At 39.9% G+C, this 143,823-nt stretch overlaps 7 protein-coding genes across 12 annotated transcripts in view; 2 read left to right on the top strand and 5 right to left on the bottom strand.

Moving 5' to 3' along the window:
- fcho1 (FCH and mu domain containing endocytic adaptor 1) overlaps positions 1-29,208 on the top strand; it is a 55,473-nt gene extending 26,265 nt beyond the window's left edge. Inside the window, exons 4-27 of the mRNA XM_083940468.1 lie at positions 1,927-2,001; positions 2,989-3,130; positions 3,455-3,607; positions 4,601-4,705; positions 7,897-7,995; positions 8,474-8,570; positions 8,792-8,909; positions 9,063-9,087; positions 11,431-11,491; positions 14,299-14,492; positions 15,136-15,160; positions 15,329-15,385; positions 16,020-16,071; positions 17,177-17,301; positions 18,576-19,685; positions 21,167-21,273; positions 21,522-21,717; positions 21,997-22,111; positions 22,849-23,004; positions 23,088-23,220; positions 23,956-24,152; positions 25,438-25,502; positions 27,273-27,440; positions 28,665-29,208. Coding sequence (XP_083796594.1) covers positions 1,927-2,001; positions 2,989-3,130; positions 3,455-3,607; positions 4,601-4,705; positions 7,897-7,995; positions 8,474-8,570; positions 8,792-8,909; positions 9,063-9,087; positions 11,431-11,491; positions 14,299-14,492; positions 15,136-15,160; positions 15,329-15,385; positions 16,020-16,071; positions 17,177-17,301; positions 18,576-19,685; positions 21,167-21,273; positions 21,522-21,717; positions 21,997-22,111; positions 22,849-23,004; positions 23,088-23,220; positions 23,956-24,152; positions 25,438-25,502; positions 27,273-27,440; positions 28,665-28,693 — 3,604 coding nt within the window. The 3' untranslated portion in view covers positions 28,694-29,208. The remainder of the gene's footprint in view (positions 1-1,926; positions 2,002-2,988; positions 3,131-3,454; positions 3,608-4,600; positions 4,706-7,896; positions 7,996-8,473; positions 8,571-8,791; positions 8,910-9,062; positions 9,088-11,430; positions 11,492-14,298; positions 14,493-15,135; positions 15,161-15,328; positions 15,386-16,019; positions 16,072-17,176; positions 17,302-18,575; positions 19,686-21,166; positions 21,274-21,521; positions 21,718-21,996; positions 22,112-22,848; positions 23,005-23,087; positions 23,221-23,955; positions 24,153-25,437; positions 25,503-27,272; positions 27,441-28,664) is intronic.
- Positions 29,209-29,249: 41 nt separating this feature from the next.
- Positions 29,250-55,706, bottom strand: rfx2 (regulatory factor X, 2 (influences HLA class II expression)). Of its 5 annotated transcripts, none has more exons than XM_083911035.1 (18): positions 55,579-55,706; positions 44,225-44,333; positions 43,700-43,789; positions 41,946-42,028; positions 41,023-41,293; positions 39,646-39,720; positions 38,482-38,663; positions 38,175-38,294; positions 37,350-37,471; positions 36,814-36,932; positions 34,404-34,516; positions 34,061-34,212; positions 33,540-33,637; positions 32,927-33,076; positions 32,587-32,795; positions 32,338-32,491; positions 32,173-32,215; positions 29,250-31,388 (listed from the first exon to the last, which is right to left on the bottom strand). In XM_083911035.1, exons 2-18 carry the CDS (start codon positions 44,330-44,332, stop codon positions 31,267-31,269), a joined length of 2,211 nt encoding a protein of 736 aa, XP_083767161.1. In that variant the 5' UTR covers position 44,333; positions 55,579-55,706; the 3' UTR covers positions 29,250-31,266. The 5 variants fall into 5 exon arrangements, with proteins under 5 accessions (XP_083767161.1, XP_083767162.1, XP_083767163.1 ...); XM_083911036.1 differs by lacking the exon at positions 55,579-55,706 and adding an exon at positions 55,119-55,238; XM_083911037.1 differs by lacking the exon at positions 39,646-39,720.
- A 2,857-nt stretch (positions 55,707-58,563) lies between these two features.
- On the top strand, positions 58,564-81,180 carry acsbg2 (acyl-CoA synthetase bubblegum family member 2). 2 transcript variants are annotated; one of them, XM_083911034.1, is made up of 15 exons: positions 58,564-58,622; positions 67,637-67,772; positions 68,640-68,761; positions 69,797-70,068; positions 71,702-71,790; positions 72,652-72,772; positions 73,389-73,469; positions 73,558-73,707; positions 74,558-74,734; positions 75,167-75,348; positions 76,262-76,504; positions 76,621-76,838; positions 77,007-77,146; positions 78,256-78,502; positions 79,653-81,180. In XM_083911034.1, the coding sequence occupies exons 2-15, from the start codon at positions 67,660-67,662 to the stop codon at positions 79,769-79,771; spliced, it is 2,274 nt and encodes a 757-aa protein (XP_083767160.1). In that variant the 5' UTR covers positions 58,564-58,622; positions 67,637-67,659; the 3' UTR covers positions 79,772-81,180. The 2 variants fall into 2 exon arrangements, with proteins under 2 accessions (XP_083767160.1, XP_083767159.1); XM_083911033.1 differs by lacking the exon at positions 58,564-58,622 and adding an exon at positions 63,265-63,399.
- Positions 81,181-83,633: 2,453 nt separating this feature from the next.
- LOC310966643 (protein ENL-like) lies at positions 83,634-105,531 on the bottom strand. Its single transcript, XM_083940442.1, has 12 exons — positions 105,466-105,531; positions 100,687-100,867; positions 99,106-99,188; positions 97,774-97,917; positions 96,780-96,905; positions 93,543-94,196; positions 92,986-93,076; positions 92,745-92,856; positions 91,861-91,960; positions 91,185-91,262; positions 90,346-90,417; positions 83,634-89,339 (listed from the first exon to the last, which is right to left on the bottom strand). The coding sequence occupies exons 1-12, from the start codon at positions 105,475-105,477 to the stop codon at positions 89,211-89,213; spliced, it is 1,782 nt and encodes a 593-aa protein (XP_083796568.1). The 5' UTR covers positions 105,478-105,531; the 3' UTR covers positions 83,634-89,210.
- A 1,746-nt stretch (positions 105,532-107,277) lies between these two features.
- Positions 107,278-111,667, bottom strand: LOC310945170 (protein ENL-like). Its single transcript, XM_083911188.1, has 6 exons — positions 111,199-111,667; positions 109,986-110,166; positions 109,486-109,568; positions 108,541-108,672; positions 108,228-108,326; positions 107,278-107,563 (listed from the first exon to the last, which is right to left on the bottom strand). The coding sequence occupies exons 2-6, from the start codon at positions 110,080-110,082 to the stop codon at positions 107,507-107,509; spliced, it is 468 nt and encodes a 155-aa protein (XP_083767314.1). The 5' UTR covers positions 110,083-110,166; positions 111,199-111,667; the 3' UTR covers positions 107,278-107,506.
- A 3,053-nt stretch (positions 111,668-114,720) lies between these two features.
- Positions 114,721-120,336, bottom strand: acer1 (alkaline ceramidase 1). The gene is made up of 6 exons (XM_083910997.1): positions 120,229-120,336; positions 119,931-120,045; positions 118,936-119,074; positions 117,387-117,524; positions 117,153-117,290; positions 114,721-116,926 (listed from the first exon to the last, which is right to left on the bottom strand). The coding sequence occupies exons 1-6, from the start codon at positions 120,319-120,321 to the stop codon at positions 116,749-116,751; spliced, it is 801 nt and encodes a 266-aa protein (XP_083767123.1). The 5' UTR covers positions 120,322-120,336; the 3' UTR covers positions 114,721-116,748.
- A 2,086-nt stretch (positions 120,337-122,422) lies between these two features.
- Positions 122,423-143,554, bottom strand: myo1f (myosin IF). The gene is made up of 28 exons (XM_083940186.1): positions 143,345-143,554; positions 136,866-136,994; positions 135,241-135,330; positions 135,039-135,133; positions 134,823-134,910; positions 134,513-134,602; positions 133,180-133,311; positions 132,861-132,995; positions 131,415-131,547; positions 130,717-130,913; positions 130,474-130,554; positions 130,247-130,333; positions 130,009-130,095; positions 129,617-129,784; positions 129,279-129,364; positions 129,101-129,182; positions 128,858-128,964; positions 128,671-128,769; positions 128,404-128,548; positions 127,822-127,936; positions 127,564-127,733; positions 127,294-127,439; positions 126,150-126,296; positions 125,922-126,070; positions 125,730-125,792; positions 124,931-125,138; positions 123,333-123,493; positions 122,423-123,223 (listed from the first exon to the last, which is right to left on the bottom strand). Exons 1-28 carry the CDS (start codon positions 143,345-143,347, stop codon positions 123,147-123,149), a joined length of 3,270 nt encoding a protein of 1,089 aa, XP_083796312.1. The 5' UTR covers positions 143,348-143,554; the 3' UTR covers positions 122,423-123,146.
- Between the last annotated feature and the right edge of the window lie 269 nt (positions 143,555-143,823).

The raw sequence follows: 143,823 nt of genomic DNA, 5'->3' as shown, positions 1-143,823 counted from the left end.
GAAACATTAGTCATGTTTTTTTAACCAGCTAACACCTGCTTAGTTAGCTAAATAAAATCTTACATAATAAAATATAAAATATCTGCCAGAAACAGGTGTTATTTCTGCTGGAAAAACTAATGTTAGCTGGCTAGAGACAAGAAGCCTGCTTTTGTTTATCTTTGTCTGAAATCAAGGGCCCATATTTTCAATTGAGCACATTACTAAGAATTTCCACTTGTAAACCTGCAACCATTATTATAAAATGCTTTGCAAGAACTGAGAGCTTAGCAGGCTTAATAGTAGTACCTAAGGTCAATTACCTAATTAAAATTGTCCTCTCAAAGTCTAGTTTGTCATACTAAACAATCTGTTCTCTAATTAGTGATTGTCAGTGAGTAAATTGAGGATAGTAATGAGGTTCCCACAGGAGTTTGGGCTCTCACAGCTGGAAGTTAACACACACAAAGTGCTCTGTCAGACAGTGATATAATCCTGACATTGATTCAGAGGTCCTGTGCACATTCCTCACAGGGGGAAATTCACTTATCTGCTCGGACAGCAGCGGACAACAAATCAGCAGGCAGGAAATTAAATAGGGCCACTGTGGATAAAATAGCGTGTGATCCCGCAGGATGGAGGAAAGGCAATTGTTTTGATACATTTCTTTCTCATCTTCCACTTGACTTAAAGGTCATTTTGATATAAGACGGCATATAAAAGACTCAAGTACCGCAGCTACTCCAGCCACATTCTCCAGATTTCTCAGTTACTGCGTATTATATTTACTGCAGTCATGTTGGTAGGTAGTCAGTTTATTGGATACGTTTCTACTTCTTGCTAGCGCCCCTTAGCAACATTGATAGTGGGGACACAATAAACATTTTATGATAGTAAACTTAATATTTTTGAGTTTCGGGCTGTTAATCTGACAAAACAAGACATTTGAAGATGTCACCGTGGGCAGTTTTTGGAACTTTTTCACTGAAAACAGCTGCAAACTACACTACAAGAGCGGACCTAAATGGTAAAGTTGCAGGCCCCATAGCTGAACTGAACTGTAAAGTGTGCAGGTGTGGTTCCTTTTGTACGGTATATGGGCTATAGAAAGAAATTGAAGACCTCACTCTCAGCTTAATTGATTGAACTAAAAAAACAAAACGTATTGAACATGAAGGAAATATAAAAAACTAAATGTGAAACATGAAAAAATAATACATATATAATAATGAAACATTTGTTAGGTCTTCTTGTGATCTAATTTGAGTTCCAACACAGTATCGCTGCTCGAGACCGAGAGTCTGTTTTTTCATGACTTGTTGTTCTTGTTCACCCTCAGGATATTTGGATCAATGCTCCTTCCTTCTTATTGTTCAGGGTCTACAGATGGATGTTAAAGTTTTATGTCCAGCCTAGAAAAATGAGTCCATAAATCATTTAAATGTGGCTTATTGCAACATTTACCCGACACTGCTGGAAATTAATCTTTATCTCGCCGACTCTAATGGTGGATGCCCTGAGTTTGGGCCAAAGTAAGCTCTAGATAGAGAACATAACATATGAGGCAATTAGAAGAGGGAATAGCCGTGTGGGGAAGTTCTATTGGAGATTATTACATTCAGCAGTCTAAAGTATAAGTCTAAGTTATTTAGAAGAATTTACATTTTAAAGAATGCACACAACATCAATCTTCCTGTCGTGTTACTGGCAACTTGGCTTTAGTAGATAAACAAAAAGGAAGATGTGCATCTTCTGACATACACACCACACACACACACACACACACACACACACACACACACACACACACATTTATACATACATTATATATGCATTAACAAGTTTAACATTTGTGCATTCATCCATAATTGTCAGTTTTCTCTTTGACGGTACTAAATTAGAGATATTGTATTGGTTATTCTGATAATGTTAATGTGTGTTTTGCAGTGCTGCTATTGAGGAGACTTACTCCAAATCAATGAGCAAACTGGCCAAGATGGCCAGCAACGGAAGTCCACAGGGGTAAGTACCGTCATGTAACCACAGGACAGAACAACAACTGCATCTCCTCATTCACTACGGTTGAATTTATGCTGTTGGAAGTGTTTGTCACTGTAATTATGTGACGGTCGTATGACCATTCAATGCACTTAAACATTAAAGGTTCTCTGTGTAACTTTCAGAAAACCCTTGTTTTAAACGACACCGGTGGCAGTTAGTGAACTGCATTGAGTTGTCGGCAGGATGTTAGTAAAATGCTGGAAAATCTGTCCTGAAACCTTTACATAGAAGTCAGTCCACAGGCTGTTATAGGCAACCGCGAAAGTCGTGAAGGTCTCAACTTTTAAGTACGTAACAATTAATACATGGAAAATATTACACACAGGACCTTTAATCTCTTTCCTACTATGAATGATGAGCTTCCTGCACATTGATTTTTTTATTTGGGTGCTTCTCATTAGTGTACAGGGCTCACACACGCACACACACAAATACAACATGATGTTTTTTCTTACTTTAAATTGTATTGTTGCCTATTTAATGTTAAAGAGAACCACTTGGGGTTTGAGTTTTCAGGAGCTTTAGATTTATTAAAGGACATCTTAACAGCGGCAGGAAATCACCTTTCTTCAGTGGTGTAAGAATGTGCTCCAAGGGTGGTCGGTTTTAAGGTCGATGTGAAGTGTCCTCACCAACCCCCCGCAACCTCACCGTAGATCGATTGAGATTTCAAGCTCTTAATCTCTCCATGTCAAAATGTTTTAATATTAATTTAATTTAATGTTTGTGTTTGTGCCACTTTCTTACTGACCATGTATAGTTTCACAAGAATGTGAAGGCAAAATGGACAACTGTAAGAATATTTTGGGTTGACCGAAGCTGTGTTTAACAAAGTCTTGTCCACAGTGTGACACTTCTCTTGACACTTTGACACAAATCTTAAATGAAGATGAAGTATGAACCGAGCAGTTTGTGTGTGCCCTTAATGCTTATCTATGTATGTTCTAGGACGTTTGCTCCCATGTGGGATGTGTTCAGGGTATCTTCAGATAAACTGGCCCTCTGCCACCTCGAGCTGATGAAGAAGATGAACGATCTCATCCGGGACATCAACAAGTACGGAGACGAGCAGGTCAAAATTCACCGTAAGGTACAATGGAAGATTGATGCTCCACTATCCTGACAGAAAACTTTCAGATTTTTCTGCCTCCGTGTGTTTTTCTGTGAATATAAACTTGTATATTATCTCAGTACTTGCCCACCGTCAAGCCTCTTTCATCCTGATTTGATTTAGCCCACAGAAAATCCCATTACTGTCTTTTCATGGTAATTGCTGCATTTTCCCTTAAAGTACAATAATGATCTGTACAGGATGTCCATGTGTTGTCTTTTGGTGTGTGCGTGTGTGTGTGTGCATGTGTGTGCGTGCGTGTGTGCGTGTGCGCGTGCGTGTTTGTGTGTGTGTGTCACCCAGACAAAGGAGGAGATGGTGGGGACAGTGGAGGCGGTGCAGGCGCTGCAGGTTCAGAGCGGCCACCTTCAGAAGTCAAAGGAGGGTTACCACGCCAAGTGTTTAGAGCTGGACCGACTCAGGAAGGAGGGAGCTCAACAGAAAGAACTGGAGAAAGTTAGCCACCACCACTCTTTTTTTAGTTTGTGTGTTTAAATCAGGATAATGCTGCAGAGTCTAACCGAAGGTCAGCTGGATCCTCTGTAGTATTATAGTCTTTTGAAGTATCTTTAGTCTTTGTGACGTTTATAAAACAAAAGCACAAATCTTTTTGCATCAGTTTACCTTCAGTCAGATATTCCTGAAGAAATAGTATCTATGACAACTTTTGGCAGCTTTATTTTGTAGTTTGAGATTACTTTAAGCAGACATGTCTGATTTCAGAAGAGCTAAGAGTCAGTGTTTTGCATGATTTTAATATAAATCCATTATTTACAATTGTTCATAATTGAATATTAATCATTTGGCAAAGCAATCCAAACTCGAGGTCTGCTTACTACTCTCTGCTTTCAACCATATCACACAGTCTATGATCATCTTTTAAAAAAAATCAGTGTTATCCCCTTGGAAGTTAAATGACTGTGATTTGGTTTTTTTGCAATTGTTCATACCCCTCTCCTTATGACCATGCGTTTCATTCCTGAGGAAAAAATAGATAAAGTTTAAAAGCAAATACTTTGACCGTGTTCCTTTTAAATCTCACAAACTTGTAAAAAAAAATGATGAATCACATCAATATCCCCGATGTCCTGCATACATATTCCTTAGTTTGCTCTGGGATGTTGTGTCATTATTGTCTGTCTTGTGACCCTAAAATCCACATGCTCGTTTTTTGTTTTCCAGTAATGGGACAAGAGTTTCTGTTTTTATTGAGGTTAAATAGGATGGATTTATTCTGTCTTGACAATTATGGAGAACAGCCTTTTCTAACTGCTCTGCTCTTGGACGTCCGCTTGAAGGTAGAGACTGAATACTGAATGGAGTAGTTGTAATCATGGGACAGAAATTGTTCCCATCCACTCACTGAGCTATTGATTTGTATTTCAGGTTTATGAATGAGAGTCTGTAGCAAAAGGCCATCATTTTCCTTTTTCTTTTCTTTTTCACTAGGCGGAGCTGAAGTCTAAGAAAGCGGCTGAATCATTTGCGTTGTGTATCGAGAAGTACAACCGCGTGGGAGGAGAGTTTGAGCAGAAGATGAGCGAGTCCTCACAGGTCAGCTCTGACTCCAGCTGGGCCGAGGGCCACTTTTTTCTCTGTCTCTCCCACCCTCCGATGTGGTGTTTTTATGTATTTTTTCTTCTTTTGGGCTTTATCTCCCTTTATCTCCATGACTCACCATCTCTGTAACCTCCCACCACACTAGACCTCTATCTTATCCTTGCATTTATTATCCTATCATACCTTACCCAAACATGGAAACCTCAACCCCCGACTCCTAAACACCCACCAGATAACACGCGCATGCACATCCTGCCCCCACGCTCATTACCTTTTAATTACTGCCTCCACACTTCCATGGTTACTGCTGCTGTTTCCATAGAAATCTGCAACAAACACAAATGAGTATCTCTGTGTTTTAGATTTGAAATGATGACTGAAATCCTTGCATCCAATTATCTCTTGGCAATAGCTTTGAGGGGGAAGATTCGGTCATTAGTATGTAGGAGAAAAATGAGTCAAAAGATGGAAGAGGAAATGGAGAATAACAAAATCAATAAGAGATCAGTAAATCAGAAACTATGACGCTTTTTGTGAAACATAAAACTAGAGAACATAACAAGATAAGTTCTCTAAGGGCACTTTTCATGCCTGTGGTTTGGTTCATTTGGTCTGGATCAAGGTAAAAGAGTATATTTATCTTCGCTGGTGTTCACAAAGGGCTCATGATTAACAAACTGGGCAAAAACAGGCATGTTTTAACATAATGTCATGTTGGTCAGCTACCTTTTACTCACTTTTTATGTAGGGAACTACTTTAAAACAATGAATAGGACATGCAAGCACAACACATGTTTTACAATGGTTACTAAATAATCTTGTATAAAATATAGGCTATACATCACTCATACAGATTGGGAGACAGCTTTTCTTTGTAGTTCATGATCATGGATTTAACAGTAATTTAACATTTAAATTTGCTCTAAAATCACATATTTAATATCACACTGTCCTCTGGTTGGTTCGTTTGCCTTCACATCACGAACACACTTCTGCTTTTCAGGCAGTTTTGTCCCGTCACAGCAGATTTGCAGCTTTAACACTATTTTAAAATAACTGAACCCCTAAATACTGGTTCTTAGAGCAACAGCTTCAAGGACTTTGAGGGAAAAAGAGGTTTCATTCACAGACTCCTTTAGATGCAAGAGTTTGAAGTAAAAATCTGAGGTCGGTTTCACAAAGACAAGGCTTGGATCAAGAAGTCAGTTGCTAAAAGCTAGTTAAATTAAGATTAGGTTTTCTTGTTTCTTCTTTGAATTAAATTGAAGAACTAAAATATAGCAGCTGTGTCAAATTACTTAGCTTGGTTCACTCTGCAGAAAATGTTTGCCTTCTGGAAGAATCCAACAGTTACATGGACATCTTACTGGGCGAATTCAGTGTAATAATAAAAAAAACAGTATAAACAGTATAAAAAAGTAGTATAAAATCTCGCCATAGAGGTGAGATGTGGTGGTGTCTTAATGTTGCAGGGCTCCATACATCTGCTAAAGCTCTGCTAAGTTGTAATATACCGTATCATTTTTGAGATCCCTTGTTTCTAGCAGCCTCTTTGGTGATAAGATATAATTGCTGGCGAGCCTGTTCCTTCAGAGCCCTCCATTGTGTTACATTCAGGGTCGCTATGTGTGTTGACGATGTTTTTTTATTTTTTGCTCTTTTGTAAACTTTGACACACATTCACCTCTCCGCTTCCCGCCCGTCCACTTTACTGTATGTTACTCTCTTAAATACACACACACACACACACACACACACACACACACACACACACACACACACACACACACACACACACACACACACACACACACACACACACACACACACACACACACACACACACGCCTATTACACTTCTGTTCTTACTAAAAGCCTTACTCAGAAGTTGGAAGTGTCCTGATTTTTGATTACAGCTGAACATAGCATAACCATTAGTGAGGAGTCCGACCAACAGACCAACCGCTGTCAGCAGCGTCACTAACATGGCCATTTATTTACATCCAGCCCGCGAATGTCGCCACAGACAGGATATTGGAGTACTCAGAAAGAAGACAACAAGTGTTTTGATTAGTGGGTCATATGATCAGTTACCATTGTTTTAACTCACTCTGTGATAGATAGTGACGTAAAAGACAATTAAGTAGATGAAAATCTTAGAGTACAACTTTAAAATTAAGTCACAGTCTTGTGAAACAGTCTAACTTGAACTAATCTAAGAGCAAACTTAAGACTCGAAAAAGACAGACCACTCAAATGTCTTTGTGAAACTGGCCCCTGGAGTCGTGGTACACGTCAGATTGGAATGAAGCGCCCTGCTGAAGGCTGACAGCAGTTGGGAAGAGTCAGTGGAGAATGTTTTATGTTTGCACTCTCTGCCCGGTTAATTAGAGAACAGAAACTGGCAAAACTTCCTGCTCACAAACTCACTTCTCAGACAAAAGTCAGTGGCACTATATCAAGACAACTCCCCTGAACCAGACAGCGACAAATGAGCTGGCTGAATTAAAAGCAGGATAACACTTCAATACTAAATCCTCTCAAATTATAACTGGTTTAAAGACCTGGTAAAAGAGTGCCTCTTTGTAGCTGCTCCTGAATTCTCAGATCTCATTTAAAACCTTGTGGAGGTTAAAGCTTCTGTTTAATATGACTTCTTCTGTGAATGCTGCCGAGTGAGAAAGTTGCATTTATTTTGTTTTTATAAGGACAAAAGCACAACAAAAACACATGGTAAGAATCACAGCAAAACATATTGAAAACAAACTGAAATAACACCAGAGAAACACAAAATCAGCCTGTATCAACAAATAGATCCTGTATATCACCAGCCTTAACAGTGCCTGTATAATTAAAGACATAAAAAAGAATACAAAATCCTCATTATCATACAGATTTATGAAAACTGAACTATTGGCTACCTCTCAGCATAAATACTGGAAAAACTGCTTTTCTTTTTATCAAATGAATAAAACAATCTTTTCAGTGACTTAAAGAAACAGCTGTGTTTTAAAGTAGATGTCAGTGTAGCAGTGAGGTTATGTGGTTGGTTTTGATTCAATGAGCACAAAGGGGCAGAGAAAGATTAATTAACCAACAGTAAGTTTTGAGGTTTCACATGGTAACAGAGTTTTTGTTTTCCTCACTTTGTGTCTGTGTGTGTTTGTACATGCGTTTGTGAGTAGAAGTTTCAGGAAATCGACGAGTCCCACCTGCGGCAGATGAAACAGCTGATCAAAGGTTACTCCCATTCTATAGAAGACACTCATGTTCAAGTGGGACAGGTGTGTGGTAGCTGACAATATTAACCCTTTCTCTGAAGAAAGCATTTTAAATGTCTTTATACTTTTTATTTTTGTATTCTTATTTCTATATATTTCATTTTTTCTCAGACCTCAATACCAACTGTTTTTTTCCTTTCATCATAAATGGATTAATGTTTAGTTAAAGCGAAGTGTGATAACTTTGCACAACAATAGCAAACTGTAGTTTTGTTCCTCCTGTTGCTTGATAATGTTAAACAACAAGCAACTGATCGATGCTCAGTTCATGCAAACATGTTAAATTGGAGTCATAAAAATTATAAATATCCACAATATCAATTTAAAGGTTAACAATAAGAGCACTGGTAATAATAAATATTTTATAATAGAGCGTTATCACACAGCTCTAATAACTAAAACAATCATTTCATGACACCTTTTTTAATATAACATGCTTACTAAAGGACCAAATAATCTTTGTTGTTCTGCTCCGCTGCAGGTCCACGAGGAATTCAAGCAGAATGTGGAAAACATCGGTATAGATAACCTCATCCAGAAATTTGCAGAGCAGAAGGGCACGGGCAAAGACCGGCCAGGTATAGTTTAAACCATCGGGATGCCTTTTTTGGCTTGTTTCCAGTAGGAGTGAAATAAACACACGACTTCCGCAGCTTACATAACAGTGACAATAAAACACCCACACTCAAAACAGTATTGTGGTGGTGGAATAATTCATAGGGACAAAATACGACAGACTCGACTACATGCATAAACTGTATTAATGTGTTTTCTAAATGTTTTTTTGTGTCATCTGCAGCTCTGGTTGGTTTCGAGGAGTACATGACAGCTTTGGCTCCTGAAGGTGGAAAGAAGAGTCGAGCAAAAGCCTTCAGGATCCCCGGCCTCGGCAAGAGGGACAAGGAGCCAGACTCTACGTGAGTGTGCACATTAAAACACACAGAAACAAACATGCTGTGCTCTACAAGCTCCTGAAAATGAATCTTGACGCTGTTCTCTGCGACTGAGTTAATTCTGAATAATGAAGAGAAAATACATCCTTGTGTTTTTTTTTTTTTTTGTATTTGCAGAGACTCCGCTGTGATGGAGACACCGGTGAGTATCCGATATAATTCAAACCCAAACAGTGCTGCTCCAAAACCATTGACTAAATTATCAGTACTGTCTGACTCCTAAAGCTGCAGTTATCCCTGCAGACACATGGGTTTTAGTGCACTTCTACACTGTGAGAAGTGCACTAAAAGCGTGGGTGGGTTTCTTTGGGAGTAGAAAGAGAATCATATACAAGTGTGTGTGTGTGTTTGTGTTTGTGGAAAAAAAGTAAGTAAGAAATCATGAGTGTGTGATAATGACATGACTGACGGTGTGGGGTTTCCCAGGTTTATTCTGGTACTTCTGAGAAAAGGTTTCTGATACCGAGGGGACGTGCATAACTGTGTGTGTGTGTGTGTGTGTGTGTGTGTGTGTGTGTGTGTGTGTGTGTGTGTGTGTGTGTGTGTGTGTGTGTGTGTGTGTGTGTGTGTGTGTGTGTGTGTGTGTGTGTGTGTGTGTGTGTGTGTGTGTGTGTGTGTGTGTGTGTGTGTGTGTGTGTGTGTGTGTGTGTGTGTGTGTGTGTGTGTGTGTGTGTGTGTGTGTGTGTGTGTGTGTGTGTGTGTGTGTGTGTGTGTGTGTGTGTGTGTCCATCTAACAGACTGATGTGAACGATGAATGTACACAACAGATCACAGAGCCACTGGTGCTGCTATTTTACACCTTCAAGGGCATTAAGTTTCTGACTGTAGTGTCTCAGGTACTAGTAATGTTAGCTGAGGTCACTTTTAAACATGTTGCATAAGAATATACACTCTGACACAGCCCATTCACCCTCTAGATTCATCATAATATAGTTATTAATAATAAAAGAAACGTTGCATTAATGCAGATTGACGCTTGATTTCTTTCATAATTTAAAAAAAAAAGCTAAGTATTACTGAGTTAACTTGGAAAACAAGCTTTAGATCATAATAGTTGGCTAATTTGTGTTTCCGACAAAATTCCTCTTTTTGAAGGGACTTTGACTTAACTGAATTAGTAGCCGAGTAGCATGTAGACAGGAATTTTTGGCAAAGTGACGCCCTGTACGACTTAAAGCATATCATTGCCTTATAAATGTGTTTTGTGTTCGCTGTATCAATGTTAACAGTTGCCTACTTTGACATCTAGCTGATAAGATTATAATCTCTTTTGTCTGCAACGACAAACTGTGTCTGTCTGCTGTTTGGTTCTGAGCAGACAGCGTGCAGTGTTTTTTTTTAGAGGTTTTCTTTGCTAAAATGAATGACACTATCAGACTACTCGGTTATAACGCAACTCTGACAGACATGTCTGCGTTCCTGGCTAAGATGGACGGCCACTTGCCGCAGTGTTTCAGTGGAATTAATAAATTAGTGGCTAATTAGTGGTAATTGTTCCAAATAGCGCTGTGAATTTCAGCCTGCATGCACGTTTTTTAAGCCTAACGTTGTTGAAATTGAGCAGCTAATATTCATATTAGAGCAACAAGTTAGTGGCTGCTCTCTGCTGAGCACCCAGCCCCAGTGTGAGGACAGGAGAGAAAAGATAAAGTAATGATAGTAAAGACTCCCACACTTAGCTGCAATATGTCTCTTTTGGTTTAATTAAAGGTATTATTCTTTAAGGATTGTGTTATTTCAAAAAATAAAAAGAATATCCAAATACCTACCCAATGAATGGATATTCAACTACTCGGGTCCACCCCTTATATCACATCATATCACTTACCTCTTCTGAGTATTCATTAATCAGAATTTCTTTCACTGCGATCTGATGATTTTATTTCAATCAGTGGCTACAGTTACTCTTGTCGACTTTACTTACTGAGATCTGTTCACTGAAATCAGATCTAATCAAACACCATCTGTATATGTCAACACTCAGTCTAAAAATAACTGCCCCCATGTTGGCTGGATTGTAAATCAGGCCTTCGTCGTGTCTTATTTTGAAGATCGTATGACGGCAGCTGACGTGTCCAGACATCCTGGCTCGAGGAAATGATTAAAATCTAACTAAAAGCACACCTGCAGCTGTAGCACACAGCTTTGTTTGACCTGTTGGTAATAACAGTTGTAGTATTTGGTCGCTGACTCACACTTTTAATATTTGTAGCATCTATTTATTCACTCAGACACTCTGACAGAAGCCTCTCATTGTTACATGTAGGCTGCGCTGCTGAGTTACACACTGTGACAAAGCACTTCTGTGTGTCAGATATGTGGCTGAAGTGCCATTCGTGTCTGTGTTGCTGATCCAGCTGGTGTCTGACTTCCTCTCTTTCTCTCGTGTGTGTGTGTGTGTGTGTGTGTGTGTGTGTGTGTGCGTGCGCGCGCGTGCGTGCGCACGTGTGTGTGTGTGTGTGTGTTTGTGTGTGTGTGGCTGTAGAACTCACCCTTGGAAGTAGACGATGAGGGATTTGTCATCCGAGCCGACAGCACACACAATGATATCCTTTTCTTGTTCTCACACATGTTACACCAGGATGATTCACCATAATCTAATTTTACAGCTTTTCAACTTTCATTCTTTAATTAAAAATTGTTTATTATCATTCTTTGTTTTAGGTGTATCGTTTTTCTGTGCCATGTTGTGATGCAATTACAGAAGGGTGACAAACTAAAGGAAAAATAAGGGTCGTCAGTACTCCTTGGCATAAATACTCCAATACTCTGTTGGATAACATCTTCCAACAGATTTGGTGTTTTCATGTTGATGTTTGAGATCGCAGTCAAGGCATCAGTCCAAAATCTCCCATAGGTGTTCAACTGGATGGTTGTGACTGCCATAACATGTGATTTATCTTTTTAAACCATTTCAAACTGTTTCTCCTGCCTTTATATGGAAGCATCTGTGTTCATTATGCTTTTCGCTCATTTATTCATGATTTTTCTTTTTTTTTCTTTATATTGCATCTAGCGCCTAGCGACTAATTATATTTGCTACTGATAAATCTTAGTTTTTTTTAATTTACATTACCCTCTAAAAATGATTCACCCCCCTTAGAAGTCTTTACTTGTTGTTTGTTTTTTATTAAGATCACTTTAATGAGGTCTGTTTTCACTTGAAGAGACTTTTTCTGTTCATATTAAATCTGTTTTGATTTAATTTTGTAAAAATAAGTGGCAACCTTTGGGCCTTAAAAAGTTTTCTAATAGCTAGCAGGGGTGACTCCACTAGTTGCAAACAGAAGTGTGATTGTATAGAAGTCAATGAGAAATGTTACCCCCATTTCTCCACTGTTTACTTTCTAAGAAGGGCATAAACACTAAAGTGCTCCAAAAATACAAAAAATGTTCACTTAGTCTGACAAACAGTCAAAAGTATTTGCTATTTTTACCCAATATAATACAGTAATTTTAAGAAATTAAATATACTGTACTGAGTTAACAAACATGAAATGGACCGTCCACTGAATTAAATCCACAAAAACTTGAGCTTTCTTTAAATTTACAACATATTTCACATTCATAAAGACTTCCATAGAATGTCAATAACTTGACAATAACTTGACAGACACAGTGTGAAATTTGAACCTCATGAAATCACTGAATAGACTCTAAAAGTCCCCTTACTGAGATGGAGTCGTAAAATGAAGCATGATCAGAAGTTCAGAGGTGAGAGGCGGGTTTAACGAATTTCTCCAGACAAACGACCACATTCATGGCCTCATTACCTGCACAGCTCTAGACAATTATGAAGGTCTCTACCCCCCTCGTTAAATACAGATAAGGTAAATGCGTGCCTGGGATATGAATGAATTATCCTCCTAACTTAACACTGCATGTACTGACTCTCCAACCCTGATCCATTTATCAGTAGCTCTTGGTCTGGACAGCTCAGAGATAACGGCTCTTCTTGACTTTGTCATCCCCCTCATCGAGCCCCCGGCTGCTCAGAGTAGTGGTCCAAATAAGTCAATAGTCATGCTGCACATGTCCCCAAGTTTCTTCTTCTTCTTCTTTTAATAAACACAAGACACAAAAACACCTCACATGTGACGCAACCCTTCCACGTGCAGCAGAGTGCCGTCCACACAAAGTGGAAAGGGAGGTGACTTTCTATGAGGTTGATGTTGCGGCAGGAGGTGGCGTATCGGCTATTTAAAGCTCTACAGCCCTCACCTCCAGCACACTCTGCCGTGCTTCTGCCTCTATTTGCGTTTTACGTATGTGTCTGTGTTGCACTGCACTCTGCTTGCTTGCATTTCTTTCTCTGAGTCCTGGTTTAATCATTCTCCCAGTGAATCAAAATGACTTTCTTTGCTCTTTGTTCATGGTTAATATTACTATCTGAAACTTCCTCAGAGGTAATAAAACACCCGCTGGTTTTTACTGTATTCACGTATTTTTCGTCTCATATCAGTTTGTCATTGGATTCTGCAATATTTTACAATTTATTTTGTTCTTGAAATCACGCATAGCTCACAAAATGAAAACATCTGTATGAAATGAAGTAATTTATCATTTATCATCAATTTATGTTTAATAGACCATCAAAAGAACAGTTTACATTTAACCTTTGTTTTTACCTGTTGCATAAAATAGTCACTGCCATTCAGTAACTTATCCATTTATTAAATGATTGCAGAGTATGCAGTTGTCATTTCCCTAACATAAAACAAAATAAAAAACAGATTGTGAACGATTTCTGGAACCGTTAATTTTGTTCTTAACTCCATTTTTCTGCTTAGTATTTACCGCAAAAGTTTAAGTCTTTGTAGAAATCATACGATAAATGTATGTTATATTTACGTCACTTTGGATAATTCGTCTAAACTACATTTGGCTTTCAATATTACAGCACTGTGATCCTGGAACGCATTTAATAATACAGTTAAACACAATTTACACTTAGGTACAGTAACAGGCGCTCAACATTTTGACAGTAGTTCTTTAATCTTTCCACTAATGCTCATGATGTTAGTGCTTCTGTAATGTTGTTATGCTTCTTGGTTCATATACAATACTCAGTATACAAAGGAACAGATACTATAAAAAGAAAAAGACAGAAAACAAGTACAGTGTAAAAAAAAAATTAATGTTGCGTTAAATGCAGTGAATGAAAAGTTTCATCACGCTATTAAAAAAGTAGAAAAACGGTAAAGAAAAAGTTCTTCTGTAGAAAATAATAGGAAATAAAAAATAAAATTACTAAAAATGCTTCACAGTCAAAAAAAACTATTTTCAAACATTACTCTTCGTTCCCTGTTTACAGTATGAGCTTGTTCTCCTTGACCCTCCTCTCCTCCCGTACGCTGCTCTGAGGAGAAGGAGAACAACTTTTACTCCAGTGATTCAGACTTTGATGACGAGGAGCCGAAGAAGTTCCACATCCAGATCAGACCGGTTGCCAGCAGCAGTCGCAGTAACTCTGGCGCCACAGAGAAAGAGCTAAAAGCCACCGTCGGGGCCCTCACTCTGCCGCCCAACAGAGGCGTCCGGCAACAGGTTGTTTGTTTTTGTATTTCTGTCATTTTCTGTATGTATGTCAGGATTCCTCTGAGGACAAAAACATTTTCCCCAAGATGCAGAGATCTAAAGTTCTGGTTAATATTCTTAACGCACCGTCCCCTCAGTTAGCTTTTCCCTGAGCTTGATCTATTCCCAGAGGAATCTCTTGACGTAGCTAAATATATAAAATTCAAACCTATCCTAAATTAGCAAAAACAGAAAAAGAATTGTCACTTGTTTTATGGAAAATCCTGGCAATATTATATTTTTCTCCCTCTGAAAAACCAAACCGACAACTGATCAAATAATTGATCCTACTAACGAGCTTTGTATGTATAGCTAAAGCCTGTTATATCTTATTCATCAGCTGCTGCTGTAAAAACTCACTCATAGAGCCCCAAAGGCTGGAACAAGCGCTACTGATTCCTATATGACAAACTAAAATCTACAGTGTTTAGGAAAGTAGAGGAAGGCTTAAAGCTGAGTGCCACAGAGGAGTCCTGAGGGACAGATTCATTCATTCATTGTTGTATTTTGTCTTTATATGTGATTATTTTGACAGTAAGAAAAATAATGAGTAACACTGCTCCTTTCCTTGTACACAAATCCGCTGTATTGATCAAATTCTCTTCACTTTCAGGTGTCAATCCAGCGACATCTCTCCAGTGAGTTCAGTCAAATGTTTTTGTCTGTTTTTGGAGTGATTTCCCAAGCTTGTTAATGTGCAACAAATCTCTTCACTGCACCAAAAAGCAACGAAATGTGCAGTATGTTGTATGCCTGTATACTCTATGTGATAGTACAGACTTGTGAAAGCTGTTGTGTCTCTGCAGGGAACTCGAGTACTGCAGGAGGTCGCTCAGAAGAGGGCGAAGGTGCCTCCCACAGAGGTGAGCCTGCTCTTACTCTCTCTCTTTATTGATCCCACTGCAAGGAAATTAATTTGTTCCAGCAGCCATTTCTCACACACAACCACACCTGTAGGATTAAAGTGAGCATTCCTTCCTGTAGCCTTTCTCTACCTCCAGCCTGTTAAGCCCCTATGTCTCCCTCTAGACAGCAAACCTCCTCATTTGCTGACCTTGCATGAACAGCCACCCTCCATTAGTAATGCTCGGCCCTTTGCTCGTGCTCCACAGCATGTTTTATCACCAACAGTTTCATTAGCTGCCAGTAGGTTAGGCTGGAGGCTACAAGCTGCTGCTTCACAGTAGCGGGGAGTCTCTCTCTCTCTTAAGCCCAGAGGCAGTAGGATTAATGGCGAGCGTCTGATTGAAGCAGTTGGTGTGCAGCGGTGGCTGAAGCTGAGTGAGACCGCCAAGTGTTGCTATTTATCACAGAGAAGGTAACTGCTGTAGGGTTTTCCGTCATGTCTTCCTCTCTCAATCGATCTCAGCCCCTCGTCAACACTGTGACGAAGAACACAGTGCTGCTGATTAGGGAACATCCTCTGCAGTAAATCACTTGATTTAATTGTGTGTGTGTGTGTGTGTGTGTGTGTGTGTGTGTGTGTGTGTGTTACAGATGGAGAGCAGGAGGGCCTACGCAGGTCCACCTCCAGTCCTGATCACAGCAGGTGAGAGTCTCTGAGCGGTGCAGAGAGAGACATATTTGGAGGTTAAATTGCGTCATTAGTGGCCTCTTCAGTGATTTGAAGCTCTTCAGGTTTCCTCCTCACAGTCGTTCCACCGTCACCATCCTTTTTTTGTTTTTTTAACTCACTTATCTCACTCTGCAGGGTGCTGTTTTCTCCTACGTTGTTGTGAAAGAGAAACAAAACCAAATAAGAGACCAGAGCACCTTTGCAATAGATGCAGTTATATGGTCAAACATCTGTGGATACTTAAATACTACACCCATATCTTGTCTTATTTCAAAATCATGGCCGTTAATCTGATGCAACAACAGGCACACTCTACTGGGAAGGCTTCCCAAAAGATTGCTGCAGGAATTGCTCCCATTCAGCCACAACCACATCAGTGAGTTTCAACACCGATGTTAGATGATAAGATCTGACTTGTGGTCAGTATTCTAGTTTATCCCGAAGCTGATGGAAAAGGTTTAGGTCAGGGCTTTGTGCCATTCAAGTTCTTCCGCAACAAACCATTCATTTATGGGTGTTGCTTTATGCAGAGGAGCATTGTCACGTTCACTCAGGAAAGGGTCTGCCCCAAACTGTTGACCCCAAAAAAAGCCCTAGACCAGAATTATTCGAACCACATATTTTTGGTGTTACTTAGAACAGTTATTCTTCCTGTTTTCAGGGAAATGGATATGTGTCCATGCTTAGCACGGATATATTCAATGGCGGGGTGAAAAGCTGTCCAGTGATAATCATTAAAATACAAGGATAATGTTTTTTTTTCTTATGAAAAGTGACAAATAGTTGGCCAATCACTGCGTGAAGTGGGTGCGATTGTGAGATTGTTGTTTCGGACTCAGACATTGGAAAGGTTTTGGTGACGGGGGGGATAGGTGACTGCAGCAAACAGCAGTTTGGAGGGATATTGGCCTAAATCAAACCATGCACGGTTTATTTATTTATCCCCACATCCTTCACAATCCCCCGAATTTCGTCTGCTCTCCACCCACACTTCTGTTCTCACTTTTCTTTCACTTTGTCTCTTCATCACTTGCCACTCTCCCTGATCTTCCTCATTCCTTCCTTGTTTCTTCACCAGGTTGAGTTCAACAGCGTCAGGTTCAGACAGTCTGTTCGGACCACCGTTGGAATCGGCCTTCAAGTCCAAAAGCTTTGATGGTCGGGAACAACTCAGAGAGCAGAGCGCTTTTGGTGCCTCTGAATGTAAGAATTTAATTTATATTTTCATTGTCCTGTTCATATTAACACCGTGTTAGCCCAAATACAAGACAGTCACCCCTTTTTCAGCAGCTGTTTTTGATTAAAGTAAACTGTCAGACTAGTCCAGTTGGGAAGTGTCCCTGGAATAAAAAAAATCCTTTCCGTAGCTTTTACAGGTTTTTTCTCACACACTCTTGATGATGATTTTGATATTAACTTTAAAACTTTCATGGTAATTATAAACAAAAACCCAAAACACAGGAAACAACAGTCAGGCCCCCCTCCCCGATGCACCCACAGAAATACGATTTCAAAACAAAAAAGATACAATTGTTCAAGCATGCCCAGATAATCTGGATCTCCACGTAAATATCCGTATATTGTCACAGTATGATTTAAAGGTAGATCAAATAAACTGTATACTATGCCATATTCCAGACAGGTTCATAAATCAACATACACTTCTTAGTTGCTTTCTAATACAAACAGTAAATGGATCCCAAATCTTGGGTCACATTTTAAAACAAGGAGGAGAGGTTGATTTATATTCTCTGAAAATAAACTTTACTCATACAACACGTTAAGGCTCTCATATGGCAGTTCTAAAACAGTACGTATACAGTCTGGGTCATTTTTTCCCCCAATAATTATACGTTAATTAAATATTTCCTCCCAAGCCAAGAAAAGATTAGTCTGATCTTTTGAAATGTGCTAACTGGCATTGATGCAACAGTCTTTAATCCCAAGGCTCAACAGATAACCCAGAACTAGTTTCCTTAGCCTCCCTTAGATGACTGGAACAGAATCAGGTGTTTACAGGTAGGGATGTGAGGGATGCGGTCATAGGAACAGTGTTGGAGGAGGTAATGTGTCAAACTGAATCAGAGACTTCTTAATATAGTTTCTAACTGTCGGGAGACAAAATAATCGACTATTGGAGTGACCACATTTAGGCTGTAGCTGGCTTAAAGCGGCAACATTTCCTTTTGATAAAGACGTCTCTGAGCGTGATCCTTCAGATTGTCTTTTTGAGGGTTTTTGGAACCGGCTTTATTCACAGAGAACACATGCTTTTGTGAATTTAAATGTATAGTCCTCGGGTATAATGCGACCCCACTATTTCAAATGTACTATCCAGAAATACGTATGTTACTGTATTTTGGTCATTAGGGTTCATTGACGTTGATGCTGTGTTTTATTGTTTTAATTAGTTCTTTTCCACTTGTATTGATCACTTCTAATTTTCTGCCCTGTAATGTGTTTGATGTGTGTGTCAGATGCTGCCTTCTCGTCCGACTCCTCCTCTCCAGAGAACGTCGAAGACTCTGGCCTGGACTCCCCTTCCCATCAGCCCCTTGGTCCCTCCCCTGAGCCGGTGGGTTGGGCGGCTTGGCCTCCTGTGTCCCAGAGTAAAGAGCAGACGCAAACACTGGGACGGCCCACTGACCCTTTCCTCTCTGCTTTCCGTGACCCCTCCCCTGGTCGGAGTCCTCAACCTCAGGACGCCCCTGCCAGTGTCTGGAACGTCGCCTCGTCACGTCCCTCTCGTGTCCCACCAGATATGGACCCCTCATCTATACGGTTCCCTGCTTTCTCCCAGTCCCTCCCCCCGCCTGAGATGGAGTCGTCTGTGTGGAACTGCAAACACATCCCCCCTGAGGACCCCTTCCTCACTGCGTTTGAGAGGACTGTCGCCCAGGAGACTTTAAACCTGTCTGATGCTTGGTCGCGCCCACCGCCTCGCCCAACTCGGGAGGGCAGGGGGATGGAGGTGCGAGGGGATCCTTTCTCCATCGCCCTCGTTGACACACAGACACTCCCAACCTCCTTCTCCTCCTCCTCTTCTTCCTCTAATCGTAAAGACAGAGACAGGAAACGAGACCAGAGCCTCCCGCCTCCTGTTATTTCTGATGACCCTTTTGCGATCACGATGATTGGCAGCCCAACGCACCAGTCAACGCTGGCTGCAGCAGCTGGGTTAATCCCTCCACACAGTAGCAGCAGCAGCAGCAGCAACAACAGCAGCAGCGGTGGTGGTGGCGGCTCTACCAATAGCAATAGGCTGGTACTTGATGCTAATTCAAGCTGTTTGCCCACAGCTCAACCCAAGAAGGAGCTGATGCACTGGAACTCTGTCCACAACCCGTTTAGTGAAAGTGTCTCTGGAGGGCTGAGCAGCTCCAAAACACAGGAAGGAGGAGGGAAAGGAGAAGGAGGAGGAGGAGAGAGGAGGAAACATCGATCATCAGAAAGTGAGCCACGCAGGAACGCCCCTCCTCTCACGAGGCATTCAGGACCACAGGAGGATCTCTGCTTTTCAACAGATAAAGATCAAGACTGCCTGGACCTGAACACTCCAATATCATGTAGCATCGCCTCGCACAAGGGTACTGATTTCTTTCTCTGCAAGAGTAGACATTACTACTAAAAAAAAAAGAATAAACTATGAAAATACGGCACAAGCAAGAGTGAGATACAACAGTAAATAATACGATGAAATAAAAAGAAAACACATTCACAGGAGGTCCTTAGCTGTCATTAAATTCATCTTCCATCTTCCTTTAATCTAAAATAGTCATTAGATGCTTTCTACTTAACAAATGAGAAAAACACTCATCCATCATCAATAATTTACTCTTTTCACATAATTATGGAGGCTGAAATCAAACAAACCACAATAACTTTAGTATTTTAGATCTACTGCCCTAACAAACATGAACCATAATTATGTAATGATAATTCTGATTTCTAATAATAGCACAGCTCTGCATTGAAACAGCCTTTTTTAATTAGTCAACATGAAGTTTAATCTTTCCATTAGGGGCCTGTCTGTTCAGTCGTTCATTAAAGGGCTTATTCAGCTAAATCTTTTTTTTAGTTGATTAAATAGCTGCAAGGATTTAAAAAAAAATGCATTTTACCTGGAAGTTGACAGACACTATTAGCTACGATGGTTTTATGTTATTAGTCAATTGATGCTCTAATAATCACGTGCTGTCAAGGTGAGGATGATGGACTGATGTTGGAGCTGAAGCGATTGTTTGGTTCATCAGTCAGTCGAAAGAAACTATTTAGATAATTGATTAATCATTTAAGTAAGTTTATCAAGCAAAAATGCCAAAAATGACCTGGTTCTGCCTTTTATGTGAGGATTCACTGTTTTTCTGTCTTGGGGAATGGAAAAGATATCTTTGCATTTTGGACAATGATGATTTGAAGCTATCCCCTAGGGCTTCAGGACATTGTGATTGTTTTCACTATAATCTGAAATTTGTAAACCAAATGATTAATCAGTTAATAGATAATCATTAGTTGCAGCTCTAACTGAATTTATTTAGGTTTAGAGGTATACTAATATATATATCTAAAAAAAATACCTTTTCATCAGAAATGCTTAAATCTAGATCCTTTTTTCAGTAGAGATGTAATAATTGCTTCAAAGTTGTTACACTCTATAAAGGTTAAAAACTCTAACTGTAAAAAAACTAAAATATTTACACTGATGACCTCTTGTAGCCTCCAACCATCAGGTAAAATTCACATTATGTCATAAATTCATACAAATTAACGAAATGTCGCTCTTATTAGTGAGTCCAAGTGAGGCAGGATTTGTGTTTTGGTTCTTTCTAAATAAAAAGGAAAATGTCTGAAGGATGCTAAATCCATCAATTAATCCAATACAAATAAAATGTTATTTGGTTTTTGCGCCAGCTTGTACTTGGCGGCGCATCTCGTTCAGCTCGTCTCTGGCTGTTCTGAACACGACTTGTGACTTATTTTAGAATCTGTCTGTCTCTTTATAATCTTGTTTCATTGTGTGATTTCAGATTTGGCTTTTAGTCACTTTGTGTGTCTGTGTGTTTTGTAGGGTCCAAGCACAACTTCAGACAGGACAAAGCTGAAGTGGTCGCAGCTGCTCCTCCCAGAGCGACCCGAGCCAAGAGGACTTCAAGCCGACTCAGCGGCTGTGAGAGAGTGAGTAAACAGCTCAGCTCATTTAATGAATTCATATTCTCTAAATATAACATTCACTCTAAAACTCTGCAGTCGAAAACTAAAACATTCCTGAGTGGAAGACGAAATGAAACCACTTCTTTCAGTCTAACAAACACCAATATAATTCCCTTATATCACTGTAAATATAACCATATCAGTGTAAACTGTGTAAAAGATAACCCATCTACATGATGATGGTACCAATACTTCCACTACTTTTCTTTCAGTCTCGATCTCTGTGCTCCTCCCCGCTGCCGGAGCCCAGCCCTTCCCTCACCTCGTCTTCCTCCTCCAGCCCCAGTGAGTGGGGGCCTCAGACAAGGGACAGCGACTGGGGGGGTCAGAACCGTGCGCCCAGTCCTGCCAGGGTAGGACAAGCCTCGCCGCTGCCCTACCAGCACCAGGACCACCAACAAAGACAGTGTAAGCCTCAGCATGTGAATAAAGTTACACTCCAGGATGGATGATTTCTGTTAAAGTGAGCATTCAGCAGCAAGAGCCACAGATATACGAAAAAATGCTTATTCTCGTCCTTGCAGAGACTTAGATGAATTTGTCCCTCTCATCTAACACTCAGCAACAAAGCAAATGTATTTTTAAGTATTTCAAAAGTATTTCCCAAATTTGGAACTGTTCAACATGACTGAATTCAGGTAAATCTCACTAACTTAACAGCAGAATTATAACATTTGTTCTCCACAGTGCACCTGTCGCGAGGACCCAGTCCCATTTCCCTCAGCACCCAGGAGGCCTGGCCGGTGGCCGCAGCCATAACAGAATATATCAATGCCTACTTCAAAGGTGGACAGCACAACCGGTCAGCATGATGATACTTCTTTTTAAAGATCACAAATCTCGCTTCTCATTAAGGGGAACTCCTTGGATTTTAAACATCAAAATGCGTTTACAGGTCTGAATTGCATCAAGTGATGTGACTTGAGTCGGCATCTGTCGTGGCTCAAAACTGTAAGTGTAAAAATGAAAGCAAATCTGGGGTGTGGAGTTAAAAAGAAGTGAGCTTACAAGACCTGTGTAGCTCCTCATCTCCGCCTGAGGCTAGCAGCTCGAGGCTACATAAGCAAACTCCAACCGAACTGTCAGAAGTGGTGTTGCAGTGTTGGTAATGTAGGCAGCGGATTTTGACAAGGAAGAAGAGCATCTGGTTTTGCTGCATTGATCTTGATCTTGTTTTTTTTGTCCATCGTGATTCTGACAATGTTAAAGGAGTGCGTTGCTGATCAGTGGAGTACACTTTTTAAGGAGCACTCGGCTGATTTAGTATTGGACTTTCATAAAAACTGAGGAGCTTGGGAAAGGCAGACTCTGGGGGGAAAATAGGTTTTGGTAATCACCCACGCCGTTCAAACTGCATGCTCCTAGTTTGTAACGCAAGTTTTTTTATGTTCAAAAAAAAGTTGGAAGTTTTGAGATAACCCTGATGACATCATCAAGGGTAAACTGATGTTCCCCTTTAATGTTTAATTGTTGGGAGCTTGTTAACGGAGTCGCACAGCAGTTAAAAATGTTTATTGTATTGTTTCCTTCTTTCTCCAGCTGTCTTGTGAAGATCACAGGTGACCTGACGATGTCCTTCCCTGCTGGCATCATCCGGATTTTCACAGCCAACCCAAATGTTCCCGTACTCAGCTTCAGACTTGTCAACGTCTCAAGGATTGATCACTTCCTGCCAAATCAAAAGCTGCTCTTCAGGTCCGCCGCCGTCTGCATTTTGACTCACAACCGTGTTTCTGACTGTAATGCCATCCTCACGTCCTGTCTCTGTGTCTCTGCAGTGATCCATCTCAGAGCGACCCAGACACCAGAGACTTCTGGTTCAACATGCAGGCTCTGCAGCTCTACCTGCAGAGAGAGGCTGAACTCAACCCTCAGGCCTCGTACTACAACGTCGGCCTGCTCAAGTATCAGGTCAGAAATTTAAAAATCATAATTAGCATTCTCCATTAATTTTTTTATTGTCTTTTAGCTTATTTGGGCCATTTTAATACAATTTCCCCACATCAGTTGCACACTTTGAATACTGACTAGTGCAGTGCCCGTTTGGAGCGGACTAATTGATTGGCTCTCGGTTGTGCTGCTTGCAGCATTTTCGAAAACTGTTCATTTGATTGACTTCACACTCGACGCTGCACTCACTTGGGTCCTCGGCAAAACATCTGCCAAGTGTGAAGTCGATTGGATAAACCGTAAACAGAGATTCCTTCCTTTATTGTTAGATGAAGCTGCTACAGCGCCACCCATCAGCCAAATGGCACCAAATCTGGCATGGCCACTCAGACATCATATCTACATGTTAGAATAGCAAAAAGCATTTAAAAAAAAAAAAAGACATTTTGATGCCTTCACACCAGAGACAGTGTTTTGGGGTTGTCCGTCCAGGAACCCCTGGAGGGATTTACTTCAAATTTGGCACAACTACACACTTGGACTCAAGGACTCTATGTATTTCCCTCTTGATTGGAAATGTGTTGAACATGCTAAACTTACATAGTAAAGTTCTTTGGAAATTATCAGGAATTTAGAGACCCTTAAAACAAAGCGTCAATAGATTTTGTAAGTCCCATTTCCTTAGTTGACTTTTTCAGTTTAATATGACCTGAAGACTGATAAAATGAACTTCAAAAGTCTCCATTGTTTCCTCAGGTGTCGTCTCAGGACCCGGGTCGGGCTCCCCTCCTGCTGTCCGCAGAGTGTCAGCGCAGTGGCACTGTGACCCGGGTGTCCCTGGATTACCACTGCTGCCCCGCCACTGCACCCTCCACTCAGCTCGCTGCTGTCCAGGTGCTGCTGCCACTAGACCACACTGCCACAGACCTGCAGTGCCAGCCGCCTGCCTCCTGGTGAGTGAGGTTGTGTTAATGGAGGGAAGAATTCTTGAATTATGTATTTTAATATTATGCACTTTGGGGCATTCTTTTAATTAGTGATTAATCTGTTAATAATTGTATTGATTAATCGCTTGTTCTATAAATTCCTATTTCCCAGAGACCATCTTTTATGTGACCAACAGTCTAAAACCCAAGGATATTCAGTGTAGTATCAAGGAAGAGTAAGAAAATAAAATGTGAAATAATGTTAAATGGTTTTTAAATTAGTTAATTAAATTAAAATAACTAGTGCTGAAATATAAGTCAATGAATCCGTTAATAACAGAACATTTTGATAACAGCTTAATAAGTTACTTCATCCAGCAACAAGACTTTTTACACGTTCACAATAACAATACTAACATGCTGATGTTTGACAGGTACAATGGACCTTTTTCACAGCAGACATTTTGACGTCATCGTAGGAAAAACACACATGGAATTGATAACATAAACAATGGCCCAGTTCCATTAAGTGTCCCAGAAAGATATTCTAGTGGGCCAACATGCACAACACCAGGTCCTCCCCTGAGAGGAGTGCAGAACATCATTAATGTTAATAAATACACCTGTGCTTTTCCTAATATGACGTCACAATAACTGCCATGAAAAAGCTCTTTCTTCATCATCGTACTCGCTAATCAGCACACACAGAACACCTGAGGCAGATGGGAATGTCATTAGTTTTGCAGGTCATGAACCAAAGTATTTGACAAATTAAAATAACCTGCTGATGGCGCCAGAGATAAAAGCTAGAGGATCATCAAAGTTATAACCAAATTTCATGGCAGGTCAAAGATAGTTTTTCACTATTTATATTATTTCACTCAAAACCACAAATGTCAAAACTGTGATGGCGCTAGAGGAAAAGTCAGAGAATCACCAAAGTCATGAGGATTCATCCTCAGGGGAACATGAATGTCAGAACCACATTTTAATCCATTTAATAGTTAACAAATAGTTTAATAGTTTTAATAGTAATTTAATCAACCAGTATTTCCATCCGGAGCGCTCTCTGTTTTTGTTGTCTGTGTTTGTTATCTGTTATCATGTAAACTGACATTTTACCATACATATAAACGATTAATAGCATAAAATAATAAGCAGAGTATAGCAAAGATTCTTGTTGTTGGTCTTGAGTACCCACTGATTATCACTGGTTACATGTCATATAAGAATTTGAGCATGACTGTGATGATAACGGTGGAGAATATAAGAATCAGTTTCGGCCTCGCTGACTATTTATTTCCCTCTGCAGGAACGCTGAGGAAAGGCGGCTGCTGTGGAAACTCCCCAACCTCTCTCCGACCAATCACAGCAAAGGTCAGAGCTCTGCTGCTGCTCTCTGTTTTACCTCTTTGCTTTCTTTTACGCGTCATTGAACAAGGAAAGTATAATACCAAAATGCTGGAAGCAAGGAGAGAAAAACGTACACACAAAGATCCACAAATTCGCACCGTGGCGTCTGACTGACTTGATTTGTGTTCATCATAAGCTGCCATCTGATTCTTATATTTACCTCCTCATTAAAAGTAGTGTCAGTGTTCTACTTCATTGCCTTCGTGTCGGGTTACCATCTCCAAATTGTGTCAGACAAATGAAGTAATTAAGATCTCTGTACTTCACATCCTCCTCTTTTTAAAAAGCTAAAGTCTGAAGGCGTCCCGATACCTTTTAACAGCAGCATTAGCGTTTGAGCGTAGCAGCTGCTCTCATTATCTGACACAAAGACGAGCATAAAATGTTCCTCTTCTATTTTGTGTCAAATTGATTGTTGCTCATATTTCAAGACGTGAATGGTGCACAGATGAGACGGCACATAAAATAAATCTTTCAAGGCTCTTATTTAAGATGGGAAAGTCTAAAATTAATCAAACTGCAGCTTGAGGTTTCCTTCACCTGCGTGCTTCTTTGTACCAGACACCCACATTTCTTCTTTTTATTTTCTTCTTTTTTTCATCTAATGATATATTATTACCTCTGTGTGAAGCTGCGGGCTGGGAGAACAGAGAAAAAAGACTATTCATAGTCGTCAGTGATGGATGGGGTGTTCAAATGTTTATAGTTGGAAGACTTCTCTGGTTTATGAGCCAATGACAAAGCACTGAAAGGTCACCATAACTCCTCCCTGTTCCTTATGAAAAATGCAGTTTTCCTGCATGTTTCTTTACTGCTAAACTGTTCAGCGTGCTGCTTTACGTGAATAATGTCTCGCAGTGTTGAGTCAGTGTTTCAATTATTTTACTGGGCACCTTGTAAACCGTGTTGGGGAAGACATTTCTCAGACTGATGATGGCTGATGAGAACATCCTAACTCTCTCATACGCTTTTCTACCCATACTGTAATAAATCTATGAAGAGGTCAAAAGATGATACAACTTTTAGGTTGAAATCTAAAACCGAGTTACTCAACAGCATTTACATGCTCATTTTTCAGTGTGAAGCAGGGTCTTAACTAATGCAGGCTGCTTTCCAACTGTCAAATATAATATAGATGTCTTAACGTCCGATTACTTTTTGTCTGGCGTCCCCCACAGCACTAACGAATGGTACCCCTTTATCGTAGCCCGTCAATACAACGTGCTGGCTACATTGAATTAGTACCGTAATAATAATAAACTGTATTTATACAGCTCTTTTCAAAACAAAGTTACGCTGCCCTATCTCTAAGGGAGACTCCAGCCACCCTCCTGAGAAAGCCCATTTCGGCCGCTTGTACCCGCAACCTTGTTCGTTCGATCATGACCCAGCTTTCATGACCATAGGTGAGGGTAGGAATAAAGATTGACCGGTAGATCGAAGGCTTTGCCTTCCGGCTCAGCTCTTTTTTCGTCACAACGGTGCGGTAGAGCGACTGCAACACCGCCCCCGCTGCTCCCATTCTCCGGCCAAACTCACTCTCCATCGTCCCCTCACTCGTGAACATGATCCCGAGGTACTTGAACTCCTTCTCTTGGGGGAAGCTGCTTGTTTATGATCATTACGATAATTAGTATTGTAAAAAGAAATGACTGTATTTATGATTTTTATCAGCGCTGTGAAGTCATGTGTCTCCTCGTATCTGTGTCTCTCTGTCTGCCGGCGTTGTCCCAGGCTCAGGGACTCTGTGTGCCAGCTGGCAGTGCCTGGAGGTCCCCCGCGGCCCTCCACCCAGTCTGGCTGTTCAGTTTGTGGGCTCCGGGGCCTCGCTGTCGGGTATGAACGTGGAGCTGGTGGGGAGCCGCTACCGCATGTCGCTGGTCAAGAAGAGATTTGCTACAGGTGACAGTGAACTCTCACACTTGTATACATATGACATTATTTATAATATCAACTTTGACCGTAGAACTTATGGAAACTGATGATAGAAGTGAGATGTACCTTTATGTCAGTCTGGTCCTCGTCAGGGCAACAAAATCACCGCGGACCTTAAAGACAGTCGTATGTGTTTTCACTGTATGTAGTAGTACCAATTGTTGATTTTAATTATTTTGGTTTAATATGGATCAACAATTTCAAACATTTGTTGTCTCCAGCTTCAGAAATGGGTGGATTTGCTGCTTTTTTTCAGTTTTACTTTGAATATCTTTGGATTTAGGCAGGATGTCTAATGATTTAAACGACTTCAAAAGCATTACAATCTTTTGCTTCTTTTCAATATGTATATTTGTCCAGAGACACTATAAAAACTATACTTTGACTTTTTATAAAAACATCCAGGACATCACATGACATACTATTCTATTACATACGATACTACGACTTTCCTGCACATACCCAGTTAGGAGTTGGTCAGATAAAAACAATGTTAAGACGTCACGTTGAACACAGGGTAATTATGAGCAATTCTCACTATTTACTTTTATTTAATTGTAACTTATTATGGCTACAAAGTGCTTGCACTACAGAAACAGTTGCATTGGAACAAAAATGTATACTTAATCAACTGTGTATGAGTCCTCAGGCCATCATCAGATACAATTAGTACAATTGATCAACATGAAAGATTTTCTTATTTTTTTAATTAATTGAGAAAATAATAGAAACAATAAAACATAATGAAAATAATTAGCTGCAGCCCTAAACATAACACTCACTTTGTAGTTGGGTAACATGTCGTTGTCCTGTATGGAGTTAATAGGAAAACCTTCAGTTATTAAAGTAGTTGAATGTGCATTAGTTAATATAAATAATAAGCATATGAAACCAGGTTACAACACATTAAGAGACTTGTAAAAAATATATATAAACTATGAAGTCATTTGATTAGTTGTGACTTATTAGATGTTTATTTTTGTAATTAAAAGATGTTAATTCTGAGCTCACTTTGTGCATAGAGAGAAGTGATAAGAAATTAAGGGGAAGGTTTTATCAAACAATATTCTCTGTTGGTTATTTACTAAACAATGAAGTTTCTGGACGTTTTGGTTTTGCACATACCGTCTGTGTCCTTTACGTTGAGGCTTCTTTTGGTTGTGCATTGATCTCCCGTCCTCTGTTTTACAGGGAAGTACATGGCCGGCTGCTCCTTGTGAATCGTGTAAAATCCATGCAGGTGCAGAGAACTTTGCACTTTTTCTGAGTCGAGGGCCGGACCGAAGGAGATGATTGGTGGGCAGACGTTAAATCTGAAGAACGGCTCAGCCTTGAAGAACGACGTGCACTTACTTCTGACATTGTCCTGCTGTTTTAGGACCAAGCCTTTTCTTCTTCTTTTCCTCTAATTTAAGTTGTGTGTGTGTGTTGCCGTCATCCTGCCTTTAGCAGGAGGAAAGCTCTTTTCTATTGAATCTCCTCTGATCAAAAGATCTGCAGACAGAGCTGGATGTCACAACTTTTCTTGAATTATCAAGGAAAGGAAAATTAAGTTAATGTGGAACTGAGTTGCAATGGACACTGATTTTTAAATTATGTAAATACTGTATGGAAGAAATCTCTGGAGCAACTTAAAGGATCAAAACGAGTCACTTGCGAGCAAAGATCTTCTACCAAACTTAGGAAAAGAAATGTTTGTAAATCTGATGTTCGGTCAAAATAGAGGTTTTGTGATGTTGATGTTTGATAAAAAATAAATGTGCTCAAACGTTTTGGTTTACACCAATTTATTACACATTGTGACCAAGTACAAAATACAGCTGAACTATGCAGTTTATTACAGACCATCATCCGTCCTTAGGATAGTTAAAGTGTAGTCAAGAACAGGTTTAAAAATGCACAAAAATAAGGGTTCAGTATACTTGTAAGAAGAACCAAATCTAGTTCAATAAAAAATAATCCTCCGCCAAAAATCTAAAACAGTCTTACAAAACATTACAAAGTACGCACAGAAATTACTTTTTTTTTCTCGAAGCACTTGAAGGCAAATTACCGTGACAGGCACAAGTTACAAAAAGCCTTAAATAACTCAAGCTCAAGGATTCTCATCGCTACAACAAAATCATCCAAGGGGAAGAAAAGAAATCAACCAAACCAATTTCAACACAAAGCTGATGTCAATCAAAACAGAATAGTTCATATAAATAGAAATTTCTCTTGTGACAGTTTAATAGCGTATTTGGGCGCAATAACGCCACAGTAACAACTGAATTTCGTACATTGAACGATTGAGATTGGAAACAAAATTACCACACACACACGTCAGTCTAATCAATTACACATCAAAGCCTTTTCTTCTGATATAATGTGACCAACCGAGTACAGTTTGAGGAGAGATCAGGCAAAGACTGAAGGCCACAGAGCACACACTGTCTAGATCATACAAAGATATATTTATATATATATATATATATAATTTATTATGGACAAACTCCCCAAATAACACACTGTATTTTTCTATCTAATTCAAACAGAACATAAGACTTTAATCTGAGTAACAGCATGAGGTCAAAGTATCTGTAGTTGGGGAGCGTGTGCCGGCTCAGATGCCAACGAGATCATCTTTCTGTGTAGGAGTTTTGGTTTTACAGGTCCATCGCTCTAACGTGTTTTCTCTTTCAGATAAAAATGTACAACCACTTTTTTTTAAATATATTTTTAAATCAAGAAATGAAACTCAATGAGACGGACCAGATTCCAGTTTCGGTTTTAACAGCCCATCTCCGTTAAGTCTGGATTAATTCCCAACTGTGTGGCGGCTGAGTGAACAAACACAGGTCTGCACATACGAGTCACCTAATTAGGATGAGCTTGCAACCGTACAGCACACAAGAGGATTGAAGCCATTTGTGGAGAACTATTTACATGAAAGGAAACAGGAATGGGAGACAAAAAATATGATAGTGGCTACATTTCTTTTTTTTAGTTTAATACTTGCCTCATGTCATCTGAGCCGAACAGCATAGAAATCTATTGAGGTAAACAAACCAACATCTTACACAGCCAGGGTAACGTACGAGTCCCCTGCCTTCCTGACTATGAGGCCTACAGAGCCATGACTGTGGCTAAGCTGGTGGGAACGACTGAAGAAAAGGTCCTTTGGGTCAGTAGAATGCATGTTGTTGTTTTTTTTTTTTTGTGTGTGTGTGTTTGCTGCGAGCTGCAGCCAGAGGCAACAAGGAGTATACACACCTAATCAATGTTAAAGGTGCTTTGAATGTCTGAGGTTTGGAGACGATACATTCATACTGCGGTAGAGGCACAGCTGAGGGACAGATAGACATCTGTAGTGGTGGTTTCAAGGTTAGCAATCTAAGGCACTCAAATGACACTATGGCACAGCTAGTTAAGATTTAAAGAAAAAAAAAACGAGAAGAAGAATCACAAACACCACACACCACCACTCAAGGTTACACATCCAATGAAAAGGTACTGCACAAAGTCATTCACAGTTGCAACAAAAATGGAAAGAAAATCAGACCTGTGTACACCCCTGTGAGTAAAAAAACCAAAACAAATGATGTGCCTGAGCTTCCTGGGTGAAAGCTCACTGCCCTTAGAAACACAAGTGAGGGGAGGACTGACATTGCTACCTTCTCTATGTACATTGCACACACTGACTGCAGAAGGACGCAGTGTGCTCGGCCCCAAAAGCCGCTGCGTCCTAAAGAAGCCACTTTAGGGAGAGATGCTGGTCCTTGTGGCTTTCAGTCGGGCACTGTGCGGGCTCGACTCACATCTCTTGCAGAGGGTGACTGATTTCAATCCTCTCTCTCTTTACAGCTGGTTCAGTTGGCCCTCTGGACACGTCAGCATCACTGCCCAGGTCACTCATGTCATCTGAGAAGGATGCATCTAGTGCCACAGGGAGAGAGGGAGGGATTGTTAAAAAATAGTTTAGTTTCATGTCAACTGTGACCCTAAAAACAGTCCGACAACTGAAGCAGGAGGTGGCTTTAAATCTACCCCCACGATATAAACTGGTCAATATTTATAAGGATTAATTTAATAAGGATTTAACGTTAAGCATTTTGTTCGCAACACGACACCTTACAGATTAATGTTTCTCCGTATCTTTCTTATTGTCAACAAATGCTATGAAAAAAACTAAATCATTTACAAATCCGTTTCTTACTATTGACTGTCTTCCTCACCACTGTGGCTCTCAGCCGCGAGCCCATTTGTTCCTACTGAAATGTGAATTGTTTAGCCCTTTAATGGTCCAACCCACAGTTTCTTTGGACATTTACAACAGAAATATTTTTTTCCTCCAACTGTCAAATGTTGTTTTATTGTGTGATTTACTATGACTTTCTTTTTTTTACTTATGACATACTATACCATGACTTTATTTTATTTTTATGACATACTATACTCATGGTTCCTGCACATTTTCCATTTCAAAATTCCTGACATTTTCAGACTTCTCGGAGGATTTTAGTACAGTATATACTATAATTTAATATAATATAATAAAATAATAAAAAACTGTCAAAATATAATCCAAAAATGTATAAATCATTCATAGGAGAGCCTTTATAAAGCAGTCATAGCATAATTTCTTTAATACTATGACTTTTTTTGTACTTGTCATATATACAGTATATACTAACTATACTATTGTTTTTTTTAGTCTTACCTTTTTCCATGAGTGATGGCATCATTGAGGTCAGGTCACTGAACTGTGATTAAAAAGATCAGAGAGAATTAGCCAACAAAACAACTTTGAACATAATTTATTTCATAAATAATCATTGTCAAAGTGTTTTGAGCAATAAGCCATTTCAAAAAACTTCTTTATTACCTCTCCCATAACAGCAATAGGAGTTTCTCCGGTTGCTTGAGCCACACGGTGTTCCACCAGGTAAAACATGTACTCGTCATACAGCAAGCGAATCAGATGGAAAGAGCCAAAACTGGCTGCACTACGCAGGGTCAGGTCTCTGATCACCATGGAGCTACAGGAAACAGAGAGAGGAAAAGCAGATTATATATAAAATTCTGTTTTTATTAGTTATTTTAAGCAAAGTGTGACTGTTACCCCCCCTCATACCTGTAGAAGGACCATTTGAGTAGGAACTGGCGTGCAGCTTTGGGGAAGCTGGGGCTTCCCTGGTGAGGCTTCAGGACCTGTGAGACCACATTGTCAAGCCAGGTAGCCCACTGGTCTAGAGAGCTCTGCTGTTGCAGGGTGACCTTAAAGTCCTGCTCCAGACGCTGAACTACACTCTCGTCACACTGACACACCCATGACGCCTGCTCCTGTTAGACACAACAAACACAACCAACCACATTGAGCAAGAAACCACAACGCACAGCGAGAGACGGAAAATACGGCGAGAGAGTCGACACTCTGACATTAAAACAAAGAAGAAGCTGTTAGATGTGTTTACCTGGACATTGGCAAAGTCCACTCGGTTGAGGTCAGAGAGCATCTGGTTGATCTGGGAGGTGTTCTGGAGGACGGCACGGGCCGCTTGGGCCAGATGGTTCAGACTGGTATAACGTCTGAGTGTCTGGGCAAATGCACTGACCACCGCAACCTACACCACAGAGACAGATATATATCCTGACATTTTATGCCACTGTTCTGTGCTAGTTATAAGTTATTTATAACACACAGAGTCATTGGCAAAGAAAAATCTTAGATCTCAGGCTCCCTCCAACAATCCTCTTTAAATATGTATAAAAACAAATGTAAAAACTGAGAATCTAAGACAAAGTTCAAACTTCTGGCACAGACGAGTTTCCTGTGTGACTGGAAAGAGCAAACATTTATACTGTACATCCATAAGACTTATTCCATGGTATACATCTTATTCTATATACTGCATCTACATAAAGTTGAATACTCTTTAATGCGTAGATCTAATCATTAAGTTCAACGTCACTGAAGAAGCGGCGGGGACTGTGCACAGTAACATATGACACTAGTGGATGACAAACCAGCCACATGAGATGATAATAGGTAACTGTAAAGGCCAGAGGTGTTTCTTTTCTTGTTACCTTAGTGCGGATAATCTCTTGAGGAAAGTTGGTCATGGCGTTGGTCAGCCAGCCCTCCAGACTCTTGGCAAAGTTACGGATGGCCTGAGTGAGAGTGCCTGAAGAAAGAGAACAGCCCCTTATAACCCTCAAATGTTTTATTAAACACCTCATCATTTGTGCTTACACATTACTTTAACGGCACAGTTGATACCTCAATATTTGACTGTTGTTACCATGACATTAATAAAATCCTGTTTACAACCCAGCTACAGAAAAAGAGACTCCTTTAACTATGTTACGTTAAAGGTAAAATATGCTTATGCAACCTTGTTACTTTCATTTGCATTGCAACTGTTAACAGTTCGATGTTGCCCCACAAGGTGGAAAAAAAACAGCCTGGATTACAGACTGTCACATTTAACTACTACTAAAGTGAGGTGACTGTGGAGTTCTGGGTCCACAGACAGCACGTGCAAAAGTCTCAGTACATTGTTTCTTATTCAAATCATAATGAATAAAAAAATATCAATAGTACTTACTGGGAACAGGACGCAGCACATCAGGGATGAGGATCTCTACCAGAGCCTGGTAGAGGATATGGTCACAGCTCCTCATCCATAATCTGATTGGTTCATATTTACACAGAGCCACCAGCTTCTCTCTGGGGATCACGCCCTCCAGGTCATCATCACTACACAGATGGAGGGGGGGAAAATACATATGCCCAAATTATACATACTGCTGCCTTTCAAATAAAACTCACTCACTCAGATAAAAAGGTTAAAAATTTAAAATGGAAGACTTCATTTAGCTCAAACATCACACTTCATGTAAGTAGTAGTATTTTTCAACATTGAAGCCTCAACTCTTCCTGTACCCCACCTGTTAGGGATGGTGGTATTTCCGTCACTAGATGGCGGTGTTGAATACCAAAAGGTCTGCCAGAGTTTCTCAATGTAGTGGAACTGGAGGTTCATCACCACATCCAAAGTAGCCTGCAGGAGAGCAGCGAGGGAGGGAGGAAGAGAATGAGGGGGAGGGTGAAGAGGGAGGAAGGGGGGGACAAAACATACAAAGCTGAACCATGGCAACCAGACACACAACAAAGTTTCTACAGGCAGGCAAGCAGCCTCTCGCTCACTCCAGGCCCTCCTGGTTAGACAATGAGCCAGCTCAAACACAGCTCCCTGCACATTAATCATCAGGAGGATCATAAAGGCCATGTTTAGGCTTCAGCTAGATGTTTTTTTTTTAGTTGATTTCACTCACTTATTTCTTTTTATCTGGTTTCCTTTTTAGAGCAGATTAGTCTCATAGATTTATGCATGCATTTGCATCCTTTTAGTGGTGAGGCGCTGACCTGAACTAACCCATGTGATTTCCTCTTTCCTGTTCATATGTATGAGGCTCTTAGAAAGCAGGGTATACTGCACACAAGTGAACACTACAAGAGTGGAAAGGAAGCAGCTGTAAGCCAATGATCTTTCATTTTAGATAGACTAGAGTTTTAGGGCTTGGTCAGAAAGAGTGTTAAGAGAGTTAACAGAAAAACTCTATTTCAACAAACACATGTCAGAGTAAAACATATAAAAATCACTCTGTAGAAGTTGTTGAGGACATTCACAAGAAGAAATTTAAGCCTGACTCATGAAGCAAAGGTCAAACTCTCCCGTTTTTGGTCTCAAACACTCCAGTATACCTCTGCGTTGAGCGTCTATTGAGTATGAGCGTATGATTCACACCGTACCCAGAGATTCTCTTCTTTCTTTATCTGGCAGGACACGCACTTGCTGCTGGATCTTGTTACACAGCAGTGTAGGCTTCAATCACATGATATGTTTTTGCTTCCTCTCCAGCCGTTGCCATGGCAACCTTGTTTACGGTTGCCCCAAGCAACAGGTCAAACACAGAACTCCAAAACAAAAAGGAGAATTCCCCATCCTCACTAAACAAGAGCGTTTTGCGCCACACAGGAAAAACAACTTGCCTTAAAAAAAACGTGTGGAGGAGGAATAACACATGCTCACATGCAGTCACACACAGGCGAGTGGCCTGCGGCAAAGATTCCCGAACCTTAACCCCTCACATCTGTGCACACACGAGATAACTGCTTAGGTTTATGGTGTGATTTATTACCCTCTTATTTAGAACTTTTATTAAACACCTTATTATTTGTACTTATCAATTTATTTAATGGCACAGCTGATAATTTTATATTTAGCTGTTGTTACCATGACATTAATTAATACATGCCTGACAAAAGAAATCCTTTAACTCCATCGAAGTAAAATGAGAAATAATGCGGTTTTATGTTAACAGATCACTGTTTGCTCACAAAAAAGTGAAATGAATAAACATTAAACACAGAGGCAATGAGAGCTGTGAGAGTGACAGAAATGCACCGGCAGACAAAGACAGGAGCCCATGTGCCTGTCCACAGACAAGGCAACACAAAGGCCCAAGGGGAGGCCACCACAAAGACACCAAGATGTCCACCCAGCGCGCTGAAAGGTTAATTGGCATGTCTTGAAAGCTGCACAGAGATGAAAAGACATCTGGAACAAAGGGAGCGTGGTGAGGCTGGACAAGGGGAGGGCAGGGATAATATGATAAAGCCAGAGCTTCGCTGCTTTAATCACAGCCTCTCTTCTGCATGTAAAAACCCCAAAATTTTAATGTTCAATATTAATTCTACTCTTCTCATTAGTCCGTTTCATCCTGGAGGGTTATTCTTCTGCCTATTCAAATGCATTGTCCTATCAAGAAACAACGAATTATGCCCTGGAACCTGTGAAATGTCATTACGCAATACATTGTTGCTTCATAACTCTTTCTCCATGCATTTTCCTCCAGTTCCTCCAGTTTGTCAAAGCTGGACACCTCTTGACTGCTGTAGGTTGTTTTCATTGTGCACACTTCAGATTTCAGGATGTGCATCTGCCCTTATGAAATCAATTCACCATGATAAGCTTAGTATATTAAGTTTGTTTCTTATTGTCAAGAAATCACACGAGGGACCTGGCAATTCAAGACTAACAGCGGATTAATGCAGATTCGGTGGTCATGAGAGTATTTAAAGCAGGGGGGAGTGCCTGTGGGATCGTCTCAAAATAAACTTCAGTGCCTTATTGTGGTGAATGAAGGAACTTTTTACATCACTTGAGGCAATACGGTTTCATACAACTTACATTACTACAAAAGAGGTGTCCGTGGAGTTCCCCTTCAAAAGCAGTTTCATTTATATTCACATTTCGATGTAGCTTCAGTTACAGACATATTCATAGAGCTGTACCTCGCAGTGGTCTCTGTAGAGTGTCTGCAGCTTCTTGATATCATTCATGTTGATGCGCTCAGGCAGAGGCTGGGTTCCCAAGTCAGGAGAGGGAAATGGAGGCAAGGTGTGAGACGTATCTGCATAAAGCAAAAATGTAGACAGGTGTCACTCATTTCAGACTGACACACATTCACTAATACATTCTGGACTCTGGAGACAAACTATATAAACCTGTATGGGTAAATCATATAGTGTCAACACAGAATCAAATGTCCTATAATTGTCTCAACAAACAGGAGGCCTGAGAGTTTCTTTTTCCAGTCCGACACTTATTACATGCGTTTCTAATTATTATTTGAGTAAAACCAACATGTGGCTAAATATGATTCAACTCTGTGATTTAATTGAGGGGAAAAAATCAAGTATAAAGTGGGGAACAGAAATAAGGCAGAACAAAGAAGAAGTGTTCAGAGGTTAAAGCACTGATCTTAAGTGTCAATCATTTGTAGACAAACAGTTGTCATGGCAACCACCCAGCCAGCTCCTGTCCATACCTATGTACTGCTGGTGGTGTTGGCTCTGAGCAGCCACTGATTGCTCTGGGGTGCTGTTACAGTGCTGAGAGCTACCGCACAGGCTGTCAGACATACCGTCGACCTTCTGTAGAGGTTTAAACCTATGCACAAAGTAGAAAGAAGACACAAGATATTTGTTAGCTGGGTTTTAAAAGGACAAAGGTAACAAAGGTCATCGGAAAGAAAAAGCCGTATTCTGACCAGCTGTACGTTGGCGAAGCACCACCTACTGTACCGGAGGTAGAGTTACTCCTATTCATTCTCCCTCGCTCATGTAAGCGGCTTGAACTTCAATTATTATTGCCAAAGACAACTTTCAGGTTACTGCTGTACATGTAAACGCACTGACTGACACACCCTGGAGTAAACTTCTACATCACTGCAGCAAGGTGAGAAGTTAAACCACCGAGGTAAGCAAATACAAGATTTACTCTTCGAACAGACACACATACATACAACATACGTACATAATAATATTAATAAAACATGAGTACATTATGTCAGCATTGAAAGCAGCCCTGTGACCCTCTAGAATACAAAGTTTGAAGATGGGTGAGGAAAAACATGACAAAGGGCAAAGGAAAGAGGTAAAGCACTTTTAGAGGAGATAAAGATAATGCAGCAGAGCAGTGGCGAGACAGTGAGGAAGCTTTCACAGGGTTCATAGCTTTACCATGGGACAAAACAACCCACAAAATGGCATGGGATGAACAGAAAATTGCTTTAAGTTGTGACAAATGTGACAGAGATCAAGATGAATAGAAAGGGTAAGTTAAAAATGACAGACAGGGGGAGAGTGCTGACCTCTGTTTCTGGTGGACAGGCTGCTGCCTCATGGCCATGTACTGGGTGTCTTCCTGCAGCCGGTTAAGTGGTGAGTCTGGCTTTACCCGGATGCCATAGTAATGATACTTTGAGTTGCCTCTGGAAAATTCATAAGAGAAAAGCCAGAAACCAATGAGGAGGAGAAGACTTGCCATCAGTGTAATCATCATCATTATCCTCTTCCATCAGCAAGTCTCCAATGTCTATAAGCATCATCATACTTGTCACATCTATAATGATTACATGATTACTGTTATCAGCATCAACAACTGCTTCCTGTTTGTACCTGGTGCCGAGGCGGCGGGTCCTCAAGCCCATGAAGACCGAGCGGATGAGCTTGCCGAAGGAGGCTGCGTTCACTGGATCTAGTTTCTGTTCCTGACAGTGCCGTAAATAATGGTTATACAGGGAGCACCGGGGCAGGCTCACTCCCTCCGCTGTCTCATAGTTGTCCAGCAGCCACTGCAGCTAAAAACACAAAGAAGACACAGTTGCATAAATCGGTGAGCCTCAATGAACAAACTCTGCTCTGTGAAAATCGCCTGGCCAGAAAATGAAGAGGAGCAGTGCAGCTTATTATCACATCAAAAGACAGATAACACACACTACACACACCCACCTGTTTTAGGAGGTTGTACACCAAAGAGACTATTGCACTCCAGCTGTGGCTGCTTAGGCCTTTATATTCTTGACTGAAGCAGTTTGTGAATGCAGGATAAAGAATGGCTGATTGAGTGAACACTCTAACATCTGAAGAGCTATTTTTTTTCCATCAGACAACTCTTCAAGACAAGTCGATACTGAGGCAGACAGTCATAGCTCTGTCTGTAACAGCATAATCAGAATCATCATACAGAATTGACATAAAAAGCTCAAATTATAAATGTGTAAATCCGATTTAAAGCTGACACTATTCATACAAATGATGTGGAAGTTGTCTGCCCACAGCTGAGGTTAAGAATTGCAATGTAGGGAAATAATCCAAATCAAATTTCCCATGTGAGTACAAGTCTGGATGAAAATACTACATTAATCTTTTTGAAATTTAATTATAATTGAGTGACAGCCCCCTAACAAGAAGAACATTTTTACTATAGTAAACTTTAGTGCATGTCTTGGTGTACTTAGAAGTGAAATGAATAGAAATATTGTAAGAAAATAAAATAAAATAAAAAATCATTCAATTTAAATTCATGCAGGGCATTAAGGAGTTTATACAAGATGCATTATTAAGCAAAAAGTGATAGCAAACGCAAGTTCAGATCAAGGATGAAAACTAACCGAGACCATTATGAGAGTCATAGGGACAGTGCAGATTGATTAAAGCTAGCAGTAGGTAGTGTGTTCAACATTGCAGAACACACTGCCTAAAGGTTCAGCTTTTGTTTTTTTGTTTTTTTCATTTTCCCTCATCCTTTTCAAAGAAAGTTCCTGGTTGACTTAGACTTACATGGCTGTTGAGCAGGCTGCTTTTGTGACTTGCAATTCCTTCAGACTTTTGGAGGTTTTCAATCGCCATTTCAAGCTAAAGAAAGAAGAAGCATGCAAAAAAAGGGAGAAAAAAAGTGGACACAGAAGAGGTAGGAGGCAGGAGAGAGTGAGAGAGACAGAAAAGGAGAAGGGGACAGAAATAAGCAGGGGCATACGAAGAAAAACACACACAAAAAAATAAAACAGATAAAGGAAATAAGACTGTTAGCGAGCAGCCAGATCTCTGCATTTACATTAAAATCAGTCAGTGTTGCAGCCAAATCCATTATCGGCTGACAAAAGCATGCAAATCAAGGGACTCATTGGGTTAAGCTGCTCAGTGAAGGTTTTCGGTCAGACACTCTAATGTATGCAAATAGGAACCACAAACAGGGGCACAGGTCACGTCAAGTTTGAGAACAATAGGTCAACAATGCCCAACCCACCCCCGTCCCCCAAAATGTATCAAACAATATAACTTAGAAATAATATTTGCTAAACAAAAAAATGAGATAGAGTTTTAACTACAACATAAGCAAGAGTGTTATAAAATACACTGGCATATTATTTTGTCTTTGGACATCAAATAGGCCTAATAACGGTGTCCAACTGGCAGGCAGAGTGAATGACAAAACCAGGGACATTCTGTGGAGCCGTAGAAGAAAATCAAGTCAAAAAAGAAAAGATATGTGGTATTGCAGCCAAACTGGAGACATAGAAGAAAAGGAAAAGAAGCAGGCAGCGTTCCAAGCCTTAAGAAGGCTCCAGAGGGCTCATGGCCAAATGGTAATGAGCCCCAGGGGTTGCTTTGTTTCGCAGGGCGCTCAAGTGCCTGTGAAAACCTCTGAAACAAGGCAGTGCTGAATTATTTAAGCCTATGTCCCGATTCTACAGGCCCTCTACCCTGTACTGCTCTGCTCCCTGTGTGTTACTGCAGAGCCAGGAGGCCCCAACTCAGGTTGCCTTAAACCCTGTGTGTGTCTCTCCATGCCTTTCAGACTTGTCCGGGAGCCTGGCCAGTCTGGAAAGACAGACTCAGGTAGCAGTGATGATTAGCACCAGAGTGCCCTAAAGCACGGGGCACGGTACGGATGGACAGTGTGAGTGCGCCCTAAGAGTTAGTAGTAACAACTTATTTTTGTACTCACAGAATAAAAACTCAAATTCGGGCCACATACAGTGGTAGTTGAGAAAAGACAAGCGATCCCCAAAGTATAATTGGTCAGTCATTCAGTCTTTGTTGGTGCAAACCTTTGATTTACAGGTTTTTTCTTTGTTTTTACGAGCACATTATTCCCTCTCGATTGGAAAAAGTGCTCCAGAGTACCAGAGAAACATTAGTATGTGTGTCGCTCACCATAGCTGAGGAGGAGCGTGATGAGTGTGATATGTGGTTGCGGCTTCCCTCCATACTTCCTCCATGAATCAGGTAGGTGCTTCCGCTGGAGATGATGTGGCTGCTGCCCACATCCATAGCAATGCCCACCATGCCATGAGGGGGCACCCCACCACTGGCAGAGGAGACCACCGTGGTGACATGAGCTCCACCGGCCTGCGAGTCAAAGTAGGTTCCCCCACTGCTCTGCCCGTATAGCTGAGCCTCAGGGTTGTAAGAGTAGGCCGTTCGGCTGGGAAGAGATTGTTGTAATTAGCAAACAGTGAAGTCTTTTCACGATGATGCTAAACAAAGCACACTTCATGATAGCTGTAAATTCCCTTTATTCGCCCCTAAAAATGCATCAGTCTTCTGATTTTCAGTTCCTAGTGCAAGGGTTGTGCAGTACATGCTCTCGTTAACACAGAAATAAAAATATGACAGAAATATATTTGCTATGGTGGAGTGAAATAGACATCAAAGTGTTTTTAAAAAATCACTTTGTCTTAGCTTTAATGGCTTTTTGATTAACGACTCCTTAAAAGCAGTTAGAGGTTAAAATGATTATATTATTAGAGAAAAGTGTTCTGGGAAGTATTATTTGTCATTATTGCCTTTCATCCAGTTCCTATTCATTCATTCAAGAGGAATTCTGCATTTGGAGTGGAGCCAAATATTGTGCCAAGATAAATTTAAAAAGGCAAAAGTGTTTTATAGCACTAGCATCTTACATTTACACAATAGCATTTTTAACTATGGTAAACATCAACAACAAAAATAAAGAATCTCACAAATAAAGACAATATTAAGGCTTAGATATGTAAACCAAATCGTACTTGAACTACACAATGAAAAAACACGCACACTACCCCTTAATAACCGTGGAGTAATGTAACATTACTTACATAGTTCCATTGGTGTAAACAGTCTCTCCACTTTCTCCTACATATTGGACCTGGGATGGGTAGACATGTTGCACCTGCTGAACCTAGAGAAAGTCAACAGGAAATCAAGACAGGAAAAAGGAAAATCTTTATTTTACTTTCTTATTTCTAAAAATGTAAGTCAAACTGCAACTAGAACAGAATAAGCCTCTATTTTTATCCTAAGAGTAGTGTGTAAAATAAAGAAAAGGCTGTACACCCCTCGGTTTTAAATAATAATTTCCCCCAAAATTAAGCCTCAAGAATACTATTTAACATTAAAAACAATACCCTCTGCATTTAGTAATAGCAAGGTCCTTTATGTAGAGGTTCCATAAGGGCAGAAACATGGTCAACGCATGAACAAGGATGCAAATGAAAATGTCTGGCGCGGCTGGCAAAGCAGTAAAAAACATCAGTCATCGGGGGGATGATATAGAGTTTATTAGAGCGTTTCCATGACCACAGTAATAAACAAACATGTTGCGGCGGAGGAGCATGTATTACTGTGCTTTCTGCTTAGAAGGAAGAAAAAAAGGAGAACACTGATGATGGGATATGTGTCTGAATGACAAGGTGACCTAGGGAAATCAGCAGCTTTGTCAAACTGGTCAGTCATTTTAAGCAGGAGTGAACACAAACAGAAGGGGTCGGCTTCTTGTTGATTCATGTTAAAGTGGCCCCAGAGGTAGTGACTGTAGTCCACGCTTGGGTTGCGTAACGATTTCAGGTGACTCATTCCGGAACGCAACGCCGCCTTAAATTGATCTTGCGTAGCTCAAAGCGTCATGTGGACCATGTTTCAGCCCTAATACTTGATGTGCTAAATAAGTATATTATTTTAAACTGGGACAAGAAGTAAAAGTGGTTTGTAATAATGTTGGATGGAGAAAAAAACAATGTCAAAAACAGAGTTGTACATTTTCCCTTTAACTTAAAAACAAAGTTGTGAAATCATAGATGTGGTTTCATAGAGACAAGCTTGATTTGGCAAACATCACAACTGACGCATAAAAATTGTGAAATGCAGATTATAAACTATCCATCTGCTATTGTGGCATGTGACATCACCCAGAAATATATGACAGGTAAATAGACAGAAAGATAGACAAGCTAATAGCAGACAGTCAGGTCAACTGCTGGTTTTCACCATTAGACATCAGAGTTTGTGTGCAGGACACACTTGGCATGCAACAGGTTTACATTATACCCTGGGACCCAGAGAAGATTTTTTGCCATACACATTACTACAAAGCAGCTGTAGAGCAAAGAAAAGCCTCATCGTCACACATATTTAAAAATGATTGTTTTAGTTACCAACCATAATGCTTATTTAAAAGCTACCAAGAGTTGTATGACAATTTTGTTTACATGTTATTCATGTACGCAGGCAGTGGGCCAGGCTCAGCCAGAGAAAGACACTTTCACACACCCATGAGGGGGACAGGAAGCAGGAGAAACAGTTTGGCACATGCTGGGGATGAGCAGCTTTCGGAGGAATGAATGAATGCCATGTTTCGGATCTTCATTAAGTGTTAAACAAAAACATTGTTTGCTTACGGTTTAACTTATTTACCAAGGCCAAACCTACGACGCCCCAGTCGGACTGATATTAACCTGAATGTATATTCTGACCTGGCAAATTCACAAAAGTAAAAATAAGTAAAGTCTTATCAACTCCAAGGGGTGTACAAGTATTTTCACAGCACTGTCTAAGTCTGTACAGCACTGTGTACCTGCTGAGAGACCTGTTGAACCCTGGGTACTGAAAGCTGCTGTACTTGTCCTGCCTTCTGAGCTGAGCCTGTAGCTTGAACCAGCACCCTCTGTGTGGATACAAGACATAACTCAATTACATAAGTATGCACGTAAAGTCACACACAAACACACGTAATTGTAAACATATGACAGTCGACATAAGACCAGCAAACATTTCAACAAACCCCCCCTCAAGACTTTAAGCTAGTGCTGATAGATTGATGCTCGTATAGCAAACATAAATGACAGCACACACTTCTCCCTGCCATACACACATCCTGAATATCAGTACAGTACAGTGGTGTGTATAGTACAGCACTGCATTTTCTCAGTGCACTGATTTGTGTTGTTTCTTTTCAGACACCATGCACAAGAACTAATAAAGCTAGTAGCTGGTTCCAAAAATAGCTCTTCTTTTATAAAGAAACAGGATGGAACAGTAAAGTCATTATAGACTTTCCAATATGTCCTGTCATAGCAGCAGATTAGAGGTAGTACCCTACCTGCTGGGAGGCTGGGACAGGCTGTACCACAGGGGCCTGAGCTGATGAGGACGTTCGCAGCGCTGCCACGCTGGTTGTGGTGTCTGACCCTCCCTCGGAGCTCTGCATGCTGGGTTGCAGGGGGAGACATGAAGAAGTGGAAAAGAGAAAAGACATGAGTGTGTGTGTGTGTGTGTGTGTGTGTGTGTGTGTGTGTGTGTGTGTGTGTGTGTGTGTGTGTGTGTGTGTGTGTGTGTGTGTGTGTGTGTGTGTGTGTGTGTGTGTATTTAATACCAGACTAAAGAAATACTCTTTTATAAGTAAAACTGTAGTTGAAAGCAAAGGACAAGAGCATTTCATGTCAGGACAGCCATACTGAATAAATGCTCTTCCACCCCACCCCTTTTCTCTACCAGGGCATTCATTGTGCCCATGGGGTTTCTGGCTTTACCAAGTCAAGCTGAGTCAGTGAAGCTTTCAGAGCCCTAGAGGCTGCCCACCTTTGGTCTTAATCACTTGCAAAATAAGCAACCCAACAGTTTTACACAGACACTCCTGGTCCTGCTGACAGATCGGACCTAGGTGGAAAAGTTACAGCACAGGAGTTCAAGTTACCAAGAGGACTGAACTGCTTCCTGAGGACCAAACGCACTGCCACCGCCCGGCTTTCCACCAGGTGACAATGTGCACGGCATCGCAAAGGATAACTAAAAATGGAGCAACACAAAGGCCTTCTTTTTTTTAAATAAAAAAAGGACAGAGAGGAAAAGAGCGGGAGTAGGGCAGGGACAAGGGAAGAATGGAACTGCAAGGGGGAGTGAGTAGATAAAAACAACTTCCCCACTCTAAAAAAAAGAAGGGGGAAAAAGATGAAAATGGCAGTGGGGCTCCAGCTCCTGCCAAGGTCCTGATGATATCCAGCGATTGTTTCATACGAGGGCCGTTCTGAGAGCTCCAATAATCCAGCTGATATGAGGAAATTCCTCAATGCTTTGTAAACGTTTGTCGGTTGCTATGGTGAGGAATCCATGACGACCACCCCCAACTCAACCCCCCTCCTCCACTCCCTGTTCACTCCTCTATTTTTCCTCCCCTTTATAAAGCTCTTGCACAGGAACTTTCGAGTGTGACCGCAAAGAGAAGAGGGGGAGGAAAGAGAGATACGGCACAGTTGGAAGAGGGGGGCAGAAATCCAGGAGCAGCAGGAAATGTCAGTAGGTAAACGAGAGAATAGTGTTCAGCATGGGGCATTATAGTGAAGGACAGCAAGACACAACCTGCTCTAAACCTGCTGTGATTAGTCATAACACAAGACATGCACTAGAATGTAATTTCAATCCACTCGAAGACATCTGACGAAAACCACTTAGGCTGCAGTAATCTGGAGGCTGAGCTATTAGATACAAGCAACAGGTGCAGCCACACTTGTCTTTTGTCTTTCTTGAGACCCAACCTTCACTTTCAGAGTGTGTTGCACGATTAAATATATTAAACCTTTTTTCAATTCAAGCCTCTGCTTACATAAGAATTAAAAGGACTTCCCAGCATCTGTTGCATCAAACAATGAGCTCTAAATATCTCTATAATACATAAATAAATGACAAGGCTGACTTATACCATGTTAAAATAATTAAACTCAGACAGAAACAAATCCAACATACTATTTGTGAAAAACAAAATGTGTCATAATCAAGTAAACCCCGCCAGGGATGGGGAGGAAGAGAATATAAAATAAAAATATATCCAATCTAGGGATGCACTGACTCAAATAGTTGGATGGGGTATCTGGGACAATTGGGTCAATCTATTAAATATCTTCTTCTTTTTTTTAAAATAACAATCTAGTAAATACAGTATATACATGTATTCATTTGTCAAGATTTGTTTTATAAAGTTGGGAAAGCAATGTTTGAGTCACGCCTGATGTTACCTTGCACATAAAACAATGACCCCAGTTACTTCCACAAAGTGAGGCATACAGCTTATGAATTAAACACTTGTATCAGATTGGTTCTCATTAACAGCCAAAACCCAAAGCCCAGGTATCGGGACTGTAAAAGTCGGATTGGTGAACTCTTAATCCCAATCATAGTTCCATCTAAAATGTGCTTACAAAAATAGTCACATCCTTTTTAGTGAAACACTTTTCCGAGTTAAAGACTATGCTGATACAGGAGAACACCCCTTCTTTATACAACCACCAAATTGTTGCCACTAAATACAACATGATGAAGCTATCACAGACTCTACCACAAAATCTACCACCCATAACCAATTTCCCGAAGGAAAAAGGAGATTGCAGGGGAAAATACTTTACTGAAAAATGGTTTCCCTACGGATCTTGACACTATATAGCAATCAGTCCAATCTGGTGATAGTGATTCTCATTTTACAGAGCATTACATCTTTAATCTGAAAGCTACTTGGAAGAACCAAAGACAACCACAGATTGGACCTTGAACCGATTGATCTCACAAATGATACACAACAGGATTATTTTGTGACCTACAGCACACATACTTCCCCCAAAAGTCTTGAAAATTAACTCTCGAATGTGTTAGGTTTGACACGTGAGCAGTAAATATAGTGGGTATTTAGATTGTGGGGGCACTATTGTATGCTATCCCAAAATCAGAGAGTGTACCTTTAAGACAGAAAAACAACAGATTTGGGTGTGCCACCACTGACATTTTCCATGTGTGGAGATTTTGCCACAGGCAAGACACTGCTCTGCCTACATAACTAACAGACTGAGTGGATGGGGCATATGTTGAAATTCCTGATATGTGTCAATCTTCTGAACCGCACATAATCTTAAGCACCATATCCAGTGTACCCTGAGAAGCCCTCTGAGTCCATCTTCAATAGCACTCATATTCAATTACAATTCTTCTTCACACCACTTTCTTGTACGTCATTAAAGTACCAAAAGAATACTGTCAAAATGATGCTAACAAGGAGTAAACATTTTAAAAGTCGCTGCAATGATCGAGCATCTCCCTAAAGCAAGGAATTTGTCTATGGTGTGGCACTTGAGTTATAAATACACTTGTAACAATCCCATAATTTATCTTCAGACTTGTCATTCTCACCAGAGGAAGTGACACAAGCCTGGGGGCTTCTTTAATGCCATTAAGGAGTGGCATGGCAAGATGACAGGGGATCAGGAAAGAGGGCACTGGCCTACATATTTACATCCATTAAAGCTCAATTAAAGTGGTGGCTTTAATGGATATGACGAAGTGTGCCAACTGCCAAATCATTGAGTTGGAGGGCAAGAGACAGGAGTGCAGGCAGAGAGGAGCCCTTCTGCTTAGTGCTCAGGGAAGGTTAAAAGCCACCCGCAGCTCTGAAAGGCACAAAGGTAGGTCACAGCAGGAGACATAGCGCACACGCACACACACACGCACACACACGCGCGCACACACGCGCGCACACACACGCGCGCACACACACGCACACACACACACGCACATGCACGCACACACGCTCACGCACACTCTGATGAGCACTTAACAACATTAAAAAAACAGCCCCTCTTCCTATGAGTTACCTGAGTTTTGAAAGCTGAACGGAAATAAGAAAAGACATATTTTTAAGAACCCAAAAGCCCGGCCAAATCTCATTAATGCTATAGTCTACAATGTTAACAGTGCAGACAAGATCTAACATGTGTCACTGACAGATCTAACTTAAACAGGGCTCAATCAGAGAAAAACACATGCAGATGTTCAATTAAAAGCAGGAGCCCACAGTCTTGGCTCATGTTTGCACTGGCCCACATTGTTTGCAGAGCAACAACGGTTGCTAGTGGCAACACCGTCCACTCCCGTTTCCAGGAGCCTGTTGCTATGCAACCAACAGAATACTTCCCAAACCAAACAATGCCATCCCCCCACCTGATCCCTCTATCTCACGCTAAGTAGAAACTTACAACAATAAATACTATGTAAGCTATTAATTTCAGACACCAGGGGACATGGAGGTAGACTTGTTCCTGTGTTGCATGCATTATCCAAAAATGTACAGACTTTATGCAGGTTTAGACTTGATTGAAAAGCGCAGGATGAAGGGCTCTGTTTTGTCAACTTTGGGCTCAGAGGAAGGAGGAATGTTTAAGTCATCAGGGAGACAACAGTCTATTATTTAAGGTTGCTTTACTCTCATGCTATCCAAAAACAACACTTCCAAAATCCAGCCGAGTCTTTGCAAAGTTATTTGGGCAGAGGAGATAGTAAATATACTTTTTCCAACTCAGAGGAAAATTAAACAAAATAAAGCAGAGAGCCACTTGTTGCTTTTAAAAGGGTCATCTATGGATGACATTTGTTGAGCACTATGCAGATGTGTATTTTTGTCATACCTTTAATACATGAACAAAGAGGAGCAACAGGTTTCTGATGAAGCTTTAATATATGTTCCCTAATTTGAGAATCATAGTTTTATTGCTAAACAAAATCATTGTGTTTTTTTTCTTTGATTTAATTTAAAGAAAACACTTTAAGATCACAGAGGCACACGCGCTCACACACAAAGAGCGAATTAAGATATGATAAGAGATTTCCACAACAGAGGCTGTTCTTCAAGCCTGTCTCATTAATTCATGGCTAATCCAATCAAAGCAGCTCTTGGGGTCTGCAGATGGCAGAGTTTAAGGGGGAGAGAGGGGGACAGAGAGAGCGAGAGAGCGAGAGAGCGAGAGGGAAAGAGAGAGCACAGACCACTGACTCTGATCCAAGCGCCCCCTCCCCAGCTCCCCTCCCCACACTGGTCATCAGCACAACCTGTCCACTCCGTCACCATGTGCGCTGCAGGCCCGACAGCCACAGAAAGAAAGATCAAACTGTTGCCATGGAGATTGTGTGTTCGCCCATGCTCTACACTAACAACTTCCTCCCCCAACGCCCTACCTCTTGTAACCCTTTCCAGATTTCCAGTGCCCCCACCACCACTTACCCCCAGCTCTCATCTTTAACATTTAACATTTCGGGATGAAAAATGGAGATCTGAAACTGAACATTTTGAGAAGTTAAACTGGAAAACACAACAAGGAGGAGATGGGAGAGGAATGAGGAAAATGCTCACAACTGGAAATGTAATCAGACTACTCATATGTGTTGACATGTCTCTCTTTCACAGGTATTTATCTAATGTGGATCCAAGGCTGTCATACTGCTGACACAGAGAAGGGAACTTCACTAAAGACACCTGGCTGCTTCAAGAGATGGTGGAGATTGAAGAGAAACTGGGAAAATGCTGACAGAGTTTTAAACCCCATTTTCCACAGCATTATTCATGTTTGGCATACCCCAAAACACATTTATGATAATGCAATAACCTCTTTGATCCTTCAACCAACTTCGAAGCATTTGCATCGATATCTACACATGTTAAGACTAGCTAAATCTCAATTTAAATATGTTGCAGCTCAATCCAAAGCACATAGTATAGGCTCCTTATTACATCACTGAACATAATCACAAATCCAGAAGCAAATCAGAGAGCACACACTCCTAGTAAGATTGCTCAGTCCATAATTTGTTATTTTAAGAAAAAGCAGTCCTAGGTTAGAAAATGGAAACATCTTTAAAAGTGCATAATATTGAAATATCTTATTTTTATGATGTATACTATCCACAAGGATCCTGGATCTATGTCTGCACCTAAACACTTACATACATAATCATTCTCACACACAGGTCCTTGGCCTACCTTTTCACCTAATGTTATGAAATCTGGTAACAAGTTAATGCGATTCTCTGCTAACCATCAGACAGACAAAAAAAACTTCAAACATAAACCCCTTGCCGGAGGTAACGTTGCCGTCTGATTGCATTTGATCAAACCCAATCACCAAGACTGACAACTTGGAATGGTAAAGAATCCTAATGTTTTAGGCTAGCCCAGACATGCACCCTATTCTGTGGGAGTGCAACGATACTCACCCCAAATCCAAATTACTGACACTAAAGTTCTTTAAATCTGCTTTCTTACTTGCCCTTTTAAATAGGTGATTTCAACCAGTGGAGTTTTACTTCCCTGGGAACCACATTCTGTAAAGATGACCTCAGATGCTGGCAGTGTGCTGCCTCAAACTTGACCGATGAACCTGACATAAGCATTTTGTTGCACTGGAGGACCACTTTGGCAATCGCTCACTCCACACAGATATGACCCTGAAATAATCATACTGTACAGTATGCACAACATGACACAAACAATGTGCCATCAGTTAATGCTTGAAATTTTAGACAGATCCAAGTACCTTTTTATGCATTAAATATTGTAACATGCTGAATACTTGCCATCGGGCTCAAATTTAAGTTTTTATTAATAACTACTTGACACAATAAAACCCAGTCCAACATGGGTTTTACTCTGCATTTGAAAAGTCATACCAGACTAGTGGTCACACCTAGCTGGGTTGTTAATGTGATCAACTCAGAAACTGAATAAGGTCTGGATTTGAAATCATCTTTTCTGCAGCTAGCAGGCGGATCCTGTGACATGTCTCAGATGTGAAAAATGATAAGTTACATAATATCAGCAGCATTCACAGCCTAATTTGGCTAATCCTATTCAGTGTTATTTCCAGAAGATTAACCATTACATTTCTTAAAGATCTTCATACAAGTAATCCAGCATAGCAATTTAATTCAAGATGAAAATGACAGGATACAGCTGACATCCTGTCTTTTGATCTACACACTGGGGCTCTTTAAGGGTTTTTTCAAAACATCATAGTTATTTCTTATTATCTGTTTTTTTTTTTTTTTTCAAAACTTCCACTTTTCCAGGATTAGTATCCAGAGTGTTTTGACTACTTTTTCAGTGGCAATACGTCACTGCCAGGCCTATTACAGTGGCTACAATTTTCAACTCATCAGTCGGGCAAGACAAGTTGTTATACATGCAAACAATTAATGCTGCTGTTAAATTGAACATTGCAACATAAACATTTGCTCTCATTTGAAGCTAGTGAGTGAGCATGGTTCTCAAAGATCAGGAATGGGATCTTAGGGCTGCACTTTATAAGGATATCCATCATTTAGCTTAAACCTGTGAGCGGTTAAAAAGCTATATTGAAGACCAAGCTAATTCAATCTTAAAAATACAGCTCCCTTGCAAATCTGGTCATATCTTACTCTACTAAGGGCCTAATCTGGGTTCTGGTAATTACTTTGTAGCAGGTTTACACTAAGCCAAATAAACATCTCTTAACAAACTAGCATAAAACTCTACAAAAGAAAGGAAAAGTGAGGAGAGCATGGGTGGCTGCTTATATTCTTCCCTGAAAGAGAAAGGGAGGGGGGATCAGCTATTTAAATGCAAATGTACCTGCCTTGTCTGCCGTTTGTGGCAGAAAATTTAATTAGCAGTTGTGTAGCTACGATACAAACAGGTGGAATGTTAAGAATGCCCCTGATGACACACAGACAGACAGAAGAGACAGACCGAAAAACATTTCATTTCACAACGAGTTTCAACTTGTTGCCACTGTGCGAGGGCCAATCAGTGGCAACATTTTTTTTTTGGTATAGGACAAGATTTGTTTTTTTGTATCCTAGCAGCGTAAGCCTACAATGATTTCCAAAATCTTTGTAGCTGGAAGACTTGATGTGGGAGTCAGGAGGACACTTAAACTATTTTCCTTTCAACAGATTCTTATAAAACCGTAAGAGCAGGTAACTTGAACTGAAATTTGCTTCACAAATAATTAATCATGAAGATTATGAAACTGTAACATTTCATGTGAACAAATGACACTATTAATTTCCACTTAACAAGCCCCACAAGACATTCTCCTCTCACATCTTCTGCTTTGCTCTGTGATTTCCTGACATTCCCTTGACTGGAGTTATGGGAAAACCCATTAAATCTGTGTTATTATCAGACAATGAAATGTGCCAAAGCCAGGCAGATCAGTTAGCACACCAGGAGGTAAATGGTAAACTCCATATGAATATGATCAACTGTAAACAACAGCGACAAAACCAATGGCAGTGTGACTGGGTCTGTGTCTATATCTGTAGCAGACTATTGGATTGAGAACTTCTCCCTGGGGCAACAGTAGGCCTCATCAAGATGAGCTAAATACAGCATGAGCGCGCGTGCGCACACGCACACACACACGCACACACACACACACACACACACACACACACACACACACGTGACCAAAAGCTGTCACAGGTCACCCACTGCCCAAGAGACCACTGCAGCTGTCCTATTGATAGCTTAACTGTACTACACACATGGGTCCATTAAACACTCAAAATGGCACAGGGGAAATGGTGGAGGTGGACACTGCTACGCACAATTATTGGAGCAATTCCACAGATGGCACAAAAGAAGGCTACAAGAGCGGTGTTGAGGCCAAAGGAAGAAATGAATGAATTTTTGCATAAATCACAGGCCAGTGTGGCACTTGATCACACTGGCCTGCAGGGTGCGGGATAGACCAATCAAGGCAAGTGAAACTCGGAACACAGACAAATTACAAGTACTCTTCAACAGAAAAATCAAAGAAACTATAATTTTAACTCCCATTTCAACCTCATATTTTAATAATTTCCTGTACATGTGAGTATAACATTTCTAAATAAATGTCCAACCAACACCAGCTGCTTTCAAATTTGTACCTTTGTTTAGGCCCCCTATTTAAGAAACCCTTTTTTTTGTGATCTGCCTCTGCAAGCCAAAGCTATTGACTCTTAGCACAAAGAGAGCGAGATGAAAATAACCTGATTAAAAACACTGACTTTTAAAAGAATAACATTTCGCCCCCTGGCCCACTCCATCCCCTTTCCTTCCATGACTTGGGTGTATTTGTATATCAAGTTGCCATGTAAACATAACAGTGTCAAGCTCAAATTGGGGGGTGGGGTTGGTGGGGGTTATACACAGCTTTTCAGCACTGTCATCTCTTGGTTTTCTTTGTAGCTGCAGTGAGCTTTCTGACCAATCAAAAGTTGAGTTTCTTTTTCTGGCACTTCAAAACAAGCAAAGTCTGTTGATGCACATTCAATTCTTCCCTAAAATATTTTAGCTAGCATGAAGTAAAATCATGGCTGGAAGAAGCTCATAAACATTATTTTTTAACATGTTATGAAGTCTTGATATTAATAATGATTAATATAACCATCCACCGACTCTTCTACAGATGATTAATTTATATAAATACACATTTGAAAGTTTATAAATCAAACAGTAACAAGCAGAAAGGGTTTTAATTGGAGAAAATTGCATGCTGCAAAGATTCTCTCTGATGCCTCAATAGCAAACAACATTAAAAATGACTGAGCACCTGACGGCTGTCTCTGAAAAGATGGTCAATAAAAATTAATGTATCTCATAGGACAAAAAAGAGACAGAATCCTGAAAGGAGAAGGTATGCAAAGGGCTGGAAACCAGCCACAGACACACTGCAAAGCTAATAAGAAAGGGGATTAAAAATCATTGGGGGGTCTACATTTCCTTGGTTTCTTATTACTGCTATAGCACAGATTGATAAGAGCCTTCAGCTCTGAAGGGAGGTCAAACAGCAAACCTAATGAGACCTGCCACATAAACAATGAAGCAGTGCCACTGAGAACAACTGGGCTATTAGCAAATAATTTGCTTTTGGGCTGTTCAAGGGGTTTAACATCAATAAAATCGGAAAGATTACTGGATGGAGCTAAACTACTTGTGATGATGGAAAAAGTGAGAAATTTGCCTACATTCATTCAACTTAATATATAGTGTTCCAAGTCTTAATCGGTGGCATTTAAATCTAAATTGGTGCCACGTTTTTAAACTCACATAGAAATTAGTATTTTAAATACTCAATCTCTCACGAAAGACTGTAAAAACAAGACGGAGCAGCAAAAAAGAACCATCATAGCACCACCTAGCTGTAACACATCCAGTTATTTAAGCTGTAATAATAAAAATACCTAAACTTTAGCAAAGAAGGCTTCAGACTTTGCTCCATTTAAATAGCAAATGTTGTATAATGTGATTCACAGAAGTTTATCTTGAGAGTTCAGCATCTCTCCTGAGACAGACACCAGTGGAAGCACCAGGTTTTGTACAGGGTTCCTACACCTTTTCCAAAGAAAAATTCAAGCACTGTTCATGCAGCATTTTGATGCTTTTCCAGCACTTTACAGCTGTGGTAAACAACATATTTGTATACAGTACAATACTCTACTAGTAATCAGTATACTTATTATTGCAGCCGTTCAACACATTAAAACAAACGTTATTGTCCTTTAAACAACCAACACGATGTTTTGAGACAGCTTTCTAACGAAGGACGACAAATGAAAGGCTCGACTACATCGACAAATAATGGATAATCTGTTAAAAGTCAAAAGTCATTGTTCATGTAAAAATGTCAGAAAATGCTGTTATCAATCTCTCAAATGTGGATACCTCCTTTCTCTGTGTGTTATAACATACGCGGTCCCATATAAGATAACGTTAAATTTCAAGCTGTTTCAAGAACTTTATTCAAAATCACTTTTCAAACATCACACCACATTCAAGTGTTTTTAAGGATTTCCAGCACCCGTGCGAACCCTGTTAGAGTTAACGTTGAAACTTAACGTCATTAAATCAATAGACCCGTGCTCGACTGCATAATATTTTGTATTCCTTTGACGATAGGCTATAATTTGTGAGTAAATCGCCTCTAAGCAGTCGGCAAACTGCCTGTCGAAATGAAAGTTACCCTGTTGAGTCAACGTTTGCTCGCAGCGGTTGCGTTAACTTGCAGTTTGAGCACCAGGGCACAACGTTGCTAATGCTAAGCTAGCCACATTTCCAACTGCTTGAATACGGTTCTTGTGAGAAAGACACACTGATAATATAGGTTGTCCGCGTTGTGACGAACAAGACAGAACTGTAAGTTACAAACGGTTTAACTCACAACTGAACTCGCACTCATGGCTGCTGGTTGTCTGAGTTAGCATTAGCTGTAGCTTCACTGGTAGCCTCACCATCCATCCTGCTGGGACTGAGCTGGAGGTGCGTTCACAGCTCGACACACACTCACGTACACACACACACACTTGACTACACAACGTAGCAACAAGTGTAAAGTGATATTGTGTCCGTTTTGAGTCAACGTCGCCGCTGCTGTGTGTACCGTTCAAGCAAAGTGTAGCAAAATAAGAAGCGGAGGTGAAACATATGCAAAAAAGATGTTGCCAGGCAGCAGCTAGGTGAGCGTCAGTTAAATGAAGCCGTTGTCAACTTGGGGCGGATGCCACAAAAGAAGGGAAAGTTATGTTGTGGAAAATAACCAAGACTGCAAGGAACGCACTCGACCCCAGAGCATTTTCTCACAAAATGAAGAATAATCTAAATTCTATAAAGATAATAGTCACCTTTGCCTTGAGAAAAAAAGTTCTGCCCTTGCTCTGCTCTCTTTCCCCTCTCTCCCACTCGCTCGGTGACTTCCAGATGCTGCTGCTGCTGTTGCTGAGTGTTGCGCCCGTTGGTAAGTAACTGTCTCCACGGCTACAGTCACTATGGCGCGACGGGGTCTCGAGGCAACTGTTGCTACCCTCGAATGCCTACGTCAGGGCCCTCACTATGCAAGGGAGGTGCCAAAGGGACCCCGCCCAGTTCAATGAAGCTGTGAATTTTAATTTTACCACTAGGGGGTGGTATTCACCAGGGAACTGATGAGAGTTTATTCATAAATGATGTTTATGATTTAAAGGAACTATTGTATGCATTACATGCTTCTCTGAGGTTTATAACTTACTGTAGAGCACTGACTCATCATTGTGCCTTCTTTGTCCCACAGGAGCCTGGGACACTGGTGCACTTTTATTTACAAGGCCATGCTTGAGCCACTGCCCTTCTACATCTGTAATTTAATCACACCGAGAAGTGTTGATTCTTATGGTTTGCCTTCAAATTATCAGTTGTTGCTGTCTGCTCCATTTACCAGGAACAGGCTGCAAAAAGACTGGAAATTAACCGAACTGATTTCTTTGAATGCTTTAAATCCAGGCTGAGAGCACTCGAGACGGCCTCCTTTACTTGTTACTGTTTCTTAAACTTTATTTGTTGTCTGTCTATTGTGACTGTAACTTTTACTGCCTCTTGGCCATGACTCCCTTTTAAAAAAAGGTTTTTAATTCTTTTTAATCCTTTCCTGGTAAAATAAGGGTAAAAATAAAAATGTATCACAACTATCAAACTGATCTATTATGTAAAGATGGTAGTTAAAATACCGTTATCTTCTAAATTACACTTATTATAATGTACTCACTCTCTTGATTAATTAAGCTCCAAAAACCAAAGCTGCAAAAGCCTATAATAAACCAGATGCATTGTTTGACTTTGGAAACAAGTTAAAGAATAGAATTTTGCTCGGTTTCTGTAATACAGCTTTTATTCTTTTATGTCACATTATAATTATTAGGCTAAGGTATAACGGCATAGCATCTTAAATACTCAAAATATAAGGTGACTTAAAATGGCAACCATATTTTCAGTTTCCAAAAGCTTATGCCTTGTTGCCAGCCTGACAACCACTTTTAAAAGTTAGTGTCGAGACCTACGGTATATTATGTATTGATTTATTTTTTGCTGAAATAAAGACTCCAGCTTTCCCCACATTATTCTTTTTTATTTATGGGGCTTTAGAATAGCTGTTATTATACAAAATTACTATTCATAAATTTTCAATAAAAAAGAATAGTATACATAAATATTTGTCCGATTCCCCTTTTCTTTTTGCAGTAAGGTGCAACTAGCCACTGCATTTCAGATCTTCAGCACATGGTGGCAGCATATGTATATTGTGAAAAGATGGTCTCAGAGATGGTGACTCAGTGAGTTAAAGAACTGCAGAAAAAGAAAATGATTAAGAAGAAATGATGGTCTGATGAAAGATACTATGTTGACGAATGTCTGCCTCTGCTTCTGTTTTGTCCACCTGTTTGTTTTAATCAGTGTCTTGCATCCCATCCTTGTGCAACACAAAAATCACCAGACTGACCCCTCTGAATTTACAGGAAAATAAACATACAATAGGAAATTGAACAGAGAGGGAAACACATTTATCAATGGTGTTTAAGGGTTTATCTTATATGAAAGAGTTTTCACACACATGAGGCCAGCCTATATATTTTTAAGACCTTACCATTAGGTGCCGGTTATTCCAGATTTATACTACAAGTGATAATTAATACACTGACGCTTAGTTTTTGGTTTAAAGGTTTGCTGGTGAGGATGTCAAATTTGCCAATAATCAAAAGCAGGTGTACAATAAATATCAGACATCAGAGTTGTCATTTCTCACTCCAAACAGTACAGATGTTTCACCGTTAACGTCCTGTCGTGTTCTTATGGTTTATGTCAGTTCAAATTATTCCGTCTCTTATCACATCTTTAAAAAAAAAAGCACACAATGTACCCAAGTCCGGTTTATATTTAGCCAAGATAATAAAAAAACTCTGTTTGTGAATTCATATTTTCTTGTTAACAACCAAGACCACTAATGTTTTTATAGCCTAGCAGTTGTCCTGAAAGAAAGCAGAAAGAGAAAGTCTATAAACTGAGTTTCAGAAGATTGTTTTTTCCCAAAACATTTGCTGATTGCATTGTCACTTGTAACTGGACAATCTTCATCAACGTGTTACTGGGATCCAAGGATATGTTGCTGTCGTCTCCTTCCATTTCCACAACCCTAACCCATAATCAAATTGTATATTATTCCCTTGTTAATGACATAGGTCTAGGGTACTTTTTTCTATTAATGTTTTTTCAAATGTACATTCACTTGTCAACATGCTGGCACAAGAAACAACAGGATTCACAAATAAACATGAGTACAGGATATGTATACAATAATACAAAATCATAAAATAAGAATAGAAATACACACATTTGAACACAATCATGAACACGCACACATACACACACTAGGATTTACCCTGGAAGAAATGTGCCATAGTAATATTTTTTCTCTGTGCTTTAATGTAAATTTAAAACATTTTAAAATATTGTTATTCTTATATTTTACATTTATGTGCTTATATTTATCTAGAATGTATTGTTTCTTATTGATGCTTCTTCTATGCTTGCTATCCACTTGGCTGCTGAAATAAGGACATTTCCCCTTCTCGGGACTAATAAAGGAATATCTTATCTTATTAAATTTCCTTTCGCAGGTTTTCTTCTCATTGTCAATTCCATGAGCTTACTTTTGTTTTGTTTTTTTACAACAATACGGCAGGTTACATTACAACCCCCCATGTGATGCATGGTGAAGGCTAGGTGAGTGCCGTCTGAAGTGATAACACTGACAGTTGTCTCAAACAGGTGTCACAGCAGCTGCTCCTTTGAGTCTCGGTCAGTGAAGAGGAAACACTCATCCAGGCACAGGACCCCACTAAGAGCCTCTTACCTCCCGGTAAGTCCTGCCATATTTGGTCGGTTACCGGCTGATATTATCTGTTATCACTCTTATTTTAACATCAGCATCAAGCCACACAAGCTATTGATCTTATCTACTAAAGTTTTATTTGCATTTGGCGATTAATGTAAAGCAAATCGTCGTTCTCGATTACTAACTACCTGTGGTGTTTTAATTGAAGATTTAAAAAGAAGCTAAATTAAAGTTGTCCAGCCGTTTCACTTGATTGAAAGGTGACTCGTCAAATCATCACACTGCCGTTATAAAGGAAAGCATACCAACGAGGGTATGCTACCATTTTATCCTGGCTCTTTACTTGAAATGTTGGTATTTTTACCATAAAACCGAGAAGCGGATTCAGCCGCATAGCAGTGACAACAACGCGCCAACGGCTGTCTACAGTTAGCGTCCCGCCCACGGATGTAGCATTACGTGCTAACCATGCTAACCATAGACAGTCTATGGTGCTAACCAGCTATAACTCTTCCTCTCGGATGATAATGGAGGTTTGCAAACCAGTTTATATTATGCATTACCACAACCTACTGGACTGACGGGTGGAGCAGTAGATTGGCAGGAAAACAAAACAAGAAAGGGCAAAAAGGAATAAAAACTAGATAATCTCTATTAGGTACATTTCTGTTACTTTTAACCCTGTGACTTTTAAGTAGTTATTTAGGAGATTGTGTACTTTCCAGGATGTCTTTCCTAGCAGATTCCCCAATTTTAATGTTGTATTTCCATCAGTTTACTTTTGACAGTTTATTACAGTTAGTTCATAGTTCAATTGTATTTATAGTGCCAAATCATAATAAAAGTTATCTCAAAACATATATACACACAGAGAAGCACTAGACCACACTCTATGACTTATTTATGATTGTCGTAGTATCTATAATAATAATAATAATAGTCCAACTGTGTGCTTTCCGGTTCTATGAAGTTTTGTTTTTTTCAGTCAAAAAACTGTCGCTTTATTGGTCAGAACAGACGTTGGTGGCAGTTCAATGTTTATGTAACATCTGGATACATACTACTAATGTTACAAAGGTCCCAGTGTAGGCCTGCATGAGAAATTATTGTGAAATATGTCTACTTAACATGTTAAATAGAATAAGTCAGAAATAGCTTCACAGAATTGAAAGAATGCAGTCTTGATATTGTTATCTTGCCATTGTTATATGTATATACATATAACAATAATCGCCAGTGGTGGAGAGAAAACCTTTCTGATTCCACTCCTACGTTACATAATATGATGCATTGTTATGGATTAAACTACCAAAGTTAGCTCCAACCAATTACAACAGCGACATGCTCAGGCATTAATGAACTATCAAATAATATAAGTTACTAATAATAAATCACTTAAAAAAGAAGCCATTGTGCATAACAAGTTCTTTCACTTTAAACTTTTTAAGGACATATTGAGTTTTCAGTTTACATAGAACAACCAAAATAAGTACAGGTACTCTGAGTAACCAAAGTAACTTGAGTAGGTGGCATCATAGTCCCTCAAAGGCCCGGGTCCTTAGGGGTGTGGAATTATATGACACTGTGCCAGGAAAGTCCCCAAATTCTCCCAAATCTGTATTTCATATTGGGTTTATGCTAACACAGTCGTTCCATCTGTATAACATAATCTCTTTAAGTCTGGAGTGGATTTCCAGCTCAAGAGAACATGTTTTTCTTTTTCTTTTTTAGCTTTTCCCATGCTTTAAGTACATAAGTACATAATTATGTATGTACTTCTTCCACCACTGCTCATCACTCATGTATTCTCCCTGTCAATTTACTGTTGTATTTCTCTAGTTAAATCAGCAACATAATTTTTTTTGTATACGTTCTCATGAACACATAACATCAAGACAGATATATTTGAATAGACTGATGAGAAATCCCTCCATTAGCTCAAAAATCTTCGTTAATCTCTAAATGTAATGTCTGATGAGAGATACAGTAAATGTTCTGTCACTGAACCTTGATATTTGATCATTTAGAAATAATTCACAGCACTGCCTCAGCAGAGCGTGGGATGAGAAAGAGGATGTCACTGACCGACAATAACCTCAGTGCAGGGTGCATCAGCACAAAACGCATCCTGCAGCATTTCAGCGATTGCGCATGAGTACACCAGATCAGCCGGCCTGTGGATGTCATGTCATGTGACTCTGTGGTGTGGTGGATCTGCTTTTTTCATCTCTCATGGCAATTGGCTGAGACTGATCTTTCTATATAGAGGTGATGTGAGCACCTACACACGTGAGATATTTTCAGACTGATCTTAAAAAAAGTAAGCCACATTTTTCTGTTTTTTTTTCCCAGGTTCAGCTTTTATCGTTATTATACAATACAGGATTGCATAATGAAATGCAGTTGTAATCTCCTCCATGCTACCAACACAGAAAATGTTTAAAGAGATATTATAATATTTAAATTAGATTTTTTTTATATAAGATGGGCAATAAAAAATAGTTTGTAAAATAGGCAATAAGAGAAGAATACAAAGGGAACTTACAATTGCATAGGTTTTCTTTTTGGGTTAAATGCAGTAAGCTTTCATCTTTGGAGGATCAGTTAAAAAAATTTTTTTATATACATCATGTATTAATCCGTTTGAGTACATATGTAGAGAGTACTCCTCTACATAACATATTTATCTGTGCTGTGAATTCAGGAGAAATTATTTTCACTCTCATCCACTGGTAAGATTGGTGTTTTTTTACCCTCTAGTGTTATTTCAGCATTTGATTTAAGGAAGTATTCTGTGTATCTACGGCACGTTACTGTAATTTGGAATTAGCCCACAGATTTTAAAGTGTAAAAATAAAATGTCATCAGAGCTGGGAGTCCACCCACACTTCCTAACCAGAGGCAGGCACATTTACGAGGGTTCATGACCTGTTTTGTTGTACAGTGTCACTCCTTTATTTACATATTTTACAGAAGTAAAGTGTTTGCCCATAGCAAACGTTTTTTATATGGGAAGTTTTTAGGCTTTGTTCCTCTTCCTGCAGTTAAATCTTCTCTAGAGCTGCTGTCTTTGTTCAAGCACCATGCAAATAAGGTAATGGCTCAAAAGAACTAGAAATACAGGATTGGCAAGTTGAGTAATTGAACAGACGGCTTTGATTTTCAACCAAAGGGCTAAAACTAGGTTTGCAAAGAATGTTTTGAGTAATGTTGTCACAGTGTTGAGAAGTTCAGTCGATCAGCAGAAGCTTCTTGGTTGTTCAGGTATATGTAATACTTCTGTGAGGCAGTAGCCCAATCAAGACTTATATTCTGATTCAAAGCTTTAGCATGCATTGTGAGATACTGTTTTGCAGCAAGTATTTACATCCTTTAAAAGTAACATTAATGCACTGCAAAATCTACTGCATTGAAAATGTGTTACTATTGCAATTTAAAGTAGGTAAGTATTATTAGCAAAAATATATACGTAAAATATCAAAAGTACAGTAAAATGGCCCCTGTGTATCGCTCATGCATACAGTAAATGCTGGTTGAGCTCATTTAACTATTTAATTTAAGCCAACCCTTCAGGTTATTGAGTTTAGTGTGATTTAAGACAAAGAAAAGCAGAAAATCATCACATTTTGAAAAACTGTTTGATGTGTTTTGCTTGAGAATTGATTTTGGATTTGCCAAATAGTTGCTGTAACAGTGCATCATATTCAACGAGTTTCTGTGAAATAATTCTAGTAGAGTAAAAAGTATTTGAATTAGCGTGAAAGAATAAAGTGGTGTAAAATGGAAATAGTTGAGTATTTCAAGTATATCAGCTTGTTTATTGTAGTACAGTACTTAAGTAAAATGTACTATGCTACTTTGAAGGTTTTAAGTGAGTTGGAGATCTTAAACAATTAGTAAATTATTCTGCAGCTATTTTGATAATTGATTAACCCTTTTTCAAGGCCTGTGGATGTCATGTCATATCATGTCATGTCAAGTCGAGAAAAAAAAGCCAAATATTTGCTTTTTCCAGCTTCTCCAATATGAGGATTTGCTCCTTGTCTGCTGTATATTTATTATAGACAAAATGATCAGTCTAGAAAATAACCTGCAGATGAATTGAAAATGAGAGTAGTCATTATTTACACTTAAAGGGGCTAGCCTATAATGGCTTAAAAGGAAGTAAGATGAGAAAAAACAAGGATGATAAACATGTAATATGTTTATGAATGTAGGTCACAAGGTGTGGGAGTCTTTGCATTGTGCACAAGAGTGATTTCAGTCAGTGGAAAGTCATGAAGTCAAACCGACACAGCTGCACTTATAATCTGGCCTCAGAAACCTCTGCATGCAGTCTGTCCGATAGTAACCCAGCATAGCTGCAAGTGTGTGCAGGGGGGGATGGTGGTAGAGTTTCACAGCATCATCTGTCAAGGATATGTGTGTGTCCTCAGAGCCACTTCCCCCACCTTATTCATTTGGCTTGCGTGGCCTTATATGGAAAATGGATCTTGTGGTGTGAGCAGTTTGAACCAATCATGGTTGGTTTTGGATGACGGGGGAAGGGGGAGTGTGTCTGGAGGAAGCTGGCTGCCCTTGTCTGGGTGGGGTTTTTAGGGGGTGGGACCAACGTAGCCGGCTGGTGTTTGAAAATGAATGATATGCTGTTTAAGTTGTAGAAACACTGAGCTGTTGGCTTATTTGTGTACAAGTGTTTAGCGGCAAACAGCATTTACAGAAAGGGGGCAAAAGGAAAAGTGGACCAGATAAGACCTGAAATACAAACCTGGAAAATAAATAGCACCAGCTGCAATGCAATGTGAGTAGCTCAATTTATATGTATATTTTTAACGTAGCATAGATGTACCCATTTTATCTTGAGCTCCTGCTTCCACTCAGATCAGGTGTGGTAAGGAACCGGTTGGATCGATTCCTGAGAAAACAGCTCATGTACTGTTTGATTCTATGTTATATGAATTAAGATCAGCTCCATCCTGGTTTTATGCCATATATATGATTCCCTTTATTATTATTATTTGGCTTAACCATTCCCTCTTAAATTTTAAATAAAGAGCTCATTTTAGCCTGATATGAGTACAGATGTCATATGCTAATAATTTACGTTTGTTCTGTAAATTTCAATAGAGGGAATGTGTGGTAGCCTACAACATGTGGACATCTGCTCCTCTTAAAAAAGGGTGTAACCCAAACTGCAGATCTCTGTGAATTTAATATTAAAGGGATATATTTAAAGCCTTTTCCCTTTAAAAAAAATATGTCTGTATTAGCGTAGAAAGGTTTGAAACTGGATCAAAAATGTTAAGTTGACGTGGTACCTGTGTGTCAGGATGCTGATAATTACGTCCAGTCATAAACTGCTCTGCTGGGGACTGTTCAGAGGCAGCAGCTGGCTGAGGATGCACATCTTTCAGAGGATAGATAGATAGATAGATAGATAGATGGATGGATAGATAGATAGATAGATAGATAGAAAGCCAGTTCATCTCGCTCTCGTTCATCCAGTAAAGTGGAGATGGCTGTTGTCTTGGACAGCGGGAGACAATACATGAGAAAAGCGAGACAAAATAGAAGGGAGGGGTGGGGTTTTGTCTGTTTGACAGAGGATTAACCTAACTGAAGTTTGCAGGCATGGTGGTGGTATTGTGTTGGGGAGAGCCCCCTTGATGGTTCATGTTTTTAGCTAAGGATGGGGGTTGCAAATGTTGTTTGCGTTCTTTATTAAGAAAACACTTCTGTTACATTAATCAATGATGTAAACTAAAAAAAGGTTTAAGTGTTATCTTTTCAACTGTTGCATTTGCCCTTTCTGAATCGAACAGCTGTTACACGACTCTGCTCTACATTCATAATCCTCTCCCGAGTGCAATAATGCAGTCGCAATAATGATGTCAGTTTGCGCAGTGCTAAATCCATCAGATAATTTATCCTGGGCATCAACTGTGCTGCCACGACAAGGAAACTTTAGGAATATCAAAGATTTGAAACAACAATCAGATTTGTTAATCAGCAACTGTTTGGATAATGACTTCATCTAAGGCCAGTGTTTTAATGTGGAATTTAGCAGCTTTTCTCTGTTTTTATCTAATTATGAATTAAATATCTTTTGGTTTCAGACTGGTTGAACCATTTTAAATGTCCTGACAGACAAAACGATTGATTGGCAGGTTCATCGATACTGAAAATAATCATTAGTTGCAGCTCTTCTTCTCAAACCTGGGTTTTGCTTCAAGTGAAGGAGAAGTCCACAATCTTATCCCATGGGTGATAGTAAACCACAGCATTGCATAAATGGACTATGACAAATTTGAAAGTGATAGTTCACCACAACAGGCAGGGGTTTTACTTTTGGGATGCATATCTGAGTAACCCTTGAGGAAAAATGACTGATGTTGAAAATAATTTGTCATTGCCTGACAAGCAGTCTGGGCTAAATAAGAGTCATTCATCTCTAGCTTTTATTTGTGACCTAAATGTGAAGAGCTCATGTGATGAAACCTCAAGACCAAAAGAGAGGTGGAGGCAATAACTAGATAGCCTCAGAGCCTTTTCCTGTCTGATATATTCTGTCTGTATTCATCCAGACTTGAAGGGTAGGCCTACTTTTCTCAAGATCACGCTCACACATCCCATTACTTTCACCCTGGATTTGAAGACCAAAACAAAACCTAAAGACACAGGAGGAGAGAGGGAGGGATTTGTAAGATGTCTGCCCAAACCACACCCCAGTTCACTCCATATCTGCCTGCCTCCACTCTCGACTTAAATTCCTTTTAATACTGCTGGAATGTAGGGATGGGCAATTTGGCCAACATCTAACCCGATATAGGTCACTTCATATCTCGATAACGATATGACGATATAGCATGTTAGTTCAATAAGTATATGTGAAATAACCACATGATGAAGCCCATTTTTGCATACGCCTTTTGAATTCTACTTCAAAATTATACCTAATACTTGACAAATGAAAAATACTGAGTATTTTCTTATTGTATTAAGAACTTTAGTGCAAAATAGATATAACGTTTAAGGATTAGAACGTAAACCACTGTTGGACAGTTGATGATGACATAACCGGATTTGGAAGAATAAATACAATAGCCATTTTTATATTGTTTTGAACATGTATATCACCCACTAACAGCTGTCCTTGAGGAATCTGCATCTGTGTTGGAAGGAAGAAGTGAAATAAAAAGGCAGTGGTGAGAGCACCCTGGGACATCTGTCTCCCTCAGCTGAGACCTTTAGGCCTCCGAAGACTCATTACCAAATTGTCCTCTGGGTCAGCTGGCTGCTCGCCACATGACTTCAGCAGGATTGATTTTCTTTTGCAATAGTGAGGTGACAGCTGCTGATACCTCAATGTCCAGAATTTCAGGAATGCTGGCAATTTTATTCCTGCCATTTTATACACAATTCACACACGCAAGATGCCATTTACCACTTTTTTTTAGTTATATAGTTAAAGGTGTGGTTGCATGATGGCAAATATTTTTGTTCCTGCTCTCCGACCTCTCTGGCGCCCGACTGTCCCTGACAAGCGAGCCATGATATGCTGCTGCCACAATAGGCAGACGAAGCTGCCAGTATGTGTTTTCAGCCCCCTTAAATAAACAGAGCAGCAGCAGCAGCTCGGACTTGTGATTTACCAAACCGAGGGGCTTGAATGACTGTGGCCAAATGGTGATGGTTCATTGTGCAGGAGGCTTTGACGTGCTGCCTGTTATGAGGTAATGGCAGAAGCATAAAAGCATTCTCCCTCCGACTATTTTAAAATGGAAGAGATCCCCTTTTAGGCCCTGTAACAGTGTGTAAATGATGCAGCATCATTGATAGATGAGAAAACTATTGGCCCTCGTATCTCAAAATTTGGTTTCATACTCTGGTTTAGTTTTATCTTCATGACCGTGACTAGATTTTGAGAGAATGGAGCAATGGAAAAATTGTTTTGGTGACTAAAAACCACTATGAAAGGCCATCCATTATTTGCATCAAGGCAATGTTATCTGTAGCAAAACTTTCCAGTTTGCCAGCTCGACACCATATGTTCCCCATACTGTTGCCATATAACCAAATTTTGTCAACAGAGCATTCATTGTTTAGATGGAGACAGTGTTTGTTTAGCAGCTCCTACAGTCCGCTATAAAGGTTGCTAAAGCGTCAGCATCAGCGTTGATAACAAGAATGGGTGTGTAAATATGACCGTGATTACAACGGCTAGAAAAAGTCCTGTGACCTGGTACCAACAACACTCAGGTGTGAGTCTTGTGAGTACTAGAAGCCGGCTGTCACACTTTGGCGTTACAGTCTCAATATTACACCAAATTTCTTTTTTCCCTTTTTAAAGTCTATGGCATGGCATATGACTATGGCATCTTCGTGTGTTGTTTTGTTACGGGAAAAAAGCCATCCGTACCCTGAAATAATGGTGTAAATCTTTGTTCAAGCCCCAGTTACGTAAATAGACATGAACTTATTTAGCCTGTTATTTACCCATGTTTCAGTTACATATTAGTCAACAGCATCCAAACTAATATTTTAATTCCTAGACTTATGATCCTCTGAATATAACATGATAAATATAATAAATCTGTTTTGCTCAGATGACTTGGATACATGAATTAAACAAATAAATTAAACTGCAAAAAAAAGTGGGGGTTTGCTTCCTTTCACTGTTTTATATCAATGCAAACTGCATATGTTTGGGTTTTAGGCATCTCTTGATGTTACCTTGGGTTTTAAATTTAACAGGCATCTTTTACAATTTTCTGACATTGAGGAAACAATCAGTGGATTAATCGATAGTGAAAGAAATTCTGAGTTGAAGCCCTATACTAAGTGAAGTCTACAATGAAAGGGCTCAGTGTAAAAAGTCCTAAATTCTGACATTATTAAAACGGTCTAACGTAGAACTCATCATTCAGTCCCTGAGGAGGTCTTTGTGATCCTGTTACATTGCCTAACCAATGCAAATGTGACTTGTCTTATTATTCATCATCTCTAACAACGTAAACATCTCTCCTCTATCTTCTCAGTGACCGAGTGTGAGCCCACCGCCATGTCTGAAGCCGTGGTGATGGAGCCTCCCAGAGCAGGCGGCTTCCTGGAGTCATCCTGCGGTGTAGGACACAGCGCAGCCTCCCTCGATGACGCCATTGTGGATACAGCAAAGTAGGTCCACACAAACGCATCCAGGACACCTTGACACCACTGTAGAGCTTTGGCTCCCCAATTTGGGTGTTAAGAGACAGCAAATTTTTTTGCTGCCAACAGAAATATATAGTTTGGTGCACTGGATGTACAGTGCTGGGATAAAGCGTTACATCCGGTGTGTGGCTGGAGGTCTTGCCCTCAGCTATCCATTTTGCAAGGGCACCATCTGCTTAACTCAACCCAAGATGTTTGTGATTGGTTTAAAGAAAGAAGTCAGAGCGTTTTCTCCTCTATAGCAGAATGACAAACCAGTGTAGCCAGACCTGTAGCTAGGTCTGGCAACGCAGACTAAGAACTTTGTGACCTTTGTTGCCTCATAAGTAGTTTTTGCATTGTTGTAAAGGATCATGAGCCTAAAATGTCGGGAGCCACTGATCTGGAGTCAGGTGTCATCAGGGATGGTAAAACTACTAGCTTGATAGCTAATGGGTAGTGCGTTTTGCATAAGGGTAGCATCATTGTCTTTCACTAAGATTTGAGATGATGGCAAACATACCACCCAGGTTAGAGCTCTAGCAGTTGGTTATTTACATAATGTTAGTAATTATGCAGTCTCATTGTGTGTAGGATTACATTCCTGTCAGTGTAATCACAGTGGATCTATCACTTTTGAAGATCTAATTTAATGCAATAATAACAAACTTTACTTTTGAAATTATTATTGTTTTAAAGATCTACAGTTGACATGAAGGTATAATATATACTTTCAGGATGATGATGATGATGTATTTTCCCCTTTTGGTTTCTGCATCTGTTTTTTCCCTCAGATGCGACAGTCTACTCTCCTGTGTTAAGTACCATGTATTATCCTTTCCCTCTCTGCAGTGAGTCTTCAGAGGAAGAGTCCGCAGGGGAAAGGGACGAGGAGATTGGCGCACACAATGAAGTGGCCAGCAGCACCAAGACTACAGAGGTCCCTGCTGAACAGACCTCAAACACACAAACAGGTGAGCGCTGAAGAAAAGCCACCAGAGTGTGACTTGACTGTGTTTACTCTTCCTAAAAGTCTAAAGTTGGATCTAGTTGCTGAAGTCAGCATTAGTGAACATGTTTTGTCTCTGACCTTTTTTCTCCTGAGGAAGTGGGTCAAACGGAAGTGAGCGACCTCCACATTCTTTGGCAGAACAAATTGACTTCCCTTATCCTGCCGGCTTTTTCCAGTCCATACTTTCCTTTCTCGGTCATTCCTTCCTGTCTCGTTAACTGAAGGGAAAATCCTGCCATGTGTACTTCTTATCTTGTCATGTTTGTCTTTTACTATGATGTGTACTTACGGGAAGCTTCATAATTACCAAAAACAAAAATCCGGTCAGTTGAGTAGTTAATCTGTTAAATACATTATTATATTGGTTTGGTTTCATGGGATTATACACTAAAATCATCTTTACAGTTTCTCAGAGATTTCATACTAAATTAAGTATCCTTGACTTGAACTATCACATGTACGTGTCTACTGCTGGCTGAGTCCATCAGGGAAGATTCACCGTCCTCCCCTCTCACCTCCTCAGTGCACTGATAACCAGCTGTTTGTGTTTGGTCATAAATCCATCATCATTTAGATTTTCTTTGTGCAATATGACACCATTATATACTGAAAACATCCTGCTGACTGTTGGGTCAATGAGACACTTTACTTTCTGAGTGTACAAAACACAAGATGCTTTTCTAATTAACACTTCAAAGAAAATCTACTGTCACAACTTTGGTTTTATCTTTGTAGCTCAGGCCATGCCTTCTATCGCTAATGATAATCTTGTACTCACTAAAGTAATTGCTGAGGTCTCTGAACGCTTCAAATAGGTCCAACGGGGAGAAACGTGGTAAGTTGGTCAGACATATTGTAAACAAGTCAGATTATCTAAACCACTTTATTTAAAGACTGAACCAAATGTTAGAGCACTAAAAATGCTGCAAATAATTAGGGCTGGCCCCTTTTAGTCGACTAATTGTATGCTTATTTTCTGAATGTGTTTTTCTGCCAGTGAACGCCCAGCGCCCAAACTCCCTGGCGGTGCCTGCAGCAGGAGAGCCCGGCCTGTGGACGTCTCAGGGTAACGCAGAGGTGAAACTGAGGATCGGGGACTCTGGCTTGGCTGCTGAGACCCCTCTGACCATCGACCAGATGTTCACCTCAGCTGTGGAGCGCTTTGGGGACTACACAGCTCTGAGCTGGAAGGAGGGCGAGCAGCAGAAGAGCCTGAACTACAGAGAATACTACCAGACCTGCCGCACCGCTGCCAAGAGCTTCCTTAAGGTAATTTCTTATCTAATTCTTTTTGATTATATTATTTATTAATCATCTTTGGGACAACTTTAGTAGCACAAACCACAAAAACCTGCTTTCAAGTTTATTTTCAGCTTTCTCAATAATAAAGAAAACAAACAATTAGTCATTCATTGATAAGTTACCTCAATTTTTAAGACAAAATGCCAAACGTTATTAGTTTATTGAATATCTTTGGGTTTGGACGATTGGATGGACAAACTGAGACATTGGAAAGTGTAACCTTCGGCTCTAGGAAATCATTGACTCACATTTTTTTATTGACAAAATGACTAATCATTCATTTCATGTTTATCATTTGTTGCTCAAATTGTCAGGTGTTGCTTGAACCAAATCTAGAACAGTTTATTCAGGTGCAATTCTGGAAAAATTGGTGTTGCTCAATTAGATAAATCGTCGTCTCATTTCAAGATATACAGTATATATATATATACAAGCTCTAACACAACATTATGCCTACCTTTTTAAGTGAGGAGAAAAATATCTGTACACTGCCTTACGTTTCTATTCGCCCTGAGCAACAATTCTTCTTTAGCATCAAATGTTTTAAGATTTCTGTTTTGTTTTAAACAATCAACTTGTTCTTAAACCAGTCTAGACAAACGCACGACTCATCACAAAGGTGTCGGGGTGAAATGTGAGCGAGGCAGCTCCGGACAGGCCTCAGCTGTTTGTGCAGGATAAAGCATGTTATTGTTTATTGTGTAACTCAACACAGTTAGTCAGCATAGATACTCAGCAGGGAGTCACACTAAGACATACTTACGCGCGTCTCTCTCTACTTAAACATAAAAACTAACCTGATTGTCCAGACATGCCGACTCTTCAACAAGCATTGTGTTTTTCCATCTGCACGAGCTTCAGATGCCAAGCCTCTTCTTGCATCTACTGTTGTGAAAGACTTAAAGATATTTGAAAAGGCTAAGTGCACTGTTGAACTTATGTTAGGTATCAGTAGTACCTTTAGCTGTCTATGCATTTCCATAGTAACAGCTGCCGTGGAAATGGGCCTCCAGCAACCCTGTAGATCAGCAGATCTGCGGCTGGCGGTTCAACTCTGTCTCTAAATGTGTCAGGAATAAAGACAAACTTTGTTTTAGTGCATGTATGATTCCAGTTTCTTGAGGAAAGAATAACTTTTTTTTCTAAACTTAGGACAGTGTAAAGTTTCATGTTAAAACAAGAATATAAGCAGATTGAGTCTTAACCTGACAACAGCCATATTAACCTTGTTTATTTCTCTAAACTATGTTTTAAATGTAAAATAAAGAGGGGGCATCACAGTGGTTTAGGGAATGAGACTCAAAACACCACGTCCCACAGTTTGAATCCGGCCGGGGGACCTTTCTTTTGCATGTCACCCTTTTTTCTTTGTCCCCTCATTTCCTGTCTGACTCTCAATCCTTTCAAAAGGCAATAAAGGCCTCCCACAATACTTAAACATGAAAGAAAACTAACAGCTTAAAGGAAAGAGAGATTACACTGTAATGTCCCAGCTGAATTAGAAATGGAAATGGACGTTCAGGATATTTCAGTATTATTTCTAGGATTATTTAACAAAGGGTTTATTTATACTTAAAAAGTATGTTTTGTTTTTCTGCAGCTGGGATTGCAGCGTTACCATGGCGTCGGCATCCTGGGCTTCAACTCGTCTGAGTGGTTCATCGCTGACATTGCAGCTATTTTGGCCGGGTGAGTTTCATCCTCTGAATCTGTCAGCGACGAGCTCACTGTTGCGCACTCACAGGTTCATTGTCAAATCTGTGTTTATGTGTGCGTGTCTGTCGTACCTGGGTGGATGACCCAAACAGATCGAACCTTCATTCAGCTAGCAACTGACTCCATCTGAGAAACCAAAAACTTTTTTGATTGTCAACTGAGCTGCTTGTATCACAAAACATCTGTTTGCCGAAATTTGAGCCGTATTTATGGTGACAATTTCTATTTACTGTAATTCCTGAAAGGCTGATAACAAGAGTGCATGGAGGGAAATGAGTTTGGTTATACAGCACATGCTGCTTCTTTTGTTTCCTAAGACATAAAACTCCAATACACATATTGTGTACTGTTGATACTGTTTTCACAGATTCCCACACCTACTGTCGCCTCAGTGCTCAGTGTTCCATGACAACAAGAATGTATTGAATACGGTTAACCTGTCAAGCCAGTCCTAAAGAGCAAAAGAACAGGTTTAGTTTTAGAAACTGTAGTAAACTCAGGTATTCTGCAGGTCACGTAACTGGAAAAACAATAATAATGCTGCTAGGTCATGGAGTTTCTATCGCTTCTATCTTCACTAGGAATGGGACCATTAAGAAAAAAATAAGTTTTTTCATCTACTGTTTCCTGCTGATCACTGTTAATGCAAACAGCATAGATTACTCCACTAGAGATCTGTTAAAAAAAATAAAAAGCACAGATGAATGTTGGTCGGATCAAGTTGAGAGCATGTTCAGTGGAGACGATTTGGGGACAAGATTTTCCACAAGGGCAATAGTTTAATCTGGATCTGTGTGAAATGTTAAGGTGAAACATTCCTTTTGTCTGCTGCAGTGGGTTTGCTGTTGGCATCTACACCACCAACTCTCCTGAGGCATGCCAGTATGTAGCAGAGAACTGTAAGGCCAACATCATTGTGGTGGAGAACCACAAACAGCTGCAGAAGATCCTTCAGGTGAGACCACAATGAGTTGCAAATACACACTGTAGATAACTTTGAATTGAAGATATAAATAGAAGGGTTTGGTTTTTTTGCTTTGATGTTCTAAGCGAGCTAATTTGTATTTTGCTCTATTTTGTTGTTGGTGTCAACAACAATTAAGAGATGTAAAAAAAAACAACGTTGCAATATATTTTGGAAATGAATAGAGATTGAGTGACAAAAAGAAACATGACTTAACATACCATGTTATGTAGGAAATCTGTGACATTAAGAGATGGCTAAATGTTTTTCCCATATATAAAGTGTGGGGGGTTTTTTTGGGTGCTCCTGGAGCTTTTTTTCTCCGGCTGTGAGCAAATGGTGACAATGCGCACACAATTTTCCCAAGTGCAAAGACACTACATACTGAAGACCTATTATTATTATTATTACCACTACAGTATGGACTTGGGACACAACTAGAGATTCTTTGTTTTACTTTTTAGACTGCGTAGTGAGGCCTTCAACACAGTACATCTTGTGTTCTGTCATACAATAATTACAAATATTTATAGCCAGTAGTAGTGTCTTCTTGTTGACCATTGCCTGCAGTTATGCAAGCATTTAAATGTATTCTGTGTGTTTACAGATTGAAGACCAACTACCACACTTGAAAGCCATTATCCAGTACAAAGATGCACTTAAAGAAAAGAGACCAAATCTGTACACAGTAAGTACACAATCTGTTCATGGCAAACATGAAAAGATTTATTTAGTTTAAGGAAGCATAATTAAGTGATTTTGTTTGTGTGCTGCAGTGGGCAGAGTTCATGGAGCTCGGACTTGATGAGCCTGAGGAACGGCTCGATGCGATCATCTCCAGCCAGAAGCCAAACCAATGCTGCACGCTTATCTATACCTCAGGGACCACAGGCCAGCCCAAAGGAGTCATGCTCAGCCACGATAATGTAAGTTTCGTGAGCCAAGTGTGTTTTTACCTCGTGAGAATAGAGAAGTGTCACATGTCGGGCTCCTGACATTGACAGCAGAAACATGCCTGTTTTATTAAGGGTGAAAGGTGCAGATGCAGCTGACAGACACGCTCATATACACAAGTACTGCACTTGCACTGCTTGTTAGGTAGGTTTCTATTCAGGTATGGATTTGCCAAATACCTCCTAGTACTTTGTGTTCAAGACAATCCACATGGACAGACAATGTGCTGTCGTCAGTAGTAGAATGTGACCCAAATACCATACCTAAGTAAAGTACGAGTGCCTCAAAATTGTGCTTGAGTATTTGCATTTAATGCTTCCTCCACTCCACTACATTTAAGAATATTGCATTTTTTACTCTACTACATTTATTTGACAACTTTAAATATTTTTCAGATTCATGTTATTAAAATATAAATCAAATAAATGATGTATTATTGATTGCAGCAGTATATAAAGTAATTACAATTAGCTTCACCTTTAACAGCTGCAGTATACTCAAGTGATACTTACACATTAATGTATCTCCAATCATAATTTAGTGATACAATATATATTCTGAAACAGTAAATTCAGCATAAGTAAACTGTGGTATTGCTTTTATTTAAGTATATCTGATTGAATAGCTGAACCATAGACTCATTAACTTCTCACCTGGCTGTCTCAAACAATTAAAACTGGGTTTGATCCACTTGTTTTATTCTTATCAAAGTTCACTTATAGGTGATATAAACGCTGGTCATAAACATTCACCTTTGTGTATCTTGTACAAAAAAAAAATCAAAATACCTCATTAACTGTATTCCTCTCTCCTTCCCTTCAGATAACATGGGCCGCGCTCTCCACCAGCCACCATGTGAGTCTGACAGACGCCACTCGAGCTCAGGAGATTGTGGTCAGCTACCTGCCGCTCAGCCACATCGCTGCTCAGATGGTCGACATCTGGGTCACCATGAAGGTGGGAGGGGCGACCTTCTTCGCTCAGCCAGATGCACTGAAGGTGAGACACATCAGTTTACATGTGGGGAAAGGTATGCAAAGACCCAAAATATATGGCCCATTACAAACTGCATCTATTCAAATATTAAACATTTTCATATAAAGGAAAAACTGTCAATTTGAAATCATCAGCAACTGACATTAGGATTAATTAATGCAAAAAGACCAAAATAGGTCCTTCATTTCAGTGGATTGTCATGAACAGCTGGTCATCACTAATCAAGATTTTATCTGGTGTTAAAAAAACAAAATAAACTGGCATGCTGAGTTGATGCTTTCAGTGGCCTTTACTTCTTAGGGCTTTCATTCCCCCATCACCACCCCTGCACATTAATTATCACATCCTGAGGGTGGACATATGACTATGATTTAGACTCATTTCCTCTCCATGTGAGTGTAATGTGATAGTTATGTTTAAAACTCTTGTCATCAGGGCTCCCTGGTAAACACCTTGAAGGAGGTGCGTCCCACGGCCTTCATGGGCGTCCCACGTGTTTGGGAGAAGATGCAGGAGAAGATGAAGTCTGTCGGAGCCAAGTCTTCGACTGTGCGCAGGAAACTGGCTGCCTGGGCCAAAGATGTCGGCCTACAGACTAATCTGACAAAGATGAACCAGTGCGTACACATTATGAAATTTTATCTGTATTTAGACAAGCTCACATCACTCCTTGTTCCTGTTTCCATGCTTTGGTTCTGTTTCGTTACCGGAACGTTGTTTCTAAAATGTTATCACTTCCCTCTTATGAGACCACCGTGATTAGAGGAATTGTAGGTATGTAGGCATCCAACAGATAATGTTGATGATGGATTAATGCAAATCTGTTAATCATTATACAACAAGACCAATAGCAAAAACAGGGTCCACGCATGTAAGTGAACTCAGAAGCTTTGAGCTAGGCAAGATCGATTTAAGGTGTTGGTACGTTCTCGAAAGCGTCACCTGAAAATCGTAACACAATGCTTGCACAAGCTGCAGTCACTGCCACCAGGGCCGCAATAACATGAAGTTGACTCCTGTTTGTTTGTGCACTTCCGCTCAAAATAACCACAGCTGACCAGCTGGACAAAAGCTCTAGCTGCACGTCTGCGTCAGGCTATTTATGACACTTCGTCACCTCTTTATTTACTACATATCCCATCGTCTGTTTTCTATTTTTCTTCAGTACACTTTCCTCCACAGTGACATGTTTGTTAACTACTGTGGTCATAGCAACACTCATTAGCTCTAAATCACCCACTGAAGACTGTCGTTTGTCACTAAGGAGAGCGCACATTGTTTGTGCATGCATGGACCAGGCATTTCCATTTGCATCTGCATACTTCCATGGAGAATGTTTTTGCCTTAAAGTCCACAGCTATGCTCCGTGAGGCTGTTCTTTGAACGAAATGCTAATGTCCCCATGCTAACATGTTGAGGCTAAGCAAGTATATCAGCTGAGTAAAGCTGATGAGAATTATGTCATCAGTTGAGATATTTCAGTGTGAACAGACTGGTTGACATTTCCACATATTGTTTGTCTTTCCTCAGAGGAGGAGCAGCTGGCCGCACACCACTCAGCTATCAATTAGCCAAAAAGATTGTGTTCAAAAAGGTGCGTAAAGCTCTGGGCCTGGACCGCTGCAACAAGTGCTACACCGGCGCCGCTCCCATCACCAAAGACACCCTGGAGTTCTTTCTCAGCCTGGATATCCCTCTGTATGAGCTCTACGGCATGAGTGAGAGCACTGGACCTCACACCATCTCCACCCCTGGTGCCTTCAAGCTCACCAGGTACATTTTGGTTTACTTCATTTTGATTTGACGCAGGATGTCTGGATTACTGACAAATCAAAGCCAACTCAAAACACATGCTTTGCAGTGAATAATAAAAATGTTTTGTCCTGCAGTTGCGGTAAAGAGCTCCCGGGATGCAAGACGAAACTGCAGAAGCCAGACGAGGAAGGAAACGGTGAGATCTGCTTCTGGGGCCGTCACGTCTTTATGGGCTACCTCAACATGGCCGAAAAGACGGAGGAGGCTCTGGATGCAGAGGGCTGGCTGCGGTCTGGTGACCTGGGCAAACACGACCAGCATGGATTCCTCTTCATCACTGGAAGAATTAAAGGTAATTGTACTGGATCTAGACAGAGAAAGAGCGATGTATATTCTCCTTTTATAGCCTCCTAAAAATATGGATTCAGTGTCCTGTTACAGGAGATTGAATCTCTGTGAGCCTTAGGAACATTTTTCTTTATCTGTGACTACAACCTGTTTGTCCCTTTTTCATTTTTAGAGCTGATCATCACAGCAGGAGGAGAAAACATTCCTCCTGTTCCTATTGAGGATGCAGTGAAGGACGCTGTGAGGCTGATTAGTAACGCCATGCTGATCGGAGACAAGAGGAAGTTTCTTTCTATGCTGCTCACCATCAAGGTGAGTGTTAGAAACAGAGCTTGTAGGCACCAAACATATATATGCATTGATTTATAAGGCTGCATGTACGTCTGGTTCTGTTTTATAATTCTCAGTCAGTTGTGGAGCTTGGTGCACATGCACAAGCCTCATTTCCACTCCAGCAGTTTGCCATAAATGGCTGTAGATGTCACTTGTTTACATATCGATATATGCCTGCCCCACCCCAAGAGAGACCGGTCAATGAGAAGAGCTGCAATTTCACAGACAGCTGCATCAGTGATGTTCTCCAACGGCATCAGAACAGCTGTCTATCGATGACATGCACCTGTAAACCATCATGGTGATATCTGCATCCTCAGTATTACACATCAGGATGCTCAATGAATAATTTATACGGTTCATATTGAATCAGACTCTACAAGTGCTTCACAATTGAGGGGGAAAAAAAAGTTAAGCAGGGAAATGACAGCTCAAATGTAAATAAAGGAACAAATTCATCACTCAAATAATTTTAAATTAAGTTTATAAACAGTGTTTTACTATTATATATATATATATATATATATATATATAATAATACGTGTCTCACCTGATATTTAATGTGCACCTTATTTGACACTCGACCATCTGTAGAGTATGACTGACACACACACACACGCACACGCACACACACACATCCGGCCGTGGTGTAGACTTTACTGCAGGCATGGTTGTTTGTGTGCACTTTCATCACAGTTGAAGTAGAGGACAGCAGGGCACCGTAATGAGCAGGGAAACTGTACTCGTGTAGATAACACAGGATGTGACAGGCTGTTGAACAGAGTGACGGGTATCAGATGGAGGCTGAAGATGTTAACACTGTATCTGAGCCGTGTAAACATCCTATCTTTATAACTTTTATCTTATCTTAGGAACAGTCATCATATTCGTCTTAACTGATGAAAAAGGAGCAGGAGAATATTTGGCTCCTTAGATATTCACTTTCAGGTGCTGCCATCTAGTGGGTTTAAAGGAAAACTGCAAGATGTAGACATTATTATTGTCTTGAAATGGACTGCTGCACAGACAAGGAAATGTCGGGCAATAAAATTAAACCCTTTCAAAAGTTGTTTTTTTTCTCTATCCAGTGCCAGGTAAACGCAGAGTCAGCAGATCCAGAGGATGAGCTCACACCAGAAGCTGTTGAGATCTGCAGAAAGTTGGGCAGCAACGCCACACAAGTCTCTGAGATCACAGGCGGCCGAGATCGGGCGATCCACACCGCCATTCAGGAGGGAATCAACAGAGTCAACGAGAAGGCCGCCTCCAACGCTCAGCGCATTCAGAAGTGGATCATTCTGGATCGGGATTTCTCCGTTACAGGGGGAGAGCTGGGTGAGTAGAACGGGAACACAGGGTGTGCTGATCAGGGATCTTTATTCTGGGGATCTTTATTTTGCAGGAAGAAGAGTGCAGTTGACCCTATAGTTTCAGTATCTTAAGCCTGCAATGTGTGGAATTCACAATGTAAAGTCTAAATGCTTGGAATAACCTTCCTGAGTCACTTATGCGGTGAAAGGGCATCATCTATATATCGTCTCAGTGGTTCCAACCTTTGTTTTAGATAAACACAGTGTCACATGTTTGCATGATTCTAAATCAGAGTAATTTTTCCTTTGAATAATTTATAGAGGTCAAGAGTGGTAAAACTCTTAGAAACGATAAGTCGATCGTCAATAATCGGACTATGAATATTAATTTCATGCCGATTTCTTTGTCATTTTTCAAGCAAAAACTTTCTAATTTCATCCGTTTAAAGAGACATTTCTTTTCTTTGTCATACGTTATTGTAAACTGGATGTCTTTGGTTCGGGACGCCTAGTTATAATGGGCATTTTGGAACTTAGTTGCAGTCTTAAAACTAAAACATTAGAAAAACTGCAAAAAAAAATAAATAAATACAGCTAATTAAAGCTAAATAAAAAAAATTGTTAAGCTGAACTTTGATTAATTTTTTTCCTACTCAAATATTTATGTTGTGACCCCCCTCAGGTTGAAAACCAAAGATCTAATGAATCCTTTAACTGTGGTCTACTTGTGACAATATAATTTAATACATTATCAAGGGTCAAATTTTTGTGTAATGTTTTGGCTTACATAAGAATTGCAGTGGGAACCGGTCTCACATCTGGGATTTTCTTTTTATTTCTTCTGTGACCCACACTACTTGCAAAATAATAATAAATCTATTCACTTTTTGAAGATAAAATGAGACTTTAAATTTAATTACACAAACATCAATTTGCCATTTTTAAGTGTCAACTTTATATCAAGGGGAATACACTAACTTTTAGAGATGGATGTAATTTATTTGTAGAAATCTGCCTTTATGTTGAACTCTGACCTTGAATCCCCTGCAGACTTGAGTTTAAGTTAAACCTCAGATAACTGGGTTTAGACGAAATCTCAAGTTAATTTTCTGGAGGTGCTGGTGTTTAAGAGTCCACATGATATTAACAACATGAATTCCTTGCTTCCTCCACAGGTCCGACCATGAAGCTGAAGCGGCCGGTGGTGGTGAAAATGTACAAGGAGCAGATTGAGAACTTTTATAAGGAGCTGGCGACTCCAACGACCCCTGACAACCCACTGCCTCCCAAATAGAGCTGCTCCTCCAACTGTCTGAGTTAATATGCAGACTCACCCCGCGTCATTATCATTACCAGTTTTCTCTTGTTAAGAAAATGTTTTGATTGCCTTAAGTTTTGGTCGTTCTATCTTGGTTTACATTTGTGGGTGTTGTGCAAAAAAAGGAAAGCAGAAATAAGAAGCCATTGTGAAAAAGCTTTATGATGTTTGAAGAAGTCAATAAGCTGAAATCAACTATTTATTTGGATTACTACGATGAACTGTAATAACAGATAGGAGAAGAGGCAGCAGCTGTACAGAAGAAATGTTAATTGCACTGCATTACTCAAGATAGAGACAGAATCCAAGTGTTTTAGGATGTTTTTAAAGAAGTAATTTGTGTTTTTGAACATGTTTTTCTTTTATTTATTTCCGGTTTGCCAAAGTTTACATGGGCCAAATGAGCTTAAAATGGAGAAACATTCCTAGAAAAGACTCCATTTGTAATTCAGCAATCATATCCAAATGTTTCCTGGCCTTTTTTACATTTATTTGGTGTTCTTTCCTTCTTGTCTTTGTCGGCCGGGTTTAAAGGAAAAGCATTTAGTTTGTACACGTTTTTAAAAAATGCAAAAAAGGTAATTGTAGATACAAATCTATCTCATAACTAAGCATCCAAATTTTGTTTTTCATGCTGTAAAAACGTCATTGAAGCCATATCTATTTCCTTTTGTAACTGTGAAGTCGGACTCTTGTTGTTCTGTATGCTGACTCGATGCAGACCATCACACACCTGCCTGGTCCTGTTGAAATGTTTTACAACAGTCCTTCTGTGTGTAGACTGCTGTGAATTTTGTGGAATATTGTCAATATGTTTTGCCTACATCATCAGCGTTCACGTTTTACTTTGGCGTTGATTTGTCAGCCATTTATTCAACAGCCTGTACCTGGGAAATGTACATAAATTATATCATATGTAGCATTCTAGAAAATATATCAACTGGTCTGTTGCCATCCCTTATGCATCACACTTATAAATGTTCAAAGGCTCAAGGTTTTATCCGGAGAATAGCCTCCTTGGAGACACTTTCAAACATCTTCAGAATGATGTGAGAACATTCACAGGCACATCTTTAGAAGTTTTAAGAGAAAAAGGATGAGCTTGTTGCACTCCAAAGAGCTGATCTTGTATATGAAGTAATTGTATATAATAAGCATATTGTATGTTTTTGTAGCACTCTGATGGTTCAAAGTGAAGGTGGGTTTAGAGGTTATGGTTCACTCAAAAGTAACTGAAGTTCAGGGTAAACAAAACGCTTATGTACAGTTCAATAAGGAAATGACGGTGATTCAGTATGTCTGGATTTACCTGACCTGAAAGAGTTGTTCAAAATATCAGGGTTGAATGATGTAAATATGCATGAAGCTGCAGGAGAAAAAGGAAGCAGGCCAGTTTCTGTCTACAGACGTGAATGTTTGTGTTTTTAATCAGTTACGGAATAAAAGCTGATTTGAGCTGAACTCTGTTGGTCTTTCTTTTGAATGGAAGTTTCCTATTTATAATAATTTAACGTTTTTATTTCATTATTTTTACTAAAAGTAAAAGAATGAAAACCACAACATAGAAATAAACATAAAAGTAGGGGTGTTACAATTTCAATTTTAAATAAAAAAAAAAAAAATCACAATGAGCTTTAAATAACTGAGTCAAAAGCAGGTCTGCGAATAAAAAAATAAATAAATGTAATTTAATCGTAACCTTAAAAATCAGAAGTCTAACCAAATCACCAATCTAATAAATGCAATTATGCATTTAAAATTTGACTGTAGTAAAATTACAAACATGTTAGCGGCAAAATATACTTAACTAAAACTGTGCATTAATAATTACATCGCTTTAACGTTGCAGCTGTTAAAGATCGGGCAAATTTTAATACATTTATATTCTATTGGATTACTTGTGACTTTCTCCCTGGGGATCAATAAAGTTTTATATTAATCGATAATACAACATTAATTTATTAATTATATTTTATATTATCTGAATCTGCAAAGCAACAAAGAACAAGAGTTCTCAAAGAGATAAAGTGGAGTAAAAGGTACAATATTAGCCTCTGAAATAAATGAATAAAGGGGGTTATTATTACTGCATTACATCACAACCACAAACCCACAGCCTAAAAAAACACACCAAAGTAATTAGTCAACACGTAAACAGTTTGAGTAATAATTTCAACAAGACTTGTTTAATAAGTAACACCGGTAATAGGGAAATAAAGTGTACTCACCTCCTCTTATCGTGGCTGCTGAGGGTCTTTAAAGTATGAAAAGAGCTACAGATCTTTTTTCACAGCCAACATTTTGACTTTTCATCTTCCCGGACTAGAGGACTCATTAATGTTATTGGTAACACCTGTGCTTCTCCTACTACAAGTCCAAATGTCTGATGTGAAAGATCCTAACTTAATTAGAGCTTGATTAAAGGCAGGTGTGTTCAGTCAGCAGCATAAAGTAGCACAAGAAGGACATCGTCTGCTGCAGATGCCCAGTTATAGTAGCAGACTTCTAGGTCATCAAGGCAATTAAGTGAAAATTCAGAAACATTTTCTTTGTATCTATGTGTATGTTCAGGGTAATTACACGTGGTCTAAATGTTATACTTAAATGGCAAAAATAAAGGGTGTTAGAAATGTAGGGATATTCTGCCATGAAACTGGGAGTGGTCAATATGGATCCTTTGTTACTGTGTATATAATTTTACAGCACACTTTTCATTATCTAGTAATAATTTCTCAATCAATCCATTATTTTGCTAAGAAAATATCAGAAAATGTTTAAAAAATGCTAATTTGGTCGAGGTAAAGTCCTGGAAATGATTATTTTGTCTGAGCAACAGTCCAAACTAAAGAAAACCAGCAAATATTCACATTAAAGGAGCTGGAACCAGGCATTAAAAAATATAAACAATAGACTAAACAATTACTTGACTATCAAAATTGCTGTGGACTAATGTTCTGATGATTGGTTAGTATATCAAGTAATTGTTCTATCTTTAATTGCAATATTGATATATTTTGTAATCCAGTAAATACTCTGGAAAGTCGATTGAGAAACAATGTTGTTGACTGATTAAACAATCAATAATGAGGCAGCAATGTGTTTTTAGTTTATCCTGCAAAATTTTCCTCACGGTGAGAAAGATCATATACATTTCCAGTACTGCTCTACTACTCAAACTAGTTTAAGTCGATGCAGAGCTGCCTCACAGAGTACAATTTATTGATTAGCCTTAACCAATAAACCTCCTTCTCTGTAGTGACATTTCCTCGATAGTGTCAATGCATCATGAGCGTTATTGCCCGGCCCGCTGCGTGTCCTTTTAACCCCGCAGACTGCACTGACCATCACGTGAACTCTACATGAACCATCCACACGCAACCATGACCGGGTCACACAGCGGTCAATGATGGTCAGACACACACGGGGACAACAGTACTTAATGACTTTATTAATAATATGATTTCAAAATAAAAATTAACATTAAAATAACATGTTTTGTCCTTGTTAACAACTTGCATCATACGGCCACATGGTGGCATTGCAATGCCAAGTTTTTATTTTCCAAATATACCAAATTGTTCTGCACATCCAGTTCATTTGTTCTGCTTGGACCACATATATGGAACACATTTCGGACTCCCCCCGCCCTTTATCCCCAGTTTAAAAAAAACAAACCTTTATAAATACAGGCAACCCTGTCCCCCTGTCACTGACACATTATGACGACCACTGACGCAGAAAAATCCTGTCTGCACATGCCCCCTCCCACCCCCTCCACATATTTGCAACCATTTGCTCAATATTTTTACTTTTTCCTCCTTCTCTAAAAGATCCACACAGTAGATATTCTACCTTTGCTGTATTATACACGCATTATATATATAATATAGTCTCAGCTGAAAGGCTCCACTCCCAAAGACCTGCACAGAGTTGCAAAGTGAGAGGAACCGGAAGTGTTTCTCTCCATTCTCTATTCCCATTTTCACTTTTTTTATTAAATCGATCTTCAACGTTGCTCAACATAGAAACACAGGACTCTTCTGGATAATTTAACGGTTATATAAGGTTATGTTAGGATCACTAATTAAAATTGTTCAACTACTTTTCTGAGGAATCATGTTATATTCATCATTTTGGCTTTGGCTCTAAATACTACAATACCCATGAGCCTATGCGGTTGTTGCCATGGAGAAGGTGTCAGTCAGAGGCACCAATCAGGTAGTTTTTAAACAGTTTTTCATTGCAGGTGTTAACTAATTCAAGCTTCAGATTGTAAAATCACTTTTTTTTTTCTTAACAGAATTATCTTTAACTTCCACCTGCTGTTAGCAGATTTTTTGTTTGTCCGCAATGCTCCCCGGAGTTGTAGTTAACCAGATATTTTCGGGCAGTTTTTAGATAATTTTGACTTAAAGTGAACCACGAGAGTTTAATGTTGATCAAAGACTTAAAAGAGCTTCAACTGTGAGTAACGCAACAGTGTCTGTGGAAAAAACGAGTGACACTTTTACCTCCGATGCCAGGGGGCGCTCAACAGTTCTAACCCACTTCACAACTCTGTCGTTTCCTATGATGTGTTTCTTCAGGTTCATGTTCTCATAACTTGATGAAATCAGGTCACTGTTTGTTTTTGTTTTTGGGGGGGTGGGAGGGGGGGGGGGTGGGGGGGTGTAAAGAAACACTTGAATCATTATTTGACATGACACAGAAAATAAACATGTTTAGCTCAACAGTTAAGTTGTCTGAACCAAAGTGTCGGACTCCTCTTGTCCTTGTTCTGGTCCAGTTCCTCCTACTGGAAGAAGAGGTTGATAATGTTTTCCTACACCTGCTTCTCGGGTGTTCAGCTGTCATCAGAATCATGACAAAAAAAACATACAGGGACCTTCCCCCATAACGTTTTACGCCTAAAATAGATCCAACAGGCATGTTTGTGAATAATAGTGACAAATCATGCCAAAATAAAGACAATTAAATAATAAACAAACAAAAGAAATGGTTGGCAAAAAAAAAAAAAAAAATCATTTCATATCGTATTGCATGTAAATATTGTATAAAATCCTTAAAAATACAGTTCAGGTAACTACTTAAGTACTGAAGTCATCACAGCCAAAAGTGCAGAGGTCCATAAATAAAACATTGACTGTGGGTAGACAGTGGGGCTTCTCTCGAGACCCCACGTAACCTCCCCTTCTCAACCACCACAACAAGGGACTGAATGGGTGCCCGGTCAAAGGTCAGAGTTCATGAACTAGGACTTAAAAGTTCCCACATTGATGCACAGAGAAGAGGACAGAGAGGTTGGTTTTTAAAATCTCTCCTATCGCTGACAAACACACTCGCAGATGCACAAACGTCACTCACACAAAGTTTCAAAGTTCATTCTCAGTAATCACGGCCTGAAGTTCTGTTGACAGAGGCACACCTAGAGAAAATGAGGGTGGGCCGGGGGGAAGAAGTGAGGGCAGGAGCGGGGTTACTGCAGGGCACATAAGGCGGCAGGAATCCAGGTTTATTCGTCGTTTTTTTTTTGGAGACATTTTCCGTGCTCAGACGGCATTTACAGTAAGGAGAGGGAGTGTGTACAGGTTGCTGAGCCAGGCAGGCAACAGAAAAAGAGAGAGAAGTATTAAAGCTATCGAAGCGTCAGAATAAAAACACTGTCGGCAGGAAAAAAACAGAGGAGGAGGGGGAGGGAGGAGGGAATCGCTCATTGAAGGTTTGTAAACCAGTGGGCTCGTGTGTGTATGTGTAAAGCCTAGAGGGGCCACAGGAACTAACACACCAGGGGCCTGAATCAAGAAACAAGTTCACCTCATTCTGGCTTCACGAAACCTAATACTGGTGATCCTGGAAACCGGTCTCATAAAGCTGGCTGCTGGCTCTGTTAACCCATAATTTACCAAAGTGGGCAGGAGTTTGTTTACATTTGAGAGGCGTAAAAAGAAGTCAATCGTATTATTAAGACAAAACTGGATCTCTCTGGGGCAAATGTAAAAAAAATAAAATATTTAGAGTTTAAAAGATAGAAAAATATCAAGGAAAAGTAGGCAACATCCTGTAAATGTCACCATATTCACATGTAAAACAAAAAGGTAAACAAGAATGGTCAAATAGTTAAAGTAATAGACTATAGGGATGCACCGATCTGATACTGATTGTTTTGTTTTATTTTCTAAAGTTAGGAAAGCAATGTTTAAGTCAAGCCTGATGTTGCCTTGCACAAAAAAGATTGACCCCAGTCACAGCGAGGCAAACAGCTTATTATTCACACACTGGTATCGGTCGATACTCAAAGCCCAAGTATCGGTATGGAGACTGAAGTCGGATCGGTGCATCCCAATAGACTATAGCTAACAGTTCGCATTATAGGCTTCATTAGACTCCATAATTAACATGTTTGAGTGAGAATGAATTGATTATTGACATTTGTGCTTCTCTGTTTCTTGATCAACAAACAAAAAAGTAACACTGCTGCAAAAGGCTGCAGAGTAAATGTGTACAATTTTGAAGAAAATAAATCTTAATTATTGTTTATCATTAAGAAGGAAATGTGTAAAATGTATTGAATTTAGAAACCGCTCTGTGCCTGAACTCAAATGTTAAGCGGTGTGGTAAAAAAAACTGTCTACATTAGTGTGATAATGCACTCTGATGTGTCCTGATATTAAGAATAATGGACTCAATTTGTATATAATCTTCTAGTAGCAGTGCGTGGATAGATATCTTTTTAAATAAAGATGCTTTTAGTGGGTATTTCTTTTTACGTATGACCACTTTGAGTCTAGAAAAATACTGTGTTGCATGAGTCCATGCATGCTCTTGTGAGCTGCAGTAATGGATAATTAAAGCAAAATAGACTGCGCTGTACCAATTAAAGAATTTCAGTTCAATTAAATGCAACTGTAAATATCATAATAGATTGATAACAATGGCCAACTTGCTCTGTGCTACATGCTAGAGGCACTGTGGGCATCTACTGGGCTATAAACGCTGACAATAAACAGCAACATTATTAATGAAGCATCTTCTTTCATCTTCTCTCCCCTCATTTCCTGTCACCTCTAATAAAACTAAAAAAGTGGGTTGTGCTACAAACGTATCATACATGTCTGCTATGGTTTAGCATGTTAAGCAAAGTGAGTCTACCGGCGTGTGATCATGCCGCTTTGTGCTCATTATTACTAATCATTTACAGGTTTTGATGTAATCCTCCAAAGTGAAACTTCTCTGAAGCAGCACTGGTGTAGTGATCTAAACTGGTTAAACTTAGCCAGCTTCTTGAGACCGTACAGCTTGGGTTTAAGTCATCCGCCTTACCCACTGACCTTGCTTCATGATGCAGGCACCTGGTATACACATTTCAAATCACAAGGAGGGTTTTCTTTAGCTTATATTTCTGCTTACGTGCCCTTTGTTGATGCTCCCCAAGTGTCCGGTAACTTGGTCTCAAATGGTCCGTGTTTAAATACTTCAAACCGCTTGAAGAGGGAACCCTGATCCTATTTTCAACGACAACCGTCTCACAAAACACACGACACAGCTGACGCAACTGTTACTAGAGCTAATTAATGTGAGTAACTACCAAACGGTCCCCTGATGCTCCCTCATTAAAAACACTGAACCTAATCTCAGAAAGCAAAAACATCAAAACATGCCGACCACCACCGGGGAAAAAAATAGTGGCCTTAAAATTTCTAGAGGGCTTGATTAACAGAGACGTCACTGATAGAAATGACCACAGCCTACAAAGACACTGGAAAAAGAGAAGCAGGGATGGAAGCCATTAAGACAATACTGGATATTCAGGCATCCCTATTAACACTTGGGGTTTGGGGGGGGTTCAAGCTGTGTGACCATGGCTAACAGAGCGCACACCCCACCCCATCCCCCCTCACACTGCAAGTTGCAGAAAAAGGCACTAGAGTGGGGCTGTAGAAAAGTAAAAGCGATATACATTCATAGCTCACAGGTTATTTTAACCGCAGTCTGGGAATAAATACACAAAATGCACTTGTAGAAAAATAAAATGTAAAAAAGCGTGGCCCCTATTTATTTATTTTTTCCTTATTTTTGGATTCTGGGAGACAAGTATGGCTACTTTTTCACGGCTTTTTTTTAAACCCCCCTCCCCACCCTACCCTCCCACTTACAAGGCAATTCAGGAGTGATCCTCCACTGCTCTGGCTGCGAGCAGTCGAGGCCTTTCATGCACGCCAACATGAGAAGACGGGAGTTGGAGGAGGAGAGGAGGGATGGATTGAGGGGTCTTCAGTGGGAAAGGGGGGGCTGTTGGTAGGAGGTCAAGGCTCAGCTTTCAGTGCGAGGAAATAGAGGGGAAACTCAACAGAACATGTTTTTTCAAATGTTCGGACAACAGAGAAACACGGTCATTCAAAACAGAGTCACACATACGTACAGCACGCGTCTCAGTGTTAAGTGTACAGTGTTAAGTGTACAGACCCCCCTACCCAATTTTAAACAGCATTTATAACACACTGTAATAGCCATAAGCACATACAAGGACATTAAGGTACAGTGTGTGTGTGTGTGTGTGTGTGTGTGTGTGTGTGTTTTACTAAATTGTCATTCATTGTCAGTTCATAAACCAACAAGGAGTTATACCAATCTTACTTATTACATTATAGTGTGTTATAAACCACTTATTCAACATTTATATACTGCTTATAAATGCTAAATAGGGGGGTTAAAGTAAATTATTACCTGAATCTGCATTTGCTTGCCGTATGTGTGTGAAGGAGGGCAAACTGGCTGTTTGTGCTCGGGCTTCACGAACAAAGAGAAGTCGGTAACCACAAAGACAACATCTCCTAAACCTCAGCAGTGCTCACACACACACACAGACACGCACACGCGCATGCACAGTCAACACACTACTTAAAGAGTATGTCGGAGAGAAATGAGCTCCAGCTGACAGCAGGGGGAAGGGGACTGAAGTGTTCTGCCGAGTACGGAGTGTGCGTGTGAAGAGGAGGAGGAGGAGGAGGAGGGGAAGTATTGGGTTTGCAAAGGCGGGACTGCAGGAGGGTGAAGGAGGGTGTGGGGTGCATACCACAGCTCTGCACAGACTCAAAAAAAAAAGATGTGTAGTGAAAATCTGACTGTAAACGGAGTTCAGCCACTCCGCTCCTCCTCCACCCTCCCGCACCTCGTTCACCACCTCCAGTTTCCTCCCCTGCGTCACGCGAAGGTGATGTGTCTTCATGTGTGCTTGTGTTTGTTTGTGTGTTTCTGTTTGCGTGGTAGTTCTTTGATGATTCAGTCAGGCCTGTGAAACAGCTGCGACACGATGTGGCTGCTCGTCCCCTCCTTAAAAAGAGGAGACGAGGTGGTGAGTCTACCTCCGCCGCTGCCATCCACAGGCCGGTTTCCCCACAACGTTTTCGGCTTCCTGTCACGTGGCTGTCGCCTCCAGGTAGCTCTGTAGTTTGCGGACGGTTGACTCGTCCAGTGAAAAGAGGTCAAAGTCAAAGGTGGTGTTGGTCACGTTGAAGTGGCCCGTCTCCTCAATCAGGTTCACAATCTGACAGAAGAGTGAGAGGAGTGATCAATCGTCATCATTTACCATAATCATTATTCCTGAAATACACATATATTATATATATATATATATATATATATATATATATATATATATATATATATATAATATATATATTTAATACTTGTTTACAATCAAGTATGCCAGTATGATAGAAAACCAGCCAGGATAATGTAGCCTTAAATTATCTATTTTTTAAATACATTTCAGTTCTTCCTAGCAGTATACAACAATAATTCCTCATGAGATGATTAATTAATTAATTAATTTGGGGGGCTCGTATAGCCCTTAAGAGTAAAAGTCAAGCACATTTCATGCACTTTCAATGTACCTACATTTCGAATAAAAGATTGTTGGTTTACATGGCCGATGGTGCGGATGAAACACCAGCTTATTTTAAAAAGCAAGCGTTTTCCAAGGAGTATAATCAAATTAAAGCATATTTCTATCCTTGAAAACATAATTGCCACATATTTCCCAAATTTTCAACCCTGTATGTGACCTCGACCTGGATAAGTGACATAAAATGGATGGATGGATTAACCAGTTAAAAATGATAGATGGCTTTAAAAGGCATGCTTAAATCGACTCTTGCCTCTTTGCTTCTGTAGCTATTAGTAGAGACGTTGTTTGTTACAGGTCAGACGGTGCTGACTGCAACAAAAAGAGGAACTGAACAGCCGCCTACACGCACAGTCCACTGTCACAACAATCCCGTTTTAGTTTATTCTACAAAAAAAAAAAAATACTTCCTAATGTTACTTACATTAGTGGTGACAGCAGACAAGAAAAAATAGTAAATACATCTATTTTCAATATGTACTTCAGATCACATTCTTCATTTTTTACGCGGTCCATTCATGGTTCACCACTTATCCGAAATGCAAGCTGTTGGTTGTTTAGTGCAATATTTTAACAATGGAATATGGCCCGCTATTTGACAAAATGATCAACAGTATCAAGTGAAAACAGAGGCACGAACACACACCTGCTGCAGGACGTTACGCTCCCTTAAAGCCATCAGTCTGCGATGGAGGTCCACCAGTTCTTCTGTGTAGGCCTGCAGAGTGAACACGTCAGTATTAAAGAGGACACGAAGGAGTCATACAGCTGTTATTTTTGATTGAAATCTAAACTTCTGAATGAACATGGTAAAAATAATCTTTAAAAAAAGGAGTTCGCCTGACCTACTGCAGGCCCTAATTAGAGTAATGTTCTTTTCTGACTTGAGGCCAGTCAGGTGTCTCTTCTGGTATTTCTGATTGTGAAACTATCCCCGTGTGTTGGCTCAGTGAATGGAAGTGAAAAATATTACATTCGTTTTTACGAGATAGTTAGACAGACCTTTTCATGTATTTGGTGCGTCCGAAGTTACATCACAACAATATAGGCTATCTAGGCTCAACTGTTGAGTGTCTATGGGATCAAATAACATTAACATGATAGCATAAGCAACTGACTGTTTATTTTTGTTCACTTAAGGTCATCCTGAAGTAGACCTCGTCCTTTGAATTAGTGTGGGATTCAACCTTTTTCTTAACTTCTCAACAAATCCATGAAACTGAGCTCATGTTTTAATGTGAAGGAGTGATATAGGATCAGTTTACCAGTTTCATTTTATTCATTCACTTCATGAATCATCTCGTCACAAAGTAGTAAAAAGAGAATCTTTTCAAGGGGTTCATAGGCCAGAGTCTGTCTGCACATCTGGATTAATTCACTGTCCATTACTCCATCTTGAATTCATTAATGCACTCATTGAATATGGACTAAACACTGCTTGTGTGTATGTGTGCGTGTTAAAGCGTAAAAAAAAGTTTGATTTACCCTTCCTACCTTGTCGTATCCCTTCTTCAACACCTTCTCTGAGCGAAATGAGGAATCTGGACTCTTTCTGCCTGAAACCTGTAGAAAAGGAGAGCGGGAAAGGAGGAAGTACATTACAGAGAGGGAGGATACAAAAGAAGCAGAGGCAGTGATGTGAGACCATCTGGGACAGTGATGACAGTGAATACAGCTAAAGTGTCACTGTAAGCCTCATGCAGTCCTGAAACACTGTGGTTCTCATGTCTTCGGGTTATTTTAGATGGGTACGAAGCAAGATGTTAAAAATACAGCATATACTGAAATTAAAAATGAGTTGTCTTTGTCTGAAACAAATGCCTTCAACTGTTTTTTTTAAGTATTGTTTTGATAGTTTTACTCACACAAAGGTTTTTATCAAACTAACAAAATACATTTCTTTCATCATTTTTTCATGTTGCCGCAGGATAATGTTGACATTTGAACACTGAAGAATACTGGATGAAGATGAACTCAGTAATATTTTTAAGAATAAATAAAACCAGAATCGTTAAACAGGAGGGCGAACTTTGAATCAGACAGTTGATCTAACAAATGCAAATGTCCATGTTTGGTATAAATGTTTATCTTAAACTAAAAATTAATTCATCCTTAACACATAAATGAAAGCAGGCAGTAAAACAAGGTCTGTGAGACTCACTTTATTATTGGAGGAGCTGTGTTTCTGCAGGGGCGGGGCGGGGTCTCGACTGGGGCTGTGCGAGCCGTCACTGCTGTCACTCTCGCTGTCCAGGCTGAGTCTGACAGAGGGGACAGGGCAGGGTCAGAGGTCAATCACACATAGACTGGCAGACAGAACACACGGTCATTCTGCTTAGCATTGTACTTGGGCGTGTGCATCTTAGATTATAGTTATTTGCTGCTAATATGGAGCCGGTTAATTGTTTGGTGAAGACACAACAGACATTTAAAAATCAACAAGAGTAAACAATACTGAGAAGAGATAAAAACGGGGACAAGGAGTTAACGAGCCTGACCATCTTACAAGTTCACTGCAGGTCACACTGTGTGAAATCAGTCTAATAAAATTAGTGTCTGTGTTGTGTATTTTGAGGAATGTCAGAATTTTTTGATAAAAGCCAGTTGACTCACGCAGAAAGTTTCCCCTTTTTTCTATTTTGTGCACAATTCTCACACATAAAAACCTGCGTGGAGATGCTGGAAATTGGAAAAATATTGTAAAAAGGTTCTTACACTTGGCTGAGGTGGAAAAGTCAGACAGTAGAAAACCGAAAAGTTTTCATGAAATAAGTTTGAAATTTTCACTTGATTTGAATGGAACTCATGCACTGCTCTTTTGTTTTAAAAATGCAGCAAAACAGTAAACTCGGACCATAATGCTTCCACTTCTTTGCATTAAAAAACTCAAGAGAAAAGTATGTCGCAGGCTGAGAAAGAGTGCAACATACAAAGTGAGTTTGAGGTAAACGTGTGTTTTAGCAGTAGCAAGATTGAACTTGTGTCAGAGCACCACTGTTTTTGACCAACAGCCAAAGATGGAAAGAGGCCTTCAGGGAGACTGACCGAGAGTCGCGGTTGGGGGGGTTGGTCTTAATGGGTGTCTCTTCCTCTGAGCTGCTGTCGTCGTCATCCGACTCTTCTGACTGGATCTCCTCCACCATTGATCGAAGGGGGCCTGGGAGAGGGGGCAGAGTCACACAAACTATAGTACAACTCACATCAACTCTTTAAATCCAGATATCTCTTCATCATTAATGAATTGATGCTCATCTCTTCAATGAAACAAGGTGAAGGGACTCTCTACCTTGCCCCGGTTTCTGTCCTGGCTCAAAATCCGAATCTGAACTGGAGTCAGAGCTCGAACTGGAGTTAGAGGGACTGGAAGGGGCCGACTGCTATAAGAAGAGAAGAAGAAAATAATCAGATGGAAAACAAGGAAGTAAAGAAATGGACAGAAAGTTGATGGGACAAAAAAAACAGAAATGGATGGGCTGATAAGTCTCGAGTTAAGTATCAACACATTAGATGATTATTGTGCCGTCTTTAACTTCTGCCTTTTCTCCTGGAAAGCATGTCTACAAATGCAGATGTGTAAGTTCTCATTTGTGAAAATTTTGCTGCTTTAATTTCAACGTGATTCAACTTGAATATACAGTATGGTGACAATATAAGACATTTGAAGATGTTATTTTGGGCTAACAATTATTGTAGATGCTATAGATATCGATTAATCGATTAAATGCCCTACATTTAAATACAATGATCATAATAATGACGTTTTTAACCGCTTACCGCATTGCAAAACCATCTTTTTCACTTCCAAGAAAGTCTGAAAATGCAGCTCCTGTGGAGCCAACGTACCTCTGACTTCGAAGATGCTTCGTCCTCTGAATTTGACTCTTCCGACTCGGGAAGTTTCTTGGGCTCCTTCGGCTCCTGTGTGTCGTTTTTTCCTTTGGCCCAACGACCTTTTTCCTTGGGAGGTTTCTTCTCTGTGTACGGCTGGCTGGCCGCAGACGAGGAGGAAACACGAGGAGAAGTTCCTGTGAAGGCCCCGCTGGTCGGCGCCTTCGGCCCCTCTGAGCTGCCCTTCTTCTGCTTCTTAGCGCTGGGTTTGGGAGACTCGACAGTGGAGGGTCGTTTTCCCGGGGCTTTAGACTCTGTGGGCCCTCCCCCACCTCCTCCCCCTCCGCCCCCTCCACTCCCAGCCCCCCCTCCTTTAGGGGACATGCCCTCCATCTTTGACTCCTTCAGGGTGAGTTTAGGTTCCTTAAAGGCAGCCTTTGGTAGAACCTTAACTTCATCTTTCACTTTGATCTCTGACGGCTTTTTTGAAGATGAGGATGAGGAAGAGGAAGGATCGCGACCACTTTTGCTGCTTCCGTCTCTGTCATTGTCTCCTTTCGATGTTGCTTTGCTCTCAGAGTCTTTTCGAGGCCGTTCACGATGCTCCTTGGTCAATTTGTGTGGTTTGGGTCCTTTGCTGCTGCCACCGCTCCCCTCTTTGCTGGGTTCCTGGAGAAAGAAAACAAAATCACTGTTATCAACAATCTACTCTTAAAGCACTCAGCAACTCAGCAGCAAAAAGACTTCATCAATAGGGCCGACTTCGTCAATAGGGCTGGCAGACTTCTTCTGGTTGGTTGGTTGGTTGGTTGGTTGGTTGGTTGGTTGGTTGGTTAGTTAGTCGATTGGTTAGTCGATGTCCGACCAAACTCTCATTGGTGATGTTGCTTTCATAAGGTTGTGTGTCCAATAAAGCATTTTATCCTAGCTAAAAATGCCAAGTGTCCTTCTGAAACGCTCAGTGCCAGAGCCTGGCGTTTCTTTCAACGGAGATGCCTTGATCCCACGATTCTTGCAGCGAGAATGCAGCTGCCATGCAAGGTAACTGGAATATCCACGGAAGTGAAAATGTGGACACAAGGTGGACAACTTACTCTGGATGAAGGCTGAAGCACAAAGGGAGAGATGACAGATATATGCAGATGTATACAGTCCAGCAGTATTAATTTCTCCGCCGTTTTTGTTGTTCAGCACTTTTACATGTAGTATGTAACAGTTGGTCTTTGTGGTAACCTATTTGTCTCGCACCTTCTGCACTGTAATTAGACAGGTGGGTAAAAAAAAACTTTTTTGTCCTTGTTGTCCAGAAAAAAACCCCACAGAGCTCCCATTGCAAAGAATTAAAAAAAAAAAACTCAAGACAAAACGCTTTGGTGAACATAGACAGCTGCCAGGTAGAATAATCTCAGTGCATTATAGATGATGCACCTAGAGATACTCCCAATCGGACGTGTACACGGACAGCTGCAAAAACCACGGAGCGTTGACTTTGGAGGAACTGTTCCACACATGCGCAGTAGAACAAGAGTAGAATCTACAGCCATGCTAGCAGCTCTGTGAGACTGTGCTAAACAGGTTTGAGCTTAATGCTAAAATAGGTATGCTAAACATGCTTTCAGAGACAATGCTAACGCGATGATGTTTAGCAGGTGTAATGTTTATCATGTTCACTGTCTCAGTTTAGTGTGTCAACATGCTAATAAGCACAAGACACAAAGTAAGCTGAAGCTGCTTGGAATGTCATTAGCTGGTAGGTGCAGGTATTTAGTCACAAACCATCCAAATGTCAACCTCATGGTTGCACTAGAGGTAAAGTCAGGGGATTATCAAAGTCAGTAAGATTCATCCTCTGGGGATCGTGAATGTTCTCAAGGAAATCCATCTGATAGGTATTGACATATATATTTTAGCCTGGAACCAAAGTGGAAGACCGTCTAACAGGCTTCTCTGGAGCCGTGCTGCTGCCACCGTGGCCACAAACAGTAGAAAGACAAAAGAAAAAGATAGTTCACCACACACCACTTCACAAGTTAAACAGAGTTACTTGTCCAGACTATAGCTGCTGCTTTCAGCTGCCAATCTGGACTGACAATCCTGGGCAAACAGGACATGGACTGCATTGGTTGTATGCTGGTGTTACATTAGATTAGACTCTTACTGTGAAGGGCAGTAAATGAGCGAATTTAAATGTACAATAAAACATTGGGTTAAGTAGAAAAAATAAGCATCTAGTGAAGGTTGTATCCGCAGGAGTGGGGTTTAACAGAGATCTCTGGCACAGTGATGCAGGTAGAGGAAAGTATTTCCACACTCTTCCGCTTATCAGTTAACAGTTTTACGTTTTTATGTACATTGGAGCTGTTATTACAATAGACTAATAGACGCAAAACAGACTGGAGGATTGGTGTGTGTGTGTGTGTGTGTGTGTGTGTGTGTGTGTGTGTGTGTGTGTGTGTGTGTGTGTGTGTGTGTGTGTGTGTGTGTGTGTGTGTGTGTGTGTGTGTGTGTGTGTGTGTGTGTGTGTGTGTGTGTGTGTGTGTGTGTGTGTGTGTCTTCAGAGGGGGCTCTTATTGACTTTTTCTATAATCAGCAGATGGACACAGCTGGATGAAACCAAGTCCAAGCCGGTGCTCAACACACGCCTACTCAATGCCACAGCAATAACGTGGACTGAAGAAACATGTATTCCAATTTCAAAATGAAGGGGGAATTTAGTCATCAGCCCAACGTGAAGTTAGTCACCAACAATGTGGGTCTTAAGGTTTTGTAAAATTATACCAAAATCAGATTGTGTCTACAAAAAAACATCAGGAGGAATCTGATAAAAGAATAATTATGCAAAGTTATGATTATGAAACACCCATGCCATTTAATTTCAGTCAAACCTTACCACTAGACTGGTCTGTAAAAGATTGATACCAAAACGGGGCAACAATGGGAAATGTAACAGAATCAGTTTCATGTCCTGTCTTCTGGCAGATAAGCTGGATGAACTTCTGCATACAGATGCTCACAAACAGCTGGCTATGATTAGAAGTTTGAGTCAGCCTGTTCTCAAGACTGATTCAATGATTTAACACAATGTTCATTTACGCATTTGCCCCCATAGCTTTCAAAGGATGTCAATAGAAAATTGACTGGAATGATCAATGATGTGTTGACAGTGTTTAGTTAAATACTCCAGATGAATGGAGCAGGCTGACCGTGGTGAGATGACCAAGATGGTATTTTCTTGTTGGAAACTGAACCAACCTTTGACACATGAGAGGTCTTGGTCTTCTTGGGGTCTGAGAAGGCAGAGAGGGGGATGGTGGGGAGCATCGGGTAGTCTGGACTAGGCCTTGACACGGCTTCTGCCCCCTCTGGAACCACCAATACCTGAAATTAAAGAGACAAAGAGTTGAGTTTCTTTGTGGATCGTAAATATTGTATAAACATTGTAAATTCTTGAATAGTGTATTTACTTTGACTGAAGACAAAACGCAAAACCAAAAGATAAATGGTTCATGACTGACAGCAGGTCTATGGTTTGAATCATCAGTACAAAAGATGAACTCATCAACTGTTTTAGCAAATGGGAGAAAAAGCTTCAAATTCTATAACAGTTCTTTGTTTTTTCTCTCTTTTATTTGCTTCTTTTCGTGTTTTTTAAAATTTCATTTATACTTTATATACACTTCTTTTACTTACTTGGTTTAATCATATTTTGAATGCTGTATTATTATTATTATTATTAAGATGTGTTAAAGGTTTCTATGTGACAGGACTGACAGGATTTCTGCAGGCTTCAAGTTAAATTCAAGACATAAGAATGAAAGTATGATGAATAACCAGTAGGAACAATCTGGCCTATAATTCTTTTTTATCATGTCACATTTTTTCAGCACATCCCAGCAGAATCCAACAGTAATTTCTCATCATATTATTCATTTTCTTTATACAAATGTGGATGGATGAAATTAACACCGATGGATCAATGGGTTAACCAATGGAAAGTGACAAATTAATTTAAGTTTTTTCTGAAATGATCACTTTGTGACTGTGTGTGATGGTGCTGAAATACTAAAGAATGCACACATGCAGATAGCAGAACCAGCATTTCATCACACTTCATGGCCCATGATAAAATAAATCATGTAGTAGCTGCTACTGTTGTATTATTGACAACAATAGTATCTGCTGTTGACTCTATTTAGTCATTTAGCCGTCAGTCAAGTCAACCAGCCCATGTGTCAGGCAGCCTCACCCCTCCAGCTTTGATCAGCTTTCTCCTGAATTCTTTGGTGGGGTTGTTGAAGGTGAGCTTCTCACAGCGCAGGTGGTTGACTGGTGGGTTGCCCTCCAAGTTGAGGAATAGGTCATAGTTGAAACACACCTTTTTTGGCTCTTCCTGAAGAAAGACAACAGGATAAAAGACCGTTTTAAACCTCCTTTAACAGCATGTGTGTGCAAACTAATTTGCGTTTGTCTTTCTGCATTACACAGACATATTTCACAACAAGAGATAAAAGCTGAATGAATGAACTATCACCCAGGAAGGCAATAAAACACAGACACAGCCGGAGCCGACACACTGATAAGAATCAACTAACATTCCTGAGAGACGCTGTAGAGAAGAGGACAATTAAAGGCGAGAAAGGGGCATTAAGACACTCTTCAGAGAGAGAAACAAGCCTTCTTGTAAATGCGATTAACGGTGGCTGATATTTACACTTCTCTTACTTGCATTTTAAGTATTGTCTTAATCTTGACAGTTTTGCCCATTATGTATTAGTTAATTGTACATAAGAGGAAATGTTACATTTTTTGGCTGCAGTCCAGAGGTTTAATATTATAAAGAGCTGCAGGAGACGATGGTTCGCTAATGTGCACGTACCTCTTAAGCATCGTCCTTATCTTTTAATGAGAGTAAAGTGAGCCTTTCTTTCTTTCATCATTCATTTTAATGGATGATGGTGACTTAAATGTGCCAGTATAATGGTGTGTGCTGATTTTATTTCTTACACTTAATGAGAGAAATGCCTCTCTCATAAAGGTTTTTCTAACAAAATCATGCTTTCCGATTGGCCAAGTGCAAATATAGGAACTCCTACTGGAGAGTGTGTTAGTACAGCTGTCCAAAGTGAAGCCATTCACAAAAGAAATCGCCAAACAAGGGGTTTAAATCATCACCATGTTGCACTTAAACAATCTCTATGCACTTAAACTAATCTGCATATTCTTGGCTGTGGACAATAACCTGATTTCTGTAGCATCATGTAAAAGAAACAACCATTTTTTTGTCTTCTAATCAAGTTACGTAATCAACCCCGTTAACTAGATTTCTTCTGGAAAAACGGTTTTCCTCCCAGTAACCCAGACGTTTGTGTGCATCTAAAGCAGTCAACAGTAAGGTTGGCCTCCTGCAGTCTGTAAATATTTCAGTGCAGTTCACAAGTACGATATCCACATTAATTGCAAAGATACATAATATAACACCCACAACATGTAAAAATCAATTTACAAAACTCAAACCATATCGTTTTTTTCTTTTCTTCTTTTTTTACAGAGTTCACCATCAGTGTCCGTTCGATCTCACCTTGTTCTTGAAGTAAACCTCAATAGGCATGAGGAAGCCTGCGTAGCCCGATTCCTCCACTTTGTACGGAGGCTCCTTGCAGACTGCAAACAGACACAGACATGTCAATAGCAATAATTACATTACTCACATTACTCTTAACAATAGAGTTAATGGGGGTGGACAACCCTATTTCCAAGAAACAAATACTCCTTAAAGTCATTCACAAAATGAAAACAATTTTATACATACATATACAGTATACTCTATATACAACCATGAATACAATGATGAACACATTTTTTTTTAAGTGTATACAACAATAAATCAACTTGGCCGACATGTTTAGGTATTTACAGGATGAGTGCACCATTTTCTAAAGGAGGCAGAAATGTAAAGAGACAAATGACACATCGATTATTTCCCTGCACCATTTGTTGTGTTGTGTTGCGTCTGTGCTACCTACCCTCACTTTGACCTCTGTGAATGATCATAAAAATACAACTTCAAGAATGTCATTACACCTGCCTGCAAAAACATGGAATCTTACGCATGTATGGCGGTGTCTTTTTGGTACACAAAAACAGTATGTGAGACGTTTAGTATATCTCAATTCTTTGTGTGAAACCAATAGTATGTGAACTGCATACTATTTCTGGTTAAATATTGCAGTTAGGCTTTCAAAGTTATGAGATTTTCACAGTACCATAACTTCATCTGAAAATACACTTCACTGTATCAAAGTTGTTATTATTATTAATTTATTAATTAAGTTGTTTTAATTATGCATAGCATGCGTGTTTGGACACAGCATAAGATCATAATCCCCCTTCATGTTTTTATTTAGCACTCTCTTCTATTTTTTTGTGTTCATCATTTTGAAATTACATGAAATTAGTTTCTATATTCATAGAAATATGCTATATTATGCTATATTTATTACTTAATGTCTTTTATGTAGCATCTAAAGCTTGGGCAGGACCGATCGATTCGATTCTTCAGATATTCGTTTGTTCGTTGGGTAGGCGTTTGTTTTTAAATTTTGGTATTCGGATATTTGGTTTTTACATGATCCTTAAAAAATGCCTTTAATTGAACCGAAAGACGTGTTGCAGCACAGTGTTTGCATTCTCAGTGTGAGAGACTTTAATGTGTTTTGCTGTCAGTTGCGGGCACTTTTCTCCTTCTCTTCTCTCCTCCCACTGAAGGTGGGTGCACATCAGAGAGCAGCTGCAGGACAGTCACTAACGTGTTATTCTGCTACCAATATTAGTATCAACAATGTTAGGCTTGAAAGACATGCATACAGGCTGAAATTCACCAAGCTGTTCAGCGCAATAAGCAGTAATAATAAGCCGCTAACTTATGAATTCCACTGGAGCACTGCTACATGTGCCATCCATCTAAGCCGGGAGGAGAAACATTGGGGACACGGACAAATCTGACTGTCTGAGTTGCGTTATAACCGAGCAGTCTGATGTGTAGAGGTCTGTGTGCTTCCACTGTAGCAGACTGGTTTTGTTTAGGCAATTAAACAACGAGCTGGCCGGTTCCTTTCTGATAAATGCTAAAGGGGTTCAAATATCCTAATCTGTGTCTCACCTCTTTTGGGTTTGGGGAAGCTCTCGTGCAGGCGGAAGACAACCTTTTCTACAAAGTGCTGGATGTCGCCGGTCTCTGGCCCTCGGACAAACACCATCCAGTCGTGGGTGAAGCCTTCTGATGTCACCTTTTTCCTTAGCTGGGCTCTGTGGCCCAACTCCAGCTTCACCTGCACTGTGCACTGAAAAGAGACAGAAAGAGAGGAAAGAGTCAAATACCGTTTATCACGACAAGGCATGTAGACGTGGGGCGTATATATATACACAAACCAGAAATAGGCCAAATGTGAACATCAAGGGTAGAAAAATTGAGATCAAGAACATGATGAAGATCTTTGTGGACATCGTGGAGAGCAGAGAAAGGTCAAATAAAGGCTTTAAGATTGTTTTCTTCTTCCTCTTAGACTTCAAACTGCAAGTAGATTCCTTGTTTCATCACGATAAAAAGAGGTTAAAAGTTAATTTAATCTTTAAGAAACAAACTAGATCAAAGCTAGTACTTAGATTAAACCGAGGGGCCATTATTCATTTCACCTTGAACAAAAAAAAAACCTCTGAATCTCTCTTTTCTTGTGAACTTTATACTCAAGAGGAGAAGTTGAACACTTAGTCTGGACAAACACAAAGCTAGACCGTTGTCGGGACGCTCCCTGAGGAAGGGGAGTGATTAGCTGACCGAGCCGACAGATCTCAAAAGGCTTCTCCAGAAGAGGGGCACATTTTCAGGCTAACTCTCTCCGCCAAGAACAATGACAGCGATGGGACAAGCAAATGACACTGTGCTGGTGTTATGGTGGTGATTGGCATAGCAAGTGAAGAGGCGAGAGGGGGGGGGGGGGGGGGGGGGTACTTTATGTCCAGGGGAGGACTGAAGAATGTGGGGATTTGGCCCAGCACAGAGCAGCTCGTGAGCTGGGACTGAGTGGGGGGATTAAAGGGGACGGGATTGAGATGAGCTGGTCTGGCACTCCCTGGCTGGCTAACTCTTACGCACGCGCACACACCCACAGTGAGCAGCGAGGAGTCCCTCCAATCATCACAGGCCCCCCTTCATCCACGACTCCGCAAAAAATCCAGACTGTGATAGGGACAACAAGAATCAGGATGATAATGAGCCGAAGAGGAAGACGGTGAATCAGAAATGAAAGGGAACAATAAACTGGAGGCATGAAAATTTCTCCCAGTCCTCTGAAGATTAAGAGCCCAGGAGGAAATATGAGGCTGAGGCAATTAGATCCAAGGTGATTAATTGATTAACTGGTCGACAGGCTAATTAATGAGGAACTCTTTTCATAATTGATTAACAGTCTAAACCCTTTTTAAAGTACAAATACCAAACCTCCACTAGTTTCAGCTTATACATTGTGAGTATCTGCTGCTACCTTTCTTTGATTAATGTGACAGTAAATGTATTTATATTTGTGTTTTGGACGAAAGAAGACATCTTTCAAGTTCAGCTCTAGATTAACATAACATTTAGTTTAATTTAGAAGAGCTGAGCAATTATTCAGAATTTTATTGAAATTGCACTATGGGCGAGTGCAATATCCAAATTGCAATATTTGTTAAAAGGGAAAATATATGGGTCAAAATATCATTCTGATTTAAATACTGTGTGGCCGACCTAAAAAAAAAAAAAAAAAAATTAAATTCAAATCCCACAATGATTATTTAAATATAATTTTCAATGCAAATGAACTTAATGATGCAAAACTGATCAAACAATAAATTTAAAATTGAATTTTCTGCAGATTGACTTCTAAAACTACAGCTAAATACAAAATACAGGAAATGATGATGATACACACGGGCATGAATTGAACTACGGCTGCACAATGTGAGGAAAATATCTAATTTCAATCATTTTTTACTCATATTGCAATTTTGATAAGGTTCCTAATATTGGAGGGAATTTTGCATCGTTACTCTCATTTTCCTTGAAAATTGTATTAAAATGATCGGGGTGTGATTTCCGTTAGGATCTCTACCAAACAAATTATTTTTCTTAAAGAGATATTCAACCCATTTTAATCCAGGTCTGTGTCTTGGCAATGTGGGCATTGAGTCCGTAGCTGAAGTCCCCGAGGACCAGCATCAAACACCGTTCATCTGAACACAATGCTGTGACACAGATCTGGATTAAAAAGGGTAAAATATCTCTTCACATCTGTAGAATACCATCTGTAGGCCAGGACGTTTGTTCTTCATCTTCCAAGTGTGTGCAGCAATAAGCATCCAGCTTACTGGTGCATTACCGCCATCTTCTGCTCCGGAGTGTGGATCAGACAATAGACTTACAATCTAAATCCCTTTCCAGGACATATCTCAGCACCATAATACTTAATTCAGATTGGTATTTTGACACATATTTTGCTTTGTTCTCCCCTGCAACTTGGATAGTGCACTAGTCCATATTGCGACTTCGATAAGACTGTATGAAACTATGAAGAACATGCTTACAAAACTCAGCACTGACTATAATTCCTACCAATAATCTGAACATTAAGAGCCTATGAGGCAATATTAGGCTGGGAAATAATGACAATAAATGAAAACCAACTTGACGGAGATAAAGATTAACTGAACTGCAGCACACTGCCTGAATACTCAGTATGAAACACTGAGGACATGCATCAAAAACAATCATTAATTTTCTCAATCATTTAATTAGACTTGTACCAAACAGACAAAATGACTTCACATTTATTAAGCCTTCCTCTATAAAAAGGCAACAAAACCAGACCACACAAAGCTACTAATGTCTCTCTCTCTCTCTCTGCTCAAATTGAGGGGAAATACAAATTTTGGCAGACACACCGGCTCCCATGAAAACAATGAACTCCCAGCTGACATGTAAATCACACCCCTCGTGACCATGTTAATCTCTTCCAGCTAATAAACGATTACAATAAAAAAAAGTAAGAAAGTTTCCTTCGGAGGACACACATACAAACAATCATGATGGCAGCTGTGTTTTCATGAGGCTGCAGGTTCCAGCTAAATCCTCCATCATCACACACCAAACCTCACATCTAAGAGAGATGAAACAGTTACTTGTATTGGAAAATGGTCATTCCCAGAGAGCCACGGGGGAGACACAAATAGCCTATCTGCAGTACCCAAGGAAAACAAGTGAGTATTGGAAATAGGGTGTGTGAATGAGCGTGTGGGGATTACAAAGCGCTGCAGGACCACTCATCATGTCATCCCAACTGCAATGTTCATAAATTGAGATCTCATAACTAGAAAACAGAAAGGATCTCAGAATTTGCACACACAGTCACGACCCTGCTTCACTGCCCACTTTGGCTGTGTCATGATGCTGTTATGTGCAATAAATAAATTAAAATGCAACATTTACAGATTCAACTGTCTCTCTTCTGGGTCTCAGACTAACTAGGTCCACCTATCTAAAACAAACACATGTACAATAACTTATAATGTTAATTTAGAACAGTGAGGGTTATTAGAAACACCTAAGTACAAAGTAATAATTAAATCGGGTCAAACTGCAGCCTCTAAAACGACCATAACGTTTAATCACACCTCTCTTTAACCGATGAACAACTAAGCGTTGTAACCTTCATGAAGGTAGGTCTCATTGTGAGGCTACTTTATTTTGGCTATGTGTACCAATAAACTGGAAATTGTGCATATATTTGAGTAATAAGAAGGACATATCTAATGCAAATCTTTCACATAGTTAACATTCATTACACGTACAACTTCAATGTCTCCTATAACTTGCAGCATTAGACTTCCTTTGGATGAACACTCACAGATCTAGTTAAAACTTCAAAAGGGACCAGCGCTGAAGCTCCAAGAAAGTGGCTGAGCCACTTTCCATGGGTGTGTGTGGCCTAGACATCTGAAATACAGTCCTGAATAACCTCAGGCATTTAGAGAGTAACCCAGTTTGAAGCAAAATCTCCCTTACAGTTAAAGGATATGCAATTTGTTTCCCCACTTTTCTGCTAAATAAATGGTGCAGCTTTTTTTTAGGATGACATAAATCCTTCCTAAAAGGTATGTTTTATATTCTGTGTTATTTGCTTCATAATAATTATCAGCCAATGCCTGGGTGGTCATCAAAACTGGATTCAAGTTAGACGGAGTCTGCACTCAGGAGAATTTGTCAGCTTTCTCACCACGCTGCTTGCATTTTAGTCCACAATCAAGAAGAATGTGGTAAAACATTAACCAACTGTTGGCAAATAATGCAGAGATCTTCCAGAAGTTGTATGGTCGGTTGCTGGCTTTATTAGCCTCGCATGTGAGGTTTCAGGCCGCTGGCAGTGCAGACACCACCCCGCCTCTGCAGCCCGACCTGGAGAGGACAAATCTTTTCCCCGGCGCCTTGTAGCGGCTCCTTAGCCTTTAGCCGACGGCCGACACTCTCCTGATAGGTAGACTAGCTTAGCTTAGCTACAACAAAACCTCGTCTCAAACTGGTCTGCATGGAGTATAACAGTGTGCATGTACGTGTTAAACGCGGCAGTAAAGGTGTGAATCTCTTTGTGTGCCTGGTTGTGGCTATAGCTATGCAGCGGTGCTGAATGGTGTGGTACAGTGAAGCTAGCTAGCGGTAAATACCGATGTATGAGTGCCCAGCTAGCATAGCTCCAGAGCCAAACAACTGCGAGTTCATTAGCAGCAGGAGCATTTTTTTCTTCTGGCTAGCAGCACAGAGGATTCACTCCTGCCCTGCCGGCGCGCAGCCTGCTGGCGTTTGCTCCGTGAAAAGTTCAGCTTCCACAAGGAGACAGAAAACCCACTGTACCTGGTTCTCCATGTTTCTCTGGCCTCAGTGATTGTTGTATTTATTTACAGCGGCGTTTGTGGAGCGTCTCCCCAGCCTCTGCTCCTCATTGTGTGTCAATCCAGCCCAGAAGCGGAAGGCAGACGGGCTCCCCTCCCCTTCCAGACGGCTGCTGGCAGGCAACCAAAACAGAAAGCTCTCTCAGCCAATCAGGGAGCGGGAAATTTTACCCCTCTTGAAAGGAACCAATCGGAACGCTCGGGAGGCGGGGCAGACGCTGAGCTGCAAATACAATTAAAGCATTTTCTGGGGGTTTCCTCGAGTGACAGCGGGCCTGTCCCAATGGCTACAGCTCTGTTTCAATTGTAAAATGCACATGATGCTAATTGATTAATCGGGGTTCGATTGCATGGCTTTCACATTCTAACTTTTACTATTAGTCTGGCAAATGCAAAATCAATAATGGGGCTTATATCTAACTTATACAACAGTATAAAGAATATGGCACTGTGCATACATACTGATATTATATATTTCCATCTTTTCCTGTACTAGTTGCCTATTGCAACATCTGCACAACCGTTTCCTTCAGGGTAAATAAAGTTATATCCCATTCCTCCTACGTTTACAACAACAACAAAATCAGTATGCTTAATTTTCTGAGAAATTCACATTTTTATGAACAGTCTGATGTAGTTTGTGTGAGCTTTCACATAAACCTCCTACCAATGCTCTTCTTATAAAACCAAAATAAAATCACCGTGTTATTGAGTACAGTATTTTGTAGAACAATCTTGAAGTACTTTACTGGATTATTTCCATTTTATGCAACTTCTTTTAGACCTCTATTCAACTACATTTCAGAGGGAAATATGTTTTTTACTATACAATCCACATTTATATAGCTTTAGTTACAAGTTAACTACTAACCACACTGCTTACATGTAAATGCATCAAAAATAATGACCCGATAATACAGTGATACATTGACAGGGACCATTCATGCTGCATTAGGAGTGCATGAAGCCAATTTTTCATATATTAAGTGTATTATTTTAAATAGAATACAACATTGAATGCAGTACTTTGTTCTAATATAGTTTTTACAGTGTGGTCTTGCCACTTATACATAATGATCTAAACACGTAATACTGCTACTAAGAAGAGAAGCGCATTTCTTTGTATCCTGGTGATTTTTGTTGTGTTAGTTAGTTCACCATGTGTTTTCTGCATTACTGAGATAAAAGTTTTCTATATCCAAGTGACATTATTATAACCTTTAACACCCCAGCTTGTAACACTGATTTTACCTCTGTTTAAAACTTAAAAAGTTAAATCTGAACAGAAAGCAGTACGTCTCTCGGTTGAAGACGTCTCTTTGATAGAGTCAGGGAGTGAGGTCCCGTTGCAGTCATGTCTCTGTGGTGCTCAGACTTTGATGTGAGATTATCGGGCCTCAGCTACGGGACAGAAGGTCGCCGCTCTCTCCCCCTGGCTTTGTACCTCCCCTTCTTCCTCTGCCGCTCAAACTGATCCAGTCTGCCTCTCAGTCAAATCTGAGTAAAAGAAGTCCCACCTGGCTGTCAGACATGAGGGAGTCCCACTTGTATTGAGACATCAACCTTTAAATCCTCCTTTTCAATACGTAGGGAGAGGGAGAAATACTAAATTAAGCCATGCTCCACAGGTTTCACAAACAAAGCAAACTTAAAACTTGTGAAAAAGTGCAATTTATTATCCTTTTTAATGAAATAAAGAATGTTCAGTATTACAATACATGATCATCATTTTACACAATAACAAAAATTATGCAGTAACTGTGTCCGAACTTGGAGGACCTAAATAAAACAAAAAGGAACATTAACATTTAATAAACAATGCAAATTAAATGTGATTAATTAATTCAATTAAAAAATATGCCTCTAAATAAAAGTGCTATCATAGGACGGCTGGAGAATTTTACATCTTCGGGATACTTTTTTGGCACAGAATTAAATCCCCTTTGGAGCCTCATGCACAGAACATTCATACAAAAGTTCAATTAGGACATTTTTCAGGTCGTTCACGGTGCTCCTTGTGCGGCTTGGCTGCTCCCATCACTTCCTTCTTTGCTGGTTTCCTGAAGAGATAAAACATTTGGAGGCAGGCAAGTATCGTCATCATCTGCAGACACAATCATCTCCTCTCCAGATCTAGAATCTGATCTTTCCATTTTCCCGTGTGCTGTAGTTAAATTTTTAAGTGCTTTCATCAGGGTTAATTTTACCCAAAAACTAACAAAAGAGACATTTTTCAGTTCTCAACATAAAGAAATAAATATCACAGAAAAACTATATAAACTATATCTTTCTGTTTAATAAAAACAGAAGAAGAATAACGACAAAGACAGTCTAACCAATACTATTTCATAATAGGGCTGGTGATCATTCAATACGGCCATTTGAAATATATATCGTTAAAGAAATCATATTGAGATTTAGTTATACACAGTTACGTTGTCTAAAGCGCATTTACTCAAACGTCTCAGTATGGGTATGTCATGTTATCTGACATACCTGAGGGGATATCATTTGAAAACTGCAGTTGCGGTTTTATATTCAAAATTTTGACACCAACCGGCCAACATAACCCATGATTTACATGCGTGAGCATATATCGTGATATATTGAGTCCTTCGATATGGTAGATTTTTTAGATTTACTGATTTTAAATGACACATTAGTACATCATATTTTCTGGATGCAGGGATCATAAAAAGTGTTTGTGTTGGCATGCCGACCAACCTCTGACACATGCGAGGTCTTGATCTTCTTCAGTTGGGTTTTCGGAGAGTCTGGACTGCACTTTGTTGAAGCCTCAGTAACCTTTAGACCCCCCCTTACCTAAAAGGGAGAGACAACAATTATGTGTTGTTTTGATTTCTAAAGCTACTATATACACAAAAACTGAAATACTGAAATATTGGCTGGGGCCTTTATTTATCTCGACTGAACCAGGCGTTTGTGCAGTATATTACATGGCCACTGCTATTGTTTACTCTATTTAGTCATTTAGCAGTCAGTCCAGCAAACCAGCCAGTGAGTCAGGCAGCCTCACCCCTCCAGCCTTCATCAGCTTTCTCCTGAAGTCTTTGCCGGGGTTGTTGAAGGTGAAAGTCTCACAGCGCAGGTTGTCGCCCTCTGGGTTAAGGAATAGCTCGTATTTATAACACACTTTCTTCGGCAACCCCTGGAAGAAAACAACAAGAGTATGTTATTAAGAGCATCCGTGGGTTCTTTTACAGAGGCCCTGATATAAAAGTGAGATTTTGTTTCTGATGATCCATTTTCTATGTCCGATCTTAACTGATTTGCTCTCCTTGTTTCCACGATATCTGAACGTACGAGTAAAAAAGCTGTTAAAACATGTAATCTTTACAAGATGCTTATTTAACTTCCTTTTTTTTAATTTTACAATCTTATTTTATTGATTCGAAAAAGAGTTGGAAAAAAAAAAGTTTATGACTTTAAAAAAAATGGAAAAAAAGTTACCTGGATCATTTTTTAAGTTTTTTTCTTCTGTGAAAAGAAAGAAATGCTTTTGGAGGGGAGCATGGGGTAGTGGTGCACTCTTGAGGCAAAAATTAGTTATTACAACAACAATAAAATCTCCCAAAACTCGATCCTGACAAAAATGTATTCACCCGTTAATAACGTTCAATTTCTCCTGTTCTATGGTCATGAACAGGAGAGACATAACTATACTTCAGACCCTTGATCTAGAGATCAGAAATCCTTTTTTATTTTCTTGCGTGACAGTGTATTTGTGTTTGTCTTTTTGCATTAGGAGCCTACATACAGTCAGCTCTCAATACCTGCGTATTTGACAATAACATATAAAAACCTGAATGAAGGAACTATCACACTACAGACCAATAAAACAGACAGTTCAAATGAAATCCACATTAATTGCAAAAATCCAGAAAATAACACTCACAACGTGTAAATATAATGTTTTATTTCCTTTAACTACAGTTTAGTATCAGTGTCCATTCAATCTCACCTTGTTTTTGAAGTAAACCTCAATATGCATGAGGAAGCCTGCGGAGCCCGACTCCTCCACTTTGTACGGAGGCTCCTTGCAGACTGCAAACAGACAGACATGTCAATGACAGTAATCAGATTACTCACATTACTCTTATCAAGAGAATGACATATTGAAAAAATGAAGGTCATTATCCCACCTCCATGTTTTGATTTATGTTAAATTAGTATAAATCCTCCCGGGTTTTGAATATCTTAAGTATATGGTCATGACTGTACTGCATAAAAGTCTTATTTATGTATTTTATGCCATACTTATATACCTTGGCGTATGACATATGCTATAAAAATAAGTATATAATATTTGTATTCAAATATTGTTATATCAGTTAAATTCAAATTAAAACCCTTGGCAATTTGCAGAGTCAGATTGAGTAACACAGTAACACAATAAATGGGCGGAAAATTTAATTAAGATGCAAGAATAAGCTGTGGACATTAAGACGAGTATAATCCCACCTCTTTTGGGTTCGGGGAGGCTCTCGTGCAGGCGGAAGACAACCTTCTCTACAAAGTGCTGGATGTCGCCGGTCTCTGGCCCTCGGACAAACACCATCCAGTCGTGGGTGAAGCCTTCTGACGTCACCTCCTTCCTTAGCTGGGCTCTGTGGCCCAACTCCAGCTTCACCTGCACTGTGCGCTGAAAAGAGACAGATACAAATAAAAGCGTTAAATACGGTTGAAAGACACCCTTCAAAAGGTAGAAATAACAGAGTCTAATGCTGGTGATAACCATAGACTGTATAACGAATAGACACGGTCGCAGGCAATTAATACAGTAGGCTTTAACCTGCCTGGACAATGTCTCGCTAATCCACTACTGCTAATTCAGGTCCTTATCAATTCACAACATTGTTCATACCCTACAATAAACAAGGCTTTAGGATTTTTCTTCTCCTCCTGGACACCACTTTCATATTTCCGTTTTGTTTTTGCTGTGTCTCCTTTTTTACATGTACGGGCACAAGTGTGCGCACGTGTACGAGCACTGGCATTGACGGCGGTCCCGATGTCTGTATGCGTGGCGTGCGTACACACACAGAACTACAGGGTACAGCCAGGGACACACAGGTAGGCAGCTACTGATGTCCAAAGGCAAACACAAACACAAAACAATACATTACAAGTGTGAGTGTGCCCTAAAACGGCAAGTGGCCACTGGGCGCAGGGGTGCGGGGGAGCCCCCTACGCCACTGGATGTCACCTGAAAAGTTTTCAATATTTTTAACTTTATTGTCATTTGTCTACCCCATTAACGAATAAAGTGTAGATCACCAGCAAAAATAAATAAATAACACTTCCATGTAAAGTGCACTGCTAACAGATATTTTAAAATTTAATATAAAACCCTAACCGGTGTTGCAAACATAGAATTGAAGTGACTAGATCGCTGTAACTGTATTGGTGTGTGATATTAATAGAAAAGATATTACTGGATCGGCCTCCTTCATCCGATATCTGATCGTGCTAATTAGTCAATATCGGAGCCGATATCCGATCTAGGTATCAGAACGGTGCATCTCTCATAAATATATATATATATTATATATTGTATATATATATATATTATATTGTATAATATATTGCACACACATACACGTGTGTGTGTGTGTGTGTGTGTGTGTGGTAGTGTGTGTGTGTGTGTGTGTGTCTTTGTAGTGTACATGTTTACCTATTTGTGGCTCGTGCATGTTCTCCCACCGCTGGTAATAACCGTGCAGAAGCTGAGGAGCAGTCCCGGGCAGCACCTGTACGGCTTCAGAGGTTAAATCACTGTCGGCCTGATCTCACTACAACACAGCGGCTCTTATAAGAGCCCCACACTTCCTCTGAGAGCTAATTTCTGTTCTTTTAAGAGCACCCAGGTCCCTGTTAGCACTAGCATCGCTTCCATGTAGCACAACAGGCTGTTGCCGCCTCGGCTGCTACCTGCGATAGACGCGAATGAAGCGATGATTAAACATGTGACAAATGTGAGCAAGCGGAGCGATACAAGCGTCTGAAGCGATTGTATCCGCGTTTGTGTGAACGCAAAGATGTGAGGCTTTAGGCCGCCGCAGAGACACCACCGCGTCCATAATAAAAGAAGGTCTCTACAGCCAAAAGTACAGTAAAAGTTCAGATTTCACAAAGACTCAGAAACTCCGTAACTGCTCCTCCATGTTTCTGTGGCCTCACTGATCGCTGTGTGTATTTGTGGAGCGCCTCATCAGCCTGTCAGTCCAGAACCGGAACTCAGGCGGCTTCCCTCAGAGCTCTCTCAGCCAATCAGGGCGTGGTAAATGTCAGCACTCTTGAAATGAGCCAATCAGAACTCTCGAGAGGCGGTCCCTGAGCTGCGGAAACATGCACTGTCTAACAAGAATTCATAAGCATGATAATAATACGCATTTTCTGTGGGTATTCTCCATTCATGTTTTAAGAGAACTTCTTAGGAATGAATAGGTGAAACTCCACTGTTTGACCACTATGTCAAATTGGCTTTAAATTCCGGCGCACTTCCTGAAGGCCTGGTTCCTTCCTTAGGGTAAAGGTCATTTTATAATAATAATAATAATTGTTTCGGTGATGCCTGTGAGTCAGCTGCCAGTCAAGAGATTTGATTCATCACATTGACTCTAATTTCTAAGAAAAGTAGAAGAGTGTCTCCAACAGAGATAATCGGGCCTCAGAGGGTCACCATCTCTCTGGCTTGGTGACTCCCCTTCTTCTGCAACTCAAACTGATCCAGTCTGCCTCAGTCCCACCTGGCGTGTCAGACGTGAGGGCATACCGCTGGTACTGACCTATGTAATGAGGCATCAACCTTTAAATCCTCCTTTTCAATATTTAGGGTGAGGGAGAAACACAAAATGAAGCCATGCTCACAGACGCACATGCATCACACACACAGAGTTTGATTTTAATTTATAGTAAATGTTTTTCCAAGGTTACCAACAAGTACAATTTATATAACAAAAAGACTGTATGCTCATCATCATCAACCACAAATATGACCCTTTAATAATAATTCATTCAATTCAATTCAATTTCATTTATAGTGCCAAATCATAACAAAAGTTATCTCAGGACACTCACGGTGGCAAGGAATAGTAGAAACAAGCACAGGAAGCGTCATGCAGGACCACGGCAGCAGGCACCACCACGATCAGCAGAGACCCGCGAGACGACAAAGCACAAACAACTCCGGGGAAGAAGTTGAATTAGTAACATGCATTGATGAGACATGAATGATACAGACAGAGAGGAGAGAAGCTCAGAGTATCTGGAAAAGTATTGTCCCCCGGCAGACTAGGCCTATAGCAGCATCATTTTTTTTTTTTTAAGTTTAAGGAAATTTTAAGGAAAGTTTTAAGTTTACTTTTAAATAAGGGGACAGTGTCTGTATTCCGAATAACACTTGGGAGTTGGTTCCACAGGAGAGGAGCTTGGTAGCTGAAGGCTCTGCCACCCATTTCTACTTTTGGAGCATTCTCAGAGCGCAGTGATCTAGTCGGGTAATACGGTACTGTGAGCTCTTTAAGATACGACGGAGCCTGACCAATAAGAGCTTTGTAGGTAAGGAGAAGGATTTTAAATTCTAATCTGGATTTTACAGGTAGCCAGTGCAGAGAGGCTAATACAGGAGAAATATGTTCTCTTCTATTTGTTTTAGTTAGTACTCGAGCTGCAACATTTTGGACGAACTGGAGACTCTTAACAGACTTATTGGAGCAGCCTAATAATAAGGAGTTGCAGTAGTCCAGCCTAGAAGTAGCAAATGCATGGACTAGTTTTTCTGCATCTTTTTGAGGCACAATGTTCCTAATTTTCGCAATATTACGCAGGTGAAAATATGCAGTCCTCGTTGTTAGTTTTATGTGAGAATCCAAGGACAAATCCTGATCAAAAATAACACACAGATTCCTTACTGTGGACAACATAACATCATCCAGAGTAACCAATAATACCCTAACAAACATTTTTATAAATAATGTGTACAAAGTATATATATATATATATATATATATATATATGAATGAATAAATCTAGAGCAGTTGTTTCCAAAAACGATGTTTAGAGACTTGAAGAGAAACGGTTCTTATTTCATAAGAAAAAAACAAAAGAATAGAGAAAAGTCAGTGTACAGCCATGTTTGTAGCTCTGTGAAGCCGTAATGCACATCTTTAACCATACCATCGTAGTTTACCATGAAAACATGCAGACATTATCTAGGCTAATGGGAATATCATGAGTTTATCAGGTATTTAGTTATAAAATAAAAAAACTAAAATGTTGGATAGAAATTTTAACCTTGTCATGATGTCAGAGGATCCTCAAAAATGATTAAAATGATCCTGGAGGAGGAGATAAATATCTGTACCACATTTTATTGGTGATCCATCCAGTTGTTGTTTAGATATTTCACTCAGAACCACAAATGTCGACCTTCTTGTGGCACTAGATGAAAAATGATTTGGATTTATTGTCTGGAGGCACTGGATTAAAAGTCAGAAGATTGCTGAGATCTTGCCATTTTAAATTCTGTTTGATTTGTTACATTTCTCTTAATATATCATCCGGATGTCAATATTCAAAAGCACTGGTAGCTTTTGAATATCTCACTGCCCACAGGAGGTCACTGTTGAACATTCAAGTCCAGAGAATGTCCTGGGCTTTTGCTTTTGTATCTATTGTATCTTTCAGGAAGGATCATGTGAATGGAGGCACAGTGTACATGAATATTCTCAAAACACAAAAATCAAGAGCAAGGGCTCGTGGGGGGGCTGGAGCCGATCCCAGCTGACATTGGGCGTGAGGCGGGGAACACCCTGGACAGGACGGCAGTCTATCACAGGGCGCATAGAGACAGACAACCATCCACACTCATGTTCACACCTACAGGCAATTTAGAGTCATCAATTAACCTAACACGTGCATGTCTTTGGACGAAAGAGAACCCGGAGAAAACCCACGCAGACACGAGGAGAACATGCAAACTCCACACAGAAGGGCCCCAGCTGGGATTCAAACCAGGAACCCTTTTCGCTGTGAGGCAACAGCATTATTTATACGTGGGACACGTTTACAGCAGTTTTTATTTTGCTTTTAATACCTCCAGGTTACATATGCAGTTCAAAGTCTGTGAAACTATCACATGTTTTTTCAGACTCTTTGTTAACAATATTTCACCGTGTAGAGACTCAAATGTGCATTCATATCTTGAAATTAAATAACAGCAGTTGATATATATTTATTAAAAAAACACATGCTTAACTATCAAAGACAAACAGTTAAAACATACACAGTCATTCAGTCATTCAGGGTAACTGTAGACATTTTATGAAACCATTCATGTTGCAAACTCTTAATGTTTAACAGTCATCATCTTGAAATCTGAAAAAGGTTATAAATTAAATCACACTTCATTATATATACACAGAAGTTCAACATCAGTCAACTCTAAACACCAGCTGCCCCCCAGCTCTGTTTCCAACAGAGTATTTTTTTATATAAGTCAAAGTCCGTAAGATTTGAGGTCCCTTGTTTCTTGCGACCTCTTTGGTGGTAAGATGTAATTGCAGGTGAGCCTGTTCTTTCAGAGCCCTCCATCTTTCATGTTCACCATTGCAGTGTCCCAAATCACGCACTTCCACCCTCAAACTGGCTTTTTTGAGGGTGGAAGTGCGTTCACGCCGGAAGTCGGTAAAATGCAGTGTATGCAATGCATTTCTCTGTTCGACTACGTAGTGGAAGAGTGTGTGTAGTGTCAGAAGAGTTGTTGGAAAAGCTTTTGGAAAAATAAACAGAAGAGGAAATACGATCATCATTTCCAGTAAGTGCAGGGCAGCAGCGTGTGATTTCAGGCAGCACTTACTGGGGTAACTGGGTGCACTGATCATGTCAGTACGTAGGACACACATTGCACAAATGTCACTACACTCACTGCAGTGCGCGCTTTGGGACACAGCACATTATTAAAACACATTCACGTCTCTACTTCCGGTCCATCCCCTATATGTTACCCTCTTAAATACACACACACACGTTCCTGTTACACTTCTGCCCTTAGTACAAGCCTGACTCAGAAGTTGGAAGTTCCTGATTCCCGATTACAAGTGAAAGCAGCATAACCGGCAGTGATGAGCTCCACCGGCAGATCAACCGCTGTCAGCAGCGTCACTAACATGGCGGCCTATTTCCATCCAGCCCGTGAATGTTGCTACAGACACGAATATTGGAATACTCAGCAAAAAGGCAAGTTTTTCATTCGTGGGTCATCTGATCAGTTACTACTGTTTTAACTCACTCTTTGGTAGATTGTAACTTAGCTTCTGCGGATGTCATGAGCGCAGCTATCTCTTGGATCCTTCTGTTGGAATATGGACCGGGCACCTGAAATTGTGCCTTTTATCCGTAAATTCGCATAACACAAATGGCAAATATGCTTTACCAACATGTTGTCTACTTTCTGTGCTTTGCCTCAACGCTGTTAGTACGTGATACACTTTGATGATCTGATTCTGGTTGTTTGGCCGGTATGTTGGCGATAGATAGATACTTTATCAAATCAGCAACCAGTATTTTCGCCCCTTCCCAACAGATCTGCAAACGAGAGTTTCTAGATGGATATGCTGAGCAAATGCTAATCGATCAGTCAGGTTATAAATCCATTTCTTCAGGGTCTGAACTGACAAACATTTTTTGTCACTTTTCATGTATGCAACCAAGTACCACACTTCCTGTCTGAAAATGTGTCCTGTTATCCCTGTAACTACTGTAAATTATATCCCTTACCCCTTACCAATTATCTATGACGGCCAACTCTTCAGTGTGAGTACTCCGAGCAACTATAAATGCTTACTTTTTGATGTTGTCCTACGAACTAGCCCAGCTGAACCATGACCCAACCCATTAGGCACATCCTTAGCCTTTAGGCCTGTGCCCAGTAGCTCCTTTCAGTAATACATCCATTGTGTAAACGATCCTTTAACAGGATCAGAAATGTTTTCAACTTAGATTTAGTTGTCGTCTATTCTCTGTATAAAAAGAAGAAATCAATTTGGTGATTGCTGTGATTGGAATTTTTGAGGTGAGGCAACTTCTTTAGATCACAGATTGTGTCTTTAAGGTAAGAAGGTGAATAAATGTCATTTTGATGTCTTCCCATTCACGAACACCTGTACCAATGTAGTGTACTAATACAAATGTTCTGCCAACATTACACATGAATTTAACTTTGTTAGCACCGTTTCTGTGTTTTGGTCGTGCCCTTGAGGACAATGTGAGGTAATCCAACAGCCCATTTATCACAGGGCCAGTACTGCAGTCCAGGCAGAGAGTACGGTATCTCATAGTTGGCATCCAGGTAAGCTATCAGGGTGCTGCCGTAGGCCACGGCTATCACAATAAGAATGTGCCTGGAGGAAACAGATAATGGTGATCAATAAACATCAGAATGTCCTTGAAAGAAACAACCCTGTCTCCTAGAAATTACATATTCATACTACTAATTTGTTTTGCATGATTGCTTATAGTGAACACTATCTCCAGTAAATTAAATGCTGAGGTGTTTGGGGTGAATAATGGTCATTGGAAACAGAGTTAAAAAAGGAAAGGAAAGGAGACAGGTAAGCCAGGACTTACCAGATACCGTGCAGGTAGCAGAAGTTTACCCTCTGCCAGAAGCTGCAGCCAAAACGGTCACTAATCCAGCAGGAGATGGCGAGCACCCACAGAGCCGCTGACAGCTTGGCCAGTCGGAGAGCCTTCTGGTCGTTGCAGCTGAGAAAGAGAGAAAGCTGGTTATGAATCAAAGCCACAACCTAAACAGTTACAGACGCCCCAAAGATACAGAGTACAAGAACAGAGTATTCATACCATCTCATCTCGACAGCCAGAACGTAAAGCATATGGAGGCCAAAGCAGTTCAAAGCGTAGGCATTGGCTGTGGGTTTGACAAATGATGACAATGTGGAGATGACAGTAACCACGAGGACAAAACTTGAAAAAGTGGACCTGTAGATGAACATACAGAGAGAAAGAAAAATAAGCTGTGAGGCAAACATTTGAAGGTTTGATCTCATTTTGTGTCTCTTCCAGTGTAATTATGCACATTAACTGGAACCCTCGGGCGCTGCTGCTGATTATAAGCTGCACGTGAATTTCAGTATTTAGTTCAAACCTGAGATGAAGACACGCTGTCTGACTTCTGTACAAAGCTTCCTGTCACAGTGGCTCCACACTGACATTCCTCTGCACAGATAATCATCAACATTCTACAGCATATCACCCAAAACCTTGGATTCAGGTTCTGCTCTCTTAAACCTGCAACAAGTGATTTTTCTGGCCAATCGGGGGCAGCAAGTTGAGAACACAACATTAGCATAGAATCGCTTTCTAAGTTGATACGGTAAACTTGTTAGAAAATAATAGAATAGATTAAACTTTATCGTCCAGCCAAAACATCACTTTAACAGAACAAAGATCTCTCAATTGTACAGCCTACACTCATATTTAAGTTGACTGTTTGTTGAGCAGATTAATTGCATTTGGGATACAAGAACCTTTGTAGATATTTTTCTTTTTTCGCCTTGAGGGGAGCAAGTCAAACTTAGGAAGAGCAAACAGTTGTGTGTGTACACATCCAGTAGTTACAGATCAACATTAGCATTCATTTGAAGTTGGGTTTCTGGCCACTTGATGACCAATGATTGCTTTCTTTTTAGCGCTTTTTTTTTTGTCTCCACGAACTCCTGAAGAAAATGATTAGCTCTTATAGGTTCACCAGTTGGTTGCTCACTTTGTCTGGATGCTGATTGGTGTTGAGCAGGTAGTTTACTACGGGTTTTTGGAGGGTTTTTTAAACTGAAAACGGAGCGCTGAGAGTGAACCAAAACAGTACAGTTTCATAGAAAGTTGCAAAAGGTGCCCCCTGACCTCTTGCATCCCTGTGTCAGGGAGGCTCGTACAGTAACCCATCATTCAGGAGGACCAACCCATGAAAAATCAATGTGAGGTTCTTGAGTCAGGGCTGTGGGATTCTTTCCAGGTGCTCATCAAAATTTAATTCTTTCCCCACCTTGTGGTGAAATATTTACACAGGTTGGGTGGAGCTATATTCCTTCACAATAGCGAGAGCCCCTTTCTGTCACATTCAGCCGTTGACTGCAGCACCACATGGTGTGTTTGTGACAATGACTACAGTTGGGGCTGTCAAACAGGCTCCACCAACAGCTCAGGTTGGGTTTCACAGTGGCGTACCTCAGAAACGTTTTGTCATTGTTTCTGTTTTGTTTTTTTTTGTTTCATTAAAGGATTATTGAGCTGTGTGTGCGTCCTTAGTGACACATGGAGATGAATAAAGATGAAAACAAACACCTCGGACTGACACATCGGTTGTTGGCTTAATGCTGTAATGTTGCTTTACCTGTCTTTTATAAAAGAAGGGAAGAGTCTGCGGGGAAACCAGACAGAATATCCCACCGCCAACACCCACAGGATGGAGAGCTCATCCAACATCTGGCCAACAAAACTAAGTGTCATGTGGAAGTATGCAGAGAAGAGCCCTACAAAAAAGAGAGAACAATCTTTTTTAATTTGAAACCTTTCATGTTTTCATATAGAAGGAAAAATCACAGAGGGACTGAAGAAAAAGGACTGAGGAAGAGAGTAGAACATGTAAGGAATGTAAAGTCTGATGCCGTGAACCAGTGGTTCATACCCTGGAGGTTAATCCCACAAGCTGTAAGATAAATCTAACAATTAACAGGAGAGGAAAGAAGCAAATACATTATTATTCTCTCATAAATTACAGGATAATGTTACTTGTTATAAATGGATCAAGTGCTGAGGAGGGGTTGTTGTAACTTGTTTGTGAAAATGCCACAATCACAAGATCCTAGATTTCAAAATAATGTCTTCAAATGTCTTGTTTTTCCCACCAATGGCCCACAAACCAAAGTCTCAGTTTACTATCATAGAAGAGTAAGAAAAACAGAAAATAACTGTTTGAGAAACTGGAACAGCTGCTTTTTTTTTTTTAAACCATTTTTTCTTGAAATATAACTTAATACTAAATTATCAAAACGGATTGCTCATCATTGCAGCTAAAGTTGCTTGTTGCTGGACATTGCTTTGTTTTTATGTGTCACATACTAAAAAGTTAGGGAACCGCTGCTGTGAACAACAATCCTCTCAACCCATTTGAGTCAAAATCCAATGTCTTGGGGACTTTTGTAGGTTTGTATCTACTTTATAACACAATGCTGGTGTGCCTCAGGGGTCCATTTTGGGACCACTTAAACTGCAGGTATATACTGTAGACTTTTCTTGAGATTTAAACAAGATAATGTATCTAAAGTGGTGAGACACGTAGAGACAACCGTGAAATTTGTAAATAAAGAAAAAAAAAGAGTGACTAACCTACAAATATCATCATGGTCCAGACCATGTGAATCGCCAGGTTCCTCTCTTTGGCATAAGGGTGCAGAAGGTAGAGCATGATGGGAGATATAATGAAGAAAAAGAAGCTGCTCATCTGCAGGGAAAACATTAATAAACCAACAAAATTAATACAATCGTTCTTTTTCTGAAAAATCATGGATATTAGACATCATTTCTTATACACCAAATAAAAACATGACTCTAGCTCCATTATATATGTTATTCTGCCAAGATAAACATTGACATAAATGCTGCAGTACTTAGACTTCGTACTTACAGTGTTGAAGAACTCCACTACATGTTGAGAGTGTTTATAGTTGTCTTCACACCAGTCGATTTCTGAACTCTCATAAGAGAAAACTCCTGCCATCTTTTCACCGGAGTAGACACCTGTCAGACAGAGAGGGGGGAAACAATAATCACTGATTTATGACAGCGCACCTGTAGCTGTAGCTACAGACGTTTGTGCCAGTCCTTCCATGAAATGGGTGTTTATCCAGGAGTGTTTGTATAGGTGGTTTATGGAAATCAGTTTCCAGATTGTATTTCTATTCAAATGTGGCTCTGCACCCTTTCTCAGAGCCTCAATGATGGTCGTTTAAATAGTTGTTTAAATGCACTGTGAGAAAGGGATGAATTAACCCTAACACTCTCTGATAACATGCTTTAATCTAGTGTATGCTAAAAAAACAAACATAAAAATAGACAACAAGGTAAAATAATAAGGGACAAACTGATCCTTTGCTTAAAGGGGTATTCTATTGGTGTAGTATTGCACTCTAATAGTGTTTGGGGACGTGTCAGAGATTAAAGTACCAAAGGTGTAAATACTCATTATGCAGAATGGCCTATTTAAAAAGAATGTATAATATTATTGTATTACAAGTATTGATAAAACTCTTTTCATAGGCTGGCCAGTCCACTTCTGTTCACCTATGAGAGTATGTATAGAGTCCTACTTCTACATGTTACCCTTTGTTCAGTACTTTATGGCTTGGACTGAGGTATCATTATTTCATCATACAATGTAATGTGATAAAAAATACTGTAGTTAATTAAGATTCAGTTATTCATAAAAACTAAACTTAAATTCATCAATACATAGGGATGATATATCTAGTAGAGTTTCTAATATTCTGTCCTCTTCATGTATGTAAATAGAGAGGCCAAAAAACATCTTTCTATATGCTGTAGTCCAGTATAACCCCACATTTAACTACAATCTTAAAAAATTACATTTCTGACAGTTGTCACCAAAAACATAATATAAACCTAATTAAGACGTTATGTTGTATTGATATAGGCTGCAGATCTGTGTACCTATAGGCCTACAGTGGCTATGACTTAATTGAATATTGTATTGTGGTTCTAGTGACCAAAGGGGCATTATTACAGTGTTAGTAAGTTAATATATAATACAAGGACCCAATAAAGTTACTATTGATCACCACATATGCACCATATGTCACTGTAGGAACAACAACAGAAACATATTCTAGTGATTTCTTGTGAAAGGTGTGATACTTTCACACTTTTTCTAGGTGAAAAGAGCCATGAAAGTCTAATCAATTGTTTAAAAGGAATGGCCCTTACCTCCCATGCTGCTGCTGCTGCTGTCCCAGCCTCCAGCCCGTCAGTGTTGCTCTGCTCCAGGTGGCAACAGGTGCATCAAAAACCGATCCTGTTGCACGAGACTATGATGTCACTAATAAGCACACTAAACGTGTTCACATCTCTGGGCCAACATGTCACCAAGAGAAAATGTCTGGAATGGACTCATCTATTCTGTCCCATTAAATGTTGGCATTTAAACTTCCTCATGACAAATATTACAATACAAATCTACTGTATAAAGGGAGGTCAAACTGTAAAATTCAACAAGAGTAAACTCCCTTCTTGTTAACATGTCAGAAAGTGATGATTTAAATACCATAAACACGCAGAGAGCACATGGAACAGGAGGATTACATGTAGCTGCAGGTCTTCTCTAGAAAATGAGGTTAAACCGGTCCATCTGCCTCCGCTGTCAGGCCAACACCAGCGATGCAAATTTCAAAATAAAAGCATGAACGTTCTGTGTGTGTTCTGAATTGTCTTACAAATGCAGCAGTGGTGGCAGTATTCATATTTGTTACTTAGTGTGAGTAAAGGTATTTACTTATGTTATAACCCTGAGGATATATGCAGTGTATCATCACATGTAATTGTTTCCTACTTTAAAAATTATATTAAAAATAAAATTTGCTATTCCTTCTCTCTTTATGTCCACTATATATATATATATATATATATATATATATATATATATATATATATATATATATATATATAAAAGAACACTTAGTGCTTCTCTCCTGGGTGACTGCTGGTGCAAAGTAACACAAATCAACAAATTTCTAGGGCACATGTTTTGAAAAACAAAACAAAACAAAAGTACATTTGGAGTGTTAAAACTCTTTATTTTACCATACAAAAACAGATACTGATTGACTGTGAGGGAATTACATTATTTTACAAAATAAACCACAAATTTAAAAACAAGAACACAATTGGCAGAAATAAACACTTTTTAATAAGTCACCTCCTTCCATGTTGTTATTCAGAAATATGTTATCACTTACTGATGATACCGATAAAACCAGTGCATAAGTCCTTGAGGTAAAAAAAAAGAAATAAAATATATTTATTTTCCTTTATTGAGGTGAAAACATATATGGAAAGAATAATCTTGTTTTTAAGTGCTAACATAACATTCAAGTTCATTATATTTTCAGATATCTATTATTACTTGATTTTATGCTGCTGTCTTAATAATAATTAGCAGTACTGCACGTTCCTCTTGAGGAAAGCTTCAGGGGAAATAAAAACACTGTAGACACCAGAAAGCAATGCAGTATTTTCAGGTCACTGTTCTGTAATTTTAGCTTTGAGTCATATTCAGGGAAGTAACAGCTCAAAGAAAGGTGTTATGGGAGTCAAACATCTCGTAGCTTGGTTATTCAGAACAACAGATGAAACCTGAGCAGCTCTTTGCAGTACATCTGTAACTAACAGCGATGTCCACCGTTAAACAGTTTGCATTTTGGATGAAGATCTACCATGAACAATTCAAAGGTAGTTTCTTTAGTGAACAGTGCTGCTTTAAACAAAATACACATATTTCTCAACAGACCACCAGGGCCGATGAAGGCCTGTTCAGATCTTTTCCACATAGTTACCAGGGAAGAGACCTTCCCTTCCTCGAATCCTGCCCGTCCACCAGCCTGACGGATCTACAGAGAGAAGAAATAAGCAGAGAGAAACATCATGAATCACTGGAGGATGTTTCAAATCCATCACAATAAATTTATAGGCAACCGATTATTCTTTTAATCCACACACCTTCTTTGACGAGGTCGAAAACGTCGTTGGCCTCGAAGCTGATCTCGTCCGTGTCCTGGCCGACGTACTGATACAGCGCTCGGCAGCGGGGCCCCTGGGGCCGAGGCTGGGGTTTAGGAGCGGGAGGGGGTCGCTGACTGATGCTTCTTTTCCTCTGCTTCCTGTGACAGAGAGGGAGAAATGTGACAAAAGGATACAAGGAGCCAGCTGGTCAGACAGGCAGGGTCAAACCACAGAGAGCACCTTTAGGTTTGTATATCTCCATTTGTGAAAGCTTTTCACACTTTATTTTCATGGGTCTTTTTTAAACTGTAGAACGCGCACAGAGAGCTGAGTTAAACTAGAACTTTTTATCTCAAGACCACCGTAAAGTAAATATTACAAGTTTGACCAATGAGCCAGTCCATGGATGTATTAAGAGTGCTCATAATAAATGCATGGGCTCGTCCTGTGGCAGCAGAGATTACAGATAAAACAGGTGGAAAACTGACATCACAGAGAGCTTTGGTGGATGTGAATAAAAAAAGAGAAACCTGCAGATACAAGGATGTTAAAATGCATGTGAACTTTAACTTTTTGTATGTTGACAAAAAAAAAAGTTTAACTTTTTTTTAAAATCCCAAAGGGTCAAACTGAAGCAAGATATTTCCCTTTTTCAGAAAGACAGGTGAAATAAACCGTACCAGCATGTTTATGATTGTCAGAATTTAAAACAGTCTCTGAAAAGTCTCTTTCCTTAACACTTTTTTGACATTAAAACGGAGGGTTGAGGGCGCTGTGTGTACAAGTTTCAGAAATCAACAGTCCACTATTTTAACAGTGGTATCATGTAAACAGGCATTCAGAGTGTTAACATTCTGAGAATTGATGAATACTTGGTAGATATGATTGGGACTGATGTTTAAAAAATGTACTCAGTGAGAATGGAAGATAATGTTAATATATAGCTTTTATATAGCAGTTATAGGACGGGGGCATGCTTGTCCTCAAGCCAAGAGTTAAAAAAAAAAATCGCTGTTGCTAATCACTGATCTCACAACAACAGTGATATTATGTAATCAAACTGGCATTTTAAGGGTTAAAATTCATGACATTAATGAATATTTGCTAGTGACGTTAAAGTTAGTGAAATTAAATGATTTAACTCTTAGTGAAAGTGTAAAAATGTTTGTGTTTTGACATTTTTGACCTCTAAGGACATCAGAGAATATTTTGCACATAGGTTAAGAGATTATTGTATCCTATCTTGCTGCTCTCCATAACAGCAGATTTTTAGCCCCATTTATCAACACTAAACAACACTAATTCTGAAAAGGCCAGGGTACGCCTGAAAGTTTGTTTCAAGCCTTTACAGAAGTTGATGGAACAGCAGCAACTCCTGGAGCTGGAGCAGGAGTTCAGCTCTATAAACAGGTTTATCTCTCTCACTATGAAACTTATTCATAGGTTTGGGCTATTGTTGTTACTGAGCCTCACCCTGACGTGCCTTAACAACTCATAAAGCTTGATTTTTAGTGACTAATGAGCTCCACCCACACATGCTGTGACCATCCCTTCCTTCCCTTTTTTCATATCTCACACGAGGTGATCTTCCTCACCCTGACATGCCCTGGTCAGGCACATTGAGGAAGTCCAGGTTCCCCTGGTTGTGCTGGTTGTGGGCTGGGACTCGGGGCGCTTGCTGGGAGCCCAGTTTGGGTGGGGCCGTGCTGGGTGGCCGGCCATGTTTTTGCGGGGCGGAATACATGATATCTGATTGTTGGTTGTGAGGTGCTCCGGAAAACTTGGCTGCTCCATTCTGGTGCGCTGAGGGGAGAGACAGGGGAATAAAAGTAAAATAAAACCTAAACAACCTCCAGAGTTCAGTACTCAGCTGCTACTATATTTGAGAAATGATCTTAAAAACAAAACGTTTTTAAATCATAGAAGTATTCTGATATTTTTCTAATACTAATACTAATGCAGGCAGAACGACTCTTGTCGGTGTTATATTATATTACTGGATTCTTTCTGCTGCTGCATTAATGTGTATTCTGCAATTCTGTTGTAGCTGGTTAAAGTAAAGCTATATTTTACTACTTTCTATTTGGTAGTTCAATCTATCCCAGTACTTCTATTTTACAAGAAGATCATCTGTTTTGTATGTAAAACCTTCATGCACTTCAAAGTAAGCTATAATTATTGCTGTAATAAATATAATGGAGTAAAAATACAATATTTAAATATAAAAGTTAGGTTGAAATATATAGTAGCATGAAATGCAAATGGTCAAATAAAATACCTGAAAACTGTACTTAACTACAATATATGAGAAAATGTATTTAGTTACATTTGAGTCTAAAGGGTTGTGTAAATTATAGATAATATAATGGACACAACAAAATTAAGAGTCTTTACCTCTGCTGGCAACATTTTGTCTTCCTCCACCACGAGACTGTGGAGCACTCCTCCTGGTTGGCTCTGATGAAATACACGCTTAGTTACAAATATAATTCATATAATAAACAAGAATGTATGTACATTAGTTTCATCTTTGTAACCTTCTCTTTATTCTAAGGCTGTACTGTGTCTGTTCTTCTTTAAACTTACTTGAGGACTTGGGCAGACCGTCCCCTACTGTGATGGTGAGGGTCTTCCCTGCAGGTTTGAGCTGGGCCAGGTCCCCTTGCCCCCTCTGAAACACCACCACCCTGGAGCCTCCTCCACCCCAGCCCTCCTTCTTCACTCTGAACTCCAGCCTGAGTGGGAACAAAGTGTGTTAGTGGTGTGTGGGTTTTTACGCAAGTGCGTGCTGTCTGACTGCGTAGGTTGCTCCACCTGTCAGTGAAGGAGATTGTCAGTTTTCTCTTGGTCACGTCCTCGTAGCGTTTCAAGAGCAGGCTGAGGAACTCTGTCTTAAAGTTGGACTCCAGCAGGCTGTCGTACTGGGCCTCATGTAGGATGAAGAAATCATCCTGTCTCGTACTGAAGAAAAAAGAAGGCAAACGTTTTTCTGAAGGAAATACATGCTGCTGCTGAATTATTTCAGTCTTTCACTATGTTCATATGTTCAACTTTTGAAATATATATATTTTTATGTAACAATTGAAGATAAAGATGTTTATGTTTCAGGTCGAGGGGGAGGGCTGAATGAATTTGAAGTGTCATTGAAAGCCCTAAAAGACAGTGGAAGACATATTCAGACATACTCAGAGTTAAAGTACCAATACCGCAGAGTGAAAATACTCTATTACAAGTGAAATACCTGCATTTAAAATCCTTCTTAAGTAAAAGTACAGAAGTATTATCAGCTACATTTACTTAAGTATGTAAACTCTACCTCTGGAAAAGATTACTTACATTATTAAAGATAAACAATCACTCTTTGAAAACATTTGGGGTCCTAAAGTCCTAAAGCGAGTTGATTGTTAGCTTAGGTGTAAGAGATGTTACAGTGGTACACAGATATGATTCTTGCCATGATTCTTGCCCTTTTTGGGTGGTATCTTCATGGTTGAATGCACTTATTGTAAATTGCTTTGGATAAAAGCATCAGCTAAATGTATGCTTAATGTAATGTTAAAGCAGTGACATGAGTTAGTATCAGTATTTAGGACTCATTTACAGCAATTTATCTACAAATACAAGAACTTTTGTGTTTCAAAAATGGATAGTATGAGTTTATAGTAGTGGTTTGAATTAATTACTTCTGCGGCTAGCGCTGAATATAAATGGTTACGGTATAATCTGAGCATAACATTGTTTGAAAGACCCTGAAATTATCAAATTCTTTACTGATAAGAAAATAAAAAGAGGATCAAATTCTGTGAATTCTCAGTTCAGCAGAATACATGTAGCCGCTATATTCACTCTTGCAGGCACAGTGACTTTTCAAGCGGTGGTTATTGAACGACAACATTTTCCACCACAAACGTTTGCTGGTTCATGGTGTTGGTGCAGCTCATGTATACTCAAGACCGACCTGAGAGAGACACCACTGATGCTTCCAAACTCCAGTTTTCGTTTCAGCACCTCCTTTATCTGTCCCTTCTCGGGTCCTTTCTTTACCTTTTCTCGACCGATCAGATAGATGCCTTTGGGTGTCAAGATCAAATCTCTCTTGATAGACTGAAGTGTGAGAAACAAAGGAAGTGAGAGCTGTGAGAAATAACAGAAAGGAGAAGTCCACAAAGAGCAATCACTGTTTTAAAGGGGAGAGCTACATTTACACTTGAAACATCAGAAGCTTCACCTTGAACCTGCGATCGAACTTGTTGACAGAATCGGCGAAGTCGACGCGCTCTCTCTTGGCCAGGAACTGCCGCAGCTCAGGCCTCTGCTCCAGGCCAAGGTAGTCTCCAACAAAGTTCCTGTTAATGCTGTTCTTCCTGCGCTCCTTCGAGTTGTACAGGATGTCTGAGGCTGTGTCACAATGTAGAAGGAACATTTAGAAACACATGTTTGTTTGGTACGGATAGTATGGGGATTTTTTTTTGTCTTTGTAACTCACCCTCCTCTCTCATCTGTTCATACTTCTTCCTGGCAATGTATCTTCTCCAGGATTTCTGAATGATCCTGGCAAAAGTGTCAAACTTCCTTTCCCTCATCTCCTCCAGCAGGAAAAGCTGTGAAGCATAAAGCATGAGGAAAGAGTTTATAATAATTAATTTTTTCTGAATATATGTCATTTTCTATAGTACTGCAGCAATTTGCTGTCTGTTAGAACGTTTCTTAAAGTGTCATTCCGGTGCAAAATCATACCATAGTCTTTTTCTGCACTTACATACATCAAATAAGCCATGGAGAGTTTTTTTTGTGTAACAACTATTAAGAGATCCTAGAGAGTCGCTAACAGCTGGACGTGGCTAACACTTATTAGCTTGGGGCAGTTCAGTGAAGGCATTAAACAGCTTTTTTAACCACTAAAACTGCTCAAAATAACACCAAACCTCTACAGTAGCATGATAAGAGTCCTTACACAATAAATTTAAGTTGGACAGTACAGTACTTGATAAAATGTTCTTTGTAACATTCCATCACTGTCCAAAACAGAAATACAACACTGACTGAAATATATAAAAAAGTTTCTGACCGATTCAGGATTCTTGACAAAGATCTTGGTGCGTCCCATCTGGTACTGGTCGTTATCCATGTTGACAGAGCGGAGGAGGTGAAGGACCCCCTGCTGCTCTGGACCCCTCCAACATGGCCATGTCTCAGCTGTCAGGATGGCGTATCTGGATACAACAAAGCACACACACCAACCAAAAGCCACATTGAGAGTGTGTTTGAGCTGTGTTCTTCTCTCAGGACAAACACACAGAAATGGATGCATCATTTAAAAAAGGATTAAACTCACCTCATCAGAAACTTGTTGAAGAGTCTGCGGTACGCAAATCCAGCCCTTCTAACACGAATGTTTTCCCGCAGTCCTAGATATTCAACCTGATGCCTAGCCCTAAAACAGATGGAATACCGTTACACAGACACACAAGAAGTGTTTACTGTGTTTGAGCGTAGATGTTTGTGACAGTGAGGGCGCTGACCTGCTCTCCTCCCAGTCTTTCGGTCTTTTTGTCTCATTGGGTTTGATGCAACGAATATAGTGCGGCGTGCATTTCATCAGCGTCTTCACCAGATCATTAGCTTGTCTCTGTCGGAAACACCAGGGCACGATCAATGCATTGTTACAACCCAAAAAAAACTCTCTTTTTATTCTGTTTTTGCATTTTGTATCTTGGGGGAAATGAAGGTTACACTGATTGAAGGACCTCAAGTTCAAGCATCACCTTGATCTTTGAGCTGGCTGTGGTCGGCCTGCCCTTCTTCTCATTGTCGAGGGTTTCAGGGAACAAGCTACGAATGAAGTTACTGTAGAGACAAATGCAAGGGATTTTTTTTTCTTGACTGCATTTCTTTTCTAAACATGTCATTAGTGAAAACATCTGATAGGTGTAAGAGACTGACTATTCACTGCTTTGCATGAGCTCAATGAGGTCAGGGAACAGCACATCCCGGTTTCTCTCACAGAAGCCGTTGATATCGTATGACACCTAAGGCGACACCACACATTATAACTACTGTGTAAACTTTACAAAGCAGAACAGCAAACATTGAAGAAGCAAACATTGTTATTTATTAGAGAATGTTTTCAAGTTTTTTGCTATCCGATTTCAACACAACAAACATCTGCCAACAAGTATTAAAGTTGGCAACACTACTGTTCAAATAAATAAAATACATGATCTTATGTCAATAGCATTTTTGCTGCAGGAGAGTCAGTTTGACTGATTTCATGTTCCTACCTTGCCAGCGTAGTGATGTATGTTGAAGCCGGAGTTCCAGTTGTTGAAATGTTCATGTGTTCCCACGGCGGCCTGCAGTTTCTGCAGCAAAGTGCCATCTGCTCCCTCTCCTTTGGCATGCATGGTGGCGCACACATCATCCAGCACGCTCATTATACCAGGAGGACTCTGCAAGGACAGGACGGTGTGGGTGAATTTTACTGTGAACTGTTACAACTGATTTGCAACTGATTTTAGATATTTGAAAGTGTCTAGGAAGAAAAGATCCCCCATGCAAACCTACAGTATAAATAGTATATACTTATTTGATGTTAATTAGATTATAAAAGAACAAGCTATCACCAGAAAAGTACCGCTCTTTCCTCTTATGAACCACTTCATATAGAACTTACCAATTTATTTTCAATGAGGTCGCACACAATTTTGTTGTTGAAGTACTCGATGGGAGTCCACTTGATGCCCTCCTGCACATACTCTTCCTGAGAGGAAATTAGAAAATAAAGAGCTCAAAGGAAAAAGTGATCGACAGTGGATTTGAAATATTCACATCCAGCACAGAGGTTGAGAGACAAGGTAGACAAATCAAGAGACATGTTGGAATTTACAAGAGCAACACAGCACTGTAGCTACCTGCTCAGCCTTCAGGGTCAGTTCAATAAAGATCTGTTGCAGTTTCTCGTTGACAAAGTTGATACAGAACTGCTCAAAGCCGTTTCTCTGCAGGGGGAGAACCAGTCAATGTCAGATTATACAGCAGTACAAATCCGGCTCTACTGTAGTACCTGTAGAACTTACATCTATTACTATTTTTATAGCATCTGCCTACTAATATCACTGTCAGCTGTAAGAGCACTAACCTGGAATATCTCAAAGCCATAAATGTCAAGTACTCCAATGCTGAATTCTTCATGTGGTTTTTGAATGGCTTTATTTATGGCCTAGAGAAAACAAACAGGGTTAAGGCAGAAGGGAAATGTAAAACACAAATACACTAATGTCAACTTGTGTAGGTATCTCAGTAAAAAGAAGATGCTTCCCCTTTTCATTTCATCTGTTCTTGTTGTTTCTGGGATAAAACATTTAAAAAAAAAATTGTCTACCTCCACCAAGTAGTCAAAAACTCGTGCATAGAGGGCTTTGGCCAGGGCATCTCGTGTGTAGGTTGCCTGCTCCTGGTTCAGGGTCACAATAATGGACTCATCTTTCCCTGCCCACCTTGACTCCATCTTCCGACTGGTCAGCTTGTCCTGCAGTCGGTTGGGGTCGATGCCCAGCAGATAGGCAGGGAAGGCAAGCACTAGAGTAAAAAAAAAAGTATTCAAAAACACCCCAATATATAAATGTTGCAGGTAAATAAAGACGTTTGCAATAAAGATACATACTTGTTCACCTTCAAGATTGAAAGTATAGCCTACAGACTCCCTGAGAATGTATCTTTCTGCATTAAATGTAGACGTAGGCCGAACTGAAGACAATCTGCAGTAGCTTAAATTGCACAATTCTAGACAGCGACTTTGGGGATGGTATATTTGCAATCCTGGATGTAAACACCAATTATCTATTGTGTTGGGAATCCCCAGGCAGCAAACAAAGGAGAGGATAAACAAGGTAGTACTGATGTGCACAGACTATCAATTAGCACGGTGTCTGCCATGGGACTGCTTTGTCATGGTGAGCTCTAATTGACTCACATCCCTTTGGGGAGAAAATGGGGCATTTCATATAACAGGGCAGGTGGAAATGTTTGTGAACCTGCATGGATGAGTGAATCCCTGTGTGTCTGGTGTGTCTCACTTACAGTCTGTGCTCTCCACCTGCCCGTAGTTGCCTGCCTCTATGAAGCTGATGTTTCCCAGGTGGAGGATGCCTGCGACAATTTGCAGCACCTGAGCCTGGATGTCACCTGGGATCCCAATCACCTGCATGGCTTCCTGGAGACCACAACCACAAAAGCAGACAGTAAGGGCAGCACTTTGACCAACAAGCGTGGATGAGATTCAGTGAACTATTGACTTTCAAAACCAAACTAAAGTATGTTTTTAATCTAATTTTACTATACATGTTTTATTTCCTGTTCTTTCTAGTTAGGTAATATTAAGGTATAATACTTGCCTGATATCACAAAGAATTGCCAACTAGTTACACAGATTCAAAGATGACTATAATACACTCAATAATGGGTCCCTCACTCTTTTTATTTTTATATGATCTCAGAGTGAACATAGCAACTACACTCAGTTATTACCAGGTAGCTACACATAACTAGCTATACCCTATGCAGTATACTTTTTGATTGTATTCAAGTCAACTAATGGGTAATTAACCTTGTTTCACCAATGACAGTTGGCTTAGCAAACCTAGCTGTTAGCGTAGTTAGCTAGTCGACTGTTCCAAGTGCTGTTGCTATGGATAACGCCCACTGGTGTAACCCAGCGTCGGCTAGATGACGCCTACGATACCGCCAATCCCAGTCCCGACTTTTTCACCTTTTTTGCTAACATTTCTCTTTAACTAACATGACCATGTAATGTTTTAGGTTAATGTAATGGTGTAAAAAGTGTTGGTGTATAACTTCTTTCTAACCAAATATGTTTTCATATTACTTATTTACTTTACTTAACTATAGTGAGTCGGCAAAAGGACGCCAACGGTGAGTATCAAGCTATGCACTGAATTAACGGTACTTAATAAGGGACTTAAGTAACTAGTTCCTAGTAAAATAAAATTGCAATAAACAGGGGCGCTAGAAAAACATGTTGCTGTTGATTACAGGAAAAGCAAATGAAACTCCCTCCCAATGATCTTAAAAACTTAATAATTCAAATTTCTGTCAAGAGCAGTAGCAAGCGAAGATACAAAACTTTGTGTAGCTAAGAAAGGATGTTATGAGTAAGACAATTTGCAACAATGTTTAACTTTGGTGACTCTCCGCTATAAAGTTTTTAAACTGTGTGTTCAGTTACACAATTTTAAAGGACACCTGACCTGTTCCTTCAAAGAGGGATATTCCTACCTCGATTTCTCAGATTGTTTAATTTGAATAATTGTTAGAGGCCAAAGGATGTGAAACTGTTGATTTATAAGACGGAAGTAAAGGTTGGAGAAAAGTCTGAAAAAGGTGAACATTTGCCTTTAATTAGTTTATTAAAGGCAATTACTCATTGCATGGACATGACCCCTCAGAGGGACCCCAGCCCTCTGGTTGGGAACCACCACTGATTTCCCCGCGTCTACCAATATGTACCATAGTCTCATGGAAGTCTTTGCTGTCGTTGGTCCCATCCACCTTGTAGGTCCCAGACTGGTTGAGGTAGTAGTAGTAGTCTGGGGTCATGATGCCCAGGCCCTCTTTCTGCTGAGTGTTGGCGCCCTCTATCAACTGGAAGACAACAATGCAGGTAGAAGAGCAGTTAAACAGGACTCCCTGAAGCAGTGGGCACCAAAGAAATCACTATGTAATCGATATCAGTAATAATCAGTAATAATCGACTGAATTCATTGTGAGTCGTTCATTGAATGGAGAGTTTACACTTTTTTTAAGGGGGGGTTTAAGTGAATCTGACCTGATAGTAAATGTGGAAGTTCCTCTCATTCTCATTCTGGCTCACCACCCGCGACTTCTCCAGCAGGAAGTTTGAGATTTTGCCCCCGTCTGGCTCTCCTCCTCTGCTGAACTGAATCTCAAAGTATTTACCCTGGAAGATGCAAAAATCAGAGGTGACAAACAAGCTGTCAGTAGATGAATCTGTCAAATCTGATTTACTCAACAGGTGCAAAGTACAAGGGTGAGAAGAGGAACTTCCCCTCATTGTGCACTCATCCTTACACACAATACATTCAAGATAGCAAATCAACATTTCCTAAACAACTGCTGAGACAGTGTTCAAACAATGCAGCAGTTTTTAAAATAAAAACTATGACTTCCATTGTTGCTACATCTGTTTGAGCTGCATGATCAAACTGCATTGAGCCGTGCAACAAATTACTCTTGCTACATCAACAGTGGCGGGAAACTTGACAACAAATTGATGTCTTGCTCTAAAGCTGCACACAAGCATATTTATGTGGTTTGTAGGTGTGAAATTAAAGACTAAAGGAGAGGTATTTTTTATGAGCATCAAACCAATGCTGTTAACTCAAACAGTGAAACTTTGGGCTATGGACTGTTCGTCAGATAAAACATCACCTATTTTTTCAATAATTTCTGACATTTCATAGACCGTCGACAATCGATTGACTGAGAAAATGATCAGCAGACTTATTATGATAAAAATAATAGCTGATTCTTGACCTCGGAAACAAGCAGTTGACCAAACACTCTCAGCACAAAGTCCATTTAGTAGCTGTTCTGTTCTTTCGGTTTTCCATCTGAAGCAGATGGAGTCGGGAATCAACTGCTGTTGTTATAGAAAGAACTTTCCATCTCAATTTTCTAAACCAACTTGTGCGAGAAGTCCTTAATGTGCTAAGAAATATAAAAATTTAGCGCTATTTTTTATTTTATTTTTTTAGCTCATAGACGTTAGACCTGAATGGCTTATTGGCGGAGTGGCTTATGTTGATGACAGAAAGCACAACATTTGAAGTCATGATTTTAAGCTTTTGTATTTTGTATTTATCTTGAATGATTTTGTCTTACATAAAGGAGAACAGATATTAACCCCGGCCGATGAGGAATGTGTGTTGGCGATTTAACATGAATGGGGATAGTTCATATATTAGGAGGTGATCATTATATATTTGGTATAATCTGTTTATTTCCTAATCTGTCAAATTGTCAAACCCAACTTACTGACAATAGACGTAGGGTGAATACATCCATAAGTGCATTTCTTAGTAAATCCAAACTCTTTAAGTCACGTCTGTAGCAGGTGGGGAAGTAAAGACCTTACTCACAAAACGACTCGAGTTGTTGTTGCGGACGGTCTTGGCGTTACCAAAGGCTTCCAGCAGAGGATTTGACTGGAGGATGATGTCTTTTACATGCTGCAACACACACACACACACACACACACACACACACACACACACACACACACACACACACACACACACACACACACACACACACACACACACACACACACACACACACACACACACACACACACACACACACACACAGTGACTTTGTGAAACACAATAGAAATACCTCCACACTACACTGCAGGGAGTTCACAGTTGAGTCACTGCTGGCTGTCTCTACCTGAACTTTCGATCCCCCTCCAGATACTTTGGAAATATAACCCATGATGTATTTGGCAGCCACTGTCTTTCCAGCACCGCTCTCACCGCTGCCACCATGAAACACAGGACACACCACAAAACAACTTTACGTTCCTCAAGCTACCGACACTAATGGAGTCAAATTTAAGACAGCATTAAAACTCAGTGAGAAGAAAAACAGGGCTGTTGTGATCACCTAATGATGACACACTGGTTCTCTGCATCAATCATCATGTTCCTGTACATGTTATCAGACAAGGCATAGATGTGGGGCGGGTTCTCGTATTGGGCCTACAGAGACAAATAGAGAGAAAGTTAATGGAGTATAGCACGGTGAACCACTACACATAAACTTTACAGGATATTGGTTTTAAAAAATGTGGAAAACCTTTACTCACAGCTCCTTGGTAAAGTTCGATCTCTCTGTCAGTGAAATAAGGCATCTGTTTGAACGGGTTAACTGATATCAATACAGGGCCGATGTATGTCTGAGCAGTGGAGTTCAGGAGCGTGATGGAAAAACAAGCCTTACCAGTATCGCCTTTTTGAGCCCATAATGGATACAGATATTTGATACTTATGTTCATTATATTTACATGACATTAACAAATGATTTTGATGAACATCCCTTTAATCTGTTTGTTAAAGAACTGTGGCTGTATACCTGTATATATATATTGGTCAATTGTTGACCAAAGAGCTTTACAGAGAAATTCAACTAAAACGAAATAATAAAAACAGAAAATAATTAGTTGCAACAGATGAAATGCAAATGCTTTTTTATTGTTTTATTGATACATTAAAGGGGCTCTGAGTTTACTATGCTGATTTAGCGTGCTACAATTTGCTAATGAGAACTAGAAGTACAGCTGAAGTTGATGGGTACTGGAGTCAGAGGATCACCGAAGTCACCAGGATTCCTCTTCTGGGAAACATAAATGTCTGAACCAAATTTCAGAGTAATCAACCAAATAGTTGTTGAGAGATTTCCCATTTAAATCAACAGGCTGGTCAGAGCAGTGGCCATTTTTATATGCATTTTTCTTTTACCATTGCAAAGAGCTGACCGTTGTAGTGGGCTAATTTCCACATAAACTTCAGAGTCCTAAAACTAGAGAGGATGTGAGTTGTCATCATAACAACGAACAATAACGCCATTTTCTCTTGAACAGTTCAATGTCCGTTCTACTCCTATTCAATTGCTTCGGATAGGATCAACCAACAGACTGACATCAGCATCTGAGCAATGCTGCTACTCCGGCTAATCATTTACAATTATTTGGAGGGAAATACTGATGTCAATAGTCCTTTGTAATCATGAGTTATTGCTGCGGAGGAGTTTTACTTGAGGTGACGTCAGCTGGTCTAGCTTGCTTGCTGGTCTTACTTGCAGAGTGGATTTCCTGACTCTAAATATGGGTTTGAAGTTCAGCTGTGATCTGAGAAGACGGAAGTGAGCTGTTGAGTCAGGCAGTGAATGCAGAAGAGGAAGAGTGAACTCATTGTATTTATGCCCATATATGTTTGTGTGATGGTTTGACTGTATATTTGTGTTACCGTATTAATGTGGGGATGGAGGATTTAGAATGACAGTGTGGGACTTTGTGAGACAGACACTGTGGAAGGAAATGTGTTTGCTATACATGGGACGAGGGGACACAACACTGATGCCCCACATTTCACCAAATTAAGATGACATTTTCTTTCATCTCTCATTTTTCTGGTGCTTTTGAGTGATAAGGCTGGGATCTCATGACAAAGAGTGACATTGTTGACACATAATGACTAAATTTCCTGTCCCACAATCATTATGACTTCCTGCCCACAAGGATCTAAACAAGACCCTTTAGTGTACAATGTATTGAATCAAGTATTATATGAATTTAAAACTGCTCTAAGCACAAGCATGGTTCCTGAGAGCTTTAACTCCCGATTTAAAGACTGGTCAGGAAGTACAAAATAACACAGCGATAAAAATCTAGAATTAAATGATAAAAAAAAAAAAATGTAAATGTCAGGATACAAAGATATAGTCATCCAAGTATCTTTTCTTGAGGTTTTCGACGATGGCGTCTTCAGTGATCTTGGACAGCAGGACCATGTCGTCCACTCCGCTTTGCTTCACATTTTGACTCTGCCAGTGGTACTTCGCCTGGATCACACACACCAGACAGCGCAAGAAAGAAATTAAACATGTGGTTGAGATGCTACTTTCCTTTAACGTCAGGATTTATTGACATATAAAACATAATTAAATCCGTTGAGTAGTTTGAAAGGGGCAAACCACTGATTTTACACATGAAGTTCAGTTTACTCATCATGCAGAGCTCAACTATAATGTCTTCTGTGTGAAAAGGTTGTTGAAGGTTCTGTCGCTCTGTCTACCCTCTCTGCTTCAACCGCGGCTGAGTGATGCGAAACCAACATTTTTTCTGTAAATGGCCCAACGGACGCCCAGTTTATAATACTGCCAATGCAAATGCTTTCATCAGTGTGTCAAATAGGCTATATCACCATTGTTTTACCTCATTAGGAGATAGATAGTAACTTTACAGATATTTATTTAAAAGAAAATCTTCAAGATTGTTACTTAAAAGTTAAAGTGACCAAGTTCAGGTAGACCACACACTCTAAAAAGAAATGGAACTGAAGTAAGAAGGAAAGAAAGATATTGTCTATCGATATCTATATATACTGCTGTTAAATTTGACACATTCATTTAGATTAAATTTCAAATTACATACAAGCAAAAAAGAACCACAGAAAAAACAAAGAGGGGTGGCCTGTGGCACAGGGGTTAGAGCAGTTGCCCCATGTAAAGAGGCTGAAGGTCCTCGAGGCAGCCGCCTCAGGTTTGACTCCGACCTTTGACTCTTTGGTACATGTCGCCCCCATCTCTTTCTCTCTCTCTCTCTCTCTCTCTCTCTCTCTATCTCTTGCACCATTTCCTGTCTGTCCTATCCAATAAAAGGCTTGAAAACTGCCAAAAAATTATCTTATAAGAAAAAAACGAAGAAAGAAAGAACAAAAAACAAAGGAAATTGCATACAAATAACCAAAAAAGAAACAAACAAGAATAAAAGTAAAAAAGGTCAAAAGAAACTAGCACCATAACAAACAATTGCTGCAATTTCCTGGCTTGGGATCAGTAAAGTATTTCTATTCTATTCTATTCTATAACATACAAACAAAGCAAAAAGACTGCTGGGTATTCAGAGGTCTCTAATGAAGGAGGCATCAGATGTAAACCTCACGAACTGTGGTCGCCATTACAGGAAGCTGGGGCCGGTTGCCAGGAAACAGGTCACAGATGAGGTGAGCTCATTTTCTAAGTTGGACATTTTTGGAGAAGCATCACTTTCTGGTCCGTCTTATACAAATAAAACCTGGTCAGAACAATAACGAAAGCTTTGACTTAATGGTTGTCCTGAAGCGATGTCTGTGTCATCAGGAGGCCGTTGTTGTGACCAGACAGTTTTACGCTGACACCTTCTTACAGAAGCCTGAGGTGAACTCCTGTGTCTTGGGTTCCCCTAAAAGACACTAGTCCGTTTGATGTGTGATGTCGGACAGGTCTTTTTTTTTATTGGCATGGTGTTTGGGCTGTGGTCTGGGGCTTCACAGGGCGAAGCTTCAGCCTACAGGTACGCTTCACGTGCTGCACCTCAGGCTGACAATATGAAGGACAGCTGCAGATCATAACAAACCTCAACATCAGTTTCATTTTAGCGCAGGTGTTGTTTGCATCATAGCCATCCAACATCACACTCAGCTGGTGTACATAATTTGGATAGGTCTAGACATTTTTTTCCTCTTTCGTAATTTCTTTGTCATATTCTGTTCTAAACCCATTTCTACCCAATTAAATCCAATTCAAACCAAATTAAAACTAAATTAAATCCAATTCAAACCAAATTAAAACTAAATTAAACTCAATTAAACCCAGTTAAACCCAAATTATTCATTTTTTTACACATCAGTAAAACAAAAAAATCTAGTTTTAATGTGCAACAAGCATCCTAATATTTCAATAAAAGACTTAACATGCACTGTAGCTTGATTGAAGTGTACATAATAAAGAGAATGTGTTATATGTGGTGTCTTTCGGCAGGTATATTTATTTCTAGATTAAAAATACCCTCAAGGGGAAATTCAGACAGCAGTCATACATATAAATCTAATTAAAGCCTGTGAAACCAAAAGCAGCAAAGCTATCAGGCTGTTCTTAATGTTCTTTTAATATTTGTCACAGTTTTCACTCTCTACGTGCAGAATTACAGTAAATATTTAATATATATATATAAGATGTAAAGGATAGATATAGTTTTATTCTATATGTTTCTTATTTACAACAAATCCCTTTAAAGGAACAAAACCAGCAGTGCGTTCATTCTTCTCTCATTTACTTTCTGACATTCATTCACTGTCGGTGAATGGATATAAATAAATAGATATAAAAATATAAATCTTTAAAAAGGAGTCACAAAAACTTACTGTAGTTTCATTAATCAAAAGGCTAAATAACACAGCCGACTGTTGTTTTTAGTAAATGTAACTCAAGTAGGAGTAAACTGTGTATTTGCAGAGGACTATTTTTAATAGACATTTGTGTTCTAGTGATTATTCATGGCAGCGGGATGGTGTGTGTGGCATTAACTCAAAACAAAATTAAATTCCAATCCTTAGCTTAATGACGGACCTGTCACCCACTGCAACAGTGTAAATAGTTGATTGTTTTTAATAGGTTTTGGATGAAAATGGAGCTATGAAGCAGAACAGCAAGCTGAATCAGGCTTTACTTCATTCATCATTTGATGGAATTTCTTAATGATAAAAAAAAATACAGAAAATCATCAGACAAAGGAGTTGTACTGGAAACACTGGGGAAAAGTGGGCTTGGACTGCCTCCAAATGGCATGAAAATACAGACGTTTTTTCACAGCCACATGCACTACGTGCGTCCGGACCACCTATCACAACAAACAGAGAAACTCAGATTACAATGCACACAGAGGGAGAGTGACTTATTTCACTGCTCAGGGCTCCAATACTCATATTACTAAATACATACTAATATTTACATAGCAGATATTTGTGTGCTGTTATATTAATGTTATGAATTTCGTGTACAGAACCTTTAAAGTCCCCCTCCACTCAAAAATTCTGTGTCTCTCCTGACTATAGTTCAGAAAACTAGGCAAACAGTCAGTGCCCACACATTTGGTGCAGAACATGTGTCACCGATGTGTCACTTAAAATCAATTCAAATATCATGGCACAATTTCATGTGATTAACCATAAGACCTTGGAGGACATCATACAACATGTGAAATCCTCCTCCTGCTGCCTCGATATTATAACAGACCTTTTCAAAAATGTATCAAACTTCATGGCCTGTGTTCTTCTACAGATTGTAAACACGTCTCTTCTTTCAGGGGTCTTCCCACGGGCCCTGAAAACTGCTGTTATTAAGCCTCTCTTAAAAAAGAACAATGGAAAATTTTCTGTCTTAGTATTATTAGATCTCAGTGCCGCATTTGACACAGTGGATCACAACATATTACTAGACCGTCTGGAAAACTGGGTTGGATTATCTGGCACAGCATTAAAATGGTTTAGATCCTACCTGAAGGACAGGGACTACTTTGTGTCTATAGGTAATTACACATTGGGCAAAAATGACATGTGGAGTTCCCCAATGCTTCCTTCTGGGGCCACTTCTGTTTAATATCTACATGTTTCTGTTGGCTCACATCATGAAAAACAACAACATATGTTACCACAGCTACGCAGACAAACAAATCTACATAACTATATCACCAGGCGACTATAGTCCAATACAAGCACTGAGCAGATGCATCCAGCAAATCAACGATTGGATGGAGCAGAATTTTCTCTAATGAAACGAAGAAAAAACAGAAATAATTGTTTTTGGAGCCAAGGAAGAATGATAAAAAGTCAGTACCCAACTTCAAGCAGTAATGCTAATAACCACAAACCAAGCCAGAAACACAGGTGTAGTCATGGACTCTGACCTGAACTTCAACAGACACATTAAAACAGTTACAAAGTCAGCCTACTATCACCTAAAGAACATATCAAGGATTCAAGGACTTAAGTGTCAGCAGGACTTAAAAAACTTGTCCATGCATTTATCTTCAGCAGGCTCGACTACTGTAACAGTGTCTTTATAGGTCTCCCTAAAAAGTCCATCAGACAGCTGCAGTTAATCCAGAATGCTGCTGCTCGAGTCCTCACTAAGACCAAAAAAGTCGATCATATCACTCCAGTCCTCAGACCTTTACACTGACTTCCTGTCTGTCAAAGAATTTATTTCAAAATACTTCTGTTGGTTTACAAAGCACTAAATTGTTTGGGACCAAAATTCATTTCAGATCTTCTGCTCAGCTACGAACCATCCCAACCTCTCTGATCGTCTGTTTCAGGTCTGCTCCGTGTCCCCAGAGTTAAAACTAAACATGAAGAGGCACCTGTTCAAGACTGAAGACTTTTCTGTTTGCCGCTGCCTTCCAGTAAACAAAATCATTGATTAACTGCTTGCACTATTTGAATGTCACTTTACATATTTAAATGTCATTTTTATGCAATTTAAATGTAATTTTATGTGTTTCTTTCCAATGTTTCTAATGTTTTATGTAAGCACTTTGAATCACTTTGAACCAGCTCTTGGCCAGGACACTCTTGTAGAATAGATTTTTAGTCTCAATTAGACTTTTTCCTGGTTAAAAAAAAAGGTTAAATAAATAAAATAAATTACCTTATGGTTGATTTGTGCTGTATGAATAAACGTGCCTTGCCTAGTGAGTGATATTTTGGTTTGGCATTGTCTGTTCTCCTATTAAGCTCTTTGTAACTTTGTTTTAAAAAGTGCTATGCAAATAAATAACGTTATCAGCTGTTTGGAAAGTCAGTTATACATGCAGCCATTTTGTTTGTGGTACTCAAAATCATGAAAAAAAAGTACATTTAAAAAGTCAACAGTAACAACCTCTACCAGACAAAATGTTTCTGATATTTTGGAAGATCCACTGACGTCACAGCAACCATATTCACTGAGAAACACTTTCTAGAGTTTGACACACTGAACAGTTACTAGAGCTTACCTACAGAGAGACTTTGCTGTTGAGTTAAAAATGAAATTTATTTTTAGATGCATTAAGAACCACAAACAAATCGCCAGTCAAATCGGTTGCATTGTGGTTGTGGCAGAAGTCACACCAGCTGAGATCTCAAATCCTTGCTGCACTTTCTGCACAGCTGTGAGCTGACACCTGCTGCCACTGTCCTCAGAACGAATCACTGTCTGACACATTACTTACTTCACTGTGAGCATGTCAGTCATATTTAAATGCACGATTGTGTACAAGCAGCCTCCTCCGGTCTTTCTTTGACCACACCTTTGCCTGTATCTTACTTGTGACTCTTATTTTGAAAGGATAATAGCTAAATGATTATGGGACAAATGTTTGAAAGCATTAAGGTGTTGAAGTTCAGCTTGAAAACACTGGCAGTTGTCTTCACCCTTTACTGCATGTTATGACTTCAACAATAAGACTGTGATTTTAAAAAAGTTTTGAGGACCATTCTGCGTGTGAGGAGGAAGTGTTGTGACAGAAGCTACAGGCCTCTCCTGCAGTCCACTTCCCCCTCTAACACCTCATCTCTGCCTCTTGTGAAACTCTGTAACTTCGTACATGCAACCGGTTCTCTTCCTGCAACCGCCTGCTACTCGCAGAGAGGACCCACTTAAGCCGGTTTCAACTGTCTGAGATGAATCTTGTAAACTGAGATTACACAGCAGCTCAGTAACTTCACGGAATATTCAAGATAATGTAATTTTCTACTCGTTTTAACACAAACAGCACATTTTTTAGGTGGATTTCTTGTTTCGGAAACACTTTACATGATGAATGTCAGTTCAAAGTCCAAATCCCCAGTTTTATCTAAAATGTGATCATAAATCAAAGTAATATAGAAGAGTAACGCACAGCAAAGGTTGAAGTGAGGCGCTGATCACTGGGAGCAGAACAAAAAGTGTTGCACACTCACACAGCTCCATGTGTATTTCTGTTTTATTCAGATGACATGGAGCCAGTGTGCAATATTTTTTTTCTACTTACATAAATCAAAGTAACCCAACAGTGCAATAAATTTATTTGAGCTGCTTTGAGTCTCAATGAAAAGTCTTATCCTGAAAAAGAGGAAACTCACTGCTGCTGCTATTGTGAAGCAGCTGAATTTCCCTGAAGAGATGGCCTTTAAGACAGAGTCACATCCTTTATCATGTCCATTTTAAACTTTACAGCGTGAAATACCCTCTTGCAGCTTGTCAAATTGAAACTACTGAAAACAAATGCAGTTAATCACGTACTTTTATAAACAGAAAAGATGAGACATGTAAGCTCTAGTTTTAGGAGCATTCACACGTTACAGCTGTCTGAAGGTGTGCGAGAGATAGCAAATGAAGGTGTGGTACCATACCATTGTTCCTGCAGGCCTCCTCTCCTCCTCAGGTGTCAGCTGTCCAGAGAGTGTGTGATTGTGTGTGTGTGTGTGTGTGTGTGATGTTTAAATCCACATGTCGACCTCCTCAGACTGCAGCCATCACACAGCAGTCAGACGGTCCAAACCAAGAGCAGCCAGCCACCTACAAGACATCCACTGCAACGTTCAAAAAGCTACTTCCTCATACTCCCACAGATTCAGTGTGTGAAACAAGAACTGCACACACACACACACACGCCACGTAAAGTCAAGCAGCTACTTCTGTATTTCTGTCACATTTAAAGTCATCAGAGTGAGGATGAAATAGTGACCTAACAGGCTGGTGACAGCCTCTGTGTCAGCAGATCTGAGGGTTAAACGGCACAATTTGTCAATCCAATACATCTCGCCAGCAGCAGACGAGTGTTGATGGCATCAACACCCGCAAAGTGATAATTATCTTCAATCTGTTGCCA

The sequence above is a fragment of the Echiichthys vipera genome (genome assembly GCF_963691815.1).
Source record: "Echiichthys vipera genome assembly, chromosome: 3".
Taxonomy (NCBI): Eukaryota; Metazoa; Chordata; class Actinopteri; order Perciformes; family Trachinidae; genus Echiichthys; species Echiichthys vipera.
The sequence above is the reverse complement of the archived record's forward strand: the minus strand, read 5'-3'. Positions and strand labels throughout refer to the sequence as shown.

Coding starts and splice junctions, on each gene's coding strand:
- rfx2 (XM_083911035.1), bottom strand. CDS start 44,332: ATGCAGAGCTCCGAGGGAGGGTCAGACACCACAACCAGCGTGGCAGCG. Junction 34,517..36,813: donor TCTACAGAGACCACTGCGAG/GTACAGCTCTAT, acceptor GCTCTCCTGCAG/GCTACTTTGGATGTGGTGAT. Junction 33,077..33,539: donor AAGAGATTATCCGCACTAAG/GTAACAAGAAAA, acceptor TCTGTGGTGTAG/GTTGCGGTGGTCAGTGCATT.
- acsbg2 (XM_083911033.1), top strand. Junction 68,762..69,796: donor GACCTCAAACACACAAACAG/GTGAGCGCTGAA, acceptor TTTTTCTGCCAG/TGAACGCCCAGCGCCCAAAC. Junction 74,735..75,166: donor CTCAGCCAGATGCACTGAAG/GTGAGACACATC, acceptor TCTTGTCATCAG/GGCTCCCTGGTAAACACCTT.
- LOC310966643 (XM_083940442.1), bottom strand. Junction 99,189..100,686: donor CTTCCCCAAACCCAAAAGAG/GTGAGACACAGA, acceptor GTCTGTTTGCAG/TCTGCAAGGAGCCTCCGTAC. Junction 90,418..91,184: donor GATACGACAAGGTAGGAAGG/GTAAATCAAACT, acceptor TTCACTCTGCAG/GCCTACACAGAAGAACTGGT.
- LOC310945170 (XM_083911188.1), bottom strand. CDS start 110,082: ATGGTGTTTGTCCGAGGGCCAGAGACCGGCGACATCCAGCACTTTGTA. Junction 108,673..109,485: donor AGGTTTACTTCAAAAACAAG/GTGAGATTGAAT, acceptor GTTTTCTTCCAG/GGGTTGCCGAAGAAAGTGTG. Junction 108,327..108,540: donor AGCTGATGAAGGCTGGAGGG/GTGAGGCTGCCT, acceptor TCTCCCTTTTAG/GTAAGGGGGGGTCTAAAGGT.
- acer1 (XM_083910997.1), bottom strand. CDS start 120,321: ATGGCAGGAGTTTTCTCTTATGAGAGTTCAGAAATCGACTGGTGTGAA. Junction 120,046..120,228: donor TAGTGGAGTTCTTCAACACT/GTAAGTACGAAG, acceptor TTTTCCCTGCAG/ATGAGCAGCTTCTTTTTCTT. Junction 117,525..118,935: donor CCTTCTTTTATAAAAGACAG/GTAAAGCAACAT, acceptor GTTCATCTACAG/GTCCACTTTTTCAAGTTTTG.
- myo1f (XM_083940186.1), bottom strand. Junction 127,440..127,563: donor AGTTCGATCGCAGGTTCAAG/GTGAAGCTTCTG, acceptor CTCACACTTCAG/TCTATCAAGAGAGATTTGAT. Junction 125,793..125,921: donor CGGTCTGCCCAAGTCCTCAA/GTAAGTTTAAAG, acceptor GTATTTCATCAG/AGCCAACCAGGAGGAGTGCT.